Source organism: Myotis yumanensis, unplaced genomic scaffold (genome assembly GCF_028538775.1).
Source record: "Myotis yumanensis isolate MYYU_CA2020_CCGP unplaced genomic scaffold, mMyoYum1.0.hap1 SCAF_23, whole genome shotgun sequence".
NCBI classification, from domain to species: domain Eukaryota; kingdom Metazoa; phylum Chordata; class Mammalia; order Chiroptera; family Vespertilionidae; genus Myotis; species Myotis yumanensis.
Window position 1 is genome coordinate 10,885,147 of NW_027223774.1, and position 122,718 is coordinate 11,007,864.

Genomic DNA, 122,718 nt, shown 5'->3' on the forward strand with positions numbered 1-122,718 from the left:
GGTTTAGGGACCTCAGATCCTAATCCTCGCCGTGGACCCACGAAACAGCAGAACCCTCTTTACAATCGAGAGAATAAACTGGAATAACGACATCACGGTCACTTGGCCAACACGTGTCTCAAAGACAAAGCGCTAGGACACCTGTCCTCACCCACCACCCTGAACTCTGTCCTCTCAGATCCCAGCCCACCCACCTCACGGGCTTAAACCTACCTCAGTAAGGTGACCGCCCTCCTGCACCTGCTCACCCTTGCCAGCCTCCTGAGTTCTAACCAGACCTTCCCCGGCTCTGCCCCCAAATCCTAATCCCACTCCTGGGGGGAGGTGCCTGCTTCACAACCTGGCTTCCAGAGAGAGGAGGTGGAGAAATGGGGTTCAGTCTCCCTCCTGCTCCGTTGGACCCAACATTCTAACAGGGTCCGCATTTCTACTCTAATTTACCCCACTCAGTTACACATCAAAAATCTAATCCGGCCCTAACCAGTTTGGGTCACTGGATAGAGCATGGGCCTGGCGGACTCAAGGGTTCCAGGTTCGATTCCGGCCAAGGGCATGTACCTTGGTTGCGGGCACATCCCCAGTAAAGGGTGTGCAGGAGGCAGCTGATCGACATTTCTCTCTCATCGATGTTTCTAACTCTCTATCCCTCTCCCTTTCTCTCTGTAAAAAAATCAATAAAATATATATTTTTTAAAAAATCTAATCCGGCTCACAGCTAAACCCATCAAACTGCTCTTCCCACTCTTTTTTAAAATCTATTTAAATTTCTAATCCTGCCCTTAGCCCCACCCCTTTGTTTTCCAAACCCCCCTCCACCCCTTCCCCACCCGCCAGGTCCTCTAAATCCCAATCCCATCAGGGCTCCTCCCGCTCATCCCCAGGCCCCTACACTGGGTTCCTAGTAACTGGGCCCCAGGAATCCTTCCCTTAGCTCCACCCCCTGACCTTCTCACTTCACCCCAGGTCCAGCTGCTACCCCCACACTGATGATGGGGCCCAGCTCCACTCCATCCTGCCCCCCACCAAGCCCTCCTCCCCTCGGCCCCGGAGGAAGAGGAAGGAAGCAGCCACCTCCAGGGCCCGCCGCTCCCCCACCTGGAGCCGCCTCGGACCCCTCCTCTTCAGCTTTCTGGGTTCCTGGGAGGCTGGGCCCGCTCTCCAAGGAGGCAGGGGCTGGCTGGTCACCTCCTGGAGAAGGAGGAGGCCCGGTCAAGCCCCTCCCCATCCAAGTAGCCCCCCAAGACAGAAGGGCCCGAGGGAAAGGGGGTTCAAGGACACACCTTGGGAATGTCATTTGAATGGGAATGTCACTGATGGTGAACACTTTATTAGAAAGGGCGCTCTGGCAGGACCCAGAGCAGGGGCAGTATCTGGGGGTGGGCATTTCAGAGATCAGTAAGGACAGCACACATGTGGGCATGGACTGTCCTCCCTAGCCACCATGGCCGTGGGGCACACGGGATCCTGGGGCCCAGCCCCTGAGGGTCCCCCGCCCCCGCCCATGCACCCTTTGAACACACACACAAGCAGCCAGCTTCATGCATTTCCAAAAGGCCAGGCCTCACCCGGAGAGAGGGCATCAGCCGGGTGGGCGGTCCGGGGAGAATTCAGCTCCATCTCTTCACCCCAGTCAGACACAGGCTGGTGGCCCCCAGGGGGTGAGAAGGGGCTGGACGGCGTGGCAGGGGACTGGGGACGCGGCTCCTCAGGGCTGGCGGGCTCTTTGTTGGCCTGCTCACTGCCGGGCTCAGATTCTTGGGGTTGGTGGTCTTGGGCTGGTTCTTCCTCCTCCTCCTCTTCCTCCTCGTCATCAGCCTCTTCTTCCTCTTCAATCTCCTCCTCGCCCTCACTCACATCTTCCCATTCCTCATCCTCCCCTTCGTCCTCCTCCTCTTCGTCTTCCTCCCCCTTGTCCTCCTCCCCCTGGTCCTCGGGAGGCCGGTGGGCAGGGGCTGGGGTCTCGGGCAGCTGTGGGGAACACAAGGCAAGTCAAAGGGAGGGTGGGGGCCCTGAGCACCCCCACACCTCCTGCCCAGAAATGACAGTCCGCCTTACCTGTGTGGGCGTCTCCTCGGGGGGAGTGGGTTGTGGGGCCTCAGGGGCTGGGGACTCTGCCTCCTTGGTCTCCCAGCGGTCGTCGTGGTCACTGGGGAGGTCAGAGGAAAGGGTCGTGAGGCCTGCGGGGCACGGCAGGAAGGGGCTTCCACCTCCCGCTCCTCCCCAGAGAAGAGGTTCCAAATTCAACTTGGGGAGAAAGGGGTTGCAGGATTTCCAGAGGCTTGGCGTGTTGGAGGCTCAGGAGGAAATGGGGGTGTGTCCTCAGGTGTCAGGGACAGACAATAGAGGGAGGACCAGGTGGCAGGAGCAGAGATGGGCGGAGGAGGAGGAGACAGAGGAGCGACAAGTGGAGAGACAGGCCCCAAGCCCCCCAAACGAAGGACCTGGCCCACAGAGAGACAAGTCTGAGAGACACACCAACCACAAATAAACAAGTCAGAGAACAGGGTATAGGGCCAGCCAGCCCCACCGGGTGTACACATGCCCAGGGAAGGGGTGCCCACCTGTAGGCACGGGCGACTGCCTTGGCCTGGGGTCGGCTGCTCTTCCTCTTCCTGCGGCTGACCTCAGCTTTGTGCTGGGACAGGAACTCCCTGAAAGTGGGGGGCTTGGGGGGGCGGGCCCAGGCCTGGTCATCTGCAACAGAACCCAGGAGTCGTCGGGGGTGGGGGACACAGCACAAACCACCCACCCCCACACCTGGCCCAGCCAGCTGCCTCACCCCACCCAGGGACACCCACTCACCATAGCGGTGAGATGGTTCAAGGGCAGCGGCTGGGCCATCCTTGAACCTGGGGAAAGAGAAAAGGGGTGAGCAGGAAGCTGGAACAGTGGAGGCAAAAGGGTTGGGAAGAGGTAAGAGGGAGAGATGGGCTGTGGCTGGTATGCTCAGTGGTTAGAGTGTCTGCCTGAGCACCAAAGGGTCATGGGTTCGATTCCTGGTCAAGGACAAATACCGGCGTTGCAGGTTCAACCCCAGGCACTGGTCGGGGCACATACAGGAGGCAACCAATGGATGTGTGTGTGTGTGTGTGTCTCTGCCCCCGCTCCCTCCCTTCCACTCTCTAAATATCAGTGGAGAAAATGTCCTCCAGGTGAGGTTTAACAAAACAAAAACAAACAAAGAGGGAGATGGAGGCCAGGGTCAGAAATCAAGGTCATAGCAGGAGACATGGTCAACCAGAGGGGTGTTACTGATCAGCAGGGGGACAGGACCAGGTGATGGACAAGAGGCACATCTGACATCATATGACAAATACAGAAAGAAAAAATTCAGTATTTGACCCCCTGGAACAAAAATTTGGGAAGTACATGATCCCTAGGTTCCTGCTGGTCTCAGTTCCTGTTACTGTATGTCACCTGCCCAGCTAAGCAGGTTCTCCTGCCACATGGAGCTCCTGCCTCAGGACTTTACCTGCTGCTCCAGGACACTCTTCTCCAGCTCTTTTTATTATTATTATTATTTGAGAGAAAGAGAAATGTTGATCTGCTGTTCTACCTATTCATGGGTTGATCCTTTTTTCTGGTTTTTTTTTCCCAATTGATTTTTAGAGAGAAACACTGACAGCAAACAATGACTGTCCCCTACAGGACAGAGCCCGAAACCCGGGCTCAGTACAACCCAACCAAGTGAACCACATCAGCCAGGCTCATTGGTTGACTCTTCTTTGTTGTTGTTGTTTTGTTTTTTTTAATTTTCTTTATTGATTTCAGAGAGGAAGGGAGAGGGAGATACAAACATCAATGATGAGAAAAAATCACTGATTGGCTGCTTCCCGCCCATCCCCACTGGGAACTGAGCCCACAACCTGGGCATGTGCCCTGACCGAAATTGACCGGTGGCCTCCTGGTTCATAGGTCGATGCTTAACCACTGAGCAACACCGGCCGGGCTGGTTGATTCTTATATGTGCCCTGACCGGCCCTGACCTGAGACTGAACCCACAATCTTGGCGGATCAGGATGACGCTCTAACCAACTCAACTACCCAGCCAGGGCTCCTCCAGATCTTTCCGGGGCCTGTTCCCTCACCTCCTTCAGACCTCAGCTCAGAGGCCTCCCTAAACCCCCACCTAAAATAATCATATCTTATTACATATTATCTAATCTAAAACAACAGCCTCCATCCCTCTGTGCACTCTGCTCAATTATTCTTCTCGACCTAACATTAGATCTAGTCATGACCCATCTTTCTCACAGGGCTCTAAGTACCAGGAAGCCAGAAGCGTTTTCTTCCCTGTTGTATCCCCATCACCTAGAACCTTCCATGACACATAGGAGGGACTCAAAAAACATCTGCTGACAAAGTCAACTCACACATGGTTAATGAAACTTGTTGCAGGCTGCTTTGGGGACATAAGAGAAAAAAATTACTTTCTCATTCTTAACCCCTGAGAACATCTCCCCAAAGCCCAGCTGCCTACACTTTAGAAAGATCAGAGACAATATCTGTACAAAATACTATTTCTCGCGCTTGCACAACCTTAGCACCCAATCCAAAAATAAATGCTCTGACCACCAGGCCCACAGATAAGGTCCCTTTTTTCTCAAGCCAGCATCAATAAAACTTTTAGGTGTGGCCTGGCTGGTGTGGCTCAGTGGTTGAGCATTGGCCCATTAACCAAGAAGTCACCAGTTCAATTCCCAGCCAGATTGCTGGCTTGATCCCCAGTAGGGGGCGTGCAGGAGGCAGCCGATCAATGATGTTTCTCTCTTATCAATGTTTCTATCTCTCTATCTCTCTCCCTTCCTATCTCCCTAAAAATCAATAAAAACATATTTGTAAAAACATTTTTAAAAATATTTTTATTTATTTCAGAGCGGGAGAAGAAGAAAGATAGAAACATCAATGATGAGAAAGCATCACTGATCAGCTGCCTCCTGCACACCCCCTACTGGGGATCGAGCCCGCAACCCGGGCATGTGCCCTTGACGGGAATCAAACCTGGGACCCTTCAGTCCACAAGCCGACGCTCTATCCACTGAACCAAACCGGCTAAGGCTAAAAACTTTTTTTTTTTTAAAAGGTGCAGTTTAGATCCCCAGTCAAAGCAACCAATCGATGTTTCTTTCTTCCTTCCTCTCTCTTTAAAATCAATTTAAAAAATATATACTCAAGTGAGGATTGAAAACAAAACGAAACAAAAAAACTTCTAGGTGTGAAATCTTCCAACGCAGCAAAGGACAGAGGACGGGATAAAAACAACTGCTGATCTTAAGACCTGTCAGCTCGCCGAAACCGGTTTGGCTCAGTGGATAGAGCGTCAGCCTGCGGACTGAAGGGTCCCGGGTTCGATTCCAGTCAAGGGCATGTACCTGGGTTGTGGGCACATCCCCAATAGGAGATGTGCAGGAGGCAGCTGATCAATGTTTCTCTCTCATCGATGTTTCTAACTATCTCTCTCCCTTCCTCTCTATAAAAAATCAATAAAATATATTTTAAAAAAAAGACTTGTCAGCTCTTTCAGAAACCTCGCCATCTGTGATATGGAACTGGTCCCCCTGTCAATAATGCAAAGATGCCTTCACTTTAAGTTTGACTAACGGGGTTCTTCCTGGACCCGGAAGGGGGCAAAGTCAGATAATGATGCCACTGGGTAAGGGGTTTGGGTTGGGGGATACAAATTAGAGGGATGAAGGGAGGATGCAAAGGTCTAATCACTGTTAGCAGTTCTTCCTGCCCTCCCTGCGTGAGAATTCACATCCACGCCTTCAGCCATGGAGTCACGGCCGTACCCGCCACTGGAGTGGGCAGTTTAAGTTCCCGCCCCGGAGATGCTGGGTCTGTTACCTAATAAAACGGGGAGGTTTATCCACTCTCCCTCTTGCAGATCTGCCAGTCATGTTCTGCTCCCCTCAGCCTGACCCCCAGAGAACACACATGGAGCGCAACCTGCTTCAAGAAGCCACGCCCTGTCGAACCCACAGCTGAACGTCAGCCTGGATCACTGAACCCAGCTGAGCCGTGAACACATGAGAAAGGAGGGCTTGTACATGCCCCTGGGAGCTGGTGGTCACACACACTGCCATGGCGCTTACTAACTGATACAGGGTGAGAAACCAGAGCCGGTCAAAGGAGTGCCAACGCTCAGCCACGGAGCACACCAGGCAGGGCCCAGGTCAAGGAGCCAAGCAGGGGCAAGCAGGGACGAACTCACATCCCCTCGGTCTTCTCAGCATCCCACTCCCGCCGCCACTGGCCGGTGGGCTTGCGGTGTCTCTGCAGCCGCTCCTGGTCGATCTTCTCCCTCTCCTGCTTCCAGCGCAGGTACTCTGACCGCTCCCGGCCCGTCATGGAGAGTGTCATGTCACTGGCACCGCCCAGGCCAGCCCGGCGGCCCTGCCCACAGCAGACAGCAGTCAGGGCCCTGTTCTGCCACCCAGCCCACTCTACCCCACGTCCTCCAAGCTCAGAGGTAGAGCCACCTGCTCAAGGTCACACAGGAGGCGACAGGGCAGAGATTAGAACCAGGTCTGCTCCCGTGGCACCTCCTCAGAGAGACCATACCAGATCCACCCCCTCACCCTGCTGGATTCTCCTTTGTGACATTTGCGTTACCCGACATCTCATTACACAGGGTGTCCCAAAAACATGTACGCACGCTTTAACAGCTGGTAGCTCAATGGAGGTTTCTTTCCTTTCAGCCAGACTAAGCTTTAAGCAAAGGAAACTCATCCAAAAATGCTACTGGAAGTTTGAAAACGCAGTTGCAGTACAAACACTGCCTTTATAATTATTCAAAGTGTGTGTACACACTTTAGCAGCTGATAACTCACCTGATTTTCACTCCTTTAACTCATTTGAAATAATGGGTGAAGCCAGACTAAGCTTTGAACAAAGACAATGTATCCACTAGACTTTTTTACGAGGATACATAAGGATAGAGTTTACAGTACAACAGCAGCAACAGTTGACGAACTGAGGGCGCATAAGTACCGAACAAAATTATTCTTTATATTTGCGATTCTGCTGCTTCAAGTTATCAGCAGTGCCTGGACCAGAATGGTCACTAGTTTGAAAACAGGCATTGACAAAAAAATATTATTCGTTTCTGTAGATTCTTTTAAATTTTGAAAGTGAACTGTGTGTGAACAAACACTAACTTTATAATCATTCAACGTGTGTGTGGTGCCGTGGCCGGTTTGCTCAGTGGATAGAGCGTCAGCCTGCGGACTCAAGGGTCCCGGGTTCGATTCCAGTCGGGGGCATGTACCTTGGTTGCGGGCACATCCCCAGTGAGGGGTGTGCAGGAGGCGGCTGATCGATGTTTCTCTCTCTCATCGATGTTTCTGACTATCTCTCTCCCTTCCTCTCTGTAAAAAATCAATAAAATATATTTTTAAAAAAACAAAAACAAAAACAAAGTGTGTGTGGTTTTGTGAGACACCCTATATACCCATTCATTCAGCTCCCACCAGAATAAACGTCTTCAGGGCAGGGGCTTTGCCTTGTTTCAAACCCTTGGCTGCAGCACCTAGGACAGTGCCTGGCCCTCAGGAATGAGAAAGAAAGCAGTGTGGTCCGGGCACAGAACCAGCAGGTCACTGGGGATGAGAGCCAGCCAGTCGCTGCCTCTCCCTGCTCTGTCTCACTCCCTGCTGTGCCTGGCGCTCAGCACACGTCCAGGACCATTTGCTGAGGTGAGATTCTGGCCGCAGAACGGTGTCTGGCCCAGCGTACCCCTGCTGCCAGCACCCACCTGCCGCTCCTGCTCCAGGCCGCAGCGCACGCGCTCAAAGTCCGAGCCCCCCCAGTTGCGCCCGTGCCTGCGGCTGCCCTCCCGGCGGTCCCGCTCTGGCTCCTCCAGGGGCCCGCTGCGCCGCCGGGGGTCGTCCAGGAAGTTCCGCACCGGGTTGGGCTCCAGCACGCCTTCCTGCGGGCACAGGGATCGGGGTTGGCAGGTCCACCCAGGCCTGGCGGCCGTGCCTCACACCGGGGGACACCCTGGCACTGACCCGCTGGTTGCGCTCATACTCCGCAATCTTCTCCATCTCTTCGTTCATCTTCTCGATGTTCTGCTTGCGCCGCTCCTCCCACTCCTGGGGGGAGAGGGGAGCAGGTTACAGAGACACCCGGTGTCAGGAAGAACCAACCGCTCAACGCTTTGTGCTGAAGAGTTAACATGACAGGCCCGAGTGTCTCCTCAGGACAGGCCTGCTTTAAAGGCCAGCCTTTGGCTGGGGAATTTGACTCCAGTGTGTTCCGAGTCAACATTCATCGATAAGGAGGACTCGCTGTGCCTTTTGTGCCATCAATATGGTGTAAGCTGAACGCCATATTGGGGTCAGGAATCTGGATACAGACCAAGCAGAGGGGACCTACATGGCTAGCCCCCAATAAAAACCCTGGCCCTAGCTGGTTTGGCTCAATGGATAGAGCGTCGGCCTGCGAACTAAAGGGTGCCAGGTTCGATTCCGGCCAAGGGCACATGCCCGGGTTGCGGGCTCAATCCCCCCCAGTAGGGGACGTACAGGAGGCAGCCAATCAATGATTCTCTCTCATCATTGATGTTTCAGTAATATGTATATATGAAGAAGGAAAAAAAAAAACACCCTGACCGGTTTGGCTCAGTGGATAGAGCGTCGGCCTGCAGACTGAAGGGTCCCAGGTTTGATTCCGGTCAAGGGCATGTACCTGGGTTGCAGGCACATCCCCAGTGAGGGATGTACAGGAGGCAGCTGATCAATGTTTCTCTCTCATGGATGTTTCTAACTCTCTATCTCTGTGAAAAATCAATATAATATTTAAAAAAAAAAAAAAAAAAAAAAAACTCTGGGCGCTAGGTTTCTATTAGAGTCCCTGGTAGGTGACCCTCAATGCTTGAGGAATTTTTAAAAATATGATTTTACTGATTTGAGAGAGGGAGAGAAACAGCGATGTGAGGGAGGAACATTGATCGCCTGCTTCCTGCACACCCCCTCCTAGGGGCTGAGCCTGAAACCCAGGCATGTGACTTGGCGGGAATCAAACCAGCCACCTTTCCGTGCATGGGATGCCGCTCAACCAACTAAGCCGCTCCGGCCAGGGCCATGCTGAGGAACTGAGTGCAGTGACCCACTGGGCACACTGGTTTCCTCCAGCTCTCAGCCCACGTGCCTTTCCCTTTCGCTGATTTTGCTTTGAATTCTTTCGCTGTAACATATTTCAGTCAGGAATCTTTCTAGCAAAACACTGAACCTGGCCGAGGGATTGGGGACTCTGAGACACCATGGTCGCCATAGAAATAATGACAGTAATAACTTGGTTGCCGAAACCGGTTTGGCTCAGTGGATAGAGTGTCGGTCTGTGGACTGAAAGGTCCCAGGTTCGATTCCGGTCAAGGGCATGTATCTTGGTTGTGGGCACATACCCAGTAGGAGGTGTGCAGGAGGCAGCTGATCAATGTTTCTCTCTCATCGGTGTTTCTGACTCTATCCCTCTCCATTCCTCTCTGTAAAAAATCAATAAAATATATTTAAAAAAAAATAAATAAATAACTTGGTAGATGGCTTGGTGACCCCCTCACAATCCGTTCTCCCCTTCCTCCATGGTAACAGAGTTTCATACAAGCACATGGCCAAACTGCTAGAGTTGACGTTTTCATTCCCAGGGCTCAGCATATAAGAGAGAAATACACAGCCACCTGATTTAAGTGGGGTCTTTTTGTTAACAGCAGCTTAGCATATAAATAATAAACACCCATAGGTCACTGGGCACTTACTCTGAGGGTTTCAGTGCCTGATGACATGAATGCTTGATAACCTTTAAACTAGATGTTCTTCCCAGTTAAGAGCAAGAACCCAGAAGCTTCTAGAGGGAAGTGAGCTGCCCCAGGACAGGGAACAAATAGAATGAGGGTGACCCCTGAGCCACTACTCCTACCCTGCTAACCTGAGTGTCAGAGCAGTGCAGTAGTCACAGTAAGAATGTCACTGTTGCCGAGACCGGTTTGGCTCAGTGGATAGAGTGTCGGCCTGCGGACTGAGGGGTCCCAGGTTCGATTCCAGTCAAGGGCATGTACCTGGGTTGTGGGCACGTCCCCAGTGGGGGGTGTGCAGGAGGCAGCTGATCGATGTTTCTCTCTCATCGATGTTTCTAACTCTCTATCCCTCTCCCTTTCTCTCTGTAAAAAATCAATAAAATATATTTAAAAAAAAAAAAAAAAAGAATGTCACTGTTCCCCACAAACAAATCTAGAGAAAGAGAGGAAGCACGTGCACTGGACAGAGCCTGCCAGACACAGAGAGTTTATCAGAGACAGACAGACAGAGCCAGTAAGAGAAGAAAGAGCCCTAGCTGGTTTGGCTCAGTGGATAGAGCGTCAACCTGCGGACTGCAGGGTCCCAGGTTTGATTCCGGTCAAGGGCACATGCCCAGGTTGCGGGCTCGATCCCCAGTGTGGAGTGTACAGGAGGCAGCCGATCAATGGTTCTCTCTCATCATTGATGTTTCTATCTCTCTCTCCCTCTTCCTTCCCCTCTGAAATCAATAAAAATATATTTTTTAAAAAGAGAGAGAAGAGACAAGTGAAGGAAGGCAGAAGGAGAGCACACACCTGACAGCAAAAAAAAGAAGGAAGGGGGAGGGGGGGGAGGAGGAGGAGGAGGAGGAGGACGACGACGATGACAACAGAGACAGGGAGAGTACCCACAGGCACTAGTCAAGAGGGGGAAAGAGAGAAAGAGCCGGATGGAGGAGCTGAAAGAGAAAGAGATGCACAGAAAGATGGGCAAACAGGCAAATGGTCCACCTGAGAGTAGGAAGAGAGAGAAACAACAAAGAGCCCCTTCCCAGCTCCTACCTTGGATTTGCGGTCGGCAGCGGAGGTATCTCCAGCTCCAGAGAGATGAGGGGACCCTCTGCCCCGGCCCCTCCGGCCGCGGCCACCAGCTCCTCCTCGAGGCTGCTCCCCAGCACTGTCCTCCCAGGTGCGGGAGGCCCGGCCCATGCCTGCCCGGCCCCCCTGCTGGGGGGGAGTCCGGCCTCCTCCCCTGCTGGTCCCCGGGGGCCGAGGGGTCCCCGGGGGCCGAGGGGTCCCAGGAGCCCTCCGGAAAGGACCCTGGTTCTTCTCCTGGAAGAGGGGGGAGGGGGGGAGGAAAATTCCAGTCACTGGAGCAAGGAGACCAGGACGGCCCAGGGCAGCTGCCAGGATGAAGGCACCCACAGATCTGGGCCAGTGGGGAGGGCTCTCCGGTCTCAGCTCTCCCCCGTCCCTGTCCTCTGGGGTCCCCCACCCCAGTGTGGGGCTCACCACGTCAACTGCCACATTCTCCTTCTCCAGCGAGCGGCCCTTCCGGGGAGCTGTCACGGCGACGCCCTCCAGTTCAGCTTTTTTACGATCCTCCTCGATCTCCTAGGAGCAAACATCAGAGTGATGTCAGGGTGAGTGCATGGCTGAACTCCCAAAGCCCCCTGCGTTTCTCCCGAGTCTGGCCCCAGCCCAGGCCTCTCTTCTGAGCTCCAGGCAAGAAAGCTGGTGACCTCGGCATCTTCCCCCAAACTGCAGCCAAGTGCTCGCGCTCAGAGCCGTCCTGTGGTGCCGTCTCTGCATAAGGGAAACATCTGAGCGGAGCCTGAAGGAGGTGAGGGGCGGAGGGCCTCTAGGGGAAGAGTGTTTCCAGGGGAGGAAAGAGCTCCACGCTGCTCTGGCCCTCTCTCCCCATCCTGACCAGTGCGTGTGTGTACTCTCCCTGTCTCTTCCTGTTTTCCTTTTTTTTTTTTTTTTTTTTTGCCATTGAGTGTGTGCTTGTCCACCTGCCTTCCCTCTCGTGTCTCTTTCTTCTCCTGGCACTGTCTGTCTGTCTGTCTCTGACGGACTCTGTATGTCTGGCAGGCTCCCTCACAGCCTCATCTTCCCCCCTCTCCCACTCACTCACTCTGGCCTCACTGCTCCTAGAACATGGCAGGCTCAGACCTGATTCGGGGCCTTTGCACCTGCTGTTTCCTCTGCTGAAAACACTCTTCCCCCAGAGATCCTTCACTCCTTCACTCCTCCGCTCAAATGTTCCCCTTCGTAGGCAGGCCTTGCCTGACCAGCTTAGAGAGACCAGCGCCCCTGCCATTCTCCCGCCCCTCCCTCTTCATCCCTGGTCTTCATCCCTGGCGTTATGTATATTTCGCCTATTGTCTGCCTCCCCCTGCAACAGAATCTGCCTGAGGGCAGGGACATCTGTCTGTTTGGTTTGCTAATGTATCCCGGAGCCTAGAACACTGCCTGGCACACAACAGAAACTCAATATGCTTTTTTTTTTTAATGAATGAATGAAGAATGAATACATGAAACCCCATCCTCCTCCCAGGTCCCGTCTCTGGGACAGCCCCACCACCTACTGTCACCTTTGGCAGGGACCTGAACCTTGTCCTGGACTCTCCCCACTCCTCTCCACCTCACACCACTGTCCATCAGTCACTGAGTCCCTCCCCATTGCTCTGTCCCAAGCCAACCACCTCCTCTCTCCCCGAGGTCCCTGCCTCAGCTTCCTCCTTGGTCTCTGGTTTCCGGCATTGCCTTCCCCCATCCACCACCACACACAGCAGCCAGAGGGGGTCTTCATAAAAAGCTATTCTGACCTGGCCCCACTCCTCTCAAAGCCCTCCCTGGCTCCCCAGTGCCCTCAAGAAGTCCAAACTCTTAGCCTGACCCCTGCTGACCTCTCCAGGTCAATATTCCCCACTGACCCTCTAATTTTAAGCTCCAAGTTTTTACACAAACTGTTTCCTCTGCTTGAAACATGCTCTCCTCTACTTTTCAACTGGCTAATGTCTACTCACCCTTCAGGTCTCAGAATCCCCTCCTCCAGGAAGCCCTCCATAATATCCTCCAGGCTGGGCTCCCAAAGACCCCCAAAGACCCCGGCCTGCCTACTCTGGGTCATCACTGACTGAAGACAGCTCTGTGCCCCCACTGACTGTCACCCCTGGAAGGGCAGGTCCCGGGCTCTCAGTCACAGCTGTTTCCCCAGCACCACTCAGCACAGGGCCTGGTACAGCAAAAACCTCGGTGAATATTTGTGAATGAACAATGGAATGATGGCATGGAAGAAGGAATGCCAGGCTAAGGCCTTTGGCTTTTATCCTGAGAGTGAAGGGAAACCATGAAAAGGTTTTAAGAAAAGGAGAGGGGAGGGAAACTCACTGCAGGGAGGAGAGGGGATGGGGTCTCCCAGGGCAGGGCTAGGGCACCTGGTAGCGCCGGATGAGGGCCTCATTTTTCCGTCGAAGAGCCTCGATCCTCTTGTCCAATTCAGCATCCTTCTCCTCCTTCGATTTCAGATCCAGCGTGGCTGACTGAGACAGGGAGACAGTTAGAAAAACCAAGTTCTAAGTCTGGCACCTGGACCCCCTCCTCCCAAGCCCCCTGCTGCAAAGCTCAGATTCAGAACCTGCCATCTCACCATTCTGCTGACTGGGTGGGGCCAGGGTCCCAGCAAACCTTCCCTACAAAATGTGGATACAGCACTGGGGGTTCCTGAGAGCAAAAGAAACAACAAAACTAAGGCCAATGCCCCCACCCCAACCTGCTTCCTCTCTCCCATCATAGTGTACACACACACACCTGCACCCCAAAAGAATTCTGGCCCTCAGTGCTCTACTTGAAATACCAGCCCGCCCCTTACCTGGAAAATTTTAGGCTCCGTCCCCTGTGAACATCTGGACCCACCCATTTCCCTGTAAACACTAGCGTCACACCCACCTTAGGAAAGTTCTGCCCCACTCCACAGCTTAAGAAACCAGCTAACGCGGATTCCCTCCAAACGAAGTTCCCCAGTCCAGCCTCCACACCCTGTGCTGAGAGTTTTAACCGGGCCTCCATCTCAGGAGAGCTTTAGCTACATCCTCCCCGCCCCCCAACCTGTACAAGGAAGTTCTAGGCCCACCTCCCTGTGCCCATTGTGATGCCGCTCACATTCCAGTGAACATTCTAAGTTCACTTCTTTCCCAGGAAAGTTTCAGAAACATCCCATAACTCCACACTCTAAAAGAGCTCGAACCCCACTCCTACAGGCTGCCCCGACGCCCAGAGAACATCCTAAACCCCCGCCTCCCTCAGGGTGGTCCCAGCCGCGATCCCACCATCGCGAAAAGAATGCAGCTGCCTCCCTGCAAAGATTCCGAAAACAGGCCCGGTACCCACTGGCGAGGCTTCCTGCGCCTGGCCCGACCTCCCCAGTGATGCTCGCCCGGCCCGGACGCGGAGTTTCCCCGACCCGCCCGTGGCTTTACAGGAAAGAGCGCCAGCATCCACCCCGTCGGGAACGCTATAGCCCCGCCCCCCCGCCGGGGCAAACTTTCTGGCCCCGCCCACACTTGGTGTCATTGCTCTGGCCCGGCTTCCGACTTCCCCCACCAACCTTCTGTCCCCACCCCCCCACCCCCGTCCCTAAGCAACAGCTGGAACCCGCCCCCTCCTTCTCGCGTTATTACGCCGGCCCCGCCCCCGGCTCGCCAGCTCTCACCGACCACGCCTCCGGCTTAACCAACCGACTTTCTAGCCACGCCCCCTGGCTCCCGCCCCTTCCAGGTCGAGTCAATATTGGGCCCCACCCCCGGCCCCCCCAGCCACGGGGCTGCCGGCTTCCCCGCCAAAGCTCTGAACTTGCCCCCCGGGCTCCAGCAAAACTTTCTGGCTCTACCCCAGCACTTCCCCGGCCAGGACCCTGGCCCCGCCCCCCAATCCCCCGGCAACTTTTGGATCCCGCCCTCGCCTTCGCGTCAGCCTCTAGACCCGCCCCTGACTTCCCCGCCAGGGACCTGGACCCACTTCCAGATCAGGCAAAACTTTCTGGCCCCGCCTCCAGCGTTTTCCAGCCAGCGCCCCGGCCCCGCCCCCGAGCTCTCGGGGCTACATCTTGGCCCCGCCCCCCAGCGCGGGCATAACTTTCGGCCTCACCCCCTCCCGCTGCTCGTCCACGCTCCGGGCCCGCCGGGGCCCTGCCCACTCGCCATCGTCCCGCCCCGCCAGCGCCCCACTAGCTTCCCATGTGGGCGTCCAGTCCCCGCCCCCCGCAGAGTACTCCGATCCCGCCCCCGCGGGCTGCTGGCTCCCCTGCCCGCGCTCACTTGCCTCCACGTGGGGCGTCAGGCCCCGCCCTCTCCGGCGCGCTCCCGGCCCCCTCTCCCGGTCACCTGTCCCGGAGACCCCGCGGCGTCCGCGTCTCCCGCTCCGTCGGCCTCCGCGTCCGCAGCTCCCGGGGCCCCGCGCGTCACTTCCCGCCTGCACCACGTGAAGAGGGGAAATAAAGAGGGTCACTTCCGGTCCGGCGGCCCGTTTCCGGGATCCTTAAAGGCGCCGCGCCCCTCACGAGTGAACGCGGGAGTGGGCCGAGCTGATCCGCCAGGGTGTTCTGCAAGTTTGTCCGACTTCCTTCTGCCTCTCTGTGGCCTTGACATGCTCCCTGATCTCCTGGTTGCAATAAGCAGGTGCGTGCCAGGCCCTGGGCAGTGACTCCCGGAAGCCTGACCTGCCCGGCTTGTGCCCGGGGAAGTAAGGGGGGTCGGGGTGATGAAAGGCGTAGGCTCCATCCCTACCCCCAGGGGGGAAGGCACAAGTCAATGTGAAACGACGAACAGAAGTGTGGGAGCGGGCTTGTTGGAGGGGCGGGAGGAGAGGCCTGAGGGTGAGGGGGTGGCCGTGCAGGCAGGAGACCCACAGCCTGTGCAGAGGACCTGCGGCGGGTGAGCCGGCAGCCGCTCGGAAGGGGGTCACCGGATTGGCCTACGGACTCCGGGGGGCTATGCATTCACCAGGACCTAGGCAGGAGCCCGTTATTCGAAGCGATGATGAATGCTGTGGAGTACCCTTCCCGGAGGTGGTGACAGAAGTGGGCAGACCGGAGGTTGCCCGTAATTTCATTTTGTGGTTTAAAACGTTGGAAGTGGCCCTAACCCAGCGGTTCTCAACCTGTGAGTCGCGACCCCTTTGGCGGTCGAACGACCCTTTCACAGGGGTCGCCTAAAACCATCCTGCATATCAGATATTTACATGACGATTCATAACAGTAGCAACATGACAGTGATGAAGTAGCAACGAAAATAATCTTATGGTTGGGTCACAACATGAGGAATATATTTAAAGTGCCAGAAGGTTGAGAACCACTGCAACCGGTTTGGCTCAGTGCATAGAGCGTCGGCCTGCGGACTGAAGGGTCCCGGGTTCTGCGGACTGAAGGGTCCCGGGTTCGGTGCCCGTCAGGGGCATGTACCTTGGTTGCGGGCACATCCCCAGTGGGGGGCGGGGGGTGCAGGAGGCGGCTGATGGATGTTTCTAACTCTCTATCCCTCTCCCTTCCACTCTGTAAAAAAAAAATCAATAAAATCTATTTTAAAAAATAAAACATTGGAAGTGGACGTCCCTGGTAGTCCCTTGCCCTTCATGTGGCTACTGCTTACAGCTTTCCAACTCTTTCTTCAAATGTCAGCTCTTCACAGGGGCGTTCCTTGAAACCACCCATTTAGAAATTGCAACGCCTCCAATCCTGTATTTCTCTATTTACTGTTCATCCTCTAAACGACTGTATCTCTTTTTTTTTAAATATATTTTATTGATTTTTTACAGAGAGGAAGGGAGAGGGAGAGAGAGTTAGAAACATCGATGAGAGAGAAACATCGGTCAGCTGCCTTGTGCACACCCCCTACTGGGGATGTGCCCGCAACCAAGGTACATGCCCTTGACCGGAAACGAACCTGGGACCCTTGAGTCCGCAGGCCGATGCTCTATCCACTGAGCCAAACCGGTCAGGGCTGTATCTCTCTTTTTTTAAAAAATATTTTTATTGATTTCAGAGAGGGAGAGAAAGATGGAAACATCAATGATGAGAGAGAATCATTGATTGGCTGCTTCTTGCACGCCCCACACAGGGGATCGAGCCCACAACCCAGGCAGGTGCCCTTGCCCGGAATCGAACCTGGGACCCTTTAGTCTGCAGGCCGACGCTCTATCCACTGAGCCAAACCGGCCAGGGCGACTGTATCTCTTACTTGTCTTGTCCACAGTCTGTCTCTGTACTACATCACCTGTTCACCGTGCTCTGTCCCAGTGCCTCCAACAGCGCCTTGTGCGTTGCAGGCTCTCGACAAATGTTGGTTGAATGAGTAAATCTTTATTACTACTATTTTCCTGCCTTCTTAATAAAACAAAAGGCAGATATACTGCACTGAAATTCTGTATCTTTAACTTAACAAGGGGTGGTTAACCTTTTAAACGGCTGGGTAAAATTCCATCCTGTAGATGGGCCATGATTTGCCCCACCTGGTCCCGTGGACGGTTGAGTGGTTCCCAGTTGGGGGAGGTTGCCCTCAATGCCGCATTGAACTAGAACAGTGATTCCCAAAGTGGGCGCTATCGCCCCTGGTGGGCGCTGCAGCGATAGGGGGGCGGTGATGGCCACAGGTGCATTTGTTTTAACTTTTTTTGTATTACCTTTCTATTCTGAGTTCAATAAATAGTTTCATAATTTCAAACTTCAATGTTTCTAATTTACACCTTTCTTTACTATATTTTACGAAAAGGGTAGAAACATTAATACATATATCTTTCTGTTTAATTGCTATTAAAATTTTTAAAAAATTAATTTCCAGGTGGCGCTGAGTAATATTTTTTCTGGAAAGGGGTAGTAGGCCAAATAAGTTTGGGAACCACTGAACTAGAAGCACACATCTTTGTTTGCACGCGGTCTGTAACTTTGCTCAAAAAGAACTCATGCCCAGCCGGCATGGCTCAGTGGCTGAGCATCGACCTATGAACCAGGAGGTCAGGGCACATGCCTGGATTGTGGGCTGGGTCCCCAGTAGGGGGTCTGCAGGAGGCAGCAGATCAATGATTCTTTCTCATCTACTGATGTTTCTATCTCTCTCTCCCTCTCCCTTCCTCTCTGAAATCAATAAAAATGTGTGTGTTTTTTTAAAAAGAACTCAAAATTATATGATAAGCCTGGACTCTGAAGCCAGAGGCATGGGTTTGAATCCTGGCTCTGTCATCTACTGACCGTGTGACCTTGGGGAATATAGGAAAATTCTCTGGACTTCAGCGTTTTCATCTGTAAAATAGAGATTGTGACACCTCCCTCCCAGGTTTGTTGTGCAGAATTCAGTGGATCAGTGAATTAATACATGTAAAGTGTTTGGCACAAGGCCTGAAATAGTGTTAAGTTCTCGATAAATGGAGACCATTTATGACTTCTGAAAAGACAAATTGCTGGGTCAAAGATTAATTTACTACCAAGAATGGACAGAGGTGGACCCAGGTTGTGTAGGGCCTGAAGTTTATACAAGTAGGAAGCCCTCTTGAAAACGAATAAAAGAATGCAAGACAGCCCTAGCTGGTTCTGCTCAGTGGTTAGAGCGTTGCCCCAGGCAACAAAGGGTTGTGGGTTCAATTCCCAGTCAAGAGCATGTACCTGGGTTGCAGATTCAATCCCAGCCCCTGCTAAAGGCAACCAATCCAATTGTCTCTCCTCTCTCCCTCTCTCTCTCTCTCTCTCTCTCTCTCTCTCCCTCTCTCGCCTCTTTCCTCTCCCCCTCCCTCCCACTCTAAAAATCAATGGATTCCTGCCAGTGTAGCTCAGTGGTTAAGCATTGATTATGAACCAGAAGGTCACAGTTCGATTCCCCATCAGGGCACATGTCCGAGTTGGCAGGCTTGATCCCCAGTGCGGGATGTGCAGAAGGCAGCAGATCGAAGATTCCCTCTCATCATTGATGTTTCTATCTCTCTCCTCCCTTCCTCTCTGAAATCAATTTAAAAAAATAAAAATAAATGGGGAAAAATGTTCTCGGGTGCTGATTAACAACCACAAAAAAGTAAGACTTCAAGGGCACCTCCAAGGGTGTGGGCAGAGCCATGGAAGTGAGGGGCCAGAGCTTATACTTCATCTGCCTCCCTGTACGGACGCCACGGCAGACAGAAGAGCCTGCCCAGGCACAACGAGCCGAGGTGAGAAACCCGTCTCTAGCTACATAACAAGCGTTTGGTTCCTTGAACACAACACATTTTCCCTCTTGTCTGGGCCTTGGCATAGGCTGTTCCTCCTGCTTGGAACACGCTTCCAAGCCTTTTCCTCTAGTTAAGTCCTCCTCATCCTCCAGGCTCAGCTCAGATACCACCTCTTCCAGGAAGCCCTCCCTGACCCCAGGCTGGGGCAGGTGGCCCTCTGGGCTGTCCTACTCCCCCCAGATTCCTTCAGCCCAGCCCAGTCCATTCAGGGGCCTCGCTGTCCCGGAACGGGTCAGTATCTCCCCAGACTCTGAGCCCTGTAGGGGCAGGGCTGGGGTTGTCTCTGTCACCGCTGCGTCCCCAGCATTGTCCAGACAGGGCCATGCACACAGTAGTTCTCAGTACATACTGAACAAGGAAAGCAGCCGATTCTCACGGAGCCTTTACAATCTCCCCCCAACCCGTTAGACAGCAGGTCCCAACCCCACTCTATGAAATGAAATGCATAGATAGTGTGTCCTACTGGCATACATCATTTTAAAAAAATCAATATATTAACCTAACATAAAATAGAAATGAAGTAATTTATAATAAAGAAAAACATGTAACAATGCATTAGTACAACTACACTGGAAAACATAAATAAATGGTCAAGTGCTTTCACCTACTTATAATGAATATATTGAAGTATAAGAGAATTAGAAAAATCGCCAATGGAATAGTGTCAGTCCCTTTTGTTATATTTGAGATGTTGAGAAAGGGCTAAGTAAGAGAGAGAGAGACACACAGAGAGAGAGAGAATGCAGCAGCTGGAACAGCGGTTTGACACAGATGCTGTGGTGGAACTCTTTGATGTGACTTTGATGCCGGAAGTGGGGTTGCAGTGGGGACGTGATTATCAAGAAGGGTGAATAACCCCTGGTTGATCTCTGAACAAAACATAGTACAATATTTCCTGGAAAGTAGTTGTGGCCCTGGCGGGGTAGCTCAGTTCGGTAGAGAGTCATCCCCATACGCCAAGGTTGTAGGTTCGAGCACCCGTCAGGGCACATACAAGAATTAACCAATGAATGCATAAAGAAATAAAGAAGTGGAACAACAAATCGATGTTTCTCCCTTTCTCTCTCTCCCTTCCTCTCTCTAAAAAAAGAAAAAAGAAAAAAAAAGTGCCCAGCTGGCATGGCTCAATGGTTGAGCGTCAAACTATGAACCAGGAGGTCAGGGTTCGATTCCCGGTCAGGGCACATGCCCAGGTTGCAGGCTCAATCCCCAGCGTGGGGCATGCAAGAGGCAGCCGATCCACGACTCTCTCTTTCCCTCTCCCTTCCTCCTTGAAATCAATAAAATTATTTTTTTTTAAAAAGTGCCCTGACCGGTTTAACTCAGTGGATAGAGCATCGGCCTAGGGACTAAAGGGTCCCAGGTTCGATTCCGGTCAAGGGCATGTACCTTGGTTGCAGGCACATCCCCAGTAGGGGGTGTGCAGGAGGCAGCTGATCGATGTTTCTCTCTCATCAATGTTTCTAACTCTCTATCCCTCTCCCTTCCTCTCTGTAAAAAATCAATAAAATATATATTTTTTAAAAGTAATTGCATCCATGGGAAATTCAGGCTGTATTAAAACCAGGCAAATCTTATTTTGTTTACCAACCACAGAATGTCTCAAATTCAAGAGACTGACACTATCAAGAGCTGATGAGGATCTGGAGCAGCCGGAACTCTCATCCATTTGGGGGTGGGGCGTAAAGTGCTCCAGCCACACTGAGAACTGTTTGGCAAGTCCTACTCCAGTTCACACACACACACACACACACATACACACGTCCTCTGTGAGCCGGCCAGTCCCCTCTGAGAGATTTGGCCAACGGAAATGCATGCACGTGTTCACCAAAAGGCATGTCACATGCCAGAATGTTCACGGCTGCTTTAACATAATAGCCCCTCTTATGGGCTGATTTGTGTCCCCCTCCCCCCGCCCCAAAAAAAATCTATATGTTGAAGTCCTAACCCCCCTGTGGGAACCATGCCAGAGTCCCCGGATAGTCAAGGCTGATTAGAGTGTAGAGGCCTTGTCGATAGTATGCCGGACAGCCAAGGCCACTCTGAACACGGGAATCTTAATCAAATGTTCAAGACTGAGGTGCCGTAAGCAGGTGCAAGGACAGCAATGACGGGACGCTGCACAGGCGTGCCTTGCCGACACCTAATGATCGATGTCACTGTTGGCAACTGGCCTCCTTTGTCTAAGTAGCAGGAAAAGTAAGTTACTACGGCCAGAGAGCTCAGGCAGAGCAGCTCCGAGGTAGTTACTATGTGAGGCTAGAGACCAGCCAGTGTGCGGGGCAGGGGGGACAGGAGAAGCCGCTGAGCCAGAGCGGCTTGGAGAGGCTACTGAGGCTGTCACTCGAAGGGAGAGCTCAGCTACAATTGCTCTGTAAAGCTATAGGTCTAGGCCAGCGATGGCCAACCTGTGACACGCGTGTCAGAGGTGACAGGCGAACTCATTTTTTTGGTTGATTTTTCTTTGCTAAATGGCATTTAAATATATAAAGTAAATATCAAAAGTATAAGTCTTTGTTTTACTATGGTTGCAAAGATCCAAAAATTTCTATATGTCACACAGCACCAGAGTTAAGTTAGGGTTTTTCAAAATGCTGACACGCCGAGCTCAAAAGGTTCGCCATCAATGGTCTAGGCCAGGGGTCCTCAAACCATGGCCCGCGGGCCACATGCTAATACAAATATTGTGTTTGTTCCCGTTTTGTTTTTTTACTTCAAAATAAGATATGTGCAGTGTGCATAGGAATTTGTTCATAGTTTTTTTTTAAACTATAGTCCGGCCCTCCAACGGTCTGAGGGACAGTGAACTGGCCCCCTGTTTAAAAAGTTTGAGGCCTGCCGAAACCGGTTTGGCTCAGTGGGTAGAGCATCGGCCTACGGACTGAAGGGTCCCGGGTTCGATTCCGGTCAAGGGCATGTACCTGGGTTGCGGGCACATCCCCAGTAGGAGATGTGCAGGAGGCAGCTGGTCGATGTTTCTCTCTCATCGATGTTTCTAGCTCTCTATCTCTCTCCCTTCCTCTCTGTAAAATCAATTAGAGATATATTAAAAAAAAAAAAAAAAAGTTTGAGGCCCCCTGGTCTAGGCAGTGGTTCTCAACCTTCTGGCCCTTTAAAACAGTTCCTCGCCGAAACCGGTTTGGCTCAGTGGATAGAGCGTCGGCCTGCGGACTGAAAGGTTCCAAGTTCGATTCTGGTCAAGGGCATGTACCTGGGTTTCGGGCACATCCCCAGTGGGAGATGTGCAGGAGGCAGCTGATTGATGTTTCTCTCCCATCAATGTTTCTAACTATCTATCTCTCTCCCTTCCGCTCTGTAAAAAATCAATAAAATATATTTAAAAATAAAAATAAAAAAAATAAAACAGTTCCTCATGTTGTGAGCCAACCATAAAATTATTTTCGTTGCTACTTCATAACTGTAATGTTGCTACTGTTATGAATCGTCATGTAAATATCTGATATGCAGGATGGTCTTAGGCGACCCCTGTGAAAGGGTCGTTCGACCGCCAAAGGGGTCGCGACCCACAGGTTGAGAACCGCTGGCCTAGAGGCAGCGTGCGGCTGCTCAGATAACAGCTGTGGGTACAGAGTTGAAGGCTACTGTGTAGGAAAGATATGTATTTACCAGCCAATGTGCTGTGGCCTGAATGGACTTTGCTGTGAAGAGGTGTTTTGTCTAATGGCTTATGGCCACTGGTTCCTACAATAAAGACTCCGTCTTTTTATTTTTAATATATTTTTATTGATTTCAGAGAGGGAGAGACAGACAGAAACATCAATGATGAGAGAGCCTCATTGATCGGCTGCTTCCTGCATGACCCCTACTGGGGATTGAGCCCGAAACCCAGGCATCTTGACCGGAATCGAACCTGCGACCCTTCAGTCCACAAGCCAATGCTCTATCCACTGAGCCAAACCGGTTAGGGCAAGACTTGTTCTTACACACCCACAACTTCTCATGGCTTCTCCGTCTAAGACCTGGCATCCAAGAAGGTCCAGTCCGAGGCAGAGCAGTTGGGACCCAACAGTTCGTGCAGTGGGCAGGGTTCGAGAAGGAATCTGCCCTTGGCATCGTCAAGGAGAATTCAGAAGAATCTATGGATTCAGAGCCACTCGGAACAGCAATGCTGTGCAGTGCTCCAGCCATCTCTGACACCCCCCGTACCTCAGAATGCGACCTTATTTGGACACAAGCCTTTTTACAGAAGGAATTAAGTGAAAATGAGGGTGGGCCCTCATCCACTATAAGAAGAGATTAGGCCCAGCCAGCATGGCTTAGAGGTTGAGCATCGACCTAGGAACCAGGAGGTCACGGTTCAATTCCCAGTCAGGCCACATGCCTGGGTTTCGGGCTCGATCCCCAGCAGGGGTGCAGGAGGCAGCCCATCGATGTTGATGTTTCTCTCTCATCAATGTTTCTATCTCTCCCTTCTTCTCTCTCTAAAATCAATAAGAACATATTTTTTCTTTTCTTTTTTATTTTTTGTTAATCCTCACAGGAGGATATTTTTCCCATGCTTTTCAGAGAAAGTGAAAGGGAGAGAGGAAGGAGAGCAAGAGAAACATCTATATGAGAGAGGTACATGACTCCCACACGTGCCCTCGACCCTTTGGTGCATGGGCCCGGGGCTCTAACCCAGCCGTGGGCAAACTACAGCCCGCGGGCCGGATCCGGCCAGTCTGAAATGAATAAAACTAAAAAAAAAAAGGCCGTACCCTTTTATGTAATGATGTTTACTTTGAATTTATATTAGTTCACACAAACACTCCATCCATGCTTTTGTTCCGGCCCTCTGGTCCAGTTTAAGAACCCATTGTGGCCCTCGAGTCAAAAAGTTTGCCCACCCCTGCTAACCCCTTGCAACACCGGCCAGGATCATATCTATATCTATATCTATATCTATATCTATATATCATCTATGTCTATATCTATATCTATATCTATATCTATATCTATATCTATATCTATATCTATATCTATATCTATATCTATATCTAAACATTTTTTTTAAATCTAGAATTAGTCTGTAATTATCAGGCTACAACATGAAGATCTGGTAGAAATTTGATAGCCACGCAGGCCGATTTTCGCGGTTCAAGTCTTCCATTCACCACCAGAGGGCGGCATGGCACACTCCCAGCCGCTTTAGCGGTGGGACAGGCATTCATTCAACAAATAGTTCTAGAAACATAAAAGCTACTTTGTTTTGTACCGGGCCTCGTTCTAGTTTTTAGATGTGTGCAATGGGGCTTCCGAATGTAGAGCTGTGCTGGAGGCACGTCCCTGCCGCCCTGGAGCTACTTTCTCCAAGAGGAGGCAGACAGTAAACAGCTAAACAAATTCATATGTAATAGGAGTGATGTGGAGCAAAATAAGGAAGGGTGAGGGGACAGAGATAATCCGGGAAGGCTTCTCCGAGGAGGTGACATTTTGAGCAAAGACCAGAATGAAACGCAGGGGCAAGCTAGGTGAATATGGGGGTGTCCCAGGGGGAGAAAGGGAATATGATGGCTCCATTCACCAGCTGTAAGATGGAAAGGGAGACTGAGGCAGGCCCAGCCAGGCCTAATAGGAGGCAAAGGGCAGCACATATTCTGAGGCCAGCTGCACAGTCCGAGGTAAGGACAAGATAACCTCATATGCGGGAGGGGAGAGGTAGACAGGGAGGCAATCAGGGGGTGCTGCCTGGAGGAGGCAGCATAAGCATCAAGTAAAGTGCTGAGTGATGGTAGGTAAAATGCTGAGAACAGTGTCAGACACACACTACATGTGTTTGCTATTATTGCTATTATCCATTGACTCCACAAATAGCTACTAAGCAAATTTTTTTAAAAACCTAAATAAGTAATAAATAAACCTAAATAAATCCAGAATCCTGCCCTACCGGTGTAGCTCAGTGGTTGAACGTTGACCTATGAACTAGGAGGTCACGGTTCGATTCCCGGTCAGGGCACATGCCTGGGCTTCGGGTATAATCCCCAATGTGGGGGATGCAAGATTGATGTTTCTATCTCTCCCTCTCCCTTCCTCTCTGAAATAATAAAATAAAGTGTGTCTTTGAAAGAAAAACCCCAGAATCCTACCACATCTCCCACCTCCACCTCCTGCTTCTCAGGATAGCCAAAAGGATTTAACGAAGTCAGGCACACAGTAGGTGCACAGAATGTGAGAGCTGCCGTTATTATTATTATTACCTCGGCGGACTCATCCTTCCAGCTGCTTAGGTCAAAGGTCAAACCCAGGAGCTCCCCAAACTTTTCTTGCCCCCCGCCCACATCCACACCCAATGCCTCTACTAATCCCCATCGAATCCACCTTCAATCCCACTTCTCCCTGATTCTGCTCCCTGCTCTCTACTCACAGTCTGTTTTCCACTTTGGCCGCCAGGGGGCGCGTTTTAGAACTAAATTAGCTCACGTCCTTTCTCTGCTCAGAGCCTTCCTGTGGCTTCCACTTCACTCGCGGTAAAAGTTCAAGTCTTCCCCGTGATCTGACCCCCTCTCGGACCTCCTCCCCACACCTTCTCCCTCCCCTTATTCCCAGCTCTTCCAGCTGCTCAATAGGTCCTCGCTGTCCTGGACGTGCCTGCTCTGGCCTCAGGACCTTTGCACCTGCCCTGACCTTTGTCTGGGGCGCTCTTTGCTCCCTCACCTCCTTTGGACCTTTACTCAACCATCACTTTCTCAGGAAGACCTTCCTTGGACATCCTAGTGAATAAAACCACCCTCAACACTCTCCAGCCCCCTTCCCTGCTTCCTTTATCTACTTCAAGACTCACTTCGTATTGTTGCTTGTGTCTTTCATTGTCTGTCTTCCCCAGACCAGAGTATTAGCGCCATGAGGACAGGGATTCCATCTGTTTTGTTCACTGCTGTATCCCCAGTTCCCACAACAGTGCCTGCGCAGAGGACGCCCTGGTAAGTCCTTGAATGAATGAATGAATGAATGACCACTGGCACCTTGTTGGTTACAAACATCCCCGTTTTTCCCCCTTGGAAATTCAGAGGCTCCATTCCCCTGCGACCTTAGGAGGCAGACCTCATTCTCTGACCTCAGTTTCCCCATTGTAAGCAGGATTTAAAATAGCCTCTATCGCCCTGGCTGGTTTGGCTGAGTGGATAGAGCGTCGGCCTGCGGACTGAAAGGTTCCAGGTTCGGTTCCGGTCAAGAGCATGTACCTTGGTTGTGGGTACATCCCCAGTAGGAGGTGTGCAGGAGGCAGCTGATCGATGTTTCTCTCTCATCGATGTTTCTGGCTCTCTATCCCTCTCCCTTCCTCTCTGTAAAAAATCAATAAAATATATATTTTTAAAAATAGCCTCTATCTCATAGGATTGAGGTGAAGATTAAATGAGTCCAGATTTGCAGCATTTCTGAGCGGGCCCTGAGGAGCAAAGGTGGGCTTTTTTTCTTGGCGCCTGCGCTTCCGCCTTTTGCCACTAGGGGGCAGCAGGCGCCCGGCGGATTCGCCCTAGCGGTCCGGCGGGCTAAGTGAGGAGCCGGGGTAACTCGGGCGGAGGAAGCTGATGAAATCCTAGCCAACTCGCAGTGAGCTCATCCCGCCCGGGCGCCTCCGGAAGCCACGGGGCCGCCCGGCCTCCGCCTGGCCCGAGTGATAAAGCCCGGGTGCTGAACCGAGCGGGAAGTCCTTCCTGAAATCTGCCCTGCGTGGGGCCTGCTGCCAGAAGCCGGGGCCTGCGGGAAGGGGCAAGGATGAAACATAGAGGATGAAATAGAGAGGCCCGGGCAGTGGTTCTCAACCTTCTGGCCCTTTAAATACAGTTCCTCATGTGGTGACCCCCAACCATAGAATTATTTCCGTTGCTACTTCGTAACTGTCATGTTGCTGCTGTTGTGAATCGTCATGTAAATATCTGATCTGCAGGATGGTCTTAGGCGGCCCCTGTGAAAGGGTCGTTCGACCGCCAAAGGGGTCGCGACCCACAGGTTGAGAACCGCTGAGAGAGGGGGTCGCCTGGCTGTCTCCGCAGAGTGAGAAGTGAATTCTGAGCATGGCTGTGGGAGTGAGGGCGAGAGCGGGTGGGGGGAGGAAGTGGGGGGAGGGAGAGACAACAACAAGAAATGGGAGAGAAAAGGTGGGGAAACTGAGGCAGGAGAAGGGGTGACAGACACAGAGAGTAGAGACAGCCTGGGCAAGGAGATGGAGGGACAGATGGAGAGAGGCAGAGACCGGAAGAGAGAGTTGGGGGAGACAAGGAGAGACAGAGATGGTGGAGACAGAGGCAAGGAGAGACGGCGATGGGAGGTGGCGGACCTAAACAAAGGTAGAGAGGGGGACAGGGACACGGAGGCGGGAGAGACATCCACGGAGAGGCGGAGGGACCCAGCCCAGGGGCAGCGATGGGGCAGCAGGGGCAGAGGTGACCGAGATGGAGTCAAGGGGAGCAGTGGGAGCAGGGGAAGCCAAGTAGGGGCGTCCGGGGTGGGGGGCGCCCACAGGAGTGGGCCCTGCGGGAGTTGGGGGGCCTCTCCCGCCCAGCCCCCAGCCCCCAGCCCCCAGCCCCAGCCCGCGGCGCGGCCGAGTCCCGAGTTACCAAGTTACCGCAGGATTCGCCGGCTTCTCACTGGCGAGGCCGCAGCCAATCAGAGCGCAGCGCCTCTGTTCTCAGGCTGGAGGCCTGGAGACGCGCACCTTCCCCCGACACCGCGTGCACTGACACACTGACACACACACACACACTCACACACGCACACACGCACACACACGGTCCCAGACACGCAGCATCGCCCCCCCCCCATGCAATCACAGTGACACACAGAGTGACATACACACGGTCCCAGGGACACACAGACACACAGCATCACACAGACACCCCAAATCGCAGGGACACAAATACAGTCCCGGGTCACACAGCACTGCCCAGACCCACAATCACAATACACAATGACACACACATGCAGTCTTGATGATTTTAGTCCCTAGGACACACAATATCTGCTACAAACGTGATCACAGCGACACCCTCATAAACCACAGTTTGTCCCAACACACACTATCACAATGACACACACAATCACAACAATGGCATGATCACGGTGACTCGCTACCCTGCACAGACACACAGTCTCATTAATATGTCCGTGTATATAGTCCCATGGACACACAACATCACTCTGACAAACACACACAGCGACACACATTTACAATGACACACAATCACAATGACACACAACACTGCAAGATGCACATACTGTATAACACAGTCCCACGGACACACTATTTCTGATGCGATGACAGTTATGCACGCGGTCCCCCTATACACAGCATTGTCTCAACACACACAATAGCAGTGACACACATGCACATCTTCCCCCTGACACACGGCAAAGCACAGGAACAGGCACCATCATAATACACATAACATAACACAATTCCACTGACATACACAGCGACCCATGCAATCCCATGGACATATCGTACACACACCACCACCGCCATGGCATACACACACAACCCCACTGACACACAGCATGACACAGACACAACCATGGTGATACAAGCACATGGACACAGCATTACCCCGGTACATACAACCACACTAATACAATACAATGATTCCCCATGTTCACAGACCTTCCTGCTAACACATCATTGCCACACATATACAATCCCAATGTCACACAAACATGCTCACATGGACACACACCGTCTCACCCATGCACACCAGCACACCACACAAAACAGCATGCTGACACAAACAACCCACAGACAGACACACCGTCGCACTCACACACAAGACACCAGCACATCATCTGATAGCACACTGACACACAATCATATAGTCACCCCTGCCCTGTGACACATGGGACGCATGGGACATGCTGACACGCAACACCATCCCGCTGACACACACAATCAACTGATACACTGGCATGGTCACACACACAGCACCCTGACACAACCACCACCCTCCCTGGCATATGCCAACACCCTGACACCCAGCACAGCCACTCCACAAACTTACAGAGGACTCTCCAACACCCAAACACAGTCACACAAACCCCCTGCCCCCCCTCCTGCCCTTGTCCCAGTAAGATGTGTGTGATGGTGATGTGGGATCCTGGGGGAGGGGATGCTGAGCGGACGTGTGTGCGTGTGTGTGTGTGTGTGTGTGTGTGTGTGCTTATGCCTCCCCCTCTCGGCCCTTCTCCGGGGGGCGGGGCTGAGCCGCAGCCGCTGTTACCGGGTAAACTTCCCCGCCCCCCCCAGCGCGGCCATTAGTCAAACCCCCTCCAGGATGATGTCATCGCCTCATTCTGGAGGCTGAGTAATCCTCGGCCCCGCCCCCCACAGGTACCGGGGAAGCGGCGGGCTGCACCTGGGCTCGCCGGGGCCTGGCGCTGGGGGAGCGGGCGGCTTCGGGTCTCCCTGGGATGGGGACCGAGGAAGCTGAGCCTCCCCGGAGTGGCCCGGGGGCTCACACCAGGGACCCTTGAAGCTGGGGTCCCTGTTGGCCAACTAAAGGTTCTGGGGGACCGGATCTTCCAGACCTAGGGTCCTTGGCACCCCTGGACACACGTTGGACTACTATGAGAGGCTGGGTCACCTGGCCAGGTGTCTGGAGGGGGTGGGGGGGTGGCTCTGAGGGACTCAGGGCTTGGACTCCAGGGTCCTTGGCACTATGAGGCCTGGCACCCTGGGGTGGGGTGGGGGTACGTGCCCCGGAGCAAAGGGAGTGGCTGTGGTCAGGCGCCTGGGAGATCAACAAGCTGGACCCTGGGGGACAGGACTCAGAGGGGAGGGGGGCAGGTGGTCATCTGAATGAAATGGACTCCTGAGGGTCTGGTGACGGCTGGGAGGGGAGGCCGGAGGGGGCGAGGGTCTCCCAATATAAACACAGCCAGGGCTGGGATGCCGCTGGGACAGAGCCCGGGGACCCAAGGGCCTGAGTCCCGTTTCCGGTGGAGGCAGGGTGCTTAGTTCTAACTTTCATAGCATCAGACAGGCCTGGGTCCCCTTTCTGGGGGCACCCTCAGCCCTTGTTTCCTGGGGCCGGCAAATTAGCACCCCCTCGGGGAGGGAACTCACATCGCCTCTGTCACAGGTCAGGGAGTGCCTGGGTTCTTTGGGGAGGGAGGGGGCGCCCCTACTTTTATGGGGTCAGGACGCCTGGGTCCTTTTCGGGGGGATCCTCAGTTCCTGTTTTCAAGAGCCACGATGCCTGAATCCTGTTTGGGGGTTCAGCCAGCTCCTGTCTTCATGGGGGTCAGGATGCCCAGGCCTCCAGGGAGGGAAACGCTGGGTCCCCGTTTTCCCAAGGCCCACCCCAGCGTACCTTCCCGGGGAGCGGGGCGGATATGGAGCCCGTTTCCCACCCATCCCCAGTGCCCATCCCCGTCCGACAGTGCGGGGCGGAGGCGGGAGCGCCGCAGCCAGTCCGGACCTCACCCGGGCCGGCCGCAGGCTTGCAGGCCGTGCGCCCGGCAGCTCCCGGGGGCCCGGCTCCCCGCCCCCCCTTCCCCGCGCCGAGGGCTCCCCCAGATCTGGGCATGCGGGCGGGCGCGGTAGCGACCAATGAGCGCGCTCGCCGTCTCCGGGAGCCGGGCCGGCTCTGCCCGCCTGGCATTGGGCACGCGGTGGGCAGCGGCGGGCGGGGCCTGGGGGGTCCTCGCGCCTGGTTGGGCCAGGCTTGTTGCTGGGTAACGGGGCGGCGAGTTTCCCCTGGCAACGGCGGCGGGTACCGCTCACTGGCTGGCCGGGAAGGAGGGGGGGCTCGGCGCAGGCAGGCCCCGCAGACCCCAGCAACAGCGCGCTGCCCCCGCCCCGCCAGGGAGCGGTAACCTTCACACGCGCCGGCCTCTCGGACCCCGCGGACGCCGGCGCCCCCCGCCCAGCCCCCATCGGCTCCGGTCCAGCCTCCGGGCTACACAGCGGGGGGGGTGGGGGGAAGATGCAGGAGACCCCCTCCCCGCCGCGGAAAGCCAGGACCCAGACCCTGCAGTGAAAAGTTAAGTCCTTCCCAACTCCCTCTCGCCGCGCCCAGAAATCCACTTTTCCAGAACGGCCTGCAGGAGCCTGGGGCGGGGCGCGGGCCTGCAGGGAAGTAGCTGGGGCACTTATTTCTCTAACTAGCACTTGGCACAGAGGCCGCTCCCACCGGGGCACCGCTCCCCGTGCCTTACACAGATGCACTCATTTCCCCTTCACATTTCATGTTGGGTCCTATGGTGACCTCCTTTGCACAGATGAAGAAACTGAGGCGCAGAGAGGGGAAGCGACTTGATCAGGACCAGCATTTTGAACGCCCAGTGTGGTCGTGTCATCACTTCGCTGTGCTGTGCATCCCTTTGAGAGGCGCTACTATTCAAAATGAGAAGCTGTGCACTGCAAGCGAAACCCACCCGTGGCTGGCCCTCGGGCCACTGGTTTGAAACCCCTGCCCCAACCTAAGGGCCATAGTTTGAAGTCCTTGTTTAGATGCTCAGAGAGTCAGGAGAGCCCCTCTCTGGTAGTAGGAATGCTGGGTAACGTGTCTGAAGCACCCATTAGGCCCTAGTGCTTTATTTTTACTGACCGCCTCACTGCAAAATCCCCTGAGATAGGGCCCTTTGTTGTCCCAATTCACAGATGAGGATGTTGAGGCACGGAGACTTGGCCACTTGCCCAAGGTCGCACAGCCAGCAGATGGCAGAGCTGGGAATTCTAACTCAGACCATCATAGACCCAGAAGCCTCCTTGGTGAGCTCAGCCTGTCGGCTGTGGGGGATGGGCCACAGCTGTGGGCCTGGTCCCGGAAGATAGTGTATCATCATTTGGAACAGTATCTGGACTAAATAGTGGGAAGGATCTTGACTGGTGACACTGTTTATGTGACTCCTGGCCTTTTCCCGTCCCCCCCCCCCCCCCCCGCCCCGCCCCCTACCCACCCAGTCAGATTCCTCCAGTTCTTCACACTCATTTTCTGCTCAGAAAATCATTCCAGCACATCTGGTCTACTGGTGTTTAGTCTTAGACTGGGCAGCTTGAGGGCACTGACCAGTGAGTGAGGGGTACTGGCCGGACGGTGAGCTAGCCCAAGGCTGAGGCCTGCCTCTCTCTTAACTTCATCACTGCCAGGCACAGAGCAAACACAATACCCAGTTGCACGAGTGATAAATGCTAACATGTATTAGGCACCTACTACATGTCAGACACTGCATTCAATGACTTCCATGCATGATCTCAGTGGTTGAGCATTGACCTATGAACCAGGAGGTCACGGTTTGGTTCCTGGTCAGGGCACATGCCAGGGTTGCAGGCTCCATGCAGGAGGCAACCCATCAATGATTCTCTTTCATCATTGATGTTTCTATCTCTCTCTCCCTCTCCCTTCCTCTCTGAAGTCAATAAAAACATATTTTAAATAAATACATAAAGCCGCATTTCTCAAATGCCTTTAAACGCATTCTTTAAAGTCAAAAATACACTTTCTTTGTGTTCTCTTTCGCAAAACAATATTTTCCTTTGACTTCATGATTTTTTTTTTTAATGACACTATTTCGTATTGTTTTCAGTCTGGTCAAGAGCTATTCAAGTTGCAGGTAGAAGGAACTGACTATTAAAGAGCACAGGGAAGGCCCTGACCGGTTTGGCTCAGTGGATAGAGCGTTGGCCTTCGGACTCAAGGGCCCCGGGTTCGATTCCGGTCACAGGCATGTACCTCGGTTGCGGGCACATCCCCAGTGGTGGATGTGCGGGAGGCAGCTGATCGATGTTTCTAACTCTCTCTCCCTTCCTCTCTGTAAAAAGTCAATAAAATATATTTTTTTAAAAATAAAGAGCACAGGGAAGTATTTGGGGGGATAGAAATGCTCTGAATCTTGATTGAGGTGGTATACAAGAGTGTACATTTTTCCACGCCTCACCAACTATCCTCTGAAAAGGTGAATTTTATTGTGTGTACATATATCTCAATAAACTTGAATAAAAACAATAGGATCCACGAAAGTGATTTCACAACCCACGGTTTGCTCTTGACCCACAGTTTGAAGGAAGGGGGGATGAATGCATGAATGAATGAATGAATGGGGCAAGGGAAGGAAGGAGGGAGGTCGAACCAGTCCCGCAAATCTAAAGTTGGGAGAGTTCCAGTGACGTCTGCACGTCCTGCGTCTCTTGGGAATTTGTAGGATCCGGCCCTGGTGGAAGCGAGTGGGAGCACCTGAGCAAGCCCACCATTGCTCCGGACGGGCACCTCTTCTTGGCTCGCTCAGAGGCAACTCACCCTGTGGTGACGTGGTTCGGGTAGGGGTGTGGCAGGGAGGGAATGGGGAGTTGGGGGGAGACAAAGTCCAGGGCCCTGGGGGAAGAAAGGACAAGGATGAGGCAGCCAGGCTGGGTGGGAGTGACCATGGGCAACTGAGAAGGAAAAGGGAATTGAAACCCACAAGACGGGGTGAGTGTCGGTGCAGGGGCTGCCCGGGCATGTTCGCGCCAGGTGCCTGGGGTTCCGTCTGGCCCTGGGTTCCCTGCCAGATCGGTGGCAAGTGCGCCTGCTCCAGAGTGTGAGCCAGTGAGCAGCCACTTGTCACAGGTTGTGATTGTGACTGTGTGTTGGAGGCCAGTTAGTTTCTTTCTTTTTTAAATATATATTTTTTTTGTTGATTTCAGAGAGGAAGGGAGAGGGAGAGAGAGAGAGCTAGAAACATCAATGCTGAGAGAGAATCATTGGTCGGGGATGGAGCCTGCAACCCGGGCATGTGCCCTGACCAGAATCCAGCCATGACCTCCTGGTTCATAGGTCACGCTCCACCACTGAGCCACACTGGCCGGGCATGGCCAGTTTCTTTCTGTCTGACTTGATCTATGTCTGTGAGGGTCAACCTTTTTAAAAAAATATATTTTTATTGATTTCAGAGAGGAAGGGAGAGGGAGAGAGAGAGAGAGTGTCACATCAATGATGAGAGAGAATCATTGATCGGCTGCCTCCTGCACGCCCCACACTGGGGATCGGGCCACAACCCGGGGACGTGCCCTTGGCCAGAGGAATGGAACCAGATCCCGCAGGCCGTCGCTCTATCCACTGAGCCACACCAGCCAGGGCTGTGAGGGTCAACTTTGGCCAGCGTGACTGTGTCAGCTGCGAGCTGGTGTGGCTGTGGCTGTGTGCGTCCCCGGGTGAGTGTCATCCAGGTCACGCTGTGTGTCCAGGTATCCATGACAGCTGTGTGCGCCTGAGTGCGAGCACTGGCGGGCCCGCTCAGTGGGAATGTCACGAATGTGAACGCGCTCGGTCAGTGTGTGGTTCTGGATGCGCTCATCAGGGTGGGTGTCTGTGTGTACATATATCTGTGTGTGTCGTTCCCACTGGGCCTGTCCGCCTGTCCCGCAGGCAACTGTGTTAGAGAGTCCGCCTGCATCTCCGCGCCCGGGGTGTGTGTGGGCACCTGCCCCAGGTGAGTTGTGACTGTGTCTCCGCGCCCCTGTCCAAGGTGCGCCCGTGGGAGTCCCGGCCGCGCGTCCGATCGGCTGCTTCCCGCGGCCCTGCCAGCACGTGACTTTGTGTACCCCGGAGCCCGGTTCCGGGGTGTGTGTGTGTGTGTGTCTGTGGGTCCCAGTCAGTGTGTCAGTGTGTCAGCGTCCCTGTCCGGCTGTCCCGCGGTCGCCCTGGGCCAGGCCCCGCCCCGCCCCCGCTGCAGGGAAACCCCCCGCGCCGAGTTCGGGGGCGCGGCCCGCGCCAGCAAGTCCCGACTTGTCCACGGCGGGCGGGCGGGGCCGTGGCGTCACGCGGGGGCGGAGCGTGGGACCCGCCGGGCGGGGGCGGGGCGGGGCGGGGCGGGGCGGGAGCAGCCGAGCGGCCCAGGATCCGCCGGGCAGCCAGAGACGCGGCGCGAGCCACATGCGAGCGGGCGCCTGGCGGCCGCAGCAACAGGATCGGCAGCGGCGGCCACGACGGGGACGCGCCTGCGGCTCGAGCAGCGGCGGCGACAGCGACAGCAGCAGCCACTGCAGTTAGAGCAGCAGCAGCAGCAGCCGCCGCCGCAGGGAGCGGCGCTTCGCGGGCGCGCCCTCCTGAAGGAAGCCGCCCGCCCCCATCACCGCCCCCTCTGGCGTGTTCATGCCCCCGGGGTGAGTGTGCTCACCTCGAGTCCCGCGGGCCGCGATTGGCCAGGCCGGGTGGGCTCCCTGGAGGAGGTGGCGGGAGTGCACGCGGAGAGCACTGGGGGCGCACTGCAGCCCCACCGCCTGCCTCCCTCTCTCCCCACCCTCTACCCCCACCAGGGACTCTGGGCTGGGCTGGGCTGGGGTCGCTGGACTGGGCTGGGATAGCTGGGCTGGAGGCTCTAAGGTCCAGGAGCGCAGGTGCCTAAGCGGTCTGGCGGGTTTGTTTACAAACAATGGGGTGCGGGCTCGACAGCGCCCCCTGGCGGTCAGTGCGGCCCCGGGGAAGTGAGTCGACCCCGACTGCCCGGTCCCCCGCAGTCCGCAGTCCGGGAGGGGTGGGGGTGGGGGTACGGAATGGAGGGGCGGCCACACCCCGGGCGCGCACCCGCTGGGGGCGGCGACAGGGGGCGGCTTGCGGCCGCGGAGTCTGCGGCTCCTGCGGGCGGGGGCTGCGCCCCAGCAACAGCCGGTTATTGGCCCCGCGCTCGCTTGGCGGGCGGGGCGGGCGCACGTGGCGGCGGCGGGGTTGGGGGGCTGTGACAGCGCAGGGGGGCGTCTGGCCCCGCCGTGGGAGCGCGCGTGTGCGGGGTTGTGGATCTGCAGGTGTCTCGCCTGGGTGTGTGCGTGTGTCTGGCTCCGAGTTTGTTGCTGGGGTCCGCAGGGAGTGGTGGTGTCCGTCCGTCCGTCCGGGGGAATGTTGGGGCTGTGGCCGCTCGGGGTGTGTGCGTGAGTCTCCCCGTCTGTGTGTTTGTGTGGAGTGCTGTCTGTGTCTGCCCTGCCTGAGGGGTGGGCTCTGTTTATTGGGGTACCCGTGTGTGTGCTCTGCGAGTGAGAGTTGTCTGTGGATGCTGTTTGGGGGGGATTCTGTGGGTCCGTGTGGTTGGGCGTGCTAGGTTGTTGTGTGTTGTTTTGAGTGAGCTGTGTCTGTGTGCTTCTCGGTGTGTCCTGCCCGCTGTGTTGTTTGTGTGTGCTCTTGTGTCTTGCCTGTGTGGACTGCCTGTGACTGTGTCTATCTCCGGGGCATGTTTGTGATGAGTGCCTGCTGAATGTGGTGCCTGCTTGCCGTCCAGGTGTCTGTGAGTTCTGCATGGTGTGTGTGTGTGTGTGTGTGTGTGTGCGCGCGCACGCGTGTGTGTGTGTGTGTGTGTGTGTGGTGGGGGGTTGTCTCCGTCTCTGTTTGGCTTGTATGTCTGGCATCGGTGTCTGGGAATTGAGGACCGCGTCTCTGTGGGGTCTGTGCAGTGCAGTCAGTGGGTGTTGCTGGCAGCCTCTTGCATGGGGCTTGTCTGAGCCCGTGTGTGTGTGTGTGTGTGTGTGTGTGTGTGTGTGTGTGTGTTGGGTCTGAGGGGTTTGTCTCCGCAATCGGCTGGCTCATGTGTGTCATGTGGGCTGCGTGTGTGTAGTGTTTATGTCGGTCACGTGAGACCACTGTTTTCTGTGGGAGCTTTAGGTGTGCGTGCTGCCAGGGCGGTGTGGGATTAGAGTTGGCTGGTGTGTGTGGTGTGTGTCCGGGACTGACAGTTGGTGATGGTGTTGTGAGGTGAGGGAAGGAGGGTGGGTTGATGTTCTCTTCTGCTGTCGTGTCTGTGTGTCGTGGCTGGAATGTGTGGGGATGCGTCTGGGCCTGATGACATGTGTCTGTGTGTGCCTGATTGACGTGTGTCCTGGGGTCTAAGAGTTGGTAGGCAAGTAGGCGTGTTTCCGGTGTGTTGGTCTGTGTGAGTCCGTGGGTGTCTGTTTCGTGTTGATATGTGTGTGAGTCCTGAGGTGGGCATGGCTTATCTCTTGGGTGTTGATGTGTTTGAGAAGTGTGTGTTTCTGTCTGTGCTTGTGTTGGCTGCATTGTGTGTGTCAGTGTGTGTGTGTGTGTGTGTGTGTCCATGGGCATATCAACAGTGGGTCAGTGTGTGAGATTCCGACTATTTGTGCATGGGGGGGGGGGGAGATTGGTTGTGCCAGGCAGCATGCATTGTTTGTATAGCTCTTGTGATGGTCTGTGTGTTTACATTTGGTCAGTGTTCCTGTGTGTGTTTGTGTGTGTGTGTGTGTGTGTGTCCTGTGTACTGAGTAGCAATGTCTGTCACTGGGACCATCTCAATGTTTCTGTGCAAATGGGAGATGAAGTGGGAGGTCGGGCTGGCCAGTCCTGCCTGAGTCCGTGTGTGTGTGTGTGTGTGTGTGTGTGTGTTGGGGGAGCCATCCCAGTGCCTGGCTGCCCTTCGTGTGTGCCCATCACTGTGTCCCAAAAGTGACCCCCCCCCAGCCCATGTCCTGTTGGGTGAGTTTGTGTTGCGGGGCCATCAACCCTCACACTCACACACCTGACGGCCCCCTGCATCTGGGTCCTGTGTGAGCTCTTCAACTTGCTGTGAGAGCCAGCCTGTGCCGCCCTGTCCCTCATGTGTGCCCATCACCATGTGTTTGGGAGGCTGCTGAGCCCTGGGTCCCTAGGTGGGTGTGTATCTTGTGTGACCATACACACACCTCCATCTGGGCCCAGTGTGCGTGGAGGGTGCCATCCCTGCCCTGTGTGTGCTCATCGTGGTGTGCAGGAGTGGAGGTGCCTGTGGACCCTGTAGGGGGTGTGTGTTGTGGGGCCCTGGTGACCCCGGCACTTGCCGGCTGACGGCACCCTTCTCTTCCTGTCCTGCAGGCCCCAGGGAGCACCATGGCCCGAGCACGCCAGGAGGGCAGCTCCCCGGAGCCCGTAGAGGGCCTGGCCCGCGACGGCCCTCGTCCCTTCCCACTCAGCCGCCTGGTGCCCTCAGCTGTGTCCTGCGGCCTCTGTGAGCCTGGCTTGCCTCCTGCCCCTGCCACCCCTGCCCTGCTGCCAGCTGCCTACCTCTGCGCCCCCACTGCCCTGCCCGCTGTCACTGCCGCCCTCGGGGCCCCCCGCTGGCCTGGGGGTCCCCGCAGCCGCCCCCGAGGCCCGCACCCCAACGGTGAGTGCCTACCCCACACGGGGATGTTGAGAGCCGGGAGGGAGACACTGAGGAACTGGCCAAGTGGGAGCCGGTGGGGGGAGGTGGCGAGCTGGCCGGGCCACAGGGAGGGTGTGGCCAGTGTGGTCTTTGTGTTGCAAGAAGCAGGAAGACGGAGTAGGAGGCTGGGGGTGGGGGAGGCCGAGTGGGAAGTCCCTCCTGGAATCTGACTGCAGTCCCTGAGTGGCAGCCCTGGCCTTTTCCGGGCCTGGGGCGACAGCTGCTTCCCAGCCCCCGCTCCCCTCGTCTGGGTGCCCTCAGTCCCCCGAGGTTGCAGTGAGAGAGCGTGTGGGCAGAGAGGGAGGACGGGCACTTCAGGACTTTGGGGAGGGGTCGAGGGTGGCCTTTGGCCATTATCTGGGTCTTTGGGGCCAGGGCCCGCCCTCTATGCGGTCCAGGAGGAAGGAGGGGGGAGGGGCCATTGTGTTGGGAAAGTGGGCCTGTGTGTGGAGGGGTGAGCCTCGGGGAGGGAAGGGTTAAAGGTCCCCTGCCTGATGGGCCTTTAACCCCGTGGTGCCCGGCAGCCCCGTCCCACCGGCACTCAGTGGCAGGGGCAGACTGTCCCGGTTTCCCTCCAGCCCCACCCTGTCCCTGGAGCCCGGGGAGGCTCAGAGAGAGAAACTTCTCCAAACTCAGTTCCCTGGCAGTGAGGCAAGATGGGACTCGATTTCAAGACCAGAGTCTCAGGTGTGGAGACTGAGGCCCTGATGTTTGGCTGTAGGGATCCCCCCGGGCCAGGGCCTGGGGTGACAGGAGGAAGAGAGGTCAGAGGAGGGGGTGGGGCAGAAAGGCATCTCCCGCATCCCAGCCCCCGCTCCGCCCCCCCTCCCCCCTCGCGGGGGCGCCGAGCAGCCCGGCCTCTGGTCAGGGCCCTGCCACTTCCGGGGGTGTGGCCTCCCTGCGGTTGGACACCAGAGGGCAGGAGACCTGAGGCTTGTGACTCTGGGTGTAGTCGGTGCCCGTATCCCCGTGTGACCTTGGGCCACTTCTCAGCATGGGCCTCAGTTAGTCCATCTGTGAAATGGAGCAGGCAGTGTCCGGAGTAGAGGTCCTTAGTGGGGATCAGAGGAAGGTCCTCCAGGCCAACCCGGGCGGGACAGGCGCCTCCAGAGAGGCCGCCCCGGGACCTCTTCTCGCCCTTTGGTGCCTGGGGAGACACATGTGGCTCTAAGGGCGGGAAACGGAACCCCTAGAGGCGAGCCGGGGGCAGAAGAGACATCGGGCGCTGGGGAAAGGGAGACGCAGGCCCCGGCTAACGGGTCCCTCGGGTGCACTTCGGGGCCCGCGGAGGTCATGGGCGTTGACCGTACCCCTCGGCTTTTCCCAGGTCCTCAGCCCTCGCTCTCGCCCGCGGAGCAGCACCACCTGGAATCGCCGGTGCCCAGCGCCCCGGGGGCCCTGGCGGGCGGCCCCACCCAGGCAGCCCCGGGCATCCGGGGGGAGGAGGAGCAATGGGCCCGAGAGATCGGGGCCCAGCTGCGGCGAATGGCGGACGACCTCGACGCGCTGTACGAGCGGCGGGTGAGTGCTGGGGGAGGGGTAGACGGCAGGTGGGACTTCCCGCCGGGAGGGGCGGCGGGCGGCCCCGCCAGATGTGCGGCAGCTGTTGCCCTGCGCGGCGGGGTCGCGCCGGGGACAGGCCAGTGGGAGGGGCGGCGTGGCCGCGGGGCTGCCGAGCGCCCGCGCGGCGGCGGCTGGCACAGCCCGGGCCGGGGCGGCGGGAGCGATGCGGCGCGCCCGGGCCGCGGCCGGGGGACTGAGGGCGGCGCTCGCCCGCGCGGCTCATATATCCCGGGCTATTTATAGCCGGTGAGTCAGCAGCGGCGGCGCGGCCGCGCCCGCCCCTCCCACCCGCCGCGCGGCAGGCGGCGCGCACACCGCTCCCCCGGCCGCTCGGGGGCGGGGCCTAGGGCTCCGCCCCGCCGGAGGCCCCGCCCCCAAGCCGCAGCCCCGCCTCCGATGAAAACAAAATATTGGAAGCCTGCGGCAGAGCATAGAGAACACGAAACATCAGGGCGTCCGCACGGCTCTGTCCGGCCCGAACAGGACACCCGCACTGCCTGCTTATTCAGAGGAAAACAAACACCGGATGTTGTGAAGCCCCTTGTTCCCTCCGTGACCCCGTCTCTTCCCCCGCTTCCCAAGGAAAACTCTTACATTGGGGGTCCCATTCCTCTGCAGGTGTTGATTCTTTTTTTAAAAAATATGTTTTATTGATTCTAGAGAGGAAGGGAGAGGAAAAGAGATATAGAAACATCAATGATGAGAGAATCATTGACTGGCTGCCTCCTGCACTCCCCCTATTGGGGATGGAGCCCGCAACCCAGGCATGTGCCCTTGGCCGGAATCGAACCTGGGACCCTTCAGTCCGCAGGCCAATGCTCTATCCATCGAGCCAAACCAGCTAGGGCCAGGTGTTGATTCTTTTACTCCATATTTACCAGGCCACAGACCATGCTTAGGACCGTGGGGCGTTTTTGGCATAATATCCGGGGGGTCCCCAAAAAATGTATACACACTTTAACAGCTGATAGCTCCATTTTGAAAGTGAAATGTATTTTAATAAATGCTTCCTTTATGATTATTCAAAGTGTGTGTATACATTTTGGGGGGAATGCCCTGTAGATATAGTGTGTGTTTCTCTCCAAACGTGGTCCCCTCTCCATTTATACTTGAGCTTCATCCATATGGGGAGGAGAGCTTCGAGTCCCTCATTTTCCCTGGATCAGCATCTAGTGTCCGTGTTCATTTACCCATTGTTGGGTCTTTAGGAATTTTTTAAAGTGTTTCAAGTTTGATTTATTGGCTTTCTTTTTGGCTGCCCTCCTGTGTCTCCACGGGACATGCCTGGGTGGTCTGCCCACCCTCAGCCTGAGTAAATGACTGCTTGCTTGCTCACCCAGGTGGCTGTGGCACGGAGCCCCTGGAAGCCGTGTGGTGGTGGCAGGCCTTTTAACTGGTGCCAGTCTGAGGTGTTCCCTTTGCTACCTCCTGCCCACAAGAATTGGTGGGAAGTGATAAGGAGGCAGGTCTGGTACCAGCCACCCTACCCCAGGCCCATTAGGATCATCATTAGGATGGCTTATCTGGCCTTGTTCTCACCTCTGAGATGGGCTTCTCTTCCCAGGTTGGGGGTGGGAGAGTGCTGTAACGTACCTTTCATTTTTACTGGTGGGAGTCTTGTGTCTAGCTTCCTTCTTCCCTAACACGAGCTGGGAGGGTCCTAGAGGCACCCCAAGTCCTCATGCTCTCCCTAGAGAGAGGGCAGGGGTCAGCTTTGCCTGGACGTGCTTCTGTGCAGCCTCAGCGCAGGTGGTGAGCTGTTCCCAGTTCTCCTCCGTCCACAGATTGTTCTAGAATCGCTGACTGTGGGCTCCCTGCTCCCTTCTCTCCATCGCGCCAGCCTCTGAGGGGAGGGCAGGATGGGCTGCAATCCAGCCCCGCCGCTCAGCCCCATGGGACTTTGGTTGGGTGACTGTCTCACCCGGCAATCGGAGACGAGATCACCGCTAATATGCACCGGACACTTGCTGTCCTTCCTCGAGGTGACGACATTGGCCCAGATGGGCAGAGGAGCTGGGATTTGGGCCCGGCTGACAGTAATAGCAGCTGCTTCGCAGGGTTGTCTGACCGTGTAGCTCACTCGTAGACCCCGGTGCCGCCCTCCTCCCTGCCCTGGGACCTGACCGCTTTCTACCTTCCTCTTCTCTCTCTTTCCCCAGAGGCAAGAGGAGCAGCAGCGACACGGCCCCTCGCCTTGGAGGGTCCTGTACAACCTCATCCTGGGACTGCTGCCCTTGCCCAGGGGCCGCGGAGCCCCGGAGATGGAGCCCAATTAGGTGCCTGCGCCTGCCTGGTGGACGTCGGGGACTTGGGGGGCAGGCCCCTCCCACAGCCTGACGCCCTGGCCAGCACAGGGGACATTTCCTGCACCATGTAGCATACTGGACTACGAGCCCTGCCTGTCCCAGGGGCGGGCCCGGGCAGCCACTCCAGACCCAGCCCCGGCCCAGCCTGGGGTGCACTGTCGGAGATGTGGACTCCTGGGTCCCTGGCCGAGAAGCCAGGGGAGAGAGGGCTGATGGACTCAGCGTCTGAAGGCGGCGGTGACCGAGGGGGTGGGGACTGAGCCGCCCGCCTCTGCCGCCCACCACCATCTCAGGAAAGGCTGCTGGTGCTGGCTGCCCGTTCCAGCTGCAGGGGTGACACTGGGGGGTCCCCTCCCAGTGCTCCTTCACTTTGGGCCTGGCCTCAGGCCCCTGGTGCTTCCCCCCCTCCTCTTGGGGAGGGGGCCCGTGAAGAACAAATGAGCCAAACGTGACCACTAGCCTCCTGGAGCCAGAGAATGGGGTGCGTCTGACGGCTGCCCCAGCCCAGCGCCCAGCCATCTTCCCTGAGCCAGCCGGCGGGTGGTGGGCATGCCTGCCTCACCTTCATCTGGGGGTGGCCAGGGGGGCCCAGACTGTGAATCCTGTGCTCTGCCCATGACCACCCCCCACCCCCCCATCAATCCATTGCATAGGTTTAGAGAGAGCACGTGTGACCACTGGCATTCATTTGGGGGGTGGGATATTTTGGCGGAAACCGCCCCAGCCTTAGTCCCCAGGGCGAAGCGCTGGGGGGAAGCGGGGAGTCAGGGAGGGGGAATCTCAGCAGAGGGAGGAGTCTGGGAGTGGGGAGGGACGGCCCAGCCTGTAAATTACTGTACATGCGCTGCTGTAGATACCGGAATGAATTTTCTGTACATGTTTGGTTAATTTTTTTTGTACATGATTTTTGTATGTTTCCTTTTCAATAAAATCAGATTGGAACAGTGGATCCTCTCCCTGCTCTCCTTCCCCGCCCGTGACCTGGGCAGAGCTGCTGGTACCGGCCGGGGCCCACGGGCACCGCTGTCCACAGCTGCTCCTCAAGGAGCCGGGCGCCCTGTGTGAGCCCAGCCTCCTGGGCGCCTGTTCCGCTCCCACTCGAAGCAAAGTCCCGTGAGGGTGGGGCTTGGGGTACTTTCCCAGTGTTCTTCCCCGGATACAGTAGGTCCTGGGGCTCCGTATTTACTGAGTGAATGAGTGACCTGCAGCTCATTCAGCAGCACCACCGGGAGGAGTTCTGGGGAACTTGTCAGTAATGAGACGCTGTCCCTGCTCTCATGACGGCACTAGGTGACACGGGAGCAGCGACATAGCAAGACTTCACGGATAGCGCTGCCTAAGGCCCAGCACACGGCCTGGCACCAGGAGCTGGTGTGGACTTCATATCAGAAGGCGGCCTGGGTTACCTTCCTGGCAGCGGCACTGGCCGTGCTCTTCTCTGTCCTCTCCATGTAGGACTGGCCGACGCGTCAATGATGAGAGAGAATCGTTGATTGGCTGCCTCCTGCAAGCTCCACACTGGGGATCGAGCCTGCAACCTGGGCATGTGCCCTGACAGAGAATCAAACTGTGACCTCCTGGTTCAAAGGTCAATGCTCAACCACTGGGCCATGTGGCCGGGCAACATTCGCATTTCTTATAATGTATTTCTGCTGGTGACGAATTCTCTTAGTTTTATCTGAAAATAGTACCTATTTTCATTGGTAATAGACTTCTACATTTGACTGTTTCCTTTCAGCATTTAAAAAAAATTTTTTTTATTGATTTTAGAGAGGAAGGGAGAAGGAGAGAGAGAACCCCACAACCCCAGGCATGTGCCCTTGATTGGAATTGAACCCGGGACCCTTCAGTCCATAGGCCGACACTCTATCCGCTGAGCCAAGCCAGCCAGGGCCTTTCAGCATTTTAAAAATGTTGTTTTGGGCCATGGCCAAGCAGCTCAGTTGGACAGAGCATCATCCTGCTATGCCAAGGTTGTGGGTTTGATCCCTGGTCAAAGCACAATCAAGAATCAACCAATTGCCGAAACCGGTTTGCCTCAGTGGATAGAGCGTCGGCCTGCGGACTGAAAGGTCCCAGGTTCGATTCCGGTCAAGGGCATGTACCTGGGTTGTGGGCATGTCCCCAGTAGGAGATGTGCAGAAGGCAGCTGATCGATGTTTCTCTCTCATCGATGTTTCTAACTCTCTATCTCTCTCCCTTCCTTTCTGTGGAAAATCAATAAAATATATTAAAAAAAAAAAAAAAAAGAATCAACCAATGGCCCTAACCAGTTTGGCTCAGTGGATAGAGTGTCGGCCTGGGGACTGAAGGGTCTCAGGTTCGATTCCAGTCAAGGGCACATGCCTAGGTTTCGGGTTCGATCCCCAGTAGGGGGCGTGCAGGAGGCAGCCAATCAATGATTCTCTATCATCATTGATGTTTCTATCTCTCTCTCTCTCCCTTCCTCTCTGAAATCAATAAAAATACATTACGAAAGAATCAACCAATGAATGCATAAATAAATGGAACAACAAATTAATGTGTCTCTCTCCCCCTCTCCTTCTCTCAAAATCAATAAATACAATAAATAGCACTGGCCAGTGTAGCTCAGTTGGTTGGAGCCTCATCCCGTGGCGGGTTTGGTTTCTGGTCAGGACACATACCCAGGTTTTGGGTTTTATCCCTGGTTGGGGCCTGTTCAGAGGGCAACTGATTAATGTTTCTTTCTCTTCCTCTCTCTAAAATCAATGAAAACCATATCGAGTGAGAATTAAAAATGAAATATATTTAGAAGATGCTGTTTCACTGTCTCCATTTCTGATGAGGAAGCCGGGACCATTTGAACCCTAGTTCCTGATCCCGTGTGTGTTGGGTCATTTCGGATTGCATCCTGGGAGGTGATGTTGTAGACATTCTGGATCTTGTTATCGCCTCCCAAGGATGTGGCTGTTTTAGTTTCAGGGGACATTTATGTTTGCTAGTCAGAAACTGCGGCAGTGGCGACGGCTCACAGTTCACTTCAGTCTTCCTGTTGGCCCCACGCGTCACAGTCCCGGGGTGGGCAGGAGTCCTGGGCTGAGTTCACACACGCAACTCGTGTGTTTCCTCCCTTGGCATTTCCCTGTTCAGTAGCTCTGATGACTCTGACTCCCTCCTCTGGTTCTTTAGGTCAGTAAGACAGCTGGCTTCCTACCACAGTCCTAGCTGCCTGGCGCAGAGCAGTGCCTCAGGTTAACGCGGTGGGACACACACACACACACACACACACACACACACACCACACACACACCAGAAGGCTTACCTTGTGGCCAGCTCTTCCTGCAACTTTCAATTCCCCTCTCACACCCACCTGCCTTTGGTCACTCTCCAGAGCTATCTAATAGTTGTTCTTGGGTAGGTTTCTGTTTTTTGCTTTGCATTGTCTAGAATTTACTCACTCACAAAGGGGATTATCTGTTAGAAACTTACTCCACCGCACAAGAAACAGAACTTTGGTACCTTCTTTGGAATAGAACCAAATCTGTCATATTTAGGAGGGAAAGTGGGGAGTCCTGCCCCACCACCCAGGTCAGACGGAAAGAGGCAGACACCCAGGGGCAGTCCAGGGCAGAGGCCACATTTTGTTAGCAAAGTCCAAAGGGGTGGGTTGCTCCGGTCTGGGCGGCTTTCTCCCTTGGAGCCGAGGTGCAGACCAGTCCTGCAACTTGGCAGAGCTGAGGCTCAGAGGACCTGGCAGTGAGGCCCTCAGCTAAGCCCCTGCCCCTGCCAACTGCAACCTCTAGCAAGCTGACCCCGAACCACCTCAAAATGCTCCCTCCTGCAATGGCTGCTTCTAGAGATTTACTTTTCATTGTTCCGTTTTTTTTCTTCTGTAAAAAAAACATGACCGTGTGTCTTTGTCAAACTTTCAATCCTGTGCTACATGCATGCACTATCTATGCAAACAACAAGTGAGCGGTACAATGCTACCAGCCCACAGCCTTTTGGAAAGGATCACCATCTCAAATGCATTTATATACTCTGTAACCTGAGCAGCTGGCTTTGGGCAGTCTTTCCCAAGTGTGTACAATGAAAACAGGCTCAATGTCACTCAACAGCAGCCTGATTAAATAGCTTATGGTTCATCTGTGGTGTTGGAATTTGATGCCTGATGCACTGACAAGGATCTCCAAGGCAATGAGAAAAAGCAAGTTGCAGGAAAACTTATTTATAAATATGCATAATAGCAGGTAACATAGAGCAATGTCTACTCAGAGGACATAGTAATTCATTTAATTTCCAAATATCAGAGGAATATACGATGACCCCATTTTATAGATGGGGCAACTGAGGCACAAAAAGGTCACTTGCCCAAGGTCACATAGCTAAGTGGCAGAGGCTGGACTTGAACCTGACAGCCTGCCTGTAAGGATTCTCTCAGTGGCTGTGAGGCGTGACCTCTGGGAGCTAGGTATGAAAGGTGACATCCCTAACCGACAAAAAGCAGCACACGTTTCTCTCCGAAATCCTGAGTTTAGCTGTGAAGTCAGCTGCTCTTGCCACATGGCCAACATTGAGCTGACAGGTTGTGACGCAGGGGGAGGAATCTTTTTTACTCATATGCTGGTGTGTATGTGTGTATAATTTTTATTGATTTCAAAGAGGAAAGGAGAGATAGAAACATCAACGATGAGAGAGAATCATCAATTGGCAGCCTCCTGCAGGGCCCCCACTAGGGATTGAGCCCAAAACGCAGGCATGTGTCCTGATGGGGAATCGAACCTGACCTCCTGGTTCATAGACCGATGCTCCACCACTGAGCCGGACGGGCTTATGCTGGTATATTGCTTGACAGTTTTAGTACAAACTTAAAAACAACATCCACCTGCCCCTCTGGACCCAGCTGAAGGTCCTCCCCTCGCACCGGGGCTGCCCAGTGGTCCTCAGTGGTGACTGCTAGGCCTCAGGACCTGTGAAGGCAAAGCCTGTCTCCTCGTCCTCACCGAGATCTCTAAGCGGTGCCACGACGTGAATGTTTCCTGCATGTCCCGCACGAAGGCCTTCCCTGCCAGCTGTTTGGGTGAAGCGGTTTCCTCTTCTGCAATCTTGTCACAGCAGTATCTACCCCCACGGGGCTGCTATGAGGGTTCAATTTAGCTAAAGCACAAGCATTTCGGAAAGCAGCAGGCAGGGCCCTAACCGGTTTGGCTCAGTGGATAGAGCGTCAGCCTGCGGACTGAAGGGTCCCGGGTTCGATTCCGGTCAAGGGCATGTACCTGGGTTGCGGGCACATCCCCAGTCAGGGGTGTGCAGGAGGCAGCTGGTTGATGTTTCTCTCTCATCGATGTTTCTAACTCTCTATCCCTCTCCCTTCCTCTCTGTAAAAAATCAATAAAATATTTTTTTTTTTTTAAAAAGGACCAGGCAGGTAGTGTGACATGCTAGCATTATTAAACTCTTTGACCTGCAAACTACCACCTAAGCTTCCATTTCGCCACCTGTAAAAGGGCAAACAGGACATAGCTCAATAAATAAACATGTATTTACAAAAGAAGCTGACAATGGCCCTGCATTGCAAGAACATGGGGCTGTGACGGAACCCAGAGCTTACTGCTCGAATTTTTCACCTGGTCCGCTGCCATGTTCCGTCTGAGCCCTCAGCACAGGAAGCACTGACCAGAATTTGGCAACTGCGCAGACAACAGAGCGGGGTGTGCAGTGGAGAAACCTGGCCGCCCCGAAGCCAGCCCGTTTCCTTTCACCCGGTAGCTCCGGCACCCCAACATGTGGCACTTTCAGGAGTAGATCCTCCTTCCCACGTGGCCACGTAGCTCCTGGAGGTACTAGAAACCACGGATAATCACTGTGCACCTCCTGGAGACTCAGGGAAACCCACTTTATGATAATACTGATGTGTACTATGGGCGAATATGCAATTTGAAGAAACGAGAATAAAGACATTTCTTGCCCGGGGCTGGCAGCTCCCAGCACCACCTCCCCGATTCCCGAGGGCTCCCCTCTGGATGACTCAATCTCTGCCACGAGAGGTACCGGGCGGAAAAGTTTGAAAGCCTCAAAGATTCTACAATGACAATTTTGTTTTTATCCATCCAGACCCGCCTGCTCCCCCTTGTGACCAAGGCCCCACATTGCAAAGTAAAGGAAATAATAAGCTCAACATTTCTAACAGGGTATGAAATTCACGCATCAATAACACCACTGACCTTAGTAACCAACAAGAATGGGGCCCACAACGGGGCCCCTCCAGAAACGCAGCCCTCGCCTCACCCAGGGCAGGAGCAAAGGGGCAGGACTGAGTTCTACCTCCCAGAGACCAGCTCTCGTTCACCAGCGCAACAGGATTAAAGTAGAAAGGAGCCCTAGCCGGTTTGGCTCAGTGGATAGAGCGTCGGCCCATGGACTGAAGGGTCCTGGGTTCGACACTGGACAAGGGCAAGTACCCCAGTTGCAGGCTCGATCCCCGGCCCTGGTCAGGGAATGTGTGGGTGGCAACCAATCGGTGTTTCTGTCTCTCCCCTTCCCTCCCACTCTCTCTAAAAATCAATGGAAAAACATCCTTGGGGGAGGATCAACAACAACAAAAAAGGAAAGGAGCCACTTTATTCGTTCTAACTGGCCAGGCCCAAAGCTCACTCATGTTTACATCGAGGAGGAACCCACTCAGGCTTGTTCCGCGGACAGCTCTGACTTGTGCCAAGCGTGGGAAAGGGGCATATTACTTAAGGGTCAATTTCAAAAGGAGGCCATGGCCACGTTCAGTCTGTGCACTGCCTGGCACAGAGGAGCTCCATTGAAGGTGGCATCAGTGTCAGGCTTTACTCCTTTCCCACTACTGCAGGTCTTGTCCCTGAGCCCAGCCACTAGTTCACTGAATTCCTCAGCACACAGCTGGAACAGAGGCTTCCATGCACTTTTTTGCTGTGTTACCCAGAAAAAAGGTGGCAGGAACCATGTCGGAGGGGAGAAATCCTAGTCATGTTAAAGAGTCCAGCGGAATTTCTTCAGGTTTCAAAAGGCAATTGAGGGGATCACTCCCTGTCAGAGGAAGTTTCAAATGTGGAAGAAAAACAAACAGATCCTAAAGCAAATAACTTTATTTCTACCATTCCTTCTTAAAGGACCATGGGAATCTAGAAAATATAAAAAAAAATCAAAACACAAACAGCTGCCATTCAGGGGTAAGGAAGGACCGACACAGCCCTTAAATGCAACAGGCTCCCGCGCCACAGCAGAGACGGCTCTGTGAACAGGACAGGCTCCTCCCTCCCACACAGATCAGAATCCCCGGGGGCGGGGCCTTTAGAACAGTTTTCCTAATATTCAGCCCTAATATTCAACTGGCAAGGCCTCGCCCGAATGCCCTAGAGGACCCGGTGCCGGTTCCTCTGTCCCGCAGCCCGGGCTGGACTCACTAATCCTCAACTAACACTCAGGACCCGCGCACCAGATGCCACCTGTTGTTTTTCAGGATTTCGAACTCCGGAGGAAATACACCCGCCTGCCATGTTTTTCCTCCCGGGGCACCTGTCTGCATTTGGAACTGCGGTTCCACTCGTGTTTCATGGGGCCTGGGCCTCATTCCCCCGAGGCCATGCTCCCCGCAGTGACATCGGGCGGAGAAGAAGTCCAGGAAGGTGGCGAGAGGCTCCCACGCAGCCAGGTGTGCTGGCCCCTGGCAGGCATCCCTGGCGGTACCCAGAGGTGTGGCGATGCCGTGACGGCACCGGGACAGAGAGGCGCTGGAGGGCACTTGCAGGTGCTGCCCGCTCAGCGGAGCTGGCAAACGGTCCTGCGCGGTGCGGGAGGGAGGCCGCCGGCCCCTCCGCCCCCTCATGTGCAGCAGCTGTTGGTGCTCGCAAGGAGCACATCTGCACGGCCTCATTGTTCACAGGAAAGGGTTTGCGTTGGTCCAATGACTTCACTCTTCTCTCGCCGAGAGATGCCTTGGTGGGAGGAAGGGCAGGGGAATGCATGCAGGCACGCGGGGGATCAGCATCTCAGGGCTGCCGTGCCGTGGGTTCACTTGGGGCCGAGGCACTCCACAATCCCGTTTCCCTTCATGCCGTCGAAAAAGAAGAAGTTGTTGTGAGGTGGGTCCCTTTGAGACAGGGCCTGGGGAGAAAAACAAGAAGAGGGTTCAGCTCACGTGCTTTAAAAGGGACAAGATGGAGGAAAAAAACCCAGACCAGACCTTCCACCAGCAGTGTGGGCAGCGGTTTCTCAATAGAGGTCGATTTTGCTCCCCAGGGGCCATTTGGCCGTGTCTGGAAACTTTTTTTTTTTTTAAATACAAGCGAAAGTTTATTTAGAAAGTCACAGAGGTAGAAAAAGTGAGCCAGCTGGGCGGCACAGGCTCAGGAAACAAGTTTCAGAGGCCATAGAAGGGCCCCTGGAGCGTAGGAGAGAGAAGAGAAGGCAGAGGTAAAACGCCCAGGGGAAGGAGCAGGGAAAGGCGTGGGTGTGCTCCCGTGAGCTCGAGCATGGAGGCCTTCTTGATGGTCACGTCTCTGCGCTGGCCCTTGCCCGCTGTGTGCCCTTGGACAGGTGACTTAGCTTCCCTGAGCCGTAGTTTCCCCGTGTGAGCACACACAACAGATGTACTGTCCTAGGCACTGAGGGAGGTGAGCCCTGCCAGTGCGGCTGAGCGTCAACTCAGGCACCAGGAGGTCCGTTTGATTCTTGGTCAGGGCACATGCGCGGGTTGCAGGCTCGATCCCCAGTAGGAGGCAATCAATCAATGATTCTCCCCTCTTCCTTCCCCTCTCTCTCTAAAAAAAAAAAATAAATCAATAAAAACGTTTTTGTTGTTTTTTTAAAGAAAAAGAGAGATGAGATCAATCAAAAAACTTGTATGCATATATGCATAACCCATGGACACGGACACCAGTGTGGTGAAGGCCTGGGCCGGGGGTGGGCTAGATGGTCAATGGGGGAAAAAAGGAGACATCTGTAATACTTTCAACAACAAAGATTAAAAAAAGAAAAGCGAGATGACGTCCCTCAAACCCCTGCACCAGTGCCTGGCATGAAGGAGCGGCACCTGGCGAAGCGCAGGGGTAACGGTCATGGCTGTGACAGAAAGGCAGCGATTCCCTCCAACACACCTCGCTGCGGCTTCCGGAGACCCCGCCTGCCGGCCGCAGGACAGGCCTGGGAGCTGCTCTTCAGCCACAGACACGATGACTCTCTCGTGGGGTTAACAGAAGGACACGGCACTTTTTTTAATCCTCCCCCGAGGATATTTTTCCCACCGATTTTTAGAGAGAGTGGAAGGGAGGGACACAGCACTTTTAAGGATAGGGTCAGACGACCTGAATTCACAAGCTGAGTCATGTGTGCACAGCTCTGTGTTCATACGTGGCGGTGATCTTTCTAAGAGGTTCTGAACCCAAACAGGGCTACCATTGGAAGAGACATCGCCTTGGCCAGCTTCTAGGCCAGTGATGGCGAACCTTTTGAGCTCGGCATGTCAGCATTTTGAAAAACCCTAACTTAACTCTGGTGCCGTGTCACATATAAAAATTTTTTGATATTTGCAACCATAGTAAAACAAAGACTTATATTTTGGTATTTATCTTATATATTTAAATGCCATTTAACAAAGAAAAATCAACCCAAAAAATGAGTTCACGTGTCACCTCTGACACGCGTGTCATAGGTTCGCCATCACTGTTCTAGGCAGTGGGTCCCAGGGAGCTCCATGTTGTCACTCATCAGGCACGATCTCACTTATAAAGTTAGAAATTGCTCTAAACAACCTGAACTTCTCCTTGAACTGAGTGCCAATCCCAATCCATTTCCTCATCTGTCCGTGGGGACAACTGTACCTACTTTAAGGGGCTATTCAGCCACCTGTCCAAGGAGATGTGTTAGCTTCTAACCTGCGTCAGGTGTAGTGCTAGACCCTAAGGAGGGGGCTCGGATCTGACAGGCTCGCACCTGCCTGCTAGGGTTCCTGGGGGAATGAAACGCGACCAGTCTTGTAATGTACCTGGCACAGCGCAGATGCTCAGTAAGTGGGGGCTGCTACTACCCCTGCGAAAGGCTGAGGATCCCAAGCCCTCAGCCGGGTGGAAGGCCCAGGAGCCCACAGCCAGAACTCCTAGAGCCTGGAAGGAACCCAACTTACAGGTTACAGTGCGGCCTACCCTGGAGCCCGAGATGGCCACTGCTGTCACGGTCACCTCTAGCACTGAGCGCAGGGGCCCTACTGTGGACGGGGGAAAGGAAGGACGACTTCCACCTAAGGGAGCATGACACAGTGGGGACGTGGGCAGAACACATGGTGTCTGAAATGCAGAAGGAAGGACACAAAGATGATTCCAAGGGGACAGATTTTTACATTTGTCCCCCACCTCCTAGTGCTCACTTTCTGACGGTCAGATGGTCTCTCAGGAGAGCCTACCGCCAGCTGACTGAAGGCTGACCTGTGTTAAGCGGGGGGCGGGGGGGGAAGGAGTGAGTGGTGGGGACAAGACAGCAGGGCACGGGGTGAACATGGGGCAAAAGGTAAAGTGCTTCCCAAGCCAGATGGGGGCAGGAGGAGATTCCAGACACGCCCAGCAACCGAGAATGCAGAGCGCTCTGGCTCGCTGGGATAAACAGAAACAAGATGCTGGCAACAGCTGTCCCCAGCAGGCGGCGAGGAGGGGGCTGCATTAGAGGTTAGGACTGGGATGCAGAGAAGCCGCTGCAAACAATCGGGTCAAGGCCATCTGCCTTGACCCCAAATCTCCATCCCATACGAAAAATCCAGGGAGCGGCTTCTCAATGGGATGTGCAGAGTGAGCCTGGGGGTGCAAGGACAGCAGCCCTGGGTCCACGCAGACGCAGAGCCACTGGACTGGGTGCCAGTTTGGGACAGTGCCTGAGGCATGATGAGCAAGTGGGGAAGAACACAGGCCCAGAAACCAGACAGCCTAGGCGCGAATCCTGGCTCCCCACTTCCCCGCACCTCCACCCCCCTTTATACATCAGGGATGACCACACTTCTACCTCTGGGGCTGCTGGGAGGATAAATTAGTTCATCCATGTAAAGAACAGTCTCTGTATGGCACTGGTTATCTATTACTAGAGGCCCGATGCATGAAATTTCATGCACTGGGGGGTGGGAACCCCAGCCCCGCTTGCGCCCTCTCGCAGTCCTGGACCCCTGGCTCCTTACTGCCCGCTTGCAGTGGAGGTGGGAGAGGCTCTGGTCACCACTGCTGCGCTGGCCAGCTATGAGCCTGGCTTCTGGTTGAGTGGCGCTCCCCGTGTGGGAGTGCACTGACCACCAGGGGGCAGCTCCTGCACTGAGCATCTGCCCCCTGGTGGTCAGTGCGCATCATAGCGACTGGTCGTTCTGCCATTGGGTTGATTTGCACATTAGGGTTTTATTATATAGGATAGGATTGTCTCTACAGGCCACAAGAATACCTACGTTCCCATTCCCACCTTCTGATTCTCCGTCACTGCACTCTGTCATGGACCAGCACAACATTGCCCACAGAGAGGACAAAACACCACTGCAACGCCATGAGCACCTAGACCCTGACAAAGGCCACTCTAACATCTTTGGGCAAATAGCAAAGTTCCCAGAGGAAGTAAAACTTTTTTGAGGGTATGCTATTGCTTTCGCAGCCCAAATGTTCTTCCAGAAGAAATGAAAAATGCTGCCCTAGCTACTGGTTGTATGTCCCCAGGTAAGACACTTCCCCTCAGAGAGTGCCAATGACAGCTACCCAACATGTCACAGGCCCCCCTTGCAGAGCCTGTGGGCTCCTGCACAGGCACAGGCACAGGCACAGGCACAGGCACTGGCATTGGTTGTCCTCCTCCTCTGTAAATACCTACGAGTGGGATTAACAAGAAGGAACTCTGGGGCCATGCTGATGGACAGAGAAACCCTGTTGAGGAGAAGAGCACGGATTGGAGTCCCTCTCAGGGCCTCAGCAGTGTCCTTCCTTAAGGGCATCACGACAGCACCCACTTCCTAGAGCCAGGAGAAGCGAATACTTGTCCAACAGCATCAGCACCAGCTCCCTGGGCAGGTCAGCTGGGGAGGAGGGGGCAGTACTATGTCCAGCTCTGGTCTCAGCACAGAGCGGCGCTCAGAGGTCATCTGCTGAATGCCCACCTGGATGGGCTGGAAGAGGGAAGGAAGGGGAAGGGCGGGGCATGGAACAAGGACGAGCGGGGTCAGAGGAACCAGGGAGCCCAGGGAGCCCAGCGCCCTCTCGGCACATCTACAAGGTGTGCGGGGGATGAACTGTCGTCTCCACAGCGGCTGTTTACCTTCACGATTTCCTGGGCCAAGACCCCTCCAACCACTGCACACACAGGAGCCATCTCGGAGAAGCAGAACCTAGAAGGGAAGACAAGTGAAATGAACGCGGAGGAACAGGAAGGGGGTAGGACATGGAGAAGGGCCGGCAAAGGGCTGCCTGAATGAAACATCTGTCAGGGAGTCCATTCCGACAGCAATGCTAATGCTGGCATCTAGGCGTGAAAGTTAAATCCGGTCCAGGGGTTAGATGGTGGCTGGGAAAGACCTTTGAACCTTGGCAGGCAGGAGTTGTTTCACAACACTTTTTTTTTTAGGTTAAAGGAAAGACTATATCTGTGCATCCTAAAAATAAGGTCCTTCAAATATCAGATGTGTCAGTGCCCCGGTCGCATTCTAGCAATTCTATCCTTACCCACAATGGGCGGTGGGTCCTATATGCTACTCCCAGACACAGGTCAGGGAGAAGGCCTGTGTTAACATGCAGGAGGCATGGGAAATTTGGGATCTGATATGAAAGGATGGGGATAGAAAACAGTCTTCACTACCCACATAGATACCAGCCCTTCTTGGACCAGAGGACAAATTTTAGCTGATATTGTCACCAACCCCTTCAAATCACCCATCCTGGGAAGCTAAACCCTATCTCTCACTACTTCCCCAGTTCCTAGCCCTAAACTCAGATATTTCTTAAATGAACAAACTGGGACATAGACAAGTTGCAGCTTCCCAAAGGAACCCTATGATCAAGAGACCACTCCCAGCCCTGGCTAGTTTGGTTCAGTGGCTAGAGCTCCAGCCTGTGGACTGAAGGGTTCCGGGTTCGATTCCAGTCAAGGGCACATGCCCAGGTTGCAGGCTCCATCCCCAGTGTGGGGCATGCAGAGGCAGCTGATCGATGATTCTCCTTTTAACATATATACATATTTTTATTTCAGAAATGAAGGGAGAGGAAAAAAGAGATAGAAACATCAATGATGGGAGAGAATCATTGATGGGCTGCCTCCTGCACGCCCCCCACTGGGGATTGAGCCCACAACCCAACCCGGGCAAGTGCCTTGACTAGGAATCAAACCATGACCTCTTGGTGCATAAGTCGACACTCGACCACAAAATGGGAGGAAATTTTGTTAGTCATATATGAAAAGAGGACTTGTATCTAGAATATATAAGGAACTCTTGCAAGACCCTCCACCAGCAAAAGATTACAACTCACTTTACTATGATACTTGAGTTATTACGGTGGTCTGGAACCTTGAGCCCTCAATCTCTGAGGTATGCCTGTATATTCTATTACTGGGAAAGGCTGAAGTACAGGAATAGAGAATGGATCAGCTATTGCTGGTGGGGAAGGGGCTGACTACAACAAGGCACCACAAGGGAACTTTTTGAGGTGATGAAACTTTTCTATATCTTGATTGTGGTGGTGATTACACAACTCTATGTCTTTGTAAAAATTCACGAAACTGTAAAAATAAAAACAACACACACACATACACACACAGCTCTGGCCAGCATGCTCAGTGGTTAGAGCGCTGGCCCATGCACCGAAGGGTCTCAGGTTCGATTTCTGGTTAAGGGCACATACTTGGGTTGCAGGTTCGATCCCTGATCGCGGTTGGGGTGAGTGCGGGAGGCAGCCAGTCAATGTGTCTCACAATGATGTTTCTCCCCCCCCCCCCAATTCCCACCCTTCATTCTCTCTAAAAATCAATGGAAAAAAATATCCTCAAATGAGGATTAACAATAACAAAACACACATGGCTCATAGAAATGTGTAACAAAAATAAATACATTTTACTGTATATAAACTTTAAAAAATTTACGCGGAAACAAAAATGAATTTTAGCCCTAGCCAGTTTTGCTCAGTGGATAGAGCGTCAGCCTTCAGACTGAAGGGTCCCGGGTTCAGTTCCCGTCAAAGGCACATGCCCGGGTTGCGGGCTTGGTCCCCAGTAGGGGGTGTGCAGGAGGCAGCCAATCAATGATCCTCTCTCATCATTGATGTTGCTATCTCTCTCCCTCTTCCTTCCTCTCTGAAATCAATAAAAAAAAAGAAAAGAAAAATGAACTTTACTGTATGTAAGTCTAAATAATAGAAACTAAACAAGACAAAAGAAACATTATCTCAAGAAGCAACCAGACAAATCCAGAATATGAGATATTCTACAATATAACTGGTCTGGATAATAATAATAATAATAATAATAATAATAAAAAGTGGTAAACTGTTCTGGATCAAGAGTTGGAAAACTTTCTGTGTGAAAAATCAGACAGTAAATTTTTTGGATTTATAGGACATATGGTCCGTTTAAACTCTTAAGTCTGCTGTTGTAAAGTTGTAAAAACTCTACAAAAGCTGTCACAGATAATACATAAATGAGTAGGTATGAAATGAAACATTATTTACAAAAACAGGTGGCAAGCTATAGTTTGCCAACCCCTTGATTAAGAGACACAGAACCAAATGCAAGAGATGAATTTTGATGCAGTATTTTAAATCCTCGTGTCTGTATCATGCTCTTCTCCCCCAAAATAAAAGCAAAATATTAGCAACTGAATCTAGCTGAGTGGTATATAGGTGTTCACTACTATACTAGACTTTCATTTTTCTGTATGCTTGACATTTTCCATGGTAAATACCATTTTAAAAAATTGATTTTAGAGAAAGGGAGAGGGAGAGACAGAAAGAGAGAGAAAAGAGACAGAAACAAGAAGAAACACACACACACACTAGAAAACCCTCACACAGGATACCATTAAGAAAGTAGAATTTTTTTTTTAAGACTCATTGTTGTTAGCAAGGGTGTTTCCTTCAAACATCAATTGGTTGCCTCCGCACCACGACCAGGGATTGAACCCGAAACCTTTGGGTATATGGGACGACACTGAACCACACTGGCCAGGACAAAAAGCATCATTTTAAATCCATGCATAATACTGCATAGTCCTGTATTTCTTTTTTAAAAAATTTATTGACTGATTTTTAGAGAGAGTGAGAGTGAGAGAGACAGGCAGACAGACATCGATTTTTTCTTCCACTTATTTATGCATTCATGGGTTGGTTCTTGTATGTGCTCTGACTGGGGATTGGGCCTGCAAACTTGGTGTATTAGGACGATGCTCTAACCCGTGATTGGCAAACTGTGGCTCGCGAGCCACATGCAGCTCTTTGGCCCCTTGAGTGTGGCTCGTCCACAAAATACCATGTGCGGGCGTGCATGTACAGTGCGATTGAAACTTCCTGGCCCATGCGCAGAAGTCGGTATTTTGTGGAAGAGCCATACTCAAGGGGCCAAAGAGCCGCATATGGCTCGCGAACCCCAGTTTGCCGACCACTGCTCTCACCAACTGAGCTACTTGGCCAGAGCTATCATTAACTCTTTAATGCTTCTCCAATTTCTCTTTTTAAAAATATGCTAATAAGTATGTTTTGTACATAAATGTTTGCTCAAATTATTTTTTTTTAATATATTTTATTGATTTTCCACAGAGAAGAAGGAAGAGGGACAGAGAGCTAGAAACATCGATGAGAGAGATCGATCAGCTGCCTTCTGCACCCCCCCCCCACTGGGGATGCGCCCGCAACCAAGGCACATGTCCTTGACCGGAACCGAACCCGGGACCCTTGAGTCCGCAGGCCGACGCTCCATCCACTGAGCCAAACCGGTTCGGCTCAAATTATTTCTTGAGGGTACATTCTTATTAGTAAGGGGCAGAATTACTCTGCCAAACAGGGAACATTTTAATGATTCTTGATACATATTTCCAAAGTGTTCACTAAAAAGGTTACACCTTTTCCCACCACCCTTACTAACAATAAATGAGTCTTAAAAAAAATCTACAAAGGATTTTATTGATTTTACTTCTGCTCTGATAGAAAATGTAGAAGATGCAGTACCAGTGGTCAGTAATTTTCCCTGGTTAATGGAATTACAAGTGATTTTCATGTTCATCTTTGAATTTATTCTGTACTGATTTTTCCATAACATGTATATTATTCTGTATTTTAAAAAACCAGTTAAGTTCACAAAAGGACAAATTCGTAAATGTATCAATCCATTTATATGAGATACCTAGAATAGTCAAATTTACAGAGGTAGAAGACAGAAGTTACCAGGGCTTGGAGAAGGCAGAAAGGGAAGTTAGTGGATGGTGGCGGTGGTTGTACAGCAATGTGAATGTACTTAATACCACTGAACTGTACGTTTAACAATGGTTAAGATGTTATATTTTATGTTGTGTACTTAACCACAATAAAAATTTTAAACAGTGAAAGTTAGATTTACATATACAAATTATGAATGTTCGTCATAAACATATATAATAGTGAAAAGCTACAAACCACTTAAATACCCACTGATAAGGTGATGGATGAATAAATAACCATGTGTCAGACAAGGTCATGCATCTGTATTTTGACATAAATAGGCCTATGACATGCTGAAAAAAAGAGGGCGATTGTATGGAAAATCTGATCTCATTTTGACTTTAGAAAGGAGAACACGTATGGGTAAATGCACACAGAAGTCGTGAGTCTAAACCCCGAAATGTTAGCTGTGGCTCCTTCTCAATGGTGGGACCGTGGGTAAACATTTTCTTCCCTTCTACATTTTCTGGCCACAGGCACCTGTGACTTTCTAATCAGAAAAGCAATAAAGCTCTCTAAAAAGAGAATAAATAAGGTCACATAAAGGACAGCGCAAGCACACCTGGACAGATGAGGGAAACGGAGACTTGTGCACAGCCTTCCCTACTCAAGTGCGCAGCCCTGCTCCGAGCTGGCAGTGGGCAATCTGTGAGGGTGCCTGAGCGGCCAGACACCCCATCCCATGTCAGGCCTCGAAGAGCCACCAAACCCCTCTTACTTAAAGAGCAATAGCGCGGGAACACCTGAGCACATGAGGACCCGGACATGGGAAAGTGGTTTCCGCAGAGCAGGTGGGAGGGGGAAGGAAACACTTTGGAGAGAAAACCAGCCAGCAGCTAGTTAGGCTGTTAGCAGTTAGGCGGTGGCTTTCTCCTTCTGCGGAGCGGGGCCGCGGCCACTTTCGCGACAGAGCCATGCCACTCACTCTAAATGCCCAAATTAGTCAGCTGGCCGCATACGCACGGCCAGGCACGGGTCTGCTTGGCGGCCTGGTCTCCCTGGCAGCGTCTGCTGCAAACGGAGCCCTGCATGAGCCAGAGCAGGTACCACTTGCTTTCCACGTACTGTCCTCCCTTTACCAAGACATGCGTGCACGGCTGGGAGCCCAGCCTGCAGTGTCATTAGCCCTGAACTCCCCGTACCAACTGAGCAAAGCACCCCAAAGGCTACTGCTGGTCCTAAACCCGGTGGGGTCTGCTACTGTCTAAACACGGTGCCCAGACACGAGAAAGAGATGACTGGAGAAGGGACTCTGGTTCACTTTATTGCTAGAAGAAAACCAAAGAAGCATGCTACGACCAGATTATATGGTGAGACTTGGGTGAGGTCTTGGTTGGCTACTTACTAAAACCTTGAGCAAGTGATAGAAAAATCTTTCTGAGCCTGTTTCTTCATTTAAATAATGGGAAAATAATCACACCTCAAGGGGATATTGTGGCAATAAATGTGGAAAAGCATAGAATGTCTTCAATACGTGGTATGGTTGCCATTAGCCATTAGCTATATATATAAACCTTGGATTAGGCACTTAACTTTGTGAACTTTAACTTTTTCTCACCTATAAAAAGAATTGTTGTGAAGAGAGAACATGTACATAATACATGCTCAATAAATTGCAGCCATTATTATTACTGCTACAGGCTAGAGGCACGGCAAAGCAATTTAGGAACTTTCCCCTCAGACAATGAAAGAAAACAAGAGTGCACCGACGATCCCAGAACTGCCTGGAAGGGGCTCCTGGCCTCGTCACTGTTTGGACTTCTCCAATCAGACTGGTCACCAAGATGAAAACATTCAAGTGCCCAAGAGAGAGGATGCTGGGAACACAATTGTCCTTGCTGCTGAGAGTAGACACTGGTGAGCCATCAATGGAGGGCACTGAGGTAATATCTACCAAGTAATAAATCACTCTTCTGACCCAGCTACTCCCCATCTATCAATTTACCCTGCAGGTGCGCCTGCACACACAAGGCCATATACTGCAGCATACGTGGTAACAAAAGCCTGGCCACAACTCGAGGCTGCAGGGGACTGGTTCAGTGACTGCTATTGCTCCTGTGCTGGAATACTATACAGAGCTGGGGAAACGAGGGAGGAATCTATGTAAGACCAGGAAACAACCCCAGAAGACACTGAAGTGAAAAAGGTACACAATAGTGCAGTGGTTCTCAACCTTCTGGCCCTTTAAATACAGTTCCTCATGCTGTGACCCAACCATAAAATTATTTTCGTTGCTACTTCATAACTGTAATGTTGCTACTGTTATGAATCGTCATGTAAATATCTGATACGCAGGATGGTCTTAGGCGACCCCTGTGAAAGGGTCGTTCGCCCGCCAAAGGGGTCGCGACCCACAGGTTGAGAACCGCTGCAATAGTGCATACAGATTTTTTAAAAAATATATTTTATTGATTTTTTACAGAGAGGAAAGGAGAGAGATAGAGAGTTAGAAACATCGATGAGAGAGAAACATCGATCAGCTGCCTCCTGCACATCCCCTACTGGGGATATGCCCGCAACCCAGGTACATGCCCTTGACCGGAATCGAACCTGGGACCTTTCAGTATGCAGGTCGACGCTCTATCTACTGAGCCAAACCGGTTTCGGCCAGATTTTTAAAAAATATATATTTTATTGATTTTTTACAGAGAGGAAGGGAGAGGGATAGAGAGCCAGAAACATCGATGAGAGAGAAACATCGATCAGCTGCCTCCTGCACACTCCCCATTGGGGATGTGCCCACAACCAAGGTACATGCCCTTGACCGGAATCGAACCTGGGACGCTTGAGTCCGCAGGCCGATGCTCTATGCACTGAGCCAAACCAGCTAGGGTGTGCATACAGATTTTATACTGCCTTGAATTTTGAACCATTTAACTACTGAACAAACAGGACCTGCACCTCTCTTTCTCACACGCTGCGGCTACACCAACAGGGAGGCAGAGGCCTGCGAAGTTGGCAGAACGTGGCCCAGGAGGCTCCCCTCAGGGCTTTTGGTCTCAGTAAAGCACCTCCCCACTTAAGGCAAATACGCAGATGTTTATCAATCCAGGCCAAACTAATAAATGCCGAGACCAACCTGACAAAGTCTTCAGGAAGCAGGTCAGGATTAACACCCAGGGAGTCAAGCACATCGTTTCGAATCTGGAGCAACAGCTCAGAATCATCCCCAAAGGTATCACAACTAGGGTCTCTTCCCTTATCCGTGCGGAACTTCAGGAGCACTGGGGAAGGAAAAAGAAGGAGGTTAAAAAGCAAGTCTTTTCATAATAAATGCTTGTCGATGTGGGGAATTAAGTGGGTTTTTTTTATTCTCTAGGAATTATACATTAATTAAAATGTGGGCCAAGTGAAAGGGAATACACTTTTCATTTATTCAACAAATACAGTCAGAAAGGCAATCAAATAATTACAAAGATAACTACAATGACTGTGATGAGTGCCAGGATAGTATAGCAGAGGGTCTATACTACCCACACGGTGGTGCCGGGTAAGGCTTCCCCGAGGAAGTACGACTGAGTGAATGTGTTTGGGGAGAAGCGGGGAACTTCCAGCAGAGAGAAAAGGCCCGACTCTGACCCAGAAGAGAGGTCAGGAGCGGGAGGCATGCATTCTAGGCATCAGTTCAAAGGGCTGCTTCGGCCAGAAATGCCAGCCAAATGCTCAGACTCATCAGACAGGCAAGTCATTACAAACAAAACCTCCCTTAGTACAACAATTCGTCAACCTCCAGAAATGAGTGTTTAATTTTGCTTTTGAACCAGAGAAAGGTTGAGAGGATGGCGGCAAATCAGAGCTACTGTGAAACAAGACTCTAACAAGGCTTGAACTTTTAGCCCAACCAAAAACACACAGGAAGGAGCATGATAAGATCCATCAAATACCAACCCATTCTACTCCACTGGACTGTCCACAATGTTCACCGCGAGCTGGGCAGGTGGTGTTCTTGTTCCCCACGTGCCCCCAAGGCAGGCGCACAGCCGTCTCTAGGGCACTCCTCCTCCTTCTTGTCACACAAGAGTGTGTATCAGCAGAGACAGAGACAAGTGGATCCCTGGGTGCTATGAGATAGCACCTCATATCTGGAGGGGACTTTACAGTTTACAAAGTGCTTCCACTTAAGTTTCATCATGATTTGCTAATTGGAAAAGTGAACTTGTTCGGCAAATTATACTCTCTATCAGTACAAGGGGCTCCTCCCTAAAAATAAAGGTGGACTGAAAACTCAGGCAATTGCTGTGAGGCTCTTTAAAAATGCATTTGGGCCGAAACCGGTTTGGCTCAGTGGATAGAGCGTCGGCCTGCGGACTGAAAGGTCCCAGGTTCGATTCCGGTCAAGGGCATGTACCTGGGTTGCGGGCACATCCCCAGTAGATGTGCAGGAGGCGGCTGATCGATGTTTCTCTCTCATCGATGTTTCTAACTCTCTATCTCTCTCCTTTCCTCTCTGTAAAAAAATCAATAATATATATATATAAAATGCATTTGGAACTCACCCCAGAATAAGAAATGAGTCCTTCTTTCTACTTGTTTTCTTAAGACTCACAGAGTTTTGGTGATGAGCAGCCTGGGTTGAGAACCCGCTCCAAGAAAGAGGACATATTCACTCACTCAGCCAGCAAGACCAAGCACTCACCGTGTGCCCAGCAGACCTAGGCACTGAAGGTGCAAGGGAAGGCGAGTGAGTCTTGGTGTCTGCACAAGTGAAGATGATGGGGAGAGAACAGAGAATTCAGGAGTCACAACAGATGGTCCAAGTCTGAGAAGTTCATAAAGGGATTACAAAGTATTCCAAGAAGATCCGAAACCACAGAGGCCCAGGTAGAAGACAAGGCCTGCTCCTGAGCTATGCCGTTCTCGGTGCCACAGTCAGAGAAAGGCCCCGGTCTGCTTCTCTGGCAACTTTCAAATGCCCAGATAGGGCTCTGCACATCGCAGGTTTAAAAACAGGGGCGTGTGTACGTGTGCTCAGGACACCTGTTTTGAACACGGTTTGCCCTCTGGAAACATGACTCTCCTCTTTTCAAGAACACAGCTCCTAGAACCCTCGATTGTACCGAATCACTTGGCAGTCAACTCAAGGCCAATGACCATTTGGATGCTACCAAACTGATCTGCCTTCACCTGAGCTTAGCTTCTACCTCTGCACAGATGTGTTGCTGGAATTCCACTTTGGAGTAAATAAATGCAATCACAGAAGCTTTTGGGGGCAGGGTGAGGAGACTGCAGAAGAGGCAGTTAATCCCTGTTTAGACCCAACCTCCTGTCCAACAATGTCCTGTGAAGACAAAGGAATTTGGAACTCTGCTAGTCTAGTCCAGCCAAAGCAGAGGATACTCCGCGAGCAAACTGCACTGAATGTCAGCGCTGCTCCAATCAATCGCTTCTGAGAGGACAGAACCACAAACCCAGAATGAGTGTCAGTGCTGCCTAAGCAGATGACGGACACAATGCCAAGTACAGCCGCTCGTACTGCACAATTCAAGGCTCAGTGGCAACCACGTGGACAGTGAGGCTGCTTAATTGCAGGCCGTCAGGGTGGTGGACAGCAGTGGGGGCCCCTCATGGTGCTGCCCATGTGATGCTCTCACTTCTTTGTCACTGGGACAGAAGCAACAACTGTCACACGGAAGGAAGAAGAGAGGGTCATTTTTTCAGCTCTCACCACAAAGCTTTTCATCTTTTGGCTAAATATAAGCCCTTGGAGAAAGCTCAAACCCTCCTAATAGTAAAACCAACAGTGCCTAGTATGTGCCAAGCATTTTACATACATTAACACTCAGCCACAATAACCTGGTGAGGTAGGGAGGTCCTATTACTCTCCTTACTTTATAGATGGGCAAACTGAAGTTCAGAGAGGTTAAGTGGCTTGTTCAATGTAACTGTCAATAAGTATTAGTGCAGAAATGCCAACTCTGGCATTTAGACTCGGTGCTTCTTAACCCTAATCGAATCCAGGAGAAATGGCAGGACCATCAGGAACGCAGCCCCAAGGATTCCAAGCGGTCTGGCTCTTTGCCCCTCACCTCAGAGGACTCCCATCCAACCACATTTTTATGCATTTTCCAGATAGGCCCTGCCCTCTCTCAACTGGGCCATTAATTTGTTACTAATTCAGTGGGTGAGAAGTGAAGGCGGACGCCATACGAAACCTTGCCCATCCATCTTCAGAGAGTAAGACCAGTTTCATCTCAGAAAGAAGTAAGATGGTACTAACAAGGAGGAGTGAAGGCAGCCAGCAGTTAGCCCCGCTGTTTCTCTGGTGCAGGCCGCCTGGATGAGGGCCGGCAGGCTGGCACCAGCCAGATACCTCGCTGACCACATCTGAAGTCCTCTCAGGGCCTCTGGGAAGGAGGCCAGTCAGAAGGCCACTTATTTGTAGCAAAGCAAACAGAAGCTGTATTTTTCACTCTTTTTCGAATGTCAGCACTCCAGTTAGTGGGGGTGGGAAGAAGCCCATGTTCTAGACAGGCAGCAGTCTCAGAACTGACCCTAGCCCCTGACGAGTTCTTGCTTATTAAATTCTCCTCTTTGTTCTGCTCTCCACCCTCCCAAATAGCCAGACACACACACACATCAGTGTTGACTCTGCATTTCTGAAGAGCACCTCCCCACCAGCTTCCAGATTATAAAACTGTCCCCATTAAGATCAAACTCAGGAATGGAGAGCTGCTCTGCCAAAAGATGACTCATTGAATCGCATCAAAACGGTGCACAAAATGAGAGTCCCAAACCTGATTAACTTCATCTGAACCTTTTAATTAACTCAGGTTGCTGAAGTCCAGGAAAATGACATTTATTGCTACAGATGACAGGCTTGTGTCTCTGCTGAAGTTCAGGTCTTGCCCATGTAACAAAAAAGGCAAGCACCTTTTCATGTACTAAAAGGAAAACTGTGTACATGTGATTAACTACTAATTCTGCAAAAAGAAATGAACTCAAATTCAAATTTATTCTGAATCAGAATACCAGATTGCTATTACTACAGGAATTTGGAAAGCAGTATTATTAATCACTGTATTTCTTTAGACAAATATCTTATTGGATTTAAACAATGTGATTATATTTAGCATAATCACTAAGGTCATCGGAAAAAATAGTATTTTTATAGGATATAAAATAAAGTCAATGTTGCAAATAAGCCCCAACTCTATTTCTGTCCCCCAAAACAGCTCAATTAAAGGGGATAGCTAAATCTATATAAAAACCTCATTTGCCTGACTGACAACTAAGGCGTTGTGTGTCAGGTACCCCTGCCTCAGTCTCTGGCGCTCTCCAACCTACTGATAACCCTTCTCCCCACGCCAGCTCCCGTGCGCTCAGGAAACGTCCTGGAAACCAGCTCTATTTCTGTGTTACATAAACTTCCAAGAAGATAGTTATCCTCTTAGACAACTGCCTATCTTCTAAGGCAAAACACTAGGTCTGACATTTAGTTAACTGTTCATTCAATAAGTACGTACTAAGCATGGCTTTGTGCCAGGCCCTGAGCTGGGCAGGTGAGAGCGCAATGCACACTCTGCCCCCAGAGCATTTGGTGAGGGTGGCAAATCCAAACTACTTATAAGTTAATAAAAGGCGGGAACCAGAAAAGGAGCTCTGAGTTAGGAGGGTGGAATGGGGCAGTCTATGGAGCAGCCAGGCTCCCAGCCACGGGGCAGGACCACCTGCTGTTCACAGGCGCCCCCGCCCCCACCAGCCCAAACACCGCTGCCTTCTCTGCGAGGTCCTTCCTAGGAAGGGGCAGGCAGCAGAGGACAGTAGTGAGGAGCTCGGCTCTGGAGCCAGACTGCCTGCCTTGGCTGGATCCCCTACTTTTCCACTTCCTGTCACCTGGTGACAATGTCCCTGAGCTGCTTCTATAAAATAAGAATCATAAGAGCACTTACCTTGCAGGGTTTAAGGATTTCGTGAACGAATCCACGTAGAGCACCTAGGACAGCGCCACGCACAGTGTAAGAATTCAGTACCTGCCAACACTCCAGGATTGTGGCTACTTCCCCGGTCGCCATCAACCCAGCTCGCCTGCCCCTTGGAGCTGACATGCTTGTTTATGCAGAACTTCCTCAGTTAACTGAGTTCCCACCACTAATGCAGCTGTGAGCTCTGGAAACTACAGGGACTCTTAATCTCCGTTTATCTTACAATCATCTGTGTAAATTCACTTGTACGAGGACTGGCCTGCCTCTCCCCCCAGATGTTGGCTCCGTGGGGCAGAGACCATTTCTATTTTGTTCACTACTATTTATTTAATGCCTAACGTGAGCATGCCCCTGGTAGGCACCAAGAAAGTGGGCTTCATGGGAAGCCTAAATGTTTGGGGAAGGAAGACAGTCACACGTAAGGGGAGAGGGCTCTCAACAAGTGACAGAAGGTCCTCACAGATCCTAACCAGGCCTGCTCTTCTATTCATCGAATTGAAGAGTTTCAGGACACCCAAGATGGATTTCTTATCAAGTATTACAAACATGCTAGACATGGAATACCCACCGAGAAACAAAAAAGACACACAGCACACCACGTCTGCCCTCAGGAGGGAAACGAGATGGGAGTCCAGCTTTCAAGGCCATGCCTTTGGTCTAAAGGTGCAGAACAGCCAGCCCCCGGGCGTGAGCTCAGGGAGGGACAGGGCTGAACTGGGGAGGCGGGAGCACCTCAGGAAGCCGCTTTTCCGGCATCCGGTCATCTGTTCACCCCGGCGCCACAAACTCCCCCCTTCGTGTACCTCACCCTTAGTTCTTCTCTTTAAGCCAGAAACTTAAAAGTATGTGTGTGGCCCTGGCCAGGTGGCTCAGTTGGTTGGAGCATTATCCCTTACACTGAAAGGTTGCAGATTCGATCCCCAAGAGGGGCTCGTATGGGAAGGCAACGGATCTATGTTTCTCTCTCTCTCCCCACTCTTCCCTTCCACTCTCTCCAAATTCAATGAGCATGTCAATGGGCAAGGATATTTTTTTAAAAATGCCAGAAGTATCTGTGTGTATTCATTCATTCATTTTTTTTCATCCACAAACATGTCTTGAGCACCTGCCCTTCACTCCCACATTCTGTACAGAGCTGTGCTGGGGACCCAGAAGTGACCCAGATGGCACCAGGCCCTGCCCTTGAATGCAGAGCTCAGAATCCACGGAGAGCACACTCATAGCCCCTGCATCATGGGCACACAGCACTGGGGTCTCTCTTTCCAGAGCATAACCTCCAGAGTGGCTCCCCCGAAACTTACTCTGAAATGCCCCCTTGGGCTCCAAGTCCTGGCCACCCTTCCACCTCTCCCCTGCAGCCCAACCTATCACCTCATCATATATCAGCTCAAAACAGAGAAAGAAAGCTGTCACTTGTTATTTACATCTCACTCTCTTCTGAAAAGAGGTAGCCAGACGAAGTTGTTGATGGGGGAAAGGAGAGTACTTTTTCTCAGAAATGACCTGAAAACAGATGCCATTTTTTGCCTACCAAATTAAAGACCAAGATTACTCAACCTAAGCAAGAAGGCCGGGGTTCGGCTCTGTCACCCAGAGCTGGTGGAAGTGTAAGTGCTCCGTAAACATGTCTTGAGAATGACATGAGAATGTGGTATTGAGGATCTTTATGAGAGGTCACTGCTGACCTGGCTGGTTTGGCTCATTGGACAGAGTGTCGGCCTGTGGACTCAAGGGATCTGGGGTTTGATTCCAGTCAAGGGCATATGCCTGGGTTGCGGGCTCAATCCCCAGTAAGGGGTGTGCAGGAGGCAGCGGATCAATGATTCTCTCTCATCATTGTACTTTCTCTCTCACTCTCCCTTCCGCTCTGAAATCAATAAAAATATATTTTAAAAAAAGGTCATTGCTATGTTATTTATACTACAGAAAATATGGAAATAATCTCACAACCAATCATAGGGTGGCTACATATGATATACTGACTATTATTCAGCTACTAACATTATGTCTAAGCAGTTTTTAGTCAAGATTTTTGCAACATTTAGTTTCTTAAAAAAAAAAAGGCATTTGATATCCTACATTCAGAATACTCCTCTAGGTATAACTGTTACCATCCCCATTTTATTTTTATTTTTATTTTATTTATTTATTTATTTTTTTAAAAATATATTTTATTGATTTTTTACAGAGAGGAAGGGAGAGAGACAGAGAGTTAGAAACATCGATGAGAGAGAAACATCGATCAGCTGCCTCCTGCACACATCCCACTGGGGATGTGCCCGCAACCAGGGTACATGCCCTTGACCGGAATCGAACCCGGGACCCTTCAGTCCGCAGGCCGACGCTCTATCCACTGAGCCAAACCGGTTTCGGCTACCATCCCCATTTTAAAGGTGGTAAACTGAGGCTTTGGAGGGGCTCAGGATCACAATGGACTCAAAAGTCACTGCACTGCCAACCTCTATGTTATACCGTCTCCCTAGGAGCAGAGACAAGACAGAAAACATGCTTATTGTTAAAAATCACTTCAAATAGGTCTGGCTCTCCACCCTACAGCCCACCGGTTTGGAATAACACAAACTACCCATTAAGACTCTGCAGCCAAATGTTCTATTTCTCCTCTAAAAAGTGTCAAGTGGTTCCTGAGCTTAACTCTCACCTTTCAAGTAGAACATTCTGCCTAGTAAGAAAATACTGCAATTTACAAAAGAAGGGGACAAAAAATTCTAAATCGCAGAGGTGAATTATGTAGAGAAGGACAGAGCTCCATGCCCAGTGCAGGGCCCCTCACGGATCGGCTTGGCCAACTGCACCCCCGACTCAACAACGAGTCTGACAGAGCCCTCTCCATTCAGACCCACCCTGCCCGGTCACAAGCAGCAGGGAGACAGGGTCTTTTCTCCAGCCCAGCACTTGAGTGGCACATGACCTTGACTCTGGGCATCTGTTGCTCTCTGCCAACCGCTCTCACCGAGGGAAGATGGCACAGGACATTCCCGTGACTGCTGTCTGACACTCAGAGAAAAGATGGGAGGCTTTACACAAGAATCGCAGCTGGGCTTGGGGCCCGAGAGCTGCTCAAACGGGCTAAAGCCGGGGGGTGGGGGGATGTGGGCCTGCAAAGAAAAAACAAGGCAGGTTGCTGACAATGTTGCCCATTATTGCAATCTGGTCTCCGTGGGCCTTAGTTTCCCATCTGCAAAAGTGGATTAAGAAAATGTCACAAGGCTCTTGTGAAGTTCAGATTTCAAAAACGGACCTACTGCTGTTATTAGTGATGCTAATAATTAAAAGCTGAGCGCTCTGAAATATGCAGTGTTCGGTGATGCTTCAACACTTTCTAGGTGTGGCGAGCTTGGACAAATGACTTAACCTCTCCAAGACTCCATTTCTTCTTGTGAAAATGGGATGATCACAATAAGATCTGCTCCCGTGAGGGCGCTGTGAAGATTTAATGTGATCGTGATGCACAGAAAGTGCTAATCAACAATTATCAATACACAACGTGCCAGAGCTTCATTCAGTCCCTGTGCCCTGTGAGTCGGTGCCCTTACCACTCTACCTGCTGATGGCTGAACAGCGCTGTGGGTCACCTCTGCCCTCCCCTCTCTGCATGACAGTGCCTCCTTCCTTTCTGAATGACTGTGGTCTGCCTTCTCTCTACCACTGATAGATAAAGCAGTGGCACCAAATAAAGAAAACCCAAAACCACTGTTTTTTCTTTCTCCCTCCCTACAAATTATTTTTAAACTCTGTGGTCATGACAGCAGCAAATCAACAAGTGCTCAGCTGCTGCCCCATTATCGGAACCCATTTCCCTGTGGCTGTCTCCTCCTCAGCAGTTCTTGTCATTGCAGTTCTTGTGTTCCCTGGGGAACACTAGGTCCAAACAGCGATGGCTGCCTTCGGCCTGGTTTACAAAGGTGACAAGTTCTAAAATAAGAAGTTCCTTCTGAAGAGAACTGATCACCAAATCAAGCTGAGGTCTGGAGACAAAGTCAATTAAAAAAATCATAAAAACAGGGAAGTTGGGAGTGTACTGGGGGCAGGCAGATTTGAGGAAGGAGGAATTAAAGAAGTTCCCTAAAGTCTACCTACAATTAAAAAATTACAAAGTGTCCGCCGATAGGAAATCTTGCAAAAGAATCCATGCAGTGGTGAGGTATAAAATGCTAGAAAGTTCTGGAAGAATATGCAAGAAATGGCAGTTTCTTCTGAGGTATCTGAATATTTTACCAAGTTGCCTTACCTTTACTTAGAACTTAGAAAAGGAAAAAACAGAACTATTTCTAAGGCTCTCCTGTACATGACCATTGGGAAGAGAGGACTGTCAAAAATCTCCATTTCTATGAGAAAACAGAAGTCATGAAGTGGAGGGGCTTGCTCAAGTCCAGGAAGTATATGGCAGAGGTGGGACCTAAATTTCTTTCTTCCAAATCCAAATCTGGAGACCTCAAGGCTTTGGTGACTGAGAAGGTTCTACTGGCAGGACAGAGCAGACGTGAAATCCAAACTCATTTGGCTAGATTTATGAACCAAGAACAACCGGTCATCTTAGAAAAGATACAAATTCCCCCCAAGGAGGACCTAGGCCAGTGATGGCGAACCTTTTGAGCTCGGCGTGCCAGCATTTTGAAAAGCCCTAACTTGACTCTGGTGCCGTGCCACATATAGAAATTTTTTGATATTTGCAACCATAGTAAAACAAAGACTTATATTTTTGATATTTATTTTATATATTTAAATGCCATTTAACAAAGAAAAATCAACCAAAAAAATAAGTTCACGTGTCACCTCTGATATGCGTGCCATAGGTTCGCCATCACTGGCCTAGGCTGACCTGGCCAACTCTAGCAGAGATAGGAGCTACTGGTTAGTGACGGGCCCTTGCTGCCTGGAGACAAGGAGTTAAAGGAGAGCGGAAGTGCTCCCCAATCCTGTGGATGGTTTAGGCATAGTCCTGCAGCCAAGCCTTGGGGTTTAGAGATACTTCCTGTCTTTCAAGTGTGGCACAGTGGGAAAAGGTCATGGTCAACTATGCAAATTAGCACCACCTAGATGGCTTTACATAGGCCTCAAATCCTATCCTATACAATAAAAGCCTAGTATGCTAAGTGTCCAACCGTTCATTTGACCAGTCGCTATGAAGTGCACTGACCACCAGGGGGCAGACACTCTGACTGGTAGTTAGCTTGCTGCTGGGGTCAGGCAGACTGGGACTGGGGGAGACAGGCCGGACACACCCTGGAGTCCTCCCATGGTCCCTTCCCGGCCCCAATTGTGCACTGGGCCTCCAGTCCTATATGATAAAGAGGTAATTAATAAAGAGGTAATATGCAAATTAACCCTCACGCCCTTACAAGATGGCTGCCTACGACCAGGCTGGCAGGGGGGTTAGTAAGGGACGACCAAACAACTGCACACCAGGCTGTGTGGGGCAACCAGGCTGACAGCGGTGAGGGGGACGGGCAATAAGGAGTGACCAGGCTGCGGAGGGGTGGGGGGCAGTTAGAAATGACCAGGCCGGCAGGGAGGGGGCAGTTGGGGGTGACCTGGCTGGCAGTGGGGGTCACTTAGGGGCGATCAGGCTGGCACACAGAGGCAGTGAGGGCCGATCAGGCAGGCAGGCAGCTGAGCGATTAGGAGCCAGCAGTCCAGGATTTTGAGAGGGCAGTCGGACATCCCCCAAGGGGTCCTGGATTGGAGAGGGTGCAGGCTGGACTGAGGGGACCTTCCTCCCCACACTTCCCTCGTGCATAAATTTCGTGCATCGGGCCTCTAGTAAATTAATAAAGCCTTAAGTTAAGAATTGGTAAGATTCATCCTGGCCAGTGCTGCTTGATGGTTAGTGTCTGCCCAGGCACCAAACACGTACCTTCCCCAGTTGGGGCATATGCAGAAGACAACCAGTCAATATGTCTCTTTCACCCACTCCTTCTCTCCCTCCCACTCTTTCTGAAAAGCCATGGAAAAAATTGATAAAAGATTCTCCAAACAGGACAGGTGATCACAGCAATCAATCAATCTACATCTACCAAGCCCTGTTCTGTGTCAAGCCTGTACTGGACAGTCAAGAGATGAGGAGCTATGGTCCCTGCCCTCAAGCCAGTCCTGTTGTCCAGAGGGTGGGATGGGATTACAGAGGAAGAAAACCCAACTCAGATAAGTGAGCTAGGTTTTGAAGGTAACACCAGAGCTGAGCAGTAAAGATAAGAGGGAAGGGCCAAAGCAGCTATTCCAGGGGGAAGGAATATAAACGTGTATAGAAATGAGACTGACAGCATGAGGTGACAGATGTTTGGGGGATAACAAACAGTTCGACATGAGTGTAGGGTTCAAGGAGGGCAGAAGGGATGGAATGAGAAAGAAAGGTCAGCTGGCCCTAGGTCTGGGATGTTAATCCAGGAAGTCTAAATTGTATTCTGAAGGCAAAATAAGATCATGGAAGGGTTTTAGTTCTTCAGTAGACTAGTCTGGTAACTGACAATGGAAAAAGGGAGGCAGAGGGCAGCTGGGAAGCAATCAATCCTCTGAAGAACTCCGGGCACGTGAAGAGGAAGGACGGAGGGGTCTAGGTTGAACTTCATAGAGTGCTACAGAGGGAGTTTGCCTGGGACTCTAATGAGCTTGATTAATGGTCTGCAGAAGAGAATATGGGCAATGGTTGGAAGAAAACTAAGTAACAGCTCAATTTGGAGCACCGGTACAACAGACTCATCCCAGCTCCAGATGCACACAGGCGGCCCATTAGAACATTTCCTGGTTTATCCTTAATCCTTATCCTTAATCCGATCCACAGCCAACCTCAGGGTCAGCAGGAGAAAGTGTCTCACCAAAGGCCACCACGGGAGGTCCTCTGCCCCTCTAGGACCTGCCTCCATGCCACTGCTTGTATTCCTAGTAAGGTCTTACCCAGCTCTAGACAAAAATTGAAGGCCTGTTTGCAGTTGGAAAATTGATATGCAAATACACCCCCTACAGTGGGCCTAACACTACTGTAAGCCAGAGGAAATATTTTTTGCAGAGCAAGGGCCCAGGGTGGAGGCCATCCCGCCTTGCTTAGCAGTGGCGTTGTACTCACTACACCTCTTGCCTGGTTCATCAGGCTCTGTGTTCCCACTCGTGGGGCGTGGGATTTCTCCCATGGCAGAGCTCTCTCGGCACCCTGGCAAATCTGGGGAACCTATATGGCTCCTTTCCGGAAGAACTGTACACAAAGAACACCAGGCTAAGACCCCCCACCCTCTGTAGAGATGATGAGGATACACTGCTAAATGAGTCCCCTTCCCATGGACCCAGTACAGATCGGGAAGCCCTTTGCAGGAATTATTCAATCGGTCATCAAGTATCAAGGTTGTCCCAGGTGCTGAGAACCAGCTTTTTTTGGTTATTTTAAAATTTATGTTGAATAATTGTAGAATCATAGAAAAATTGTACAGCCCTGACTGGTTTGGCTCAGTGGATAGAGCGTCGGCCTGTGGACTGAAAGGTCCCAGGTTCAATTCCGGTCAAGGGCATGTACGATGGTTGCAGGCACATCCCCAGTAGGGCGTGTGCAGGAGACAGCTGATTGATGTTTATCTCTCATCGATATTTCTAACTCTCTATTCCTCTCCCTTCCTCACTGAAAAAAAAATCAATAAAATATATTTTTTTTAAAATTGTACAGAATTCCCGAATAACTGCATTTAGATTCCCCAAATGTAAATATGCTACCACATTTGTCATTATTTTGTTATGTATTCATACACGTTTTTCCTGAATAATTTGAAATTCACCCCTAAATACAAGAACATTCTCTTACATAACCATAAAACAATGATCAAAATTACAAAATCAACACTGATATGAGTATTCTCATCTAATCTACGGACCTTTATCAAATTTGACCAATTGTCCCATTAACGCCCTTGAGAGCATAAAGAAAGATCTTCCCAGCTCTCAGATCCACTCGGGGATTCTACACGCCATTTCATTATCACGTCTCTTCCTTCGCCTTTAATCTGAAATGGGGTTCCTCAGTCCTTTAGGATACTTTGAAGAGTACAGGCCATATTTTTGTTTACAGAATATTCTTCGAGTTGGTCTGATGTCTCTTCATAATAAATTCCGACTACTAACCCTGCACAAGAATTCCTGTGTGGTGCTGTGTCCTTACACACTTGGACAGGAAACCCTGTGTGTGTCTTTCTCAGTGCATACTCTCAGCAGGCATGAGATCTATTTGTCCTATTCTTGGAAGGCTAACTTTGATCTCTTGGTTGAGGAACAATCTGCCAGTGTTCTCTAAAGCAGTGGTTGCCAACCTTTCGGACCTCACGGACCACCGGTTGGCGACCGCTGCTCCAAAGGTTTCCTTAAACCAGTGGTTGCCAACCTTTCAGACCTCACGGACCACCAGTTGGCGACGGCTGCTCTAAAGTGTCTCTCAGTATTAAAAAGCATAGCATAACCAATGGACATAAGACACTAGGGGGTAGGGGAAGCCAGGGGATTGTCAAGGGCGGGGGAAAAAAGGAGACATATGTAATACCCTTTGTAACACTTTAAGCAATAAAAAAAAAAAAAAAAAGAGTCATTAAAATAAAAAAAGCATCTTGGGCCTGGCCGGTGTAGTTCAGTGGTTGAGCATCAACCTATGAACCAGGAGGTCACAGTTCGATTCCCTGTCAGGGCACATGCCCAGGTTGTGAATTGGATCCCTAGTAGTGGGTGTGCAGGAGGCAGTTATCAATGATTCTCTCATTGATGTTTTTCTCTCTCCCTCCCTCTTACTCTCTGAAATCAATAAAAAAAATATATGCCCTAGCTGGTTTGGCTCAGTGGATAGAGTGTCGGCCTGCAGACTGAAGGGTCCCAGGTTTGATTCCAGTAAAGGGCACATGCCTGGGTTGTGTGCTCGATCCCCAGTGTGGGGCATGCAGGACGCAGCCGATCAATGATTCGCTCTCATCATTGATGTTTCTTATCTCTCCCTCTCCCTTCCTCTCTGAAATCAATAAAAAGTATATTTTAAAAAGAAATATAAAAATAAATTTAAAAATATGTATTTTTAGCCTTAGCTGGTTTGGCTCAGTGGATAGAGCATCTGCCTGTGGACCAAAGTGTCCTGGGTTTGATTCCGGTCAAGGGCATGTACCTTGGTTGCAGGCTCCTCCCCGGCCCAGGTTCTGGTCAGGGCTCATGCAGGAGGCAACCAATCGATGTCTCTCTCTCACGCCGATGTTTCTCTCTTTTCCATCCACCTCCCTCCCTTCCACTATGTCTGAAAATCAATGGAAACAATATCCTTGGTGAGGATCAAAAATAATAAATAAATAAAGCATCGTGGGAGGCGATAACTATACTGTTTACAGCATACTTTCCCATTAGTTTTAGCATCCATCAATGACTCTTGACAAATAATTTTTAGCACTATGGTTAAAATACAGATATTTTGTCTGTATCATTCCTGCTTAATTTATTATTCTACTGTAAAACAAAAAAACTTTCTACTTTCCCCCATTTATTTACTTGTCAGTGTAGACTCATGGGTTCTTATTTTATTCTATGGGTTATAATCTATTACTACCATTATTTATTTGACCCTTTAATTGGCCCAAAAAGCTGGCTCCTGGGTCCTGTTGACATGACCCATCATTCTTTGCGCACTTCCCTATTTTCTGGCATAGCAGATATTCCAAGCTCACCTATAATTTTCTTACCCCAGCCCCAGAATCAACCATTTCTCCAAGGATCCCTGTTTTCTTGGATACTAACAATTATAATCTGGGTATGAAGCGGGTTCATTGCTATTGGAGTGTCTTTGCTTCTAAGCCCTCTCAACAAGTGCTAGAAAATATATATGTATACATGTGAAAACATACATACACACAACTATTTCTATAGCTACAAATAAAAAACCATGGCTTCACCTGATGACTCTAATTCCAATCCAATCCCACAGGGTTCCTTCTAGCCTTTCCCACCATCCATATTTAGAGAAACTCCTTTTTCTGGCAATAAACAAACAAACATTATCCACAATACACAGGGTGGGGCAAAGTAGGTTTACAGTTGCTCATATGGAAAGTAATAATTAATCACTAAAACAAGAATAAACTGCATTTCGCATACTCACAACTGTAAACCTACTTTTGCCCCCACCCTGTACTTACCTATTTATTTGCTCAATTCTAGAATACATAGTTTCAGAATTACTAACCCCTATCACTGTGAAAAACAAACCTACTAACCAGAATTCAATATTTGTTTATAGTGTTCTTCTCTTTAGTACATGGGTTAGTTCCTTTTTTTCCTGTAGTAATGCCCCCATTTGACACACAGGACTTAATCAGCCCTGGCCGGGAAGCTCAGTTAGAGCATCGTCCCAATACACCAATGCTGTGGATTTGATCCCCAGTCAGGGCATATAGAAGAATTAACCAATGAATGCATAAGTAAGTAGAACAACAAATCCATGTTTCTCTCTATCAAATTAATTAAAACCCTTTTTAAAAAATTGTTTAAGGTATTACATATGTCTCCGTTTTCCCCCAAGTGAACACCCCCCCGGGGCCACTCCCACCCCTGAGGGCAAGCCCCCACCACCCTAGTGTCTGAGTCCACAAAATTTTTTAAAATAGTAAATCAAGGCTTTGACACCAGACGTGAGTTCCCGTTCTCCTGTGGCAATGGCCTCCCGCTCACTGGCTGACCCTTCAGAAACCTGGGGCTTTACAGAAACGAGGCAATGCCAGCCACTCCTACTTATTCTGATTCGGTCAATCTGAGCGAGAACCAGGGATCCGTATTTTACAAATGTTCCCAGAGAAGCACTGGCTGTAATATAAAAAGCCTAAAAGCAGGGCCCCGATGATCTCCTCGGGCCAGTTCCCACCCAGCTCCAGTCTCACGGGGACATGGCGCTTGCAGTGCTGCCTGCCTTGCCTACACGTCTGCTCTTCTGCCGGCAACGGGCTCACCTCTCTTCACCGCCTAGCAAATACCGAGCCTTTAACAGCCAGCTCAGAAGTCTCCTCCGCTATGAAGACTTTCCAACTTCCCAAACATGGCCACACCCTCAGTTCCCTGAGCTCCCATAGTTTGCTTTTGATTATGAAATAATCCGCACACTGAAAAACAGACCAGCACAACATGACAGCTTTTTCCATTGCCCTGTTACAGCTCTCCTCGAGAGAAGCAGAATTATCTGTGTTTGTCTTTTCCACTGGCAACAAGAATTCCTCTTCCTCCTCTGATGATTCCCAGGCACGGGATCTGGCACACAAGGTGCTCAAAAATGTTTGGTCTAAGATTATTTGCAGCTTTAACCCTGTGGCTCAAAGATGGCCTAGGTTCTTTTCAATGAGTCTTCAGAACAGAGACGAAGAAGGACTCTGTGCTAAGTAATTCTCACTTTGAGATGAAGTCCATTTCTTCCTGCTCTGGACTAAACCTGCCTGTTATTGTTCATGCTGGTAACTGAAGGCTGTTTCCATACCAGACCTGATATTTTTAGCACTCCTGTTATGATAAACTCACACTAACCTCAAAAAGAACAAATCAAAGTCAACTTTTTGCCACAGGAAACCAGCTCATGCTTAATGTTTTGCAACATGCCATGGGAGAATAATAAAAAGATGAGACCTTTTGCTCACAGATGGCGAGGCCAACGCTCAAGATAGTGGAAAAATGCAGCAGGAAGCGTTCAGTCTGGCCACTATCTTATTAAGTAAACTGGAAAAACACTCAGCACCCAAACAAGGCAAACACACGCACATGGACGGCAGGGCAGCTGCTTCCCCAGACGCTGAATCGTGTACGGGGCAGTAAGAACCATCTACATGTGAGGGGCGGGCTGGGGCCAGGACGGCACTGGAATCCAGAGCCTGCTGGGTGCCCGGGGAAGCAGACAGGTGAGAGGATCCTGCGGGGTCACCAGTGGGCTGGCTGCTCTCCCTCTAGAGTGGAGTAAATGACCAGATGAGCAATACCAGTCACTCATGCCAAAAATACTTATCAAGCACCTACTATGTCCTCCAATGGTGAAACCAAGTCAGGTTCCCTGTAAGGTAGTCTCAGGTGCGCATCACAGCCAAACACCTGTCCTCACTAGGAATTCCTGAGGCAGGTGGATCAGTCACATTCCTAGAAGGGTCTGGGGAACAAATTCCAAGGACTGGGAAAAACTAAAAACGATTTACGTGACTTTCAGGATGATACTGGTCACAAAACCTGTCTGTACACTTAAAATGGGTAAACTTTCTGTTACAAATCATACCTCAATAAAGTTGTTAAAAGCATAAAAATAAAAAATACAGAAAAACAAGACACACTTTCACTGACTATTTAGAATGAGAAGAGATTTCAGAGAGAGGCTGGCTAACATAGTCCTCCCATTTCTATAGGCGAGGAAATAAAATCCTAAAGAGGCAAACTGACTTATCTATGCCCAAGGTCACAAGGACAGATGATGGCAAGTGTATCTGGCAGAAGGCAAGTTCACCCGTGGAAGCTGCTATGTTCTCCTGGATAAGTCCAACAAGGTCAAATTACAGGAGAATCTCAGTTCTATGAATGGCTGAGTAGAAAACTGAAACAAGTATTTCTCTAAATATAAGAATAAGGTGCCCGGCCAGCGTGGCTCAGTGTTTGAGTGTAAACCTATGAATCAGAAGGTCATGGTTCGATTCCTGGTCAGGACACATGCCTGGGTTGCGGGCTTGATCCCCAGTGTGGGATGTGCAGGAGGCAGCTGATCAATGATTCTCTCGTCATTAATGTTTCTATCTCTCTCCCTCTCCTTCCCGCTCTGAAATCAGTAAAAATTAAAAAGAGGGGACGGGCTGTGCCTGTGAGAGGATCAACATGCTTTTGGCGAGTTTTACTACACCCATCCTTGGAAGAGGAAAAGAAAAAACATAAAAAGAAACGGCTAGTTCAAAGACCAAATTCTTATTTTATGGATGTAAAACGTGCAGGTTGCTACAAGATCACCACGGTTTTCAGCCACCTCAGACGGTGGTTCTTTGCGTAGGCTGCTCAACAGTGTTGTGCCAGCCGACAGGAGGAAAGGCTAGACCAGCCGTGGGCAAACTACGGCCGCGGGCCGGATCCGGCCCGTTTGAAATGAATAAAACTAAAAAAAAAAAAGACCGTACCCTTTTATGTCATGATGTTTACTTTGAATTTATATTAGTTCACACAAACACTCCATCCATGCTTTTGTTCCGGCCCTCCGGTCCAGTTTAAGAACCCATTGTGGCCCTCGAGTAAAAAGTTTGCCCACCCCTGGGCTAGACTCACGGAAGGATGTTCATTTAGAAGAAAGCAACACTAATGATCCACACAGCTTCCTGAATTTGGGTTAGATCACAAAAAGCCTTACCAGTTTAGTAATTCTAGTTAATCTACCAGGATAATATAATTACATTTAATTTTGTAAGTATACAACAGTGATCTCCTATTTTGGTATCAATTTTTCAATAAAGTTTTGATTATGGAAAAAAAAATTAAAAAGAGCTCTTTTCCGGTTTTTGGTTTTTGCAGCGCGAGGAACCATGAGCAGCAAAGTCTCCCGCGACACCCTTTACGAGACAGTGCGGGAGGTCCTGCACGGGAACCAGCGCAAGCACTGGAAGTTTCTGGAGCCAGTGGAGCTGCAGATCAGCCTGAAGAACTATGACCCTCAGAAGGACAAACGCTTCTCGGGCACCGTCAGGCTTATAAGCCCACGCCCCGCCCCAACTTCTCCGTGTGTGCGCCGGGGGACCAGCAGCACTGTGATGAGGCCAAGGCCGTGGACATCCCGCACATGGACATCGAGGCGCTGAAGAAACTCAACAAGAATAAGAAACTGGACAAGAAGCTGGCCAAGAAGTACGAGGCCTTTTTGGCTTCGGAGCCTCTGATCAAGCAGATCTCACGAATCCTGGGCCCAGGCCTGAATAAGGCTGGCAAGTTCCCTTCCTTGTTGACCCACAATGAGAACATGGTGGCCAAAGTCGATGAAGTGAAAACCACAATCAAGTTCCAGATGAAGAAGGTGCTACGTCTGGCAGGGGCTGCTGGCCATGTGAAGATGACAGATGATGAGCTTGTGTACAACATCCACTTAGCTGTCAATTTCCTGGTGTCATTGCTCAAAAAGAACTGGCAGAACGTTCAGGCTTTGTACATGAAGAGCACCAAGGGCAAGCCCCAGCGCCTGCACTAAGGCCCAGCTTAATAAACCATACTGCCACCGTTAACAAAGAATGAGTTGATGTGCTCACAGAGTCAGCTTAATGCTTACAAGCTGAGGTCTCTAAGCTGCTGGCAGGAACCAGGGAATGAGAACATAAGAGCATGTCGCTTTACTTCCAGAACCTTACTTAGTCCACCAAGCAGTCTGGCAGGCAAAACTGCCCCTGGTTGGGAATCACCACATCATGGTAAACTCAGATACCAGTTGACCGACATGACTAATTTATAAGAAGCAGCTATACCCGAAACCTTTGCAAAAGGACAACTACTCTTTACTGAGGGCTTTCTATGCACCAGGCACTGAGCAATTAGCTTCTCCCAAAGGGCTGACCCGATGCTCTCTCTGAACTCCAGGCAGGAGGGTGCTGCTGTGACTCCAGTTAGCACTTCCTTGCTGAACTGCCCCAGTCCTTAAAGGGGCTATTTTCTGAGTCCTACACTCACATGCAAAGACTCATTCCTACTTAACCCATTTCATTATTTCTATACAAATGGATATTAAGTGCTTCAAAATAGTTCATCCCCCAACTTTCTTTGTCCCCAGTTGGGTCAACACCATTAATTACTATGGGAAGAGCTTTACTCATAAATAATGTAAAGATAAACTTTAGCCCTGTCTGATCTCCTTACTAGTTTATTAAGGAGGCTTTATACAGCTTTATGTATTTCCCTTTGGAGAGCTAGCACGCACTTCGTCTGTGCTGACTTGGAGGGGGAGTTCCTGGAGTCTGCACAGACCAAGGGAAGGAAGGAGGGATGCAGCTCCCCTCTCTTCCCTGGGGAAAGAAGACCAAATACTGTCCAAATGCAACCAAAAATGCTTGGTAAATTTTACAAAGGAAAGCTACATCTCCACCTCAGAGTCTCCCTGCGAAAGGGTGATGGTTCTGCAGAGATACTGACCATTGCAGGCCTGGGTGAACACATGGCGCCTGGGACAGGTGGCTGAGGGCCTCCAATACCGTATCTGTGCTACATGAACTGGGGCGTGGAAAAGGAAGGAAGTTGGGGAGCACATCCCCAGAAGGTCAAGCTGATTTTCTCTCTCTACTTTTCTGGCATTTTCTGCAGTAAATATGAGTTATTTTTACACTAATTAGCAAACTGGTATTTTTACATGTGCTTGCAGTGTAGCTGAGAATGAGTCACCTTTCTCTCTCTGTGCCTCAGTTTCTTTGTCTGTAAAAAAGGGTTAGTAATAGTATCTAGCCCCACAGCTTGTGCTAAGCACTCAATGTTAGTGATCATTTTTAAAACAACATTAAAATAATTACTTAAAAGTGCCAAACGATACTTAGTTAACAGCCCCTGCCGCCCCCCTACCCCCCGCCCCAGTAAGGAGGGAGGAAGGGAGAGAGGGAGACCTTTCAGGAGAGGAAAACTGGTTTGGGGGCCAAGAAAGAACTCTGTAGAGGGAGAAGCGGTGCTGAGAAAATGTTTGATTTATGACACTGTTATCTCAGGATCAACTTTAGAGGGTAGGTCATTTCAACAAATAAAAAAAGAGATTTTAAAAAAGCAACAATCATTAAGAAACCAGAGCTCCACGATGGTCCTCGTCTCCATTCGCTCAGATGTGCGGCCACTGAGAATCCACTAATGAGGAACCTAACTCAGGGCGAACATCAAGAAACCATCTGGACTCTGCAGCCACATATGCAGAAATCAAAGCCCAGAGCGCTCCCGGCTCACCGGAAGCCGCGAGCCCTCACCTTGAAGGAGAAAGTAATCCGGAGTTGTGCGCTTCAGAGCGGCCTTTGCTTTGTCGCTGCTCCAGTCCACTTCCAGTGCTTCTTTAAGGGAGCAGAAGACCACTTTCTGTTGAAAAAAAAGGCAAAACTGCTTAGGGATAAACTATGCTTGGCTTTAAATCACAAGGCAGTATAGCTCTTCACCATTTAGAGAAATGTCATTATCTAAGGTTTACTGTTCATTAAAGGAAGCTGAGGCCACTCAAATCCAATAAACGTTTATTAAGCACTTACTGAGTGCTCCTCTGGGCGCCGGGACACAGCGATGAATAACATACTCCCTGCCTTGAAGGAAGACAGAGCAAAGCTAAAGCCCTAATACCATTCTGGTTCTTTCTTAAACTGGGTGTATTTACACTACAGAAATAAAAGCGAAGAAAAATATGTGTCTAGAGATATTCAATAAAAGTGTTTTTTAATAGTAAATAAAAACAAACAAAAATTAATAAATGTTTCTCAGTAGAGGAATGTTTGCTGCTGATGATGGATGAAATACTAATAAGTAACAGCAAGAAAAAGAATAACGGGCACTAGCTGGTTTGGCTCCGTGGATAAAGCGTTGGCCTGGGGACTGAAGGGTCCCAGGTTCGATTCCGGCCAAGGGCACATGCCTGGGTTGCGATCCCCAGTGGGGGGCATGCACGAGGCAGCCAATCAATGATTCTCTATCATCATTGATGTTTCTATCTCTCTCTTCCTCTCCCTTCCTCTCTAAAATCAATAAAATATATTTTGAAAAAAGCTATAAAAAGAAAAAAGAATAACAGGGATGAAACGAAAGCTGCAGGCTACAGAAATGGAAATGGCATTGGCAAAAGCCCTGTGGTAGGAGAAGTATGGCTAAAACCTATTAAACTAAACCAAATAATCTTGGAAAATGCCATAATATATACTTTAAAATGTAAACAATTAAATATGAATGAGAAAATGGTTTCCCTTTCCTGAACAATTCCATCCAAAGTCATGTACTGGGACTGAGAAAGGGCAAGAAAGAGAGTGTGTGTGTGTAGAAGAGCTGGGGGCCTGCCTGGAGGAGACAGAGCATGGTAAGAAGGGCTTCCCCAGGGACAGCAGTGAGAGAATGACTATATCCACAGACTGGCTGCAACTAGTAAATATATTGAGAATCTGGGAAGCCAGGCTTCTCAATGTCAGAGAAGAGAATTGGAAATATGGGGAGAAAACTAGAACGAAGTCTGTGGTTTTGGGGATAAACTCATTTTCAATGTATGGACAGATAAAGAAATAAATGTAGATGCAATTCCCTGAAACAAGGAAGTGCTCCAAGAATGATGGGGACATGAAACAGAAAACAGGACACAGCTTAAGGAAGTACCCACTGGTCAAATCTGGAACAATTTGAGGGTAAAAAGAAGTAATAATAGATTGCAACACTTAAAATAAACTAGAATCCATCAGTCCACAGACCTAAAATTAATCAAGTTTAATGAGGATCGGGATATTTACATATTTTCAAAATACCTCTCTATAAAATACATATTAGTCACACAAGGAAAAGAGGAATTGTATGCAAAGAAGTCTGGCAGACATAATCTCACTCAAATGATGAAAGTGAACATTAGCAGTAAAGGGCATATGGAAATCACGCGCCAGACCACAGAACGTGATGGGAAGCATCCGTGCCGTGATATTTTTGCCAAAATGTGTAGCTGGAATCTAATCATAAGGGAACATCAGATGAACCCAAACTAAGGGACATTTTACAGACTAACTGGCTCGTAATCTTTAAAAGTGCCATGAAAATCTAGATGCACGCGTGATCCCGAACTGGACCCTTTGCCAAAGGGACATGACTGGGGCAACTGGCAACACTTGAATGGGTCTGAGGATTAGACAGTGATGATGTAACTGGATGGGTTTCCTAATTTTGATGGTTGGGTTGTGGTTATGAAGGATGACTTGTTTGAGAAAATACAAACTGAAATATCTGGGAATGATGGTTGGGGCATTATGTTGGCAGCTCACTCTCTGACAGTTCAGGAAAAAATGGTTCTCAGCACTAGTTACTTTTACTGGTCTTAAGATGGGTGTGTATAAATAATTTCAAACTTACAGAGGTATGGGTCCTCTCTTCTCTTTACACACACACACACACACACACACACACACACACCCCGGCATCATACAAATCCCCCCCGCCTCGATATTTAAAAGAGAGAGAGAGAGAGAGAGAGAGAGAGAGAGACTGACTGACTCAAAACAACAAGAGTATAATTTAGGAGGCTTACTGAACCAAGATCTATCAGCTACCAGGCAATTTACACAGCTATTAAGGACCAAAATGGATATTATAAATGAAATTCCAAATTGTTAATGAACATTAAACACACTCGAAGTTTACTTTTTCTTTTGATCCTCACTTGAGGACACGCTTAGAGAGGAGGGGGGGGGGGGAGTAGAGAGAAGGAGAGAGGGAGAGAGAGAGAGAGACATCGATGGGCTAACTTCCATATATGCCCCGACCTGGGATGGAACCCACAATCCAGGTATGTGCCCCAACCGGGAATCTAACCAAAACTTTTCGGTGCATAGGATGACCAACTGACCCACATCAGCCAGGGCAAAACAGTCAAGGTTTTTTTAAAAAAGTGTTTTTATTGATTTCAGAGACAAGAAGGGAGAGAGTGAGAGAGAATCACCGATTGGCTGCCTCCTGCATGCCCCCTACTAGGGATCAAGCCCGAAACCTGGGCAGGTGCCCTGACCGGGAACTGAACCATGACCTCCTAGTTCAGTGATGGCGAACCTATGGCACGTGTGTCAGAGGTGACATGCGAACTTATTTTTTGGTTGATTTTTCTTTGTTAAATGGCATTTAAATATATAAAATAAATATCAAAAATATAAGTCTTTGTTTTACTATGGTTGCAAATATCAAAAAATTTCTATATGTGACACGGCACCAGAGTTAAGTTAGGGTTTTTCAAAATGCTGACAGGCCAAGCTCAAAAGGTTCGCCATCACTGTCCTAGTTCATGGGTCCATGCTCAACCACTGAGCCACACCGGCCAGGCAACAGTCAAGGTTTTAAGGTGGCTTTCTGCCTCTGAGTTGGTATACAAGATGCCTACGGTGCCCTCAAACCTTTGGGTCAATGGGTCTGTTTGACCTCAAAAGATAAGTCATGTAGTCAGCCTAGTGACCTTTAGTGCCTTATACAGGCTGCCAGACCCTTCTTAATGAGCTTTAAACACAGATCAAGCCATCAGCAGTATGCTGGGAATGCTATCATAATGAGGAAACACAGTTTTATCAGATTTTAAAAGCTACCAAGACCTTAATTCAGAGTTCTGTAGTTGCCTCACTAGGAACAATGCTAAGAATCCACTGGTCCGTTAAGCCACTATTGGGTAATGAATGAGAAAAAGAAGTTGTGTTTGTCTCAGTCCCACCTCTAACACTGGGACAAGAGTACAAATGAAAACCCATATATCACGTCTACATGTTTAGCTGTAAATCAAACTAGCACGCTACTAAGTAAAAGATATTGTATTCTCCTGCCTTAATAAATATACCTTCTCCACAGCCATCTTGAAAGATCAGGTTCAAATTTGGGATTCTCACACTCCTTGGGGTTCTCTGCCAGGACGAGGTGCACCGGGAAAGCTGTCCCCCAGTTTTCCCTTCTCTTGTAGCTTTGTCCCCTCAGCTCGTCCTTTCCCACCAAACCCCACGCCCACCCTCCCGGAGCGTAGGCATGCAGACACTGTGGTAAAGTCAGCACTCCAGAGGCAGATCAGGGAGGAAGCCCAAAAACGCCTGGGAAGCAACCCTGGGTTGTCTGGGTAGAAAATTCCGGGGTCCCAGGCGTCCAGAATGTGGTCTAGAACTGAGGGCAAAGGCTATGGGCTCCAGTGGACACATCTCCTTGATGCCATGGAATCCTCATGCTGTGAGAGGAAGGGCTGGAAGGAGGACAAACTGGTACCTTCTAGAGCACGAGGGCCAAGGACAGAGGCCCTTCTGCCTCCCAAAGTCTAAGGACAGAACCATCCCAGCTTTGCCACTAAGTTGTGACCCCAGGCAAATGAATTTACTCTCAGGCCTGACGGTGGCAGACAACTTTTAGGAAGTTCCCTGGTATCTGGGGAGGAGGCCCACAGTGGCCCTATCTGTAATATGTACTAGCCCTCCAGCCACAGGTGACAGAGCCAGTAGAGGGCTCATGGCCCAAGACTGACCAATCGGAGTCTTTATCTGGGGAAGTGAGAATTTGAAAGTTGGAAGCGGAGCCATGTTAATGGCAGGGCTCTTAAGAGAAGGGCCAAATTCCTACCACCAGCTGCCTGGTTTTTTACCCTTCTCAGATCACAACAGTTATTCAATGCTTCTTGTGTTACTCCAGCCTGCCTCCAATTAATGCCCCCCTTTATTGTTGTTAATCCTCACCTGAGAATATTTTTTCCACTGCTTTTCAGACAGAGTGGAAAGGAAAGAGGGAGGGAAGGAGAGAGAGAGAGAAGGAAAGAGAGAGAGAAACATCGACACATAGATGTGAGAGACACATTGACTGGCTGCCTCCTGCAGGCACCCTTACTGGGGTGGGAAGGGAAGGGAATCTGCAACCCAGGTACGTGCCCTTGACCGGGAATCAAACCTGCAACCCTTCGGTGCATGGGCTGACGCTCTAACTAACCACTAAACACACTGGCCAGGGCTAATGTCCTTTTTTGTTTTCCAAACTACCAAAAGTCTACTATTGACTTTCACAACAATTAAAAAGAAAACAAAACTTAACCAAGTCACCTAATTTGTAGTAGGACAGGTGCAAGAGGCGATGCCTGTGTCACTCAGCTCACCGGCACTGGATTTATAGAGAAAACACACTGGACAGTGCTCTCAGGGAATGAAGGCTCTTTCAGGGGAAGCGCCCAGGACAGTGTCTGCTGAGCAGGAGCATCCACCATCTACCCGAATGAACACACTGAAACGGGGAACTTTCACACCTCACTTGCCCCTTCCACTTCTCCTCCCTTGGCTCCTGGATCCCTCTGGCTAGAATGCTTAACGCTTCCCCTCTGCTATCCACTCCTTCATGGGAAGTCCTGAGCCTTAAGGATTTCAATCTCATAGTTCAGTTAAGACTAGTGACAAGCCCTCTTATACTCATTCTTACAGCTTCCGGAGGCAGGGACCACAGTGAAAGACACAGCACCGAATAGATTAGATTTTCAAGAAATACTTGTGAGCTGCTTCTCATCTGCCAAAAATCCCAACAGTAAATATAAAAGGTGAATTCTCCACATGGCCTATCAGCCATCAAGTTATGGGGTTGTGCTAGGCCATTAAGAAGTGTGGGAAACTGCAGTGACCTTGCCCATGTAAGAGGAGACTGGTTCAACAGATCACAGCAAGGCAATGTACACCTGCTCTCCAAAGTAGATATAAGTCGGGAGTGCTCCCCAAAACACACTGAATAAAAAAAGCAAAACACAATACATGTCATACATATTAGGTCATTATATGCCTTATAAGTATTCATGTATATTAATTAGTACTCCAACTTTATTAAGTGCACATGCACAGAAAGTGTTCTGAGAAGAACGTTATAGTCCTTACGGGGGAACAGGGTTCGCGTTCTCTCAACTTGTTCTGTGTTTTCCCCGCCTGGGATTGTGAATAAATTTTACTTTTTAAATCAGGCTGAACATCTGTAACATGATATAGTTCTGGATATAAAATAAAGTTGAATGTAAATCAGCATCAAAACAACTTTTAAAACTACAGGCTTCACCTGGCCAGTTTGGCTCAACTACGAACCAGGAGGTCACACTTTGATTCCTGGTCAGGGCACATGCCCGGGTTGCAGGCTCAGTCCCAGTGTAGGAGGCAGCCAATCAATGATGTTTCTATCTCTCTCTCCCTCTCCCTTCCTCTCTGAAACCAATAAAAATATATTTAAAAAAAGAAACATATGCATACCTTATTTAAAAAACAATACACTACAGGTTTCTAGGTCTAATTTCCATACCTATTCATGGGAGACTGTAGTTTTTAAAAAGCACTCTAACAGCAGATTTTTGTGGATGACCTGCTGCTCTCCCATACTGCCAGCAGTATTGGAATAAACGGCTCATATGATTCAAAACAAACAAACAAACAAACAAATGAACAAAGCACTCTAACAAATGACAACCACAACCGGAGACAGTTTTCACACTTCGCAGAGTGGCAAAAGGGCCTGAAGCTAGCACACGTTACTGTTCTATAGTGCTGGCTTTGAAAGGTAAACGGATAAAACTATTCGGGAGTAATTTAGCAGGCAGGATCTGGTGAAGTTGAAGATGCACACATCCCAGTTTTCATCCTAAGTATCTGCCCTGGAGAGAGCACACAGGTGCCCAGGGAGGTTAGCTACACCCACGAAACACTGACTGTGGCCACCCAATTTGTAACAGCAAAGACTTACAGACTGAATGCCCCTCAAACAGCAGAATAAATAGTGATCTATTCACACAACAAATACCTTACAGCTGAGAGAGAGAGAGAGAGAAAGAGAGAGAAAGAGAGAATGTCCTGCAGTGCTGTCCAAGAGAACTTGCTGTGAGGATGAAACATCTCCTGCCTTTGCAATACGGATGCCAATAGCCACGTGTAGTCACCAAGCATGTGAAACATAGTTAGAGAGGCTGAAGAAGCAAATTTTTTATTTTATTTAATTTTAACTAATTTCAATAGCCACATGTAGCCAGTGGCTACCAACATGGATGGGGAAGCCCGGGAACTAGAGATATAACACTGCTCGTAGGAAGCAGGTGGTGGCATTCACAGAATATGAATCAATTCATAAAACGTTAAAAAGCACACCCAACAATTCTACATTGCTGGGAAATACATACGTAGTAGAAGAAATGCATGGGAGGGAGAACCACGATGAAGGACAGTGGTTAATTACGTTGGGAGAGACCCTCAGGGGTGAGCCCTCACCACGTGGTAATGCTTTATGCCAGGGGTGGGCAAACTTTTTGACTCGAGGGCCACAATGGGTTCTTAAACTGGACCGGAGGGCCGGAACAAAAGCATGGATGGAGTGTTTGTGTGAACTAATATAAACTCAAAGGAAACATCATTACATAAAAGGGTACGGTCTTTTTTTTTTAGTTTTATTCATTTCAAACGGGCCGTAGTTTGCCCACGGCTGCTTTATGCTCTAAGTTGGGTGATGGGCACATGGTTAGCTATATTCTTCTTGATTTATACCTACAACATCACACAGTAAGTTCTATTCCACTAGTTAGACTTACAAACACATGATAAAACACCATGCCAAGCAGGGCTATATCCGCCCTTTCAGGTACCTTATTAAGTCCACACAAATGCCTGCAAGCCAGGTGAGGAGACAGAAGCACGCAGATTAGTACTGGAAATGTTTTTGTTTTTAAGTTGAATAGTGTTTTATTGTTATGTCCCAAAACGTGCATTGATGTGGCATGATTTTTATGCATCATCCCCCCCCCCCCCCCCCCCCACACACACAGGATTGTGCTGGATTCTAGGAAGAACCCTCTTTTCTCACCCCTTTCCCCTTGTGAGACAGGGCACCACCAGCACCCACCCCACACTTTACAACCATCAGACTTAAAAAACACCTGCTATCTGAATTCCACCAACCTTTCTGCAGTTTGCACCCTGCCTTCCCTGCCACCCCTCCCCCAAACCAAGTGATTCTGACAATTAGCAGCATTTGGGCCTGAAGGCTCTGGTCTAGGCAACTCAGTGACTTCTACAGATTTCTAGCCAAGTCCCTTGTCCTGTTTGGAATTTTGTTCTTGGCTTAGCTCAAAAACCTAAACTGCCCCGACTGGTTTGGCTTAGTGGATAGAGCATCGGCTTACGAACTGAAGGGCCCCAGGTTCGATTCCAGTCAAGGGCATGTGCCTTGGTTGCGGGCACATCCCCAGTAGGAGATGTACAGGAGGCAGCTGATCAATGTTTCTCTCTCATCGATGTTTCTAACTCTCTATCCCTCTCCCTTCCTCTCTGTAAAAAATCAATATTATGAAACCTCATGTACTACAAAGGAAATCCATTTAGTTGATCATAAAGAAAGTTAATTCAATAATTCTTTTTTAAATGACAATAATCTGCTCTGAAGCTATCGTATTGTGCTGCAGGAAGCACAGACATTTCCTGGATATGACCGTACCAGACACTGTCTCGGAGGACAGCAGTGGACAAAACTGCCCCTATGGAGCTTAAACTCTAATGGGAGAGACACTGACAAGCGATTTGAAGAGAAATCATGGTTACAAACCAAGATGCCACATAAAGAGGAGGAATGAAGCTAGTCAGCCATGAGGAATGTTTCTTTAAGGATGGCAGTGAGAGGAGGATGACTGAGCTGTCAACAAACTGCTCAGGAAGGGGGAATCAAAATAATGAATCACTTCTCCACCGTGGAATTTCACAACTAATTCATGAGAAGAGTATTAACAGTGCCCAAATTAGTCACCCTCTATTTTCAGAAGCAGAGGTAAAACTAAATCTGCATTTCTTAGCGCGTCATGAACAAATCCCACTTTATGGTTAGTTTTTAAAGTGCGACTAGGGCGAGTAGCCACCACCGGGCATCTTCTCCTGCCTGGCAGCCCCTCACAATAAAGAAACATGAGCAGCAAATGGGAGTGTGACAATGGCTTCTCCCAAAGGTTTTTCCGGAATGATCCCCATGTTAACAATACTGTATCCCACCATCTTCATAACAGTTCCAATTATCTTAGACACTCCCAGGGGAATCACCTCGTAAGTCCTAGGGTGAGCCAGTGCCCTTAGCCTCTGTCTGTGCTCTCCCACCTGCTGCTTCTCACAGAGCTGTGTGACCTTGGCAGGTCATTTAACTTTTCTTAGCTTCAGCATCATCTGTGAATGGTGACAACAGGACTGTGATTCCCTGCACCCAAAACACTGCCTTGCACACAGTAGGCATTTTGCAACTCAAAGATACAGAAAGAGCTGGCTGTTCTGGGGTGAGGAAAGCCCGAGTCGCTCTGTCTTACATCTGTGCTTTTGGTTGATCCTGCTTCCTAGGGCTGGTCCTGGCTTCAGCGCCTGGCAAACTGGCCTTCACATGCCAATTCTAACAACTCTTTCTCTGGGAAACTTTCTTAACACTTCCTCGCCACAAAACCATGACTGTACTCTCTCCTTCATCCACTGTGCATCCACTGTCCATCAGGTTTGTGCCCAAGACCCAATTCTGATTAAATCTGTTGCACGACTTCTCCTGGGCAGCAAAGGAAGCAAACAAACTACTAGACACCTGTCTCCGGGCCATGGACTTCCCTGCTGCTGTATTTATCATGATGGCACATGTGCTAGAAAGGCCCCGTGTCTTCCTAGACGGTGTGAAAACCACAACCTCTGTTTTCCCTCTTTGTTTTTTAACTGTTTCTAATTTAGGAGCACAATGCGTACCTTGAAGCAAAAGTGGCTTTACAACATTTGGACCCTAACCAGAAACCTTTCACAGGAAACAGGAAGTGGCTGCTTCCCCACCCCCATCCTGCACTCTGAGCATAACCCAACTAGTTATTCCATACAATTTAGGCAAAAGGACAGAATCTGAATCAAAGGATTTTTGAGTTGGAGGAAAACTTCCACACCTCAGAGCGGTCTCTGCCAAAACGGAGGACACTTGTCAGTACAGGGTGGCCCTTCCACCGCGCTCTTGGTGAAGCCGCACAAAGGCAAGGTCTGGAATCCCGGGGATTGTCATCAGGAATGCACTGAATGCCTCGAAACCTCAAGGGCTCGAGGTTGGAATCCCGGCCTGAATTGTCCAAGGGAAACAGCTGACTAACAATGTCAGCTGGGCATATTTTGATACCTTCGACTTCGGCCCCATGTAGGAAGGGGCTGCACAAAGAGCGCTGTGACTGAAGAGCCCTAGGAATGGTACGCGAAGGCCTCCCAGCGCCTGCCAGGGCTGTCGCATTCTCCTCATAGCTAGATAAAGTGGCTCCCAAAAGAGGTTTCCAGATCAGCCCCAGTGGGCACCATCAGAAGTGACTCCCAGGAAACTTCCAGCTGTGAAGGGCTAACAAAGCCAGGCACTCTCTATTTGAATGTGAAAGACCCGCCTCAATCAAAGAAGCCCTTAAGCCATAAAACCCTTCACACCAAGGCCAAGTGTCACACTTGTAAGAGGGTGTGATTTATAAATTGACAGCACCCACAAAGCTGCTTTTGTACTCCTCCCTTAGTTAACAATTTATCTCCCCCCACCAAACTCACGGCGCTATTCAGATAAGGCTTGACTGGGCCTCAAGAAGAAAGAAAGGAAGAAAGAAAAGGACCCAAGTTTTGGCCAAAACACCAATGTTCACTCAGGATAATTATGGTCCTGTGAATAGACACTAAAATTAGGGCTTAATAATTCCTCTGTATCACACTCACAGCATCAAACTAGTCCAGTACAAACATAAAGACCAAGAAAGAGAAAATCTCCAGCGAAGCCTTGCTGGAAACTTGAAGAGTTCCACTTCTGTGGTTTCTGCAGTCTCTTTTGTGGTTTCTGCGCTCTTAGAATCCCCCCTTTAGAGCAATTTTAACTCAATGCTCTGACCAGCTGTTTTTCTTTCTCAACATTTAAATCTACAAAGCAGAGAGTAAATATGGGCTTGGTCGTATCTTTCCTCTCAGTTCGACAAAACCAATTCTGACCACTTCACCTGGTTTTCCCCACCACAAGATTCTACCACCAACTAGAAACCAGCGTCTCTGATTCCCTTTCCACTCCTCTTTTTAGAAAATGAATTTAAATTACCGCACCAATTCCAAGAAGAATCTAAGTATAAATTTAAAAGTATACACCTGATAACAGTGGCCAACCTTGAGGCCTTTGTTCTTGAAAGATTTGGTGAAACCAAAACAAAACTTTAAAGAAACAAAACAATTCAAGTTTAAACTGTCTCCTGCCCACTTAGGACCTTACTAAATTGTCTACCAATCTCACCTTTCTTTAAAATAAAAAAACAGACAAAACAAAAGTAATGCTCTTTGGCTCTGACTGGGTAGCTCAGTTGGTTGGAGGGTTGTCCAGATACACCAAGGTTGCGGGCTCCATCCCCAGTAAGGACACATATAAGAATCAACCAGCCCTAACTGGTTTGGCTCAGTGGATAGAGCTTCGGCCTGCGGACTGAAGGGTCCTAGGTTCGATTCCGGTCAAGGGCATGTACCTTGGTTGCGGGCACATCCCCAGTAGGGGGTGTGCAGGAGGCAGCTGACTGATGTTTCTAACTCTCTATCCCTCTCCCTTCATCTCTGTAAAAAATCAATAAAATATATTAAGAAAAAAGAATCAACCAATAAATGCATAAATAAGTGGAACAACAAATTAATGTTTCTCTAAAATCAATTTAAAAAATTCATGGCCTTTGCTCAAAAACAATCTTTCTGATACTACTTCATATACCAGGGGTCATATTGGTGGCCCACAGACCATGTTAGTCCTGCAAACATGTTCTTTAGCCTCTGCTGTTGACAAGAACAGCATTGGTGACTAGGTTACCAGTATTAAAAAGTTTGAGACAGAGCATTTAAAAAAAAACACATTTCTTTTTTTTTTTAAGTATATTTTTATTGGTTTCAGAGAGGAAGGGAAAGGGAGAGAGATACAGAAACATCAATGATGAAAGAGAATCATTGATTGGCTGCCTCCTGCATGCCCCACACTAGGGATTGAGCCCGCAACCTGGGCATGTGCCCCTAACCGGGAATCGAACTGTGATCTCCTGGTTCATAGGTCAATGCTCAACTATTGAGCCACATTTCTGATTGTCTTAAAAATCACGCCCTAACTGGTTTGGCTCAGTGGATAGAGCGTCGGCCTGCGGACTCAAGGGTCCCAGGTTCAATTCCAGTCAAGGGCATGTACCTTGGTTGCGGTCACATACCCAGTAGGGGGTGTGCAGGAGGCAGCTGATCGATGTTTCTCTCTCATCGATGTTTCTAACTCTCTATCCCTCTCCCTTCCTCTCTGTAAAAATCAATAAAATATATTTTTTAAAAAAAATCACATCTGGCATCCTAGATCCACACATTCCCTCATAGCTCAGCTGGCTGGCACTAAGCAGCAACTACCCCCCTTTAAAAGGGACAAGCGCTGACCCAGTCTCCCCAGACTCTCCCTCCAAGCCCACCATGCTGGCTTCCCTCCTATGCCATTGTAACTGCCCGTTCCCATGAGGCTCAGTGTTCATGACCCTCCCCCCACGGTACACATACCTTTTTGACCATAGTTGTCTCAGATGAATCCAGTTTTGCTCTCTTGGTATCAGGGCCATCTTCTACTCCCTGGCTAACCTTGGCAACTTTGGTCTTCTCCCTAGAGGGTGACAAGGGAGGGAATCCAGTTCTACTCTAGGAATCACGCCATTAGAACAAATAGAGCATTACCAGCTCACAGAATGGGATGTTGGTTAAGAGCCAAAGTTTTGTAGTCAAACAGATCTGGGTTCAAATCACAGGTTGGCCACCGAATACCTGACGAGCCAGTCACCCGCTATGCGGGAGTAACAACTGCTAACAAAAGATTCTTGTAAGAAGAGAAATAACATACATTTCTTAGCATACTGCCTAGTAAGCTCTCAATAAACTTTGTGAACGTACCACGTGAATCATGAATTACTCTAACTGAATCCCTCCCCTCTGCCATGGGGAACGCACATTAAAATCATCTGGACTGCTTTCCTCTATGACTTCTTTATCCATGTATAATGTGCCCAAAGAACTAGATTTTCTAAAGCCACAAAACGTTGCAGCTATGGGAGATCCTGAACATGTGTGTCCTTCCCCCATGTCAATTTTACAGGCAAGAAACCTGCAGACCAGAGAAATTTCAGTGACTTGCCCGAGAAGCTGAACTAGAGAAAGTTCTCGACTTGGTAGGAAGCTCACCTGCACACAGCAGGGACTCCCTTTACCCCTCAATCTTTACATCTCTTGGGGGAGAGGGGGTGTCAGTGGTCAGAAAATTACAACCAAAAAAAGCCCAACTCGTGTAGTTTGACAACACTGGCACCATCTTTCATCTAGAAGCTACAAGTTCAAAACACGGCAGGTCCCATCATGTGAGAATCACCACGGTCTGCAACCGCGGTGTTCAAAATGAGAGGACAGGGCTGCTGGTTGCACAGCGCAGTCTTTGGACCATGGAGCCTTTTATTTCCAAGGCAGGTTTTGGCTGAGTGTGCCTCCAGAGTTGCCCATCTAACGTATTTTGTACTAATTTTACTATCTCTCAACCTGAAAAGTTTGACCTGCTAAGCTGGACAAAAATGTTTACAATCCAAAGAAGCCTTCCCTAAAAGCGTGCTTCACCCCCTGAAATCCAGAGTGATCAAATCCCCAGGTGATGTACTTCAACTGCCTCGAACACTGCTTTCTTTATGCTTTACATGAGACCATCATTGTGGAAGGCAAGGTCCCCATCTCCTACAATGCTGAACACACAATCTATGTATCAGAAGCTGTTAATGAATTGGCTTCCCAATGTTCTAAGTGTTATAGTAAAAGACTTTCTTTAATGGTTCATTTTCTAGCAGTGAGTAAAATGACACTTTGAAAATGTTATAGTCTCTCCTCCTCTCCCAACACTTACTCTACAAATTCATGCTCTCCAAGATTGGCAAATGTGTATCCGTGGTAGCCAAAAACATCTCCTGTAAAGAACTTGATGCTATTTTTGTGACAGATCTGGTCAACTTTAATTATGACATCCCTGGAGCAGCAAGTCAGACATACCTGCAGAAAGAAAGAAATTGGCTGGGTGTGAGTTCTGCAAACCGTGAATCATTGTCCTGATGTCTAAATAAATCTTAATGAACAGTCTCACTAGGCATGTCTAAAGCCAGTTTCAAACTGGTACAACAGGTTCCTGGGATCCTATGGCTAGAAGACAAAAGGAAAGTTGCAGGTTTCAGTGTGTAGAAAATGTAAATTATGAGACGGTTACTTTCTGCAACCCAAATGAAATGTGTTTAACTAGGAAGTAAAAGCCATTTAACGAATTTGTTTCCCCTGATCCATGAACACATATAAACCACATTTCATGGTTTTCATGAAAAGAAAAAGACACTAATAACCTAAGTGTAAGTTATTTCTAAGTGATTAAATATATTAAAATCTGAATAATCTACAACAAGGAGCAAAACCAGTTTTTAAAATTGACCCCTAGTCACGTTTAAATACAAGGGCACTTTTCCCCCTTCTTTTGATTGATGTGTTAAGATAAAAAAGATAACCAAGTCCTGTTGAGATTATTTTTCCATGTGAAAACTTTCTCTGAATTTAAGGACAAAAAAAAAGGGGGTGATAGACCAAGTGACCTTCCATTCAGACTTAGACAATGAACTGGTGATTCACTCAGTGGAATTATCAATGCTGCTCTGAGGCCTGTAGGTTCTATTCCAATAAGTTAAGGGATTGGAAACGGCTAAATTTCATGGCATAAAACACCATCTTTTCTGGAGAAGCTTTGTGATCACGGCCAAGAAGATAACTTCTAATGTAGACCTTTTTCATCTGAACATAGAAAGTTGGAGAATGAATTACAAAAGGATATTTTCATTTGATAGAACCTCCCTGCTGTTGTCTGGCAGGCAGACTACTGAAATAACACTCCTGGAGAAATACGTGCGTCTGGTTCATTCAGAGGACACAGCCTCCCAAGGAAAAATCAAATCTAAAAAGGCGAGACAACCACGGTTGAACATGCAATCAACTGACCAAATGGAAACATACAGAGTCACAAGTGACTAAACCCAATTCGGGACCAGTCAAACATGGCCTGTGAGGCAGTCTCGCTTGCCCCGTGCACATGCGTTATACAAGCAACTGGCCCCACACTTCAGTTCTAACAAAGCTTCTAGTTGCTAGAAGGTTGAGGGACACCTAGAATAAATCAAATGTGGTTGCTATGAACAAAGGAATGAAGAGAAGACCTTCATCCACGTGGAAAATGTTCCAATATCTGGAGTTATGAAACAGAATGAATTAAAAAGAAAAAAAGGACAAAATGCACAGATGATCCATCATTTCAAGCCCATATTTGAACAGATGCGCATACGAAATATAACAGCGTGAAAAACAAACTACTCAACCCGAATTCTAACCTCTCGTATAATGGGCCTTTCATTTAAAAAACAAGTAGATCATCTGTGACTATTTCACAATTTTTCAAGCTTCTTGCAGGGTACAAGGAACCATGTCTGAAAGGTCACAGGCACTGAAACAGAATTTAACTTATCCTTTCACCTCTGCAGAGATTTGGCAGAGAAAGCAAGTGAGGTTGGATATGCCTCATTTGGCTTAGGACTATAGTGATTTTGTCTAGATATCCATGGCAACATGGTCAAAGTGGCTGTGTGAGAGAGACAGACCAAGATCAGGTGTGCTCTTTTTAAAGACAAAACACAAGCTGTAGTTTGGTATTTCTAACCAAAAAAATGACTCTGCTACAGAAATTAATCACCAACTTGTTAAGTTTTCAGGAGAAAACATTTGCAATAATATGTATCAAAGCCATGTGCAAAGATTCTGGAAGGAAGACAAACACCAAGGATGAAACCTGGTCTAGGGGAACATATGCCCAAAGAAGAAACCAAAAGACAGCAACTCACAGCTATAGCAGACCCAACATACTGGATCCACCTACCAACACATTCAATCTACTAAAGCAGTATAGTAAACCTACAGAACAGGACAGCTTATAAACTTACTTGGGAAAAAGCTCAGAATTCGAGATTCTAATGCTTTAGGGTACCTAGAACACACACCATTAGTGCTTTAATTTCCCCAGATCAGACACTCTCTATGAAACTTACAGCATCAAATTGAGTGAAAAATGACTCGGGCTTCTTTTCTATATTCTCAGTGTCCACCTTCACTTCCACCATGGGGTTGAGATTCTGAGCTCGCTCCAAACAGGCTTCGGCCCTGTTTCGGCCAAGAGACCCAGTACGGATCAAGAACTGAGCTCCAAGGTCTTCTGGCGATACCTAGGAAGAAATTTTTCTTAAATACTTGAATTTGGAGAAAATCGTATCTCAAAGACAATGAACCTTTCCCTTTTAAAGGATAACTAAAATACCTACCATTTGATTGCATTACTGTTCCTGCAGGAACCTGCCTAATGCAGACGCCCTATACTCTTTCCTTCTAAGGCTTTGAAATAGACATTTAACTTTTACTGGGCACTGATGGTTAAAGAGCACCCCCTTGTGTTTATAAAGAAAATTCACACTAAACAGAAAAGTCCATGCTTTCTTCTTCAACTTAGGTTTGTAACTGCTATCAAAATGATGTAATTATTAGTGGAAGCATTTACCAGATACCTACCATGTGCCCCACGCTAAGCATTCAGAAAGAAACGTAAGTAGTTTAAAGGATGAAGTCCCTTTCTACAGTGGTTTAAAATTAGACCAGTGCAAATTTCAGACACAATTAAGAATGCTTGAAATGAACTCTTAAATTCAATGAAAACTCAGAGGAGGAAAGATGAGTAGGGACTGGAGCAGAGAGATGATTCCACCCATAAGGCTGGATGTACCGCAGAGAGCCTCAAAGCCAGGTAACATAATCACATGACCGTTCCCACTAGGATTACAGACTCCATGTTGTTCACAAAGCATTTCTCCCCAAATCAAACATCTAATTTAACCATTAATCTCTAGATGTGACTTCGTCACCTTCACCAAGACTGGGTTCCCTCCTCCCCTCCTGCCAAATTCTCACAGCACTACCTCACTACCTTTCCTTCAAGAAAATGAGCTGGTCCTTCTCCCATTCAAGGCCAACCCTCTAACACAGCCGTGGGCAAACTACGGCCCGTGGGCTGGATCCGGCCCGTTTGAAATGAATAAAACTAAAAAAAAAAAAAGACCGTACCCTTTTATGTAATGATGTTTACTTTGAATTTATATTAGTTCACACAAACACTCCATCCATGCTTTTGTTCCGGCCCTCCGGTCCAGTTTAAGAACCCATTGTGGCCCTCGAGTCAAAAAGTTTGCCCACCCCTGGTCTAACAGGATCCTTGACCCATCACATCCCGCTTCTTCAGAGATCTCATGATATCATGAGAGCCATCCACCAGGGGTGGGAAACCTTTTTTCTGCCAAGGGCCATTTGGATATTTATAACATCATTCATAGGGCACACAAAATTTTCAACTTAAACATTAGCCGGCTGTATTTGGTCAAACATTTAATTAATTCACCCTAAGGCTTGGCAGAGCCAGACCAAATGATTTTGAGGGTTTTATACAACCCACAGGCCAGACCCCTGCTATACACCATAGTGGCTAAGGGCAAGGCTCTGAAATAATTCAGGCAGGATTCAAATCTTTTGTTCCAATGTGACTCAACCACTTACTGTGTGATCTTGAGTAAGTAAGAGGGAATCACAGGTCAAATGCAGATGTTAATAAAAACAATGCACGTACTAATTACTCCAATACTAACTATTACTACCCATGCTCTGCTCCCTTGGCCTCCCAGACCCTGGCTCTCCTGCTCCCTCCACAGACAGTCCAGCTTCTACATGGGTCCCAAGATGCCATCTCAGAATCACTCATCTTTTCCCTCTGTATACCACCATAAACCAACTCAATGCTTCTTTTAATTTCTACCAGAATTTTCTGGTATTTCTTAAATCACTCTTACCAGTACAGATTTCTTCCTGATCTGAGCCTTGTATTAAACTAACTGCCCACCAGATACTTCCTCCTGGATATCCCACCGGCCCTTCATATTTGAATCTTGTATTTGTCTCTGTTGATAAGCCCATCAAACTGCCCATCCAGTCATCCGAACCAGAAACCTGGTGTTCAAATCCTTGGTATTTCCTCGATAGGCGTCATCTGCTAAGGTGGCTAAGAGCATGGGCTCTGCCAGGAGTCAGACTGACTGAGTCACTGTCTCCCACTAACTACTGTGACCTTGAGTGGGCCAGTCCTTCACTTCCTTTTCTCAGTGTTCTTACAGTTAAATAGGGATGATAAACTCTACAAGTCAGAGTTTTGCGGACTAAATGACACTATAGCCACAGCTCTTAGAACAGTCTCCAGCACCTTCAGTAAGTGTCGCTGTTGTAAGATATTCTTTGTTTTTCCTTACGAGCTCATATACAATCCTATCAATTCTACTAAGGTTTTCTCACCTGTGTGTGCTTCCTGCCCTATCACCAATACCATCACTCATATCCTTTTCATCTCACCAAAACGACTAAAGCAACCTTCTAAGTGGTCTTTTACTCTTTATCTTGTGCCAACCATAGTAGATACAGTAATTAGTCATCTACCCAAAGTCCAAAGCTGACCAGGTCACTCCTCCCCACGTTGGAAACTCCTCAATGAATCCTTTCCACCCAGGGGTGTAAGTAAAAGCTCACAGCGGGGCTTGCCAGCAGGCTCTTCAGGACTTGGACCTTACCTGCAACCTAGTCCCACCTCCCACCATTTTGAGCTTCACACTCTAAACATTCCACACTGCTTTCTATAGTCTATTTCTCCCCTGCTGTTTTGTGCCACTGCTAATGGCCCCTGCCTGAAATACAGCCCCTCGACTTGATCAATCTCTACTTGTTCTTTAACACTCAGCTCAGATCAGAACTCCAGGAAGACTTTTATGTCCCCCTATCACAACCTGAGTCAGGGAGCCCACTCTGGTTTCTGGGGGAAAATGGAGAATGGGAACCAAATACCTATAATACTTCAGGGTAGCAGAAGGGGATTTTGGATGCTTATTGATGTAAACAAAATGAAAGCCTCTAAGGGGCAGAAAATAACATCCTCATTTTATAGATGAGCAAACTGAGTCTCTGAAAGGTTAAGTCCTTCGCTCACTTTGAGGAGGGAGGATCTGAACTCCAGTCCGCATGATTCCAAGGCTTTTGCAGTATGTAGCACTGTCTGCCTGGGATTTTTCTCGTCGTGGGGAGGGCGGGGGGAAAAGGGGGACACAAGCAAATTGCAAAGGGCAGAGGAACCACAGTGTTTATGAGCTATTAGGTTTATGAGATGGGGTCAGGGAGGGCAACTTGACTGGGACCAGGTCACATGAAGCCAGAGGTTCTCTGCCCTCCCTGACGGTCAGGCTCACCTGGAGACCTTTTATTTTAAAATAACTCCCCAAAGATTCTAAAGCACAGATGGGACTGAGAACCTCTGTGTGAAGCCTTGAAACCAGTCAGAGGAGTTAGGCTTGCATTGGAAGGCAGTAGAAGGCACTCTAAGTCCTCAAAGTGAAGAGGTAAGGGATGACAATCAGCCTGTTCACTACCACACTGGGTGGCCTTCACTGGACTGAGGCAGTGACAGGACCATAGCACACACCCCTCGCTGTTAAATTATCGTTCCCCATTCTTGGATTTCTCCAACCAGATGAGGAAGTCAGCATCCCCGTGTGGTTTCATTTATTCCACACCAAGGCCTCCAAGTTTAGGAATCATCCTTCCTTGAGTCTCTAACTCTTCATTTCTCTCGACATTACAAATTAGTCTAGATGAGGTGTTCCTGCCTCTAGGGGGCACTGTGGTTGCGGAGATGTCAAAGCAGCAGGTCCTCAGACTGTTAAATAACCTGAAAGTTTGCTTGCTGGAATTTTCCTTCCTTAGGTTTTATTTGTATTTATTTTTTTAACCCTCATCTGAGGACATTTTTCCATTGATTTTGAGAGAGAGTAGAAGAGAGAGGGAAAGACAGAGAGAAATATCGATGTGAGAGAAACACATCAATTGATTATCACCCCAACCAGGGCCCAGGCTGGGGAGGAGCCTGCAACCAAGGTATGTATCCTTGACCAGTATCGAACCCAGGACCCTTTGGTCCGCAGGCCAACGCTCTATCCACTGAGCAAAACCGGCTAGGGCTTAAAAGGTTTTAAATTCAAGTCAAAAATCAATATATGACTGTGATATTAAGAAATCCAACACACGCCCTAGCTCGTTTGGCTCAGTGGATAGAGTGTCAGCCTGTGGACTGAAGGGTCCCAGGTTCGATTTCAGTCAAGGGCACTGTGCCTGGGTTGTGGGCTCGATCCCCAGTAGGGAGCGTGTAGGAGGCAGCCGATCAATGATTCTCTCTCATCACTGATGTTTGTCGTTTGTCTCCCTCTCCCTTCCTCTCTGAAATCAATAAAAATATATTATTAATTTAAAAAAAAGAAAGCCAACCATGTTTCTTTTCAAATTGCAGTAAAATTTTTAAAAATTAATGATTGAAGCCCTGGCCCGGTGGCTCAATTGATTGAAGCGTCATCCAGTGCACAAAAAGGTTGCAGATTCCATTCCCAGCCAGGGCACATACCCAGGTTTTGGGTCAATCCCCTGTCAGGGAGTGTACAGGGGGCAAACAATCAGTGTTTCTCTCTCACATCATGTTTCTCTCTCTCTCCCTTCCTCTCTTGCTAAAATCAATAAAAACAGTGCTAGCTGGTTTGCCTCAGTGAAAAGAGCATTGGCCTGTGGACTAAAGGGTCCCAGATTCGATTCCAGTCAAGGGCACATGCCCAGGTTGCAGACTTGATCCCCAATAGGGGGCATACAGGAGGCAGCCAATAATTCTCTCTCATCATTGATGTTTCCACCTCTCTTTCCCTCTCCCTTCCTCTCTAAAGTCAATAAAAAAAATTTTTTTTTTTTTAAAATCAATAAAAACAGTATTTTTATAGATTTCAGAGAGGAGGGGAGAGGGAGATAAAAACATCAGTCATGAACCCCTAGCTGGTTTCGCGCAGTGGATAGAGCATCAGCCTGTGGACTGATGGGTCCCGGGTTTGATTCTGGGCAGAAATACATGCCTGGGTTGTGGGCTCGATCTCCAGTGGAGGGCATCCAGGAGGCAGCTGATCAATGATTCTCTTTCATCATTAATGTTTCTATCTCTCTCTCCCTTCCTCTCTGAAATCAATAAAAATATATTAATACTTGCCTGTCAAAAAAACAAAGAAAACATCACTAATGAGAGAGAATCATCTATTGGCTGCCTCTTGCACGCCCTCTACTGGGGATCAAGCCCACAACCGGGGCATGTGCCCTGACTGGGAATCGAATCTTGACCTCCTGGTTCATAGGTCGATGCTCAACCACTAAGCCATACTGGCCGGCTATTTTTTTAATTTTTAAAAATTGAGTTGAGATACCTTTTAAATGTATTTATTCCTGAGTCTCATCTCAGACTTTTTTTCTAAAGTAGAATCAGCGGAGGGTGAAGGACTATCCCATGACAAAGCCCCCAGGCAATTCTCCATTTTTAATTATTCAGGTGATTTATAAGCACAAATTAGAAAGCTACTCCCCTACCCCTCAGGATCACTCTCCAAGAGAGAACTTAACTCCACGTGCAGATAAAGAAGCTCAACAAGGAGACAGGAGTGGTGGTGCTGAATACAACGCAGTGCTAGCACCATCAGTCTCCAAAGGCTACAGTTCCATTCATGCCAGCCCTCCTTTCACAGCCCTGAAGGGGCAAGCAGGAACTCCCCAAAACCCCAAATGTTTATAGCTAAGAGGGGAGACTGCTTTGGAGAGTGATGAGGTGGCTGCACATCTCACCTGTTCGTGATCCAGCATGGTCAGTCCTTTCACTCCTGCCAGGATGAGATTCTTGGCAATTTCAGCCCCGAGCCCTTTCATGCCGACAAGAAGCACCCGGGAGGCCCGCAGCCTGTAACACAAACATTGTTAACTGGATGACGGAACAGCAGAAACTCGCCAAATCATTGAAGAACAAAATAGGGCAATCATTTTAGTTTTCATTCACTGCACTGAAGCAGCACAGCCTCCAAACTAGAAAAGAGATGCTCCAATCCATCCTGCAGAGCACATTCACTCAACAAATATTTGTTGAGCACCTATGCGAGGCACCTCTAAGGTGTGGAAATAAATCAAACATAATCCTTGCCCTTCTGTAACTTATACTTTGTGAAGAAAGCAGATAAATAAGAGAGTATATAGGGTGGGACAAAAGTAGGTTTTACAATTGTTCATATGGAAAATAATACAAAATTAATAAGTAATAATACAAGAATAAACTGTTTCAGGTACTCACACTGTAAATTTACTTCTGCCTCACCCTGTATATTATGCCAAAAAGTGATGAAAATCAAGCCTGATGTGATCAAGACTGATGGAGGATGTTATTTTAGTCAAACTCATTGAAAAGGCCTTTCTAAGGAGGTGCTGAGCACAAATGGAAATGAAATAAAGGATGAATATATAGATATTTGGGAGAAGAGCATCCAGGCAGAGAAAACAGCAAGAGCAAAAGCCCTGAGGCAGGAGTTGGTGGCATGTTTCAGGGAGAGGAAGAGCAGTGGGCAATGGGGAAACTGGTAGGAAATTAGGTTTATACAGAACCAGGGGCTACATCATGAAGGCTCTCACAGGCATTGTAAGGTTTCTGGATTTTATTCTAAGCCTGATGAAAAGCCATGGGGTAGTGGGGTCTGGAGGGGAAGAGTATCACAGTTAAGGTGAGAGGATGAGGGCTTAGACTAGTATGATAGCAGAAGAAGAGGTGGGAAGGGGTACTATTTAAGCCATAACATGCAAAAACGTGGCAGCATGAAAGAGGGTGTACCGAGGAAATGTTTGGATCATTCTACGTATAATGTGACAGAAGACACGGCTAACAGAAGGCGGTCAGAGGCTGGGCTATCCCAAGAAGTCTGGACTTAACTCTGCAGTCAGTGGGAGACAGTATCTAGGTCTACAATATCTTATTTGAATTCCCTTGGAGGGGAGGAAAACATACAAAATTCCCATATATTGTCACAAAATAAAGGCACAAGTTCTTTTCAATGAGGAAAAAAAGAAAAAAATCCCTTGAAGCACAAGTGTTTCAGAATCACAATTTTTTATTTGAAACAGGAATAAAGAATATGATGTCATATAGGGTCCTAAACTAATGGAGTCATCACTTTGTAAGGTATATAAATGTCTAGTACTGTTATACACCTTAGACTAACATAAACTTTTATGTCAACTGTAATTGAACACTAAATTTTAAAAAAATACAAAATAAAAAAAGTGCTCATTCATTGACATTATAAAAAGGAAATAAAAGAGTTTACAATGTAAACCCTGCTCTCTTTACATCATATATTATGTACCAACCCCATCAGGATCTTAGACAGCGCTCTGTAATTAAACGCCTTAATATTTCTGCAGCAAATATATGATTATTCACACTGAAAAGGATAAGTAAGAACTAAGAACAGCCTCACATAAATTCAAGTTCTTTCTCCTGGACAATGAGTTTGCTCTTAATTTATGAAATGAGTCCATTCTCAACAAGTATTGGGAAGAACATGCAGAAACTATGTTCCAATGGTTCTAATAATTATGGATGTTGCATGTAGACTAGAAGTCTTTAATGAGAATGGTGGCTGAGTCCTGCGCTGGTTCTTGGTGCTAGCAGATTTTGGATTTTCTTCGCTGATACAGTCAAAGGATAAGATGGGGAAAGAGGGAGAATATTGACAATATTTCCCTCAAAGGGATATGTCTGGGTCTCAGTTTCTCCATTATTGCTTTCAATCTATGGGCCCTTTCACTGCCAATCACAGGACAGCAGACAGGCCTTTCAAGTGACAATTCCACTTCACCAGAACAGGAGACAGCTGAGAAGAGGGCTTACAGGAGACAATGAGCAGGTCCTTTATCAGAGATGTAGAGCATCACACCACCGGATGGGAGGAGGAAGGAAAACTATTCGGCTTTCCAGAGGAGCCCTAATCCCTCAAGAATCAGCAAATGTAATAGGCAATGTTTCCTAAAAGAATATAGTACACGTCAAACCAGGCTTTTACCTGGCCTCCTTGCGCAGAAAGGTGGAGCACCCTTGCATTTAGCTGTACTTTCCAAGCCTCTGCTATCACTGTGAGTCTACGAGCCCTCCCAGCACCTGGCCCTGACTCTGCTGCACTTGGAACTCCAGGTCCTAAGTTCCCTTTCAGTCGGAGTGAGTGGGTTTTCTGCTGTCTGACTGCTCCAGTACCTCAAAGATACAGCCCTGCTCTCGTCTAGGAATCCGTATCTTCAAATTTTACCAATGGCCTCCTAATCTCCACACCTACTAACTTCTCAGGCTCTGTTCTCCTTGATATTCCTTCAGCAACAGGCACTACCAATCACTCATGCCTCTATGTGTGAAGACTTGGGTTTAAATTCTGGCCCTGGGAGTTCCTACCTGGCTGACCTAGACAATCTCTCTAAACTTCAGTTTATCCACCTGTAAAATGAGGATACTAATTCTGACTTAATGGTTTTTAATCTCAACAACCTGGTAAAATGTGTATCCAAGCCGAACCGGTTTGGCTCAGTGGACAGAGCGTCGGCCTGTGGACTCAGGGGTCCTGGGTTCGATTCCGGTCAAGGGCATGTACCTTGGTTGCGGGCACATTCCCAGTGGGGGGCGTGCAGGAGGCAGCTGATCGATATCTCTCATCGGTGTTTCTAGCTCTCTGTCCCTCTCCCTTCTTCTCTGTAAAAAACCAATAAAATATATATTTAAAAAAAAATGTGTATGCAAAGCCATCTAGCATAATCCTTGGCATGTAACAGATGCTCAGTTTGTTTCTTGAATTTATTAAACTTCTCCCCAATCCCATTGCCTTAATTACAAATGGCTCAGTAAAGGATTCATTCTGATTAAAACAAAAAACAAACAAACAAACAAACAAACAGCCCTAACCGGTTGGGCTCAGTGGATAGAGCGTCGGCCTGCAGACTCAAGGGTCCCAGGTTCGATTCCGGTCAAGGGCATGTACCATGGTTGCAGGCACAACCCCAGTAGGGGGTGTGCAAGAGGCAGCTGATCGATGTTTCTCTCATCAATGTTTCTAACTCTCTATCCCTCTCCCTTCCTGTCTGTAAAAAAATCAATTAAAAAAATATATTTAAAAAACAAACAAACAAACAAAACACACACACACACACACAAAATAAAACTGACAAAGAAATCTAAAGCTGGCATTTAAAGCCATTTAGTTATTGGCTAGCTCTGACTTCCCCAGCTTTACCTCCTACTACCACCAAATTACTTTACTCAATCCCAAACATGCCCTCAGTTTTCCACCTGCAAACTTTATTTTTTTATATGCCTATATTTTTATTGATTTCAGAAAGGGAGGAGATAGAAACATCAATAATGAGAGAGAATCACTGATTGGCTGCCTCCTGCATGCCGCTCCACTGGGGATCTAGCCCCCAACCTGGGCATGTGCCCTGACCGGGAATTGAACCGTGACCTCCGGGTTCATAGGTCGATGCTCAACCACTGACCCAACCAGTCGGGCCACCACCTGCAAACTTTAAATCACAATATTCCACACACCTGAAATGCATCTGTTCTTCCTCTCTACGCCCAGCCAAGCCTTTCCCCAGACTTCAAACCCCAACTTGAGTGCCATTTCCTCAGCAAGTCTTTTCTTATGACAGACTCGAATACTCTCTCCTCTGAATTCAGAGCAAATGCCACATATAAATGCCTCTGATAAGTCACATTATAGCCACGTGTCCTCTCCATGATCCCTACATCCTGTGGAGCTCTTCAAACTCTGCGAGTTTTTTTTTTTAATTCAAGTGGCATCACCCCTGACCTTCATGTTTATGTTGTTAATCCTTAACCATGCCAGGGGCCCCAAGATTACAGCTTACTTATGGCTCAATTACATGAAAAGCACCTAAAATAGTACCTGGCATAGAGTCAGCATTTAATGAATGTCAGCTATTACTATTCATACTCTGACACAGCAATTCCCCTTCTAGGAATCAATCCTACAGAAATATTCAAGTGGTCACAAAAGTCATGTACAAATATATTCACAGCAACATCGTCCACTTGCTTCCCCCCACCTCCACAGTGTCTGGTCTGAGCCACCATCATTTCTCGCCTGCAAAACTCAACAGTCTCCTGCCCGGCCTCCCTGTTTACACTGTCCCCACCTCAGGCAGAGATAGGACTCTGGCATTAGTTGTTCTCTCCAAACTTTTCACATGACCCATCCTTTAGGTTTCAGCTCAACTGTCACTGGTCACCTAATCCAAAATAATGTCCACTCCCTCTTCAATCTGCAACTATGCTAATTGCTTATGTTCATTGCCTGTTCTTCCATTAAAATGTTAACTCCAGCCTAGATAATAGTGGCACTTATACTGTTACTCAAATAGCTGTTGAATTAATAGATATACCAAAACAAGCCCAAGTGTCCATCAGCAGAAATACATGTCTGGCATGTAACTGAACACTCACTATGGCCAAGCACTGTTCCAAACTCTATGTGGTTTAATCCTCATGACAATCTTATCAGCTGGTACCTTGTTATCACTATTTTACAGCCGAGAAAACAGACACAAAGTCAACTGGCTTAACCAAGGTTACACAACTAGAAGTGGCTAATATGAGCTAAGAGAAAAGGGCAACAGTAAGGTAGAGCTATTAAGATGGTAGCTCTGGATAGATTAAGAAGATGGTGGCATAGGTAAACACCTACTCTTGTTGCCTCTCACAACACATCAAAATTACAAAAGGCAGAACCACTATCATCCAGAACCGTGGGAAAGCTGGCTGAGTGGAAGTTCCACAACTAGAGAGGTGAAGAAAGCGTACTGAAACTCGTAGGGGGTGCGGAGGTGCGGAAAGGGCTGGCTATGCCGCTTTTTTAATCGGGAGGGAGATACAAGCTCCCCGCTTGTTCTGAACTCCAGTTCCAGGCGAGGCTCTGGGGGACCCAGACACATATGGGGAGCAACTGGACTGTCTGGCATCAGAACAGGAACTCGAGGGTGGCTTTCTTTCTGAAGTGCTCTCAGTGATCATTGTTCCTGCGCAGGGACGCGAGGATGCAGGGACCTCTTCAGTGCAGGGTTGACTGGCAGCCATTGCTGTTTGCTCCGCCCTGGTGATTCCCTGAGAACCCGCCCAACCCAATTTACAACCCCAACCAAGCTGTGCGAAGCAGCTTTTGCATATTAATAGCCTGTCCTTTCTCAGCCTAAAACCTGTCAAACAGGCAGCAGCTGGGTCAGGGAGCCCCACAGCAATCAATCCAGCAGCAGCAGCCTGCCTTGCTACACAGTTAAGCCTCGTCTGGCCACTTGCAAACCCTTGCAAACCCGATACAAAGAGGAGGAATCTGTAGATCTCTCTGTAGCTCTTGCTGGGCGGCCCCAGGCAGTGGCTGACTTTGCACCTCCTTGGAGATCCAAGAGCCAGTGTACCCAGTGGTCAGTGTGAGACCATACCGGATTACAACTCTTCACATCCATGAGACACTCTCAAGGGGCAGACTCAGTGAGCACCAAAGCCCCACTGAAGCAAGTCCTGCCCCATAAGGGTGTCTCCTGCACAGCAGCTCTTCATTGTAGATACAGCTGGTCCTCACAGCCAATTGGCCTGGAGGTCAATTCCTCCCAGTGATACCAACAGCAATCAAGGCTTAACTACAACAAGACTGTGCACACAGCCCACAAAGGGGTGCACCAAGAGTGTCCACCTCAGGTGACTGGGAAGGCTGAGCCACTGGGCCCTGTAGGACACCTACCACACAAGGCCACTCTATCAACTCAAGGAGACTTAGCAGCTACCCAATACATAGAAACAAACACAGAGAAACAGACAAAATGCAGAGACAAAGAAACATGTCACAAATGAAAGAAATGGATGATAGCAAACTACTGGATATAGAGTTCAAAACCACAGTTATAAGGTTACTCAAGAATCTTCTAGAAATCTCCGAGGAACTTAGTGAGACCTTCAAGGATCTTAGTGAGAATGCCAAAAAAATGGAAAAGGACCAGTCAGAAATTAAGCATACTGACTGAAATAAAAAATAATATACAGAGATTCAACAGTAGATTAGAGGATCCCAAGAATCAAGTCAAAGATTTGAAATATGAGGAAGCAAAAAAACACCCAACTGAAAAAGAAAAAATAATCCAAAAATATGAAGATAGTGTAAGGAGCCTCTGGGACAACTTCAAACGTACCAACATCCGAATTACATCCGAATTACGGGTGTGCCAGAAGAGAGAGAGCAAGATATTGAAAACCTATTTGAAGAAATAATGACAGAAAACTTCCCCTACCTGCTGAAAGAAATAGACTTACAACTCCAGTATGCGCAGAAAACCCCAAACAAGAGGAATCCAAAAAGGACCACACCAAGACACATCATAATTAAATGCCAAGGGCAAAAGACAGAGGGAAAATCTTAAAAGCAGCAAGAGAAAAACAGTTAGTTACCTACAAAGGAGAACCCATACGAGTGTCAGTTGATTTCTCAACAGAAACTATGCAGGACAGAAGGGAGGGGCAAGAAATATTCAAAGTGATGAATAGCAGGGACCTACAACCAAGAATACTCTACCCAGCAAAGCTATTATTTAGAATTGAAGGTCAGATAAAGAGCTTCACAGACAAGAAAAAGCTAAAGGAGTTCATCACCACCAAACCAGTATTATATGAAATGCTGAAGGGTATTCTCTAAGAAGAGGAAGAAGAAGAAAAAGGAAAAGATAAAAAATTATGAACAACAAAGTGACAGCAAATACATATCTATCAACAAGTGAATCTCAAAATCAAATGAATAAAAAATCTGATGAAAAGAACTGGTGAATGTAATAGAATCAGGGGCATGGAAAGGGTGCGGACTGACAATTCTCACGGGGGAGGGGGTGTGGGGGGTGCGGGAAGAGATTGGACAAAGAGCTTACACCTATGGACGAGGATAGTGGGGGGGGGGACCAAGGCCTGGGGTGGAGTGGGAACCAGGTGGAGGGGAGCTATGGTGGGAGAAAAGAGGAACATCTGTAATAATCTAAACAATAAAGATTTTAAAAAAAAGATGGTAGCTCTGAGGCCAGTCAGCCCTGGTGCATGCGTGCGCGCACGCATACACACACACGCGCATACACGCACACGCGCATACACGCACACACACATACAAACACACAAAATGGAAAACTAGGCGGCCATTATAAAGAATAAGAGAGACCTGGCTGGTGTGCTCAGTGGTTAGAGGATTGTCACATGCACCTAAGGGTCTTGGGTTCCATCTCTGTTGGGGATATGTATGGGAGGCAGCCAATCGAGGTTTCTCTCACATCAGTGTTTCTCCCTTCTTCTCTCTCTAGAATCAATGAAAAAAACAAACATATCCTCAGGTGAGGATTTAAAAAAGAATAAGATAGTTTTATTCATTTCAAACGGGCAGAATCCAGCCCGCGGGCTGTAGTTTGCCCACGGCTGGCCTAAGTAATCATAAGAGTCCTTATAAGATAGAGGCAGAAGTCAGTCAGAGGAGATGTGGTGACAAAGCAGGGGCCATAGTCAGAGAAAAGAGATTTGAAGATACTACACTGCTGGCTTTGAAGATGAAGGAAGGGGCCACGAGACAAGGAAAGCAGTGACTTCTAGACACTAGAAAAGTCAAGCACACAGACTCTTCCCTAAAGCCTCCACAGGGAGCAGAACCCTGCACACAACTTGATTTTAAGCCCACCACTGAAAATGGTTTCAGACTCTGACTGCCAGAACTGTAAGATAATTTGTGTTAAGCCACCAAATTTGTGGCAACTGCTACAGCAGCAACAGAAAATACATGGAGCCCTGGCCGGTTTGGCTCAGTGGATAGAGCATCAGCCTGCGAACTGAAGAGTCCCAGGTTTGATTCCGGTCAAGGGCAGGTACCTTGGTTGCGGGCACATCCCCAGCGGAAGGTGTGCAGGAGGCAGCTGATCGATGTTTCTCTCTCATCGATGTTTCCAGCTCTCTATCTCTCTCCCTTCCTCTCTGTAAAAAATCAATAAAAATATTTAAAAAAAACACATTCCTTGTAATATTTTTTAAAAACAGAAAATACATGGAGGCGCAGTTGAGGAACTTGCTAAAGATCACACAACTACTAAAAGACAAAGCATTCTGGCCGGTGTTGCTCTGTTGGTTGAGTATCATCCCATGCCCCAGGAGATTGCTGATTCCATTCCCAGTCAGGGCACATGACCGGGGTTGTGGGCCTGATCCCCAGTAGGGGGTGTGCAGGAAGCAGCCAATCGATGTTTCTCTGTCACTGATGTTTCCATCTCTTTCTACCTCTCCCTTTCTCTGAAATCAATAAAAACATATTATTTTTTTAAAAGGCAAAGTAGATGTCAACTCAGGCAACATGTGCTCTTAAAGGTATATGGCCTCTCAATATCACAAATAAATGTAAAATTACATTGTGACATATTGGATATATACGTAGTCCACTGGTAACAACAGTGGCAGTAATTACCATCCACAGAGGACTCATCAAGTACCAGGCACTGAGCTAGGTCCATTACATGTAGAACCTCCCTGAAACCTTGACTAGTTCTTCAGCATTTTTCTCTCCAATAAAAACATATGTGCTCTAAACCAGGGGTGGGCAAACTTTTTGACTCGAGGGCCACAATGGGTTCTTAAACTGGACCAGAGGGCCAGAACAAAAGCATGGATGGAGTGTTTGTGTGAACTAATATAAATTCAAAGTAAACATCATTACATAAAAGGGTACCGTCTTTTTTTTTTTAGTTTTATTCATTTCAAACGGGCTGGATCCGGCCCGCGGGCCGTAGTTTGCCCACGGCTGCTCTAAACATTGCATAACATTTCTCTTCCTAAGAGTCCAAGGGGGCTCCACAGACCTCGTGGGGTAGGCCATCACATTTCCATAGGAAAGGATCCATGTCTGCCTTAAGAAAGGAAAAAACTAAGGCTCAGAAAAGGTGTCCAAGCTCTCACAGCTAATGGCTGGTCAGAGTTAGGATCAGAATTCAGTTCTGACCATGATCTATGACTTTTTTCTCTCAATGTCTCTCCCATGCTCCCTGTATACAGTTGGTTCTAAATAAATATATGACTTACTCTCCTTTCTTTGACTTCTGCTCCCATATGAATATCTTTTAAATTTCTGGGAAGGCAGGAACCAGAGCTTTTATATATAATCTTTGAATTCACACACTTCAAGTTAAGTCAAGTAAATGAATTCCATTCATGATTGAATTCCATTCATGATTAAAAACTCTTAAAACCACCAAATTCACATTCAAACCACCCTTATTGAGAGTCTAATACAGTGGGGCCTTGACTTACGAGTTTAATTCGTTCCGTGACCAAGCTCGTAACTCAAATTACTCGTATGTCAAATCAAAAAGTGAACGAGTGAGACACGTGATGCTGGGCTGATGTTGTGGCGTTCACTGCGCCAAATAGCGGTGGGGTATCTGAAGCTGGCTCGTAACCCCAATTTTAGCTCGCAACTCAAAGCAAAAAATCGGCCGAGAGACTGCTCGTATCTCGAAAAACTCGTTAGTCGGGACACTCGTAAGTCAAGGCCCCACCGTACGTGAGCAAGTCATGCAAAGACCTGGTGGCATGAGGCTATTTCAAACAGGGTAAGCACAAAGCCCCTGAGGACACAGAGCTCTAGCATATTTGAGGAACAGAAAGATTCAAGTAGCTTTCATGGAATTTAGGCAAGGTCTGACAAGCCAGAGCATGAAAGGCAATGGATTTTTTAAAGCTTTGGATTTTACTCTGAGTGAACCAGAAAATATCACTGGAAGGCTTAAAGCAGGACCCCTAATTTAAATTCATTTGGCAGCTGCATGAAGAGTACATTACAGCCCTAGTCCAGTCAGTGGTCAGCAAACTGCGGCCCCTTGAGTGTGGCTCTTCCACAAAATACCACGTGCGGGCGTGCACGTACAGTGCGATTGAAACTTCGTGGCCACACTCAAGGGGCCAAAGAGCCACATGTGGCTCACGAGCCGCACCTTGCCGACCACTGCCCTAGTTGGTTTGGCTAAGTGGATAGAGAACCAGCCTGCGGACCAAAGGGTTCCGGGTTCGATTCCAAGCAATGGCACATACCCAAGTTGCATGCAGGAGGCAGCCAATCAATGATGCTCTCTGACCACTGATGTTTCTATCTCTCTTTCCCTTTCCCTTCCGCTCTGAAATCAATAAAAATTAAAATAAAATAAAAAGAGAGAGAGAGAGAACAGGGGAGACCAGTGAAGAGAATGCTGAGGTGATCTGAGATGAGTGTGGCTTAGACTAAAAAATGAAGGGCCCTGGCTGGTGTTACTCAGTGGTTAGAGTGTCAGCCCACGCACCAAAGGGTCTCAGGTTCAATTCCCGATCGAGGGCACGTACCTGGGTTGCAGGTTCAATCCTGTGAGTGGGAGGCAACCAATTGCTGTGTCTCTCTCCCATTGACGTCTCTTGCTCTCTCTCTCTCTCTCTCTCTCAAATCCCCCTTCATCCCTCCCTTTCACTTTCTCTAAAAATCAATGGAAAAATATCCTCAGGTGAGGATTAAGCAAAAAATAAAAGGAGCCGAAACCGGTTTGGTTCAGTGGATAGAGCGTCGGCCTGCGGACTGAAGGGTCCCGGGTTCGATTCCGGTCAAGGGCATGTACCTGGGTTGCGGGCACATCCCCGGGGGGAGATGTGCAGGAGGCAGCTGATCGATGTTTCTCTCTCATCGATGTTTCTAACTCTCTATCTCTCTCCCTGCCTCTCTGTAAAAAATCAATAAACTATATTAAAAAAATAAAAAAATAAAAGGAGAAAAAGTTAAGAAAGGTAGATGAGATAAAGTTTGAAGCAGAGCCAGCAGGACTTCCCAATAGATTGGATGTGAGTATAAGGGACAACGAGAAACAAAGAAGTAGGTTTCTGGTCTGTGCTACAGGAAATGGTGGAGCCATTGGCATTTGGCAAATTTGACCACTTTCTCCTTCTAAAAATAGCCCCTTCTTCATTTAACAGTATGGTACTTTTCATTTAAATCTACAATCCTGCTCCATCCAACTGCCCATTTATCATATGTACTTATATGTCTTGTCATAATCCATAACTTAAGACTGCTCCCCACTGTGATCTGCTTCAGCAAATCTGTTCCTCCTAGTCTTCCTCATCCTTCTGAAATCCCCACTCAATCCACTGACTCCTGCTTTACACTTGCCTTATTTATCTCAAGCTATTTCCTATGTAGTTTCCCTTCTTTTGTTGCTGGTAATTTATACTTGTCAAATAACTGTAGCTATAATTTACTAACTCCTTTCTGTGCTTAGGCACTACTCATGCATTATCTCATTTAGTTCTCCATAACCTTATAAAGTAGATTATATTATCTCTACTTAATAAATGAAAAAACTGAAGCATAGAAAAGTTAAGAGATGTATCCAAGGTTACCTAGGGGGAAGGGGGGGTGCTGGGAGGAGGAGGTAAAGGGGGATAAAATGGGAGATATCTGTAATATTATCCTATGTAATAAAAGCCTAACATGCAAATTGTCCCCTCAACCTGGAGTTCAACCAGGAATTTTACCGCTTGCTATGATGTGCGCTGACCACCAGGTGGTCACTGACATGACGGGCATCATGGACGTGGCTGCCGGCCTAATGGGCACCGAGGAGAGCAGGGCCGTGGTGGGATGGTGGAGCAGGTGAGTGGGCGGTGCCATGCCAAGGCTTGTGTGAGCAGGGCCAGATCGCTCACCAATATGCCCTGCAGATGGTTCCCAGCAGCGCTGGTGGGGAGGGGGAGGGAGAGAGGAGCGGTGCCTCCTCCCAGCTCCCAGGCACTGAGTGAGCTGGGCGGGGAGGCCTGGCCCCAACTGGGGCCAGGGGCCAGGGGGGCACACAGGGGCCCAGGTGCTGCTCAGGGCCCACAGGTCAGCTGGGACCTGACCTCCCACACCAGATGCACGCCAGCCAGGCCTAGGCACCGCACCATGCTTGAATTTCGTGCACCGGGTCTCTCATCCCCAATAAAAAATATATTGCCCTAATTGGTTTGGCTCAGAGGATAGAACGTTAGACTGCGGAATGGAAGGTCCCGGGTTCAATTCCGGTCAAGGGCACATGCTCAGGTTGCAAGCTCGATACCCAGTGGGGGCATGCAAGAGGCAGCCAATCAATGATGCTCTCTGATCATTGATGTTGCTATCTCTCTCTCTCTCTCTCTCCCTCTCCCCCTTCCTCTCTGAAATCAATCAAAATATATTAAAATATTTTTTTTTAAATAAAGAAAGGTATCCAAGGTTAAATAACTAAGATGTTCTTGAGTTGAGATTCAAACTCATCACTATCAACCACTAGAATAAATTAGTCCTTATATGAAACAACCAATACCCAGTACATGTTCAATCGCTTTAATGGCAAATATGTGCCTATGGAACCAAACGAAGTTCCTCTGAACAGCTAGCAGCTAGGGTAGTAAGTGCTTGAAAATAGGGAAGTTTTTCTAGTCCCTTTCTCGTAAAATCAAAATTTCATAGTTAAAAAAGCCTTAAAGATGTAGTCACACTCACCCCTCCTTTTGCAGATGTGGAGCATAAGGCCAAGAAATTGTGTGACTCACCCAAGGGCAAAGAGCTGTTTAGCAGAGATGAGAATTGAACCCAGGTCTTTTGACTTCCTAGGTCTCTGCAATGTATAGTCATTTCATTCACTCGACAAATATCTAAATATCTACACACTTGTAAGCACTGGAAATTTAAGAGACCAGTAAAAACCCACATTCTAATTATTGGACATTTATAATCTGCTTGCCCTAATGGAGTTTATAATCTACTTCCCTCTTTCCAGTCACCCTCCCTTCCTGTCTTAGATATGGGGATAAATCACTGTTGAGTGGGAGAATCAGACATGCCTTTGTTGTGAAAGGCAGTGCCAAAACTGCGGAAGCACACATTCTGAGAGCATACACAGCTGCCAGCTTTAGCATTCCCCTTTATGTTAATTTGATTGAAAGAATGAGCCCCTACGGTGGAAAATGAGCTGCCATGGGAATAGCAGTGAGTCTGAAGTTAGTGGCTACGAATCCAATCCTACGCCTATTTACTTGAGTGTGACACTGGAAGAGTTGGCTCCCTTCTTGGAACCTCATTCATAAGATGGGCTATGCGCCACAGCAAGATGCAAACTCACGTGCAAACTGCCAGGCAATGGTGGAGAGGACAGCAAAGTAGAGAACCCATGCTGTGTAAAAGAGGCGGCCTCAGCCCTAGCCGGTTTGGCTCAATGGATAGAGCATTAGCCTGTGCACTGAAGGGTCCCAGGTTTGATTCTGGTCAAAGGCATGTACCTCGGCTGCAGGATCAATCCCCATCCCTGGTCAGGGGCCATGCAGGAGCAACCAATCGGTGTTTCTCTCTCTTTGTCTCTTCCCCTCCCTTCCACGCTCTCTAAAAATCAATAGAAAAATATCCTTGGGTGAGCATTAACAACAAAAAAAAGATTTTCCTATTTTTCAAAAGAAAGAAATCTGCCCAGCCGGTGTGGCTCAGTGGTTGCACATTAACCTACGAACCAGAATGTCACGGTTCAATTCCCAGTCAAGGTACATGCCTGGATTGCAGGCTCAATCCTCAGTAGGGGACTTTTGGGAGACAGCTAATTGATGATTCTCTCTCGTCATTGATGTTTCTATCTCTTTTTCCCTTTCCTTTCCTCTCTGAAATCAACAAAAATATATTTTTTAAAATAAAGCAATAAAAGTTCATCACTCTAAAAAAAGCTGTTAAGGTCAGAAGTAGAACCTAACTAGAAAACCTTATTAAAAAAAATAAAAATTTTAAAATGACAGAAATCAGAAACTCTGTATGAAATCTCCAGATGGGGGGGAAGGGTCACATTTCCCCCCAACTTTCATTATTAAAAATTTCAAACATAAAAAAGTAGAAAATAGTAACATTTTGCTCTATAGCAGTGGTTCTCAACCTTCCTAATGCCGCGACCCTTTATACAGTTCCCCAGCCATAAAATTATTTTCGTTGCTACTTCATAACTGTAGTTTTGCTACTGTTATGAATCGTCATGTAAATATCTGATATGCAGGATGTATTTTCATTATTACAAATTGAACATAATTAAAGCATAGTGATTAATCACAAAAACAATATGTAATTATATGTGTTTTCCGATGGTCTTAACGCGACTCCTGTGAAAGGGTCGTCGACCCCCAAAGGGGTCTCGACCTACAGGTTGAGAACCGCTACCTTAGAGGCAAGTCAATCTGCTTTGTGGAGCATCCTTCCTCCCTATACAAGGGCCCTTTCCACTCCAGAGCCCTGCTATGAGACTCAGTTGAAAAATGGCCATGAGAGCACTTAAATAAGCCTGTAAGGTTGTCTCCAAATAATTTCCTAATTATAGATAACCCCTTCCTTCCCAGGACCCTCAGCTAACCCTTTTCAGATTCTTCACAGGCTTTAGGACATCTCCACTCCTTCAGAATAACTCCCACCTACCAAGAATTCCAAATCCTTCAAAGAGCAGTCCCTAAAACCAATCAACCCCACCTGTCTTCAGGCCCAGTCTCAGTCATCCCTGAGTTCTGCCTCTTACAACCCACACTGACTCCTTCAGCAAGTCCTGTCCCCTCTGCCCTCAAAGATGTCCAGAATATATATCTGACCCTTCTCTAAAGTTCCAAGCCCCATTACTTATGTCTCCAGTGGATTACTGTAGTAAATATCGCCGTAGTCTCCCAACTGGAACCCTTATTTCCACGTCTGCCCACTTCAATCTATTCCCCACACAGCAAGAATGGTCCTTTTAAAATGGTCCTTTTAAAAAATCAGATCATGCCACACCTACTCAAAACTCCCCAACACAGAATAAAAAATACAAAAGCTAGTCACTTCATTTGGTTCCAGCCATCCTATCTAACTTGCCAAGCGTGCGCTGGCCCCAGGATGTCACACTTGCTGTTCTGTGGCAGGAAGGTCCTTCCAGGTGGCTCTTCCCTCTCATACCTGTCAGAGGCACATGCGAACTCTTCAGAGGCCTTCCCTGGCCACCCTATCCCAACAGCTCTCCGCTTCACCATCCTTTACTGAGCCTCTTATCCTGCTTTATTCTTCTCCCTTGCACATGCATTACCTAACAGATTTTTTAAAAAATATTTTTATTGATTTCAGAGAGGAAGGGAGAGGGAGAATCGCTGATGGGCTGCCTCCTGCACACAGAGCCCGCAACCCGGGCATGTGCCCTTGACTGGAACCGAACCCGGGACCCTTCAGTCCGCAGGCCGACGCTCTATCCACTGAGCCACACCAGCTAGGGCCTAACATGATTTATGTTGGTTGCCAACACTAGAGTGTAATTTTCATGTGAGCAAGGAGTGTGTTGTTCAGGGATATATGCTCTATGCCTAGAACAGTGATTGCGGAAGGTGCTCAATAATTATTTGATCAAATCAATCACGTCTTCCAAAGACCTCATCTCTGGTAACTACTCCTCAACACCCCAGATATATATGCCCAACCTCCGCATCCTGTCCTCTTGGGACACATCCCCATATCTAGACACAAGCCACCTCTGCAGGTGCCTCCAGCCCCCCGTGGACTCCTAGAGCCTCTCACGACTCCCACTAAAAGCTCTGGCCGTTTAGCTCAGTGGGTAGAGCGTGGGCCTGCGGACTGAAAGGTCCCAGGTTCGATTCCGGTCAAGGGCATGTACCTCGGTTGCGGGCACATCCCCAGTAAGAGGTGTGCAGGAGGCAGCTGATCGATGTTTCTCTCTCATCGATGTTTCTAACTCTATTCCTCTCCCTTCCTCTCTATAAAAAATCAATAAAATATATTAAAAAAAAAAAAAAGGGCATATGCCTGGGTTGCAGACTCCATCCCCAGTAGGGGGCGTGCAGGAGGCAGCCCATCAATGAGTGTCTCTCACTGATGTTTCTCTCTCCCTCTTCCTTCCGCTCTCTGAAATCAATAAAAATAAATAAAAGACTCCCACTAAAAATAACTTAACCCCAAACGCTCAAGAACCCTCATCCTCCCAGATGGGCCCACCTCTTAGAAGCCACAAGCATGTAGGGTGCACGTTAGGTTCGCCTGTCTCCCCAGCGTCCAGGTCCCCACGATCTGGTAATGAATGAACTACGCCGCTCCTTTCATCCTTTCCAGCCATTCTCGGCCCCTCCCAGTTCCCAGCCACCACCCCCGACCTAAACTCCAGCATCACCCTCTTTCCGGCTGCTGAGTCCCTAAGTTCGAATCCTCCTGTTCCCTTAGGACTCCCCCAATTCCCGCCCCCCGCCCCCCAAAGGCCTCCAATCCCTCAGAACCGCCCTCTCACCCCCTGGGAAGTCCTGGCTTCCCATACTTTCCAGAAATATTCCCAAACCAACCCTCCCAGCCCTCTCAGGCCGGCTACCATCCTCGGGTACAGAATTCCCGCCTCCCCTCTTCAAATCAGACGCTCCCTCTCCCTGAGGGCCGCGAACGCCTCAGGCCAGACGCCCCCTCCAGACCCTCAGCCGCACAGGCTGCACCAGTCTGACCGTTTCTGGGCCTCCAGTCCCCAGAGACGGATCTGCCGGTCATACTGCGCCGCTTCCTCCTCGCTGATGCCGCCGCCAGCCTCCTCCTTCTCCACCATGGCGCCGGCTCTCGCTGCCCGAACTCAGGTTCTGCTCTCGCCAACCGCCGACCGCCGCGCGCCGGGACGCGTCTGCGCCTGCGCTGGAGACCGCGCCTGCGCAGTAGCTCCTCTCCGCCCGCCGGTCCCTGCAGCCGGGGACCACGTGGACCCCCCCAGCTTCAAAGGCAGGCCCGCCAGGGCCGGTCACGTGACAGAGTCTCCAGCCCAGCGGTTCTCAACCTGTGGGTCGCGACCCGTTTGGGGGTCAAACGACCCTTTCACAAGGGTCGCCTAAGACCATGGGAAAACACATAGATAATTACATATTGTTTTTGTGATTAATCACTATGCTTTAATTATGTTTAATTTATAACAATGAAAATGCATCCTGCATATCATATATTTACATGACGATTCATAACAGTAGCAAAATCACAGTTATAAAGTAGCAATGAAAATAATTTTATGATTGGGGGTCACCACAACATGAGGAACTGTATTAAAGGGTTGCGGCATTAGGAAGGTTGAGAACCACTGCTCCAGCCCGTCCAGACCAAAAGATAGCCAGGCCCATGGCCCCCACAAGGGAAGGAGACTGCTATGAGATTATTCATTCAGCAAATATTTATGGAGCGCCTGCTGCAAACCCGGCATTGGGTTTGTGAAATAGAATGTCGAATAAAATAGACAAATCCTGCCCTCATGGAGCTTATCTGATGTTGAGGAGGGCCCAAGATAAAATCAATGTAATTCAGGCCATGCTTAAATGCTTTGGAGAAAAATAAAGCAGGGTATGGAACTACAGGATGACAGGAATGGCCAGGGAAGGCCTCTCAGGGAAGGAGACACTGAGCAGAGATCTGAAGAAACAAGCTGTACACATAACTGGGAGAAGGCACATTTCCTGGCAGAGAAAACAGCAAGTGCAAAGGCCCTGAAGATGAAGCGTGCTTGCATGGTTTAACTGTGGAGAAGGCATGGTGGCTGGAGCAAAGAGAGAGGGTGGCAAATGGTAAAAAGGTGAAAACATAAATGAACCAGGTAGGGGATCATGTAGGGCCTTGCAGGCTGGTAATAGCAAATACGTATTTTCCTTAGGCAAGATGCCTTTTAATTATTAATTCAATAAGTACTTATTAAACACTTGTTCTGTGCTAGGGATAAAGCAGTGAAAAAGAAAATAACGGCCCTCTTATGCAAGTTAAATAAGTATTTTTTTAAATGTTTTGATTGACCAGCCAGTGTGGCTCAGTGGTTGAGCATCAACCTATGAACCAGGAGGTCACGGTTCAATTTCCAGTCAAGGCATGTGCCCAGGTTGTGGGCTCAGTCCCCAATGGGGGGGCATGCAGGAGGCAGCCAATCAATGATTCTCTCTCACCATTGATGTTTCTCTCTCTCCCTCTCCCTTCCTCTCTGAAATCAATAAAAATGTATATATTTAAAAAACAAAAATATTTATTATCTCATAGTTTCTGTGGGTTGGGAATTCAGGAGCAGTTTGGCTGGGAAGTTCTAATTCAAGGCCTCTCATGAGGGTTCGGCCAGATGCACACTTTGGCTGCAGTCATCTGATGGCTTGGGGTGGAAGAGCTCCTTCCAAGGTGACTCACTCACATGGCTGGCAAGCTGATGTTGGCTGATGCCTGGGGACTTCAACTCCCCTGGCCAATTTCTGGGTCCAGGCCCTTAGAAATAGGCAGGCTCCCCTTAAAAAAGCTATGTGAACCCTAACTGGTATGGCTCAGTGGATAGAGCGTCGGCCTGTGGACTGAAGGGTCCCAGGTTCGATTCCGGTCAAGGGCATGTACCTTGGTTGCCGGCACATCCCCAGTTGGGGGTGTGCAGGAGGCAGCTAATCCATGTCTCTCTCTCTCATCGGTGTTTCTAACTCTCTATCCCTCTCCCTTCCTCTCTGTGAAAAATCAATGAAATATATTTTTTTTTAAAAAAGCTATGTGAACCAGCAATTCCGCTCTTAGATATATACCCAGAGAAATTGAA

The 122,718-nt window shown here is 49.3% G+C and overlaps 3 protein-coding genes and 1 pseudogene across 10 annotated transcripts in view; 2 read left to right on the forward strand and 2 right to left on the reverse strand.

Moving 5' to 3' along the window:
- CCDC9 (coiled-coil domain containing 9) overlaps window positions 1-15,244 on the reverse strand; it is a 16,085-nt gene extending 841 nt beyond the window's left edge. For 2 of the 7 annotated variants that reach the window (XM_070401626.1, XM_070401624.1), the window contains exons 1-13: window positions 15,163-15,244; window positions 13,431-13,504; window positions 13,219-13,323; window positions 11,288-11,389; window positions 10,838-11,107; window positions 8,013-8,096; window positions 7,757-7,930; window positions 6,215-6,396; window positions 2,803-2,849; window positions 2,562-2,694; window positions 2,056-2,146; window positions 1,566-1,968; window positions 1,072-1,188 (exon numbers count right to left, since the gene is read on the reverse strand). In XM_070401626.1, the coding sequence (XP_070257727.1) occupies window positions 1,072-1,188; window positions 1,566-1,968; window positions 2,056-2,146; window positions 2,562-2,694; window positions 2,803-2,849; window positions 6,215-6,396; window positions 7,757-7,930; window positions 8,013-8,096; window positions 10,838-11,107; window positions 11,288-11,389; window positions 13,219-13,323; window positions 13,431-13,433 (1,711 nt within the window). In that variant the 5' untranslated portion in view covers window positions 13,434-13,504; window positions 15,163-15,244. Of the gene's footprint in view, window positions 1-1,071; window positions 1,189-1,289; window positions 1,969-2,055; window positions 2,147-2,561; window positions 2,695-2,802; window positions 2,850-6,214; window positions 6,397-7,756; window positions 7,931-8,012; window positions 8,097-10,837; window positions 11,108-11,287; window positions 11,390-13,218; window positions 13,324-13,430; window positions 13,505-14,170; window positions 14,251-15,100 lie in introns of those variants that run through there. The other 5 variants (XM_070401627.1, XM_070401630.1, XM_070401625.1 and 2 more) reach the window with 5 other exon arrangements.
- A 19,592-nt stretch (window positions 15,245-34,836) lies between these two features.
- On the forward strand, window positions 34,837-42,932 carry BBC3 (BCL2 binding component 3). Of its 2 annotated transcripts, XM_070401494.1 has the most exons (4): window positions 34,837-35,099; window positions 37,789-38,077; window positions 39,444-39,637; window positions 41,839-42,040. In XM_070401494.1, exons 2-4 carry the CDS (start codon window positions 37,804-37,806, stop codon window positions 41,953-41,955), a joined length of 585 nt encoding a protein of 194 aa, XP_070257595.1. In that variant the 5' UTR covers window positions 34,837-35,099; window positions 37,789-37,803; the 3' UTR covers window positions 41,956-42,040. The 2 variants fall into 2 exon arrangements, with proteins under 2 accessions (XP_070257595.1, XP_070257594.1); XM_070401493.1 differs by lacking the exon at window positions 39,444-39,637 and having other exon boundaries at window positions 35,026-35,099; window positions 41,839-42,932.
- Window positions 42,933-49,043: 6,111 nt separating this feature from the next.
- SAE1 (SUMO1 activating enzyme subunit 1) lies at window positions 49,044-120,789 on the reverse strand. Its single transcript, XM_070401973.1, has 9 exons — window positions 120,635-120,789; window positions 103,858-103,969; window positions 98,130-98,303; window positions 95,906-96,048; window positions 94,531-94,630; window positions 82,243-82,348; window positions 61,462-61,606; window positions 54,244-54,313; window positions 49,044-50,079 (listed from the first exon to the last, which is right to left on the reverse strand). Exons 1-9 carry the CDS (start codon window positions 120,730-120,732, stop codon window positions 49,987-49,989), a joined length of 1,041 nt encoding a protein of 346 aa, XP_070258074.1. The 5' UTR covers window positions 120,733-120,789; the 3' UTR covers window positions 49,044-49,986.
- Window positions 79,840-80,501, forward strand: LOC138999865 (large ribosomal subunit protein uL1 pseudogene; annotated as a pseudogene).
- Window positions 120,790-122,718: the final 1,929 nt, after the last annotated feature.

Bases quoted from the DNA above. Each gene is read 5' to 3' on its own strand.
- BBC3 (XM_070401494.1), top strand. From the start codon at position 37,804: ATGGCCCGAGCACGCCAGGAGGGCAGCTCCCCGGAGCCCGTAGAGGGC. The intron at 38,078-39,443 runs GTGAGTGCCTAC...GGCTTTTCCCAG, and splicing joins CCGAGGCCCGCACCCCAACG to GTCCTCAGCCCTCGCTCTCG. The intron at 39,638-41,838 runs GTGAGTGCTGGG...CTCTTTCCCCAG, and splicing joins ACGCGCTGTACGAGCGGCGG to AGGCAAGAGGAGCAGCAGCG.
- SAE1 (XM_070401973.1), bottom strand. From the start codon at position 120,732: ATGGTGGAGAAGGAGGAGGCTGGCGGCGGCATCAGCGAGGAGGAAGCG. The intron at 96,049-98,129 runs GTAAGTTTCATA...TTCTTTCTGCAG, and splicing joins TTTTCACTCAATTTGATGCT to GTATGTCTGACTTGCTGCTC. The intron at 54,314-61,461 runs GTTGGTCTCGGC...CTTCCCTTCTAG, and splicing joins CTTCCTGAAGACTTTGTCAG to GTTCTGCTTCTCCGAGATGG.